This window comes from Manacus vitellinus, unplaced genomic scaffold (assembly GCF_001715985.3).
Source record: "Manacus vitellinus isolate BGI_N305 unplaced genomic scaffold, ASM171598v3 scaffold_2_pilon, whole genome shotgun sequence".
Classification (NCBI taxonomy): domain Eukaryota; kingdom Metazoa; phylum Chordata; class Aves; order Passeriformes; family Pipridae; genus Manacus; species Manacus vitellinus.
In genome coordinates this window covers 18,325,076-18,438,174 of record NW_021940208.1, presented here as the reverse complement: position 1 = coordinate 18,438,174, position 113,099 = coordinate 18,325,076, and the positions used below count along the sequence as shown (strand labels likewise).

Genomic DNA, 113,099 nt, shown 5'->3' with positions numbered 1-113,099 from the left:
TTTTTTTTTCCTTTCTCCTCCAGCTCTGACACTGGTGCCGTGTTCTTTGTCTGCTTTCCCCTGATCCAATGACCCCTGCTGCTCTTCAGGAATCCTCAGCAGCACCAAACCTGCTCTAGACTAACATTATATTACACGGTCATGAACATTTACCTGAAAAACAAAATGTCAAAATGTCCATTTCTGAGAGGTTTTTAATTAAAATCCTTCTTAATTTGCATCCCTAAATAGGTCCTTGAACACATTAGGCAGATCCCTCGATCGTTTGTAAACACAGGAGAAACCCAGCTCCAACAAACACTTCTCTAACTAGAGCTCAAGTTAATGGCTGTCCTCACATCCCTTCACTCTCCCGTCACCTCAGATTACACCAGAAATCCTTACAGCAGCACTTGTCCGCTACTGCTCATTTGCCAGTGCCCATCTTGGAGCACAGAATTGTAAATAACGGAGCCCAAATGACAAGTTATTTGTTATAGAACAAAAATGGGTGTAAGGATGTTGAACAAAAAAGGCAAGGGTACACATGGGTTGAGAGATCTAGCATGTTGTGGCACAGGAGATGTGTACAAAGAGTGCAATTCCTGCAGGACTCACCTTTGTCAGGGAGCTCTGGCAGGTCTTTTGGAGAGCAGAAGGTGCTTTTGCCAGGTTGTGGGCTTGGATCTTTCCCCTTCTCTTACCCCACAAGTACTCTGAGGTCTCTGCTTATTCCTCTGAGAGGAACAGGCTAGCTGAAACACCAAAATACTTGATGGAGGAAGTTGGGGTTCTTCAGCCTGGAGAAGGCAATGTTGTGTGGAGACCTCATAGCAACCTTCCAGTATCTGAAAGGGGCCTACAGGGAAACTGGAGATGGACTCTTTGCCAGGAACTATAGCGATAGGTCAAGGAGTAATGGGTACAAATTGACAGAGGGGAAATTTAGGTTACATATTAGGAGGAAAGTCTTTACTGTGAGGGTGGTGAGACACTGGAGCAGGTTGCCCAGGGAGCTTATGGATGCCCCAACCCTGGCAGTGTTCAAAGACAGGCTGGATAAGGCCTTGAGCAACTTGGTCCAGTGGGGTGTCTAGGGGGGTTGGGACTAGATGATCTTTAAGGTCTCCTGCAACCCCTTAACATTCTATGCCTCTATGATTTAAATCTGTGTATATTGGTTTTCATTCCCTCTCTGGGGCAGATGATAATTTCACTAGGTAATTTTCCTCTATATATGTAAGGACTAGAACTATATTGGTGAACTGAAAACATGTTTTGTCATTTGAAAATCCAGCCCAGTGTAACGGGGAAATCATCAAAACAGGTAATGTATGTTTTACATTATCTATGCCACCTGAAAGATTAGCTATGTTGTTCACTCAGAGAGACAGAAAAATACACCAGAATATAAACCTAAAGAAGATGGTTACAACCAATATTTCCTTTTCCTCACAGCACTCCCGAACCCTATAAATGTGAGGAGGCCCCACTGTCTCCATGAGCAGACAGCAGTATGTCCAAACCTGCTTGCAGAGCCTGAATTCATAGATGCACAACCACAAGTTTGTAAAAAATACGTCATTTTTTTAAAAAGGTGCTTAAAAAGAATGTACCCTGATCTTCCTACCTCAAATGCTATCCTAAAAATGGGGGGAAAAAAACCCTACTGACTTTTCCAAACAACCATGATACCAGCAACATGCACTGCCATTTGGCATGGGATAAATAATGTCTACACTTACCCCACCATGAGCTGTTATTCTGTTCTCATTGAAACTGACCACTCCAAACTATCTTGTCTCAGGAGGATCTGATTGCTGAGGCATTTTTCGAAACCAGGAAGAGAGGTAAATACATGGTCCACCATTTTGACTGTTCTGCTGATGCTAAAAGCAGCAAAGAAATTTCTGCCACAATAGTATTTAATTCTACTTGTCACTAGTATCCCCAGAATATGTATCAGAATATGTATCAGAAAAGAACAAAGACCCTGATTCAGTCAAAAAAGGAAAATAAAGTGTGGAGAGGAATAAGAAAAAAAAAAAAGACATAGATCTCTATACCAGTCTGTTTTCCCTTTTCTTGGAAAGAAGAAATAAAAGACATGGAGAGGAAGGAAAGGGGAAGTTTCAGGTTCTGTGTAGTTACACTCCTTCCTGACACTGCATTTCTAGGCCTGATAAAGAGCCACTAGGTTAATATTCTTGACTGGCCTTTACATTGGTTTGAAGGACTATTTGGTTGTACTAACAATGATTTAGAGACAACAGCTATGAGAAGAGGAGTTCAGAGGTATCCAATTACAATCTAATTCTGCTCTGCTTAAATTAAATATGGAAAGGAATTAGTCCAGCACCCCGTCAAAGTTTTTGCTGAGGTAGATCCAGGAGTAGATTCTCGTCCCTCACAACAGCAACAGACATATATCATTAAAATGGCACCAGCAATGTGCAACAGCATATCAAGGCTGAATTTGCAGCCCTGTCCCAAAATCGGGTGGGAAAACGAAAGAAAATAATTTTTTTCCCCACTGTTTTGTCATGCACAAATAAGTCTTCTGGAGCTGCTCAGTTGATCAAGGCTTCCATGAGCACATCAAAAGATCTTTGTTAATTGTATTTGCTGCATAAGAGGCAGACCAGGGGCTATGGCAGTTCTGCCTGCTACTGAGGACAGAAACCAGCCAGTCTGAACAAACTCGAGCAAGTTCAGAAACCAGTGTCAGCTTGTAACACACAGGACAAACAGTGACACATTCAGCCCTTTGGAAGACGACCCCCACGGCTATCATTTGTGGGCTGCAGCGGGTGCTTTGCCAGCAAGGAAAAAGAGAACAGTTGGAGGGATGCTAAAAGGAAATGTCGGCACTTTTGAATAGCTCCACAGTGGGAATATCACTTCTGGCAGACTGAGAATATCACCTCTTCCATGCTGCCCTGCTTTTTCCCAGCTCCCTCTTGTCACGCAAGACAGGATCCATACTGGATCAGTCAGGGTGACTAACAGAAACAGAAAAGAACATGGTAATGTCCATGGACAATGGACGACGAAGGACCTCTTTTAGAAGCTACAGTAGGAGGCAGTGAGGTCATGGGTTCATTTTGGAGAGTGGAGAGAGAAGTAAAAGTCCTGGAAGGGCAGGGAACCACAGTCATTACTATTTACTGAAGATGAGGATTATCTTTTTGGAGAGAGAAGACAGCTATGTCCTCAAGCAGCTATCTCATCTGGGAAATGACACTGTTCTAGACAGATCTAGATTTGTTCTGATACTCTGTGTTTTTTCACAGTCTCTTTGTAACTTAAATAAACTTACAAAGAGACTGTGAAAAAACACAGAGTATCAGAACAAATTTAAACCATCTGTTTGATCATCTTGCAAACTGGAAACATTGTCTTTGAGAAAAATAATTTTTCTTCAGCCTAACAATGTACATGGATTTGACTAATATCTGGGTAAAAGGAAACTGCCACTAAGTCAGACAGAAATTACCCAGAGTACAAGTCAATATTTAAATTATTTTAAGTAATCCTTCTTCTTTCATCAGCTTCTTCTAGTAGTACCCAGGAATTTATGCTCTCTCCAGCTCCCTTCCACACCTCCCTGAGCACTTGTTCTACCCAGCACCATTCAAATTAATTGCCTCACTGTTTATCTATTTAAAGCCATCATGCACGTCCTAACTTGCCCTATACTTCCTTTTTTCATACATATTCTGTACCATCTACATTTATCCTTTCCTGAAAGGACCAAAGTTTTAAATGACTGCATTGCAATCAAAATTATTACCAGATGATAGGATATTGTTGTCTTGTCTGCATATTGTGCTTTTAGACTATTTATTATGATCCATAATGCATAGTTCAGAGAAGATGCCTGCCTATAAAGTGGAGGCACCAAACTTGCTCTTTCTTCTCCTAACTCAAAGCCCCTTAAAAGCAATTTCACTGGATTAAAATAACAAAGGAAGCAGTTCCTGTTAACACTGATAATTCAGCTTTAGCCTTTTCGAACAGCCTAACAACAATAACATTAATTTCCTAGATTAAAAAAATATTTCAATACATGTACAGCATCGCATGAATATAAAGCAACACTTCGGAAACAGTGCCAAACCTAACACATGTTGACTGTCTTGGATTTATGGATATAGAGGTTCAAAACAGAAGCAGAAGCTGTTTTCAGAATGTGCTCATTGATACCCACACACCAAACCATGCTAAGTAAAATATATAAATCTTGCACAAGCAGATAATTTTCAGCACAGTTACAGTGTGGATGGGCTAGTTCAGCAGACCCAGCTAGACCCAGCCTGTGGAAGGAGGTTTCTCTCTGGTCCAGAGCCTCTTTCCCCTGGAGGAGACAGGGAACAGCTGCTCAGTCAGCATGTGGAGTGCTAACAGCCTAGCACCTCTGCCTGCACCTGGCCTGAGCCCAACCCAAAGGGCCACGAGCTGTTGCTCAAGTGAGGAAGGGGCAAGATGCAGACGCATGTCCTCCTGCACCTCTCTCTTGGTTGGGAGTGACCTTCTGCCACCATTTCAGGACAGCAGCTGTGAGTGGGACACTCCAGACTGGGGTGCAGCTGCTTAGCATCCCAGATCAGGCCACCATGAGTTGGCTCCCAGGATCTCTCTCACCATAAGCCATGGGGTGTCCCAACATGAAGATATTATTCAACCTCCGAGAAACTACCAAACCATTTTGAACCATTATGACTCAGTCCTTCTCTCTGTCACCTCAGCATGAGGTTTTCAAGTCTTCTCTCAAAGTCTGATGTACCATTATAACCAATAAAAAAAATGAGCATGACATCACCTTAGCCAACAGAATCAGAGACACTTTGAGGCATTGTTCACAGCAACATGAAATATAGACAGGGGTGGGAATTGGCACCATTTTCATTGCTGGTCACAGCCATCTCTTAAGTCATTCACACGATCAGGCCTGTTTCTGAAGAACCTCTGGAAAAGTGTATTTACTTAGAAAAAAATCAAATCAGGACTATGAAGCTCAACTTATTGATATTAAACACCAAAACAACATGCAACAGACAGACACAGAAGCATAAACAGATGACAGCACCACAGGCTAAGTGAAACCCAAGTTAAAGAATCAGATGTTGCAGGGTTGAGCATAAATTTGGAAGAAATCAGCCACAAAAAAATCTGCTTGTTTGTAACTGAAGCACTGGGAGCTCCTGCTAAGAGAGTGGCACTACCAGTGAGATCTTTCCTTGTCAGGCGTTACAAGCCTATGGAGTTTTTCTTTTGATTGCTTAGTAGCAGATTAAAATAGTATTATGGTGACTCTATACATGCTGCTAGCTAATTACCAGCTACCAAGTTCATTAAATACTATACTAGTCATACAACCAAGGAACGTACACCCTTTCCTCAGGTACAAAACCCCAGAGGTTGGTTTGCAAAACTGATCAATTTATCCTTTAATAGAAATAAAAATAGAAAGAAGCAGTTACCTACAAAAATTCCAGGCTGATAGTCAAATGGCAAATGCAGCTGTTGCAGCAGAAAATTTTCAAGGCCTAGGTAAACTTTGACATGCAATATTTTGTAAAAATTTGCAGTAAGCAAGGCAACAGAGCTACTGAGGAATTTGGGAGTATTTAATAGGTTGAAGGAAGTTAACAAGAACACATGGTAAAGGGAAACTGAACAGTTTCAGAGGGAGAAATTCTCTCCTGGGTTTGGATAATAAAGTGTTGGCTCACTTACTACAGTTACACTGGAGCCACTGCAGCATTCATGATCCTAAGCAAGAGGGCTCAGCTGTCCAAGGCACAGAGCAACCAGCATTTAAAGGAAACAAAGGTTTAAGGAAGTACTGTCTCTTCTCCTCATGTTTTTTTTTTCCATTTTGAATTTAGTTAGGTAAGGCAAAGAACTGCAATCCCTGATGGAGGAATTAAAGTTCTCCCACAGCTAGGAATTTCTCCATACTCTCTCAACTGTCTTACTCTTCATGAGCAAGACTGACATTCTGGTAGATCCTTTCATTTAAACAGCAGCTCAGTGCTCAAAGAAGAAAACACAGTGGTAGGAATTATCAGAAGGAATAAGAACCATCACTATGCCAAAACTGAGGACAGTCCACTCTACTCAGGTCAAAATGAAACAGCAGAACTGGAAAAGTTTGATTATCCTTGCTGTCATCTTTGAAAGATATGGAATGGCTTCTTTTCAGTCTTCAAAAAAACCCAAAACCACAGATAACCGAAGCAGTATTGTGACAGTCTAAAGTACACAAGGAGGGTGGTCAAGGGCTGACCTTTTGGCATGTCATCCACCACCGGAACTAGGGATGGTCAGACGAAAGTAGTAGGAACTGGATTCAGAAACACATTATCAGAGGCAGTTCACACAGTAGCTGCTTGCTGCCCTGCATGTGTAGCTTTTGTGGGTTGAAAGGAAGGTTGGACTTGGAAGAGAGATCCATTGCAAGTTATTAAACAGTTAAACCACAACAAGCTCAGGAAATCCTCTGGACTGAAAATAGCTCACAGCAACAGTAATGTCCAGAGAAGCTACTATATATTTTTATCTTGCTCTTATTCTCCCCTAGGCACCCATTTCTGACCACTACTGGAGGCAGTCTGTCTCTCTTGTATAGCACAGCTTCCCAGTATAACCACTTTTCTGTTCTTTGATCTCAGCCTCTCTCCCCAACAAATGCTAATCCAGTCATGAACTCCTGTGCTTGACCTCGTTTCTGCTATTCACATCACACACACTGGCATCTCCCACATCCTAAAAGAAACCCTAAGCCATCCTTGTGGGAAGGAAAGTTAAAAACCCTGCAAATAACTATTACATACACAACACAGGAAAAGCTCTGTTGGGTTTGGTTTGGTTTGTTGTGTTTTTTCCTTCAGTAGATAAGATCTACGATAGAGAAGGGACACGCAAAGTTATCCCTATGGAATACCACGTTAATGGAAACAGTCCTGGTTACAGTACTATGTCTGCTTAACAAAACACCCCGTTTACTCATAAACATAAATAACTCTTGGGAGTCTCAAGCACTGTAAGAGGGAACTAGGTGAAAAAACAAACCCTGAGTTCGAATAAAACTTTTTTGCAATGAAGCAGAGGCTCCTTCATCAGCCTTTTATCTCCAGTTCTTGCCAGCAGAGTAGCTCTGCCATCAGGCTCTTCCAGTTGGCTAAAAAAGGCCTCAATTACTACTTCTCCTGATCAGGCAGTCTGTAGCAGACACCCACAATGTGTCACCCATGTTGGCCTGTCTGCTAATCCTGACCAATAAGCTCTCAGCTGGCTCCTCATCCATCCCACATGCATCCCCATGCACCCCTGCCACACTCATGTGCGGGGTAGCTCTGCCTCCTCACCCTCCTGTTCCAATGTCCCTTAAGAGCTTGGATCCATCCATGGAGAAGATCCAGCCATTCGAGCTACCTCACTATTTATCTCTCTGATCTGAACTGGATCATAGCCCTGCAACTGTATGCAGACCCTCAATTTCTCCTGTTTGCTGATCATGCCACGTGCATTAGTGTACCAGCACTGCTGAGAGGCATGCAGATATTCTGATTTCCCATAAGAGGCAGGAGACTTTTCCCCATAAAGCTCTCCTGCAGATACTTCCTTTTCTCAAAATTGGCCCCTTTCAGCCCTTTTGTTTTCTTGATTCCCTTTGCTTGCCATCGTGGTCCATCACTTGATAGTGGGTTGCCTTTTCCCTTCCCTGTCATGCCTAGTCTTCCACAGTCCATTGTTGGTGCCCACATGGAAAAGCATGATCCAAGCCCCCAGCAAGCCTCCCTAGATACCAGGTTGTATCAGTAGATGGACTGTCCCAATGCTGCCAGTCTCTGCTTTCTCCCAGTGCTACCAGCTGAGGTATGGAGCTGCACTGGAGGGAGTTCACAGCCCCTGGTCTGCTGCCAGACAGTGAATCCCTTCCCTGGTAGCAGATCTGCAGGGGGAGCAGGAGCCATGCTTCTGGACCCAGAAACCACTGGCTCCCAGCCTTTATCATAGTGGGAGTCCTGCTTTCCCACCCAATAGACTCTGCCTATACTTCCTTAAGTGGAGCTTTTGGGGTTTTTTTTTTGGGGGGGGGGTGTTGTACCTGCAGGGTCCCGGTTGATCTTTCTTGTCATCTCTGATGCTGTACAGACACTTTCATCCTCCCACAGCTCTGCTAATTAGCAACACAGACCCTCCCAGGCACCAAAGCTCATCTCTCCCAGCCCTGGTGACAGGTTCCCAGCATCCCTCAGACCCAGCCCTGTGGAGCTGCACTGGGGGTGAGGCTGCTGGTGTCACAGGGACCGTCGACTCAACACTGCTGGGGTTTGTGCTCTGCAGCACGTCCTCACCATGGCAGGGCACGTGCCTGCTGCCCACAGAGAGGTCCCTGGCTCTGTCCTGCATTGACTGCTGCTATGGGGAGCTGTGTTCTCTGCTAGATAGTGCTTGTGAAGGGCTGCCCCATACCTGCTAAAAGGGCATGTGTTGATTTCAGCCAGGAACAAGTTCAACAGCTCAGAATACCCTTTCTTCAGGAACAGGCCAGACCTGTCTGAGGTTGCAGTATCCTCACATGCAGCAGCACAGTGATGCTCCTCAAATGTCTCTGGAAGTCCTCCATCAATTGCAGAAGAAACTCTCAGAATGCCCACAAGATTTCAAAGCACAGTCCAGAAGCTGCTGCACAAACTGCTGTGCCTGTTGGCTGCCCCAACAGATGTGCAATTCCTCAAATGTGTGTCTCCAGCAACCCAAGTCTGTCTTTAGTGCTGGCAATCATCCACTAAGGAATATTCATCTTACCATATAAAATAATTTTTCAATTATTTAAACAAGTCTAACTGTGCTAAAGTAGTTCCTTACTCATCCGGATCGAAAGTCCACAACAGTATCCTAAATTAGAATTTAGGACTCCGTGGATTAGGAGAACCATGAATTAAGCCCATGGCCATACAGGGTCTTGTGTATACTACGTGACTTGTAATAATAATACACACTGCATTAGCACAACAACACAACCTGGTACTGAGAACTAGAAATCAGCTAGAAGTGAAAATCTGAATTCAAGCTGCCTGCATGGAAAAAAAAATATATCCATATGTCACAAATGTATGATAAACTATTCTGAACCCAGATTTTAAAAAAGTAAGATGAACCAATCTTTTGTATTTGTTATCTTCTGAACTATGCTAACACTCACCAATGGTGATGCTAAATGGCAGGTGGAATAAAAATGGAATGCTACAACAGAGTGACCTAAATTTGTCAAGCCAGGGAAACTTGCCCTATTTCATGATTCCCACTTCAAAAGCTATGCTGTTACAGGAATGGGGTCATAGGATAATTCAGGCTGGAAGGGACCTCAGAAGGTACAAAATCTAGTTCAAAGTAGGGTCAACCATGAGGTGAGGCCAGGTTGCTCAGGGCTTTACAGAGGTGGTTCTTGAAAATCTCTGAGGGAGACTATAACCTCCTCGGGCAACCTGATGCCATGCCTTACTGATCCTATTCTAGTCAGTTTGTCTTTGTAAGTTTCTCCTTGCATCCACCCTCATACCAAGGTTCAGCATCTGACTTTGTCTCCCTTCCTCCCACCACACGCTGCTGTGAAAAGCCTGGGCCCATCCTCTAGGACCCCCCCGCTGGTATTGACAGGCTGCTCTTGGAGCAGCTATGCTGGAATCCCAGCTCTTGTCAGCCTCCCTGCACAGGACCTGTGCTCCAGGCCCTGGCCACCTTGGTGGCTCTCCACTGAACTCACAGGAATTTATTAGTCTTTCATGTTCTTAGGGTGCCAAAGCTGAGCACGGTACCTAGAGGTGGACTAACAAGTACTGAGTAGAGGGAATAATCACCACCTCCTATTCACCTGCTGGCTTTGCTCCTATTAATACATCCCTCAATGCTGTATACCAGCTGCCCCAGCTGACATTCAACAGATCTGCTGCCCAAACTAGTCAGTCCCCAGCCCTGCATCACTGCTAAGGGTTCTTAACTGTGCAGGGGCTGGACTTCACATGGGTGCTTATTCCATTTCATGAGGAGGTCCCATTCCCTCAAGGATACTAGGTGGCTGTGTGTGACAGCATGCTGACTACTCCCTTCCATTTTCTGTCATCTGGGAACTTCATTAGTGAGCACTCAGCCATTTCCTCAGGTCATTGAAAAAGACATTAAACACAGCCCATCCTAAGACAGATCCCAGTCAGTCATTACCAGCCTTGAGGCAGAATAGCCCTTGAACCACTGCCCTCTGAGACCGCTCTTCCAACCACTGTTTCTACCCCTCTGGTTGACTGATACCTCCTAATCTGAGAACTGGGCTATCTAGAGGTACAAGAAAAAAAAATTTCATGTTTTGGTAAAAGCAGCCAGAAAACCTATTCCCTGTCTCATGTAATTCAAATACGGCCTGGATTGAAACGCTCTATGGATTACCACCCAGATCATGTGCAGGAGGGAGTTTAGCTTGCAGCTTCTTCCTATCCCATGAATTACATCTTCACGTCCCAGCTCCATCCACTAGGGCACAATTAACCCAGTGACTGGCAAGCTAATTTGATCTGTGCCTTCTCTGTATCTCTGTAACTGCCTGTTCCTCCCTTGACCTCTTGCTCCACCTCAGCAGTAAATCACCTAACCTCTAATCCTGACTGATTTATCCAAAGTGCTCCATTGGACTCAAGCTTGCTAAACTGAAGGGATTAAGTGATACCACACTGCCAGAATCTAAACCCATAACCTGTCTCCTTTCAGCAACATGAATTCATACTGCTTCCTTTCAGCAGATAAAGTGCTGTGTGACTTGGTCACCACATGGTTGTTCGTGCAGTGTTCAGTGAAGTTACTCCTCTTTGCGGAGTACTGAAATACTTCTGATTTTTATTCATAGAGACACTTTGTCAATAAATCACCCAAACATCACCAGTATCAAATTCAAGGCATTACTTAAAAAGGTCATCTAAAAGAATCTGCACCTTTGCATACTTTAGAATCTCTTTTTTTTTTCTATGATATTCTGGTTTGAAAAGTGTATTTATTCCCTTACTGCATTCTATCATTTTTCATGTATGAGTTTTCCTTGTGCAGAGCTCTGGTTCTCAGCCACAGCAGATCTGTGCAAACAGGTTCATGTTCCAGTGATGGTGGGAGATGACCCTTCCTTCTCAGGGGCTGTTTTTAATTACTGCTGCTCATCAAAACCTCATGGGCCAGTGAATGTAGAGAAAAGAGCAGAGCATCTGCTGTTGACAGAGCAGGTTGACCTTCAGAGTTTCAGTCAGGTTTGTTTCTTGAGATAAAATGTTTTTTCCTCATTTGTATTTGTGGCATTAGACATGAGTAGCACAAAAGAACAGTACAGAGCAGACCAGAACCCACCACGCTGTGTGTTGTATCGGTGTGCCAGATGACCCCCATCAGCTGTCACGATGGAATTTGTGTGGTGCACTCCAGATTTTGTGAAACCACAGATGAGACTGAACGCAGATGCGCAGAATAAAGCAGATTTTCAAGCACTGCTCTGAAAGTCATCTAAGTCCTGGCAGAATCCACTCTGATCACTGACCTGCTACAAGTACTTCATAGAGGGCCTGCACACAGACTACTATCCTGTTGTAAAGTCGGTGGTTAGAAACAGCAGAACACCTAGACAGAATGTCTGCAGGGGAAATGAATGGCCTAAGATGTCCAGGGGTCTGAATTTATGTGGTTATAAATAAATAAATAAATAAATAAAATGCCTTCTGATATCAAGACTGTGACAGACAAATTACACCTAAAAGCAAAAGGCTCACAAGAAAAAGATTTGAAGCAATTTCTGGCCGAGGTGAAACTCCCACTGCTTTTGAAATGAACACAGTACAGAAATAGACACATGTGGCTGAAAGACAACAGAAAGGCATGTGAGGGTATCTCCTTGTGTCTAGCAGAGGTAATGGTTATAACAAACATCATATTTCATTAACAAGAATATGGAATCCAGAGATTCAAATGGGATCCACCTTGAGAAGCTTTCCAGCTGTCTCAGTCATTCGCCCCAGAAATTTAAACTGAGGAACACTTTTTAGTCCCTTTATAAGAAAATGGGATGACCCCAGTATTTAACAACTACTAGAAGTCCTGAATCAGTCTTGAATTTAAATATGATGGTGGGTTCTAAGCAGGGATGGCTACAGTACTAAGGACTACTTTTTCTTGCATGAACAGAAAGCAATATGAAAGAAAACAATGTTCCAAATGTTCCTAATTCAACATGAAAGAGTAGCATAGAAACTAAAAAGACAGAGTCACAAGTTTTGAACGTACTAATGAATTAAGTATGGATTTAAAAGTGTTCTCCTGATATATCAAATATTTTATCTAAAGTAAATATGATAGCACTAAATTACAGCAATTCTGTGTCATGGCCATATCTCACTTCCGTATGTTGGATAAATGTAAAAGTTGAAAGCAGGCAATGGATGCTGACCAGATATTAAATACCAGAGTTAAAAAATGATAAACAATAAAAGTAGCAGAGCAGCTTAGGAAGATGAAAACAAAACTAATTTTTAGATCCCTACAGAGATTAAAATACTGTCCCATGCAGAATTAGTGTAATATCCCATAACCCACTCTCACACATTTCTCAGGATAGTACCCAAGTACATAATCATTAAATGTTGCTGAGGTAATACATATTTGATGAGTAACTTTTCCTGTTCCTTCCATGACTACCAGAAATGTTTTGGCAAAATTTGATCTTCCCTAGTGCAATAATCTTCAATTTTTCAACATTCCGACCATAGACCTGTTTCCTCCCTAATATCAACAGCAAGAAGGAGTGAACAGAACTTCTGCCTAAATCTCTCCTAATTATTCCCCCTTTTGACTTACACTCTGTTTCGTATTTGGGAGCACACAGTTCACTATTTACGCTTCAGAGGAGTCCTTACCTGCCATTTCATTGGATAATGCAGGCCAGATATTGGAAGAGAGCTTCACGATTTTGGAGAAGTACTACGAGCTATAACCTTGGAAGGAGCTTGGCTTACTAGATGCTGGGAAAATGAGGTATCAAAATGTAGCAGCAGTTCAACTACTAGTTCTCTTGTCAACTACCAAACTTGTACAGACCTTTTCCAATACACCCTGCAGTTGGGTAGCAGTCTGATGACAGCTTTTGTCTTATAACTCAATGGTTGTGAAACAAGCAGCACAACAGCCACATTTAGAAACACAGATTATCCTGATTTGGAAGGAACCCATAAGGATCATCACATCCAACTACCTGCTCCTCACAGGACTACCTAAAAATAAACAACATGACCAAGAGCGTCATCCAGACACTCCTGAACTCTGGTGTGCTTGGTGCCACGATTGCTTCCCTGAGGAGGCTGTTCCAGTGACCAACCACCCTCTCAATGAAGAACCCATGTTGCAAACAAGAAAGATTCAGAGAACTGACTGGCTGAGGCCCACTGCAAGGAATGAAAAGCAGCAATGACTAGGCATAGGACTCACACTGTTCTGCAGAAGAAGACAACTATATGTGAAGGAAGGCTAGAACCATCCCAGGTTGCTAAGAAGGTATACTGAAATTATAAGCAAGACTGATAATCAGGGTTTCACAAAAGGTTTCACAAAAAGCTGCTGAGAAAAGAGGTCAGATTGAAAGATTTCATGACAGGCACTGTAGGAGACATCATTACCAATGGTTATATACTGCTATCTGCAGTGTGGACCTGTGCAGACTGTTGCTACTAGGCAGCTTTGAAAGCATTTGTTTCCAGATGGCTTATATCTTGACCTCTTTTGCCTTAATTTTAGCACAGAGCTTAAATGAATGCTGCCTTAACCTTATCTTCCTACCTATGGAGGTTTGAATCCTCTTTTGCCAAACTATTCCAAATTCCTTACTAATGACATTTGCCCTCAGCAGCAGCCATTGCCCTCTTTCAACAAACACTCCAGGCATTAGCCTCAATTCTATGCATGTTCTTACACATATTTCAACACTCCAACTTCCTCCTCCAAATCAAAAAAAGCAACATATCCTCAGTTCTCCTTTCTTAAATAGATACTAATAATTAGTATATCATTATCACTAACTTAGTTTCCCCCATCTAGGCTTTCATCTTGAATACAGGACTCCTATCTCATGTCATCTGGTATCCAGTAACTGCATTCCTGCCTCATTTATCTGTTGATTCTCTACTCTTTACTCATCTCTGTAACACCTGTTAAATCAGTAACTCATATCTAATACCCCATTTTTCACCAAACCACACACCATTGTTTTTTCATCACCTAAACCATATAGAATACAGCAGAAGATAAATATAACCATTTTTCTCTCCCTTCTTCCTCCAGTTCTTCATATTTTGAAAGGGTTAGGGATGGATAAGAGTAAATGCATTTTGGGGAAAACACAAAGGCAATTTCTGCTGCCTTTCAGTATGTTGCAGGTCAAGGACTCCAAAAAAATGGTGGTGTACATGACATACATGTAACAAGTTATCGTATCTATAGATGTGGCTATAAAAAAAACCCCCAACAAACCAAAAAACCAACAAAACAAAACAACAAACCCCCCAAACCTCCTTGCTTTAAATAACCACCTTATTATTTTATTAAATAAGGATTAAAAACTCTTCTATTCTTCAAAATATCTTTAGTTTACAAAAATTTAATTTTGCTGAATAGAAACATACTACAAGGAAACAGGAACCTGGAATTTTAAAGTATATCTACCAAAAAAGCCAGTTATTCCAAACCAGACTGTTTTGAAGTGCTATGACTTTAGGAGAAAGTTGTTTTACATTATCAACTTGTCTTTCCAACATATTAAAGAAAAAGCTTTTTAGGGTAAGGTTGTTTCATTTTAACACACTCCTTTATATTATAACAGCAACTGAAGTTAGTACTACTTAGATTGTTACTAAGTTCACCTGTTCTCTTATAATGCATGTCTTAATTTGAGCAACTGTCTCCCATCTGTAGAAAATTAATGAACTGCAACAGTAGTGACACAGTATTACAGAACATAGTCTCTAAAGCCATCAGATCACTGGATCTGTTCAGAACCACTAACAAATTTATGAACTGCAATTTGTTTTGAATAATAAAATTACTTCTAAGTAAGCAGGCACAGTATTCAGTAATACTGCTTTGATTTGCAAAATACTGTGTTCCTTTTTATCTACACACATGAGGTAGGTTACGAGCATCAGAGACACGGCTAGCCAAAACAAACACCTTATGTTATCCATCCTTCAAAGAAGCTATATATTAAAACTAATTCCAAACATATCACATGATTACTGAAAAAGTGATTTGCAGGGGTAGAAATCTGTATTTGAGAGACTTCCTTCTTACATAGATACAATATAATGCTGCTGTCTCAAAAGAATATAAAATATACATCTTCATTATGGAAACGAAAGTGCTACTAAAAACCAGATCATGACTATAGTGAGGCACTGAAAAAAATGCAGGAGTGAAACCTTTCCATGACTGTATATACACACCGTACTATACTGTGTTTATCCTGCCCATACAAACACAACGGCACTCGGAGACCGCTGTAAAGAGGTCAGACCTTTTACACAGCAGAATGTGAAGAACTTTTAAAGCAAACTGGGTGGGGTTTTTTTTCTGTATTTCCATCCCAGTTGCCAACATTCAGCTTCCTACTTTTCCGCTAGCAACAAAATACCAGGAGCTGTACAGTACGCAATGAAGTAGGTGTCCTAAGTATGCTGGACAAACCGACTGACAGGGCAGGAAGTTTGCTTATGTCTGTGGAATGTAAGACACTTCTGTCAGTGTTAGGAAATTGTACCTAAATTAGTAAACATCTTTTGTAAAGGCAACATCCAACAAAGATGCAAAGACTAGAATGGCAATCTGTGAGCACAACAGGAAACAAGAACGTATTCAGATTCTTCTGCTCCTTCTGATGGATGACTGGACAGAGGGTCTTGGTCAGGTGAATTTTATCATCTTGGTCATCATACAACCTGCAGATTAAAGGGATGGCCATCTAGAACTCATCTTAGCCATGTGTGGTTGTAGACATGCTGCCTAGATCAAATACAGTGGTATACCTGAATGTATTTGCACCTATTTGATGAGGTAGAGATGTATCAATCTCTACACTATATATATATAAATTATATTTTTAAACACAGATAAGTCTTTAAAATTACTCCATCCACAAACTCAGAATTTTGTATATCTCTGGTATACAGCTGTAAGATCCTCCTATGCCCTGCATGCACAAGTGTGAGAATATTCAAACATAATGTACTTGGGTTTGTACCTGTACTTGCATAGGATGAATGTATTTAAGAACTAACCCCAAAGAATGACAGGGATGTAAACTTGCAGGATCCAAAACCTACTGTGTGCATTCAGGAAAGCAGATTTTGATAATCTGTCAAGACCTACACATGCAAAAAAGGGAGCAAGAAAACTGCACACACACCTCTCAAGTTTGGTGGTGTCTTTTTTAGACTATCAGATGACAAATGCTATGCCAGAATGATGTATTTAATATTCAACTCTAAATTTTTTTCAAGTTACAAATTGAGCATATTCATTTTTGACAAAAGGGTCTTTAATATGAGTATCTTTTTGTAAATTCTAATGTTTTTGTTCACAGAGATCAAAATGTCAAAAGAGCAAGTGTCAAAATATTTGAAAAAGGGTTCAGTGTTGCTAGAAAATAAAGTCAATTGACAGAGTCAAGTATTATTAATACAGAATTCTAAACTATCCAAGGTGGAACAGGTGTACTCACACTAGAACTTTCAAGCAATTTCACATTTCCCTCCTATTAGTGGATTACTTGACCCTAAGTATTCATTATCTCAGTAGGTAACAAGTAAAAGACCACCATGCTTCTGGAATAAGCGAATTATTCTTAAACATTAGTATAAATATTACAATCCCTGTTTGGATTTTGCATATGAACTACAGATCACTGAGAGTTTCCTGTTGCACTGCAGCAAGAAAAGGAAATGTAACAAAAGCTTAATTTGCTGCAAAGTACAGCAAGATACTTCGGTAATCTCACAAAAATGTCATACTGGAACTTGTTACAGTGAGTTCAATTTGATCTTTTAATGTAATACAGTACATTTTATAAACTTAACATTATCATTGCAGAAGAGCATGCTAACTGAATGTTAGCAATTTATCTTTTACACATAATTATAATCTACTGTAGCTACTGTATGCAGATCTCAAAATGTTAGTACATAAAATATTCATTTTCTTTATACGAGATGAGAATGAACTTAGAAGAAGTTTGAATATAAGAATGAAATATTTGCTGTGTCTATTTCTCAAGAAATAATGAATTACACATTATAACCCAAGAAATCAACATTTGTAAAACTATAGTTTAAATTTACAATAAACATTATGATCAGTAATGGTGCATCAATATTTGATGAAGTTTAACCTAACCATGTTTATGCACATAAAGCCTCAAGAGTCTGCAGCAGTTTCAGCATCAATTTTTCATATTTTTTGTATAAAATGGACTTAAAGGTACATCTTCCATAAATGTTTTCAGTGCAATTCTGTCAAAGAGGAAAATATAAAGCTAGCTTTTAATTATTCTCTACCATAAAAAAAACCTCAACAACTTGCATTTGCACTGCTGAAGCATAAGTAAGCCAGTTCTGTTGTGCCAACTCTTTCAAAGTCAATTCTTATCAACCATATTTGCCTTTCTAGGCAGCATTTCCCTCATATCTACAGGTATAAATGTTGAAAAGCTGAATACTGGAAGAGTGGAGAAGTTAAGATGAGGCAGAATAACCTAATTGTTTATAACACTTTTTTCCATTGGTACAAAAAAAAAGCATAATGAAAAAATTTTAAGGGTTGCTTGCTTTACTAGTGATCTTACACTTTGTAAATCAGTAAATCCATGGTTTAGTATTATCCTTTTCTCTGATCTTTACAGGCCACCTTGCAACAATAACTTATTTATTGATGGATTATGTGAAAATGCTCCATTATTCAATGAAATAAAATTTTCTTAGTTTAGAAATTGATTTTTCATGTGTTGTCAACTGTAGGGTATCAGAGGGAGAACAGCACCTGAAGGTATAATGTGTGCTTGGCTAAGCATAGTGTAGCAACTGATACATTTTGGTTCAAAGACACGCTTTGTAAACTGTAAAACTGCATACAGGAACAGGATACTGCTCTAAGCATTTTGTTTCCTTTTTTTTTAAGACTATACCTAAAAAAAAGACAAAAAAACAACAAAAACCAATCTCTCTATGGTAGCACAAAATAAAAATGGAGCTTCATTCAAATCTTGAATACCTTGACTGTAATAATCGACAGCTGGTTATCCAAAAAAACTTAGCTCTTCATACCAAAAAAATTTGGCTCAAAAACAAAAAAGAAAGGTACAATAAACTCTCAATAAAAGGTTCTCTCATGAGGCAACCTACCAAAAACTACTGCTAGATACGAGTTTCCAAAAAAACATTACATCCCATTTTCAGCACATTTTTCATAAACATGCAACTTCACTATAAAATACAAAACACTTGGCTCTCAAGAACAGCTTTATAAAGACACACTGCATCAATAAAATTTCTCTTTGTGATTAACTTTACATTGTAATAAGAATTGTATTTTCACTAATGTTTATATATCAGATTTCATATTATAATGTAGTAATAATTTGCTCTTTGTGAACATCATGTTCAGAAGGAAATATCTATACACATTAACATACTAGACTATTAAAAACTCAGTTACAGAATTTTATTGATACAGTAGATTAATAAAAACTGAGAGGGGAAGATAAAATGGGTAGGGTATTCAGTACATTATTTAATAACACACTTTTAAAATTAAAATATTTTAAATCCTTTTTGAATTTTCAATGCCACTACAAGTCCAGAAAAGTCTGGCATCAATACTGAGGTGTAAAACAAAACTTCTTTCACAATTTGCATCTCTTGTATTACTCTATCCAACATTGTTCAACTGTAAAAGAAAGTAATTTAGCACCTCTGATGATAAGTAGGTGCCTGAAGGTAAACACTAGGTTATATTCATGAAGGAAACAAAGACTTCTTCTTCTCCTCCACGTGACAAATAGTGGCAAAAGAATGTGGCACTATTTGTTCAACTGATTTTTTTTTCACAGTTAAATGTCAACAAGAGTACAAATACGAACACTGACAGATATTGCTTGAGATCAATTTTCAACAAACTGTTCTTTTTTAAACCAATCGATCCAATAAACAGTGGGGTACTGTCAGTTTAAAGCCGCAGATAAAAGCTATACAAGCACTTTATAAGTCAGAAACATTAAAAAAAGAACTATTTACAGTTTTCTTCTTTAGTTCGTATGTCTACAAAGCCAGCGCACATTACACTTCACAAAAATCCACAGTTAATGATATCAACATGTGTGTGGCTAAAGCTTGTGACCTAGGGACTTCAAATGCAGGGGCAGTAAAATAGGTTTTGTCTTTTTGTCAGCAACCCCATTTGTGCACTAACAGCTTCATTCAGTCTCAAGCTTTATATTAAAAGCATTCTTCAAAGCTTTCACCTGGAAGGCTGGTAACTACATGCTCACTCATCGCCTTTCCCTTTTGGAAGTTCTGCGACGGACCTATTTGGAGAAAAAGTATTTTTAATGTTTTTACAGAAAAATCTTGAAAAATCTGAGAACAAATATATTCTGTAATGGAAAAAATGCTCAGTCTTGCTCAATAATGTTTGAATAACCGTATACAGTGGCATTCATTATTCATTTCATCACAAGCACAAGTCCCATTCAATGACCAGGATGTAACTTCATTTGATGTTACTGAGCCTGTGTCCTTCTTGTATTCAAAAACAGTTTTTTCTGTTTTTACAAACTCAGATGCTCCAATCATCAGACGTATCCAAAAGTGTAAAGGCATTCACAGTTAAATTTTTAGTATTACTACTAACATTGGTAATATATTTGTATGAAATAAATATAGAAGTGAAATTATCTTAACATATTTGCATATGCTGCTAAGAGGAAGAAATTAGTTTAGGATTCTGTTCCAAGATGTCATGCTTATTTTCCAGTACTATTCATTTTGTGTGTCTGTTTTGAATTTATTCACTATCACAATACAGCTGAGAAGAATGAGCAAGAGTGACCTGGAAAATAATTTCCATTAGATAATACGCAATTCTGGCATACAGATGACAAAGGTTACACAGAACAGAAACTTTAAGATGTTTGACAAAAAGAGGTATTTTCTAAGACATGCAGCTTCTCTGGGAAACTACAGTGCAGCTCCACTACACAACAGTGGCAGCTGACAGTGACCTCATTCATTTTAAAGTAGGAAGAATAAGTTCTAAGTATAGGAGAAGTCATTCTAAGAACAGAAGTCATTCTCTGATCATCAGTACACAGAGGACCACCACAAAGACTCACAAAGAAAATCTCAGGCATCTGTCTTACATTGATTGTGGAAACTTCCTCTTCTTCCATTACTTCTTCCTGGGGAATGTCATCACTAACCGGTGAACTACCCTGAAATACATCCATCTCTTCACTAGATTCATTCTCTTTACTGGCTGCTTGTTTGGAACGTCCTGCACGGCTACAATGAGAAGAAAAATAAAGATCAGCTTCACAGCATATGGGTCTGCAAATGTATAAACTGTATGAGCAAACATTCTACTTTACAAGAACAGAAGCCTTAAAATTTCATGTTATGTAATATTCTTGTCTTATACACCTATATAGTTCACCCATACATGAAACAGAAGAAGTGGAACTAAAACAAAATTCGTCCTTAATAGAGGGCTAGGACTACAAAGTTGAACAGTTTTGTCTCTATAGACAAGGCAAATTTTTCTCTTCAGTGCCAGAATACAGGCCAAAGCAGTGAACAACCCTAAGCAGTGAACAGGAAAAGCCAAAGAGTCAGAGACTGAATACTATGTGTTGTTTTCTTCCTATACAATTCAATGAATAGATGTACTCTATTTCTACAGGAGTTTATACACAACCTAGAAGAACCCATATTGTTACTTATGAAATTAACACTATGATGAACCTAAATGCAAATATTCCAAGCTAGCTCATACTAAGAGCTAGGGATAATCAGGATAACAATAACTTAATTAGGATAATCAAGAACAATCAGTCAACAATAGCTTAAATTGTCTGTTTTAGTTATGGGACCTGCGACACAAGCAAAAAGCACCCACTTGCTTTACTTGAGAACTAGTCATCCCCCCCTCACCTTAAAAAAAAGCCAACTGCATATATATCCAAAACTACAGAGCATCACCCACATTACATTAGCACAATTCAGAATCAAATAACAGAATCATCCCATTTATTTCAGATGAAGTCTTGTTGCAACCAAACTGGGTGACTTTTTGGTTGAAATTAAACCAGAAACTCTGTTCCAGGCAGACAACAGATAGATATCAATCTCCACTGGGGGCACAGATCTAAAACAACTGTCCTCTGACACCATTACACTACAAAAGTGGTAGGAATTTTCAGTCCTGAGAACCACTAAAATCTGGACAAAATAAAATCTCTGAATTGCATTAACCAGCATACCATCCCTTGAGAAGTAACATAAATTAGCCCAAACCAAGTCTTCAAGACTGACAGAAGAAAGAGAATTGAAAAAGAAACAGAAGAATTACTCACAAGCTAGGTTTATCTTTTCACATATTACAAAAATAAGCCTTTTCACATGCACTGAGTGGTAGCCTAATTTGCCCTCAGAAACAGGTTATAGACTATCACCCCACAGGACATTTTATCACCTCATAGGCAAAATCCCAAATTCTAATTTCAAATCCATTCCCAAGGAGCCTAGAAAGCTTTAAGTATTTGGATTAAATATATTCTATCTTGTGGTCCTGCTCAATCTACCAACTTCCTTCAGTTAAAACTGCTGTAGATATGTATGTAGGAAAGGAAGAAAGGTCTGGCTACAGTGTACTTTAAAGACTGAAAAATTACTATGGTCTCATCTTTTTCTTGTAGATTTGGAAAAGGGGTGGTCTGACTTTAAAAAAAAAAAAAACAAACAACAACCCACAATATTTTTTTTAAATGAAATCTAGAATAGACCCAACAACTTTGAACCCTGAAACAACTTACTTGGGTTCCTTGTGCCATGAACAACATATACACATGAAAGAGCTACATTTGTTACTGATCACAGAGAGTGATACAGTTTACTTTCTGTTTAAAATAGGGTAAAAAAATGTAAGGGCTTCACCAATTTCACTGAAAAGTGATTCGAAAGATACTTTTTAGTAAAGGGAATATGACAAATGCCACACAGCACGTCACCCAACAATGACTTGTTGGCGTGTCTTCTCGGCATGGCAGTAGCAGCTTCCAACTCTGGTTCTACTGCACATGAAGCAGTGACTTCTGTAGTAATCAAGAGAGTGTTGAGTCCTGTGTTTCTGGTTACAGAGTAAAGGAGCAGTAGAGATCTGAGGTGAGGTAGGGAAGCAGAACACTGGAAAGGTCAGGATATTGTGTGTGCAAAATGCTAGATCAATTGATCTGGTGTAAACCTAGAATGTGAAACGAGGGTGCAAGCTTCTTCACGCAAAGTTCTCCGGTATGGAAGATCTCCGGGGTCAGGCAAATCAGTACATTACACTGCCAGAGGAAGATCACTGTGATGCTAACTAAGCCCAAAAGACAGAAAAACAACAGAGTAACACAAAACATCGGATGGCAGAAGTGCTTAAGTAGTGCCATAAGGAATTTATCACCAGGTTCTAGAAGAGTAAATCTGTTCCATGAGCTGCAGTTAGATACAAGCGGGCAAATACCCACTTGTGCACCTCTGCTTACATATATTACCTACACATGTACAGAAAAGGTAGAGACACCTGTAATTTCCTACAGCAGGCACAAGAAAATGAAGCTAGCCACAGAGTTTAACCTCATTTTGGAGCTTAATGCACCTCACAATTTTCAGAAGCTACTATTCTTCACATTTTATTCATGTGGAAATGATTCAAGTGGATAACAAGAAGGTCAGAAACTAGAAAGTGAACATTAATTTAAGGAGAATCAAAATAAACTTAATTCTCCACAATACTGTTTCACTACAGTAAAAATTGGATTCTTCCCCCCATCCAAAACAAACAGGACCACTTTTCTCTCCTTAAAGTCCTAATAAAGCCCTATCTTCAAGGCCCTCCTGAGCTTTATTGACTTTTCTCCTAGAAAAGAAAAGCTACGAATATGCTACCTGAGTACCCTAAACTTACTCACAGTCTCTTGATCTGGTTTGAGATGACCTAGGAGAAGCAGCCAAGAAAAACATTTTAGAAATAACAATGGCAATTTATTTTTTTAACTGTCAATTAAAGCATTCCGAAACATTTTCAGTAAATGTTTGCTTGGGGGTACAGAAGCATATTTTTAATTTTCACTGAACACAGATTTAGAACACTTACACTTTTTTTTGCTGTGATGGTGGTGTTTGTGATGACCTTCCTCGTCTTTTCTGTGGCGTAGACTGTGCTGATTCAACTGTACTAGTTTCAGATGGTTCTGCTCTGTTTTGAGGAAGACCCAAATTGCAAAGTATCAAATTATAACTAATGTCCAAAGATAAAAAATATGCAGCTTACAAGAAGATGGACTTACCTCTGCTGTGTTCTTTTTGATGTCCTATTTTGCCTGCCTTTTGGTTTTTGTTCAATGTTTTCAGTTTGCCTTTCTTCTTCCTCCTCCTCCTCTTCTGCTGCAGCTGCTGGCGGTTGTTTTTTTTTGCTCCTTTTTGATGACTTTGCCACTGGTTCTTCCTTTGGTGTTCCCCCATTATTTGTTCTGGCAGGGCGTCCTCTTCTCCCTTTCTTTGGTGGACTGTTCTGTTCATCCTCACTTTCTATCACATCTTCTTTTAGCCTTTTTTCATCTTGCCATTGTGTTTCATCAGCTTCTGAAACAATAGCAGGTCTCTTCCTTCCCCGCTGACTACCTCTAAGTTTCTGCTCTTGACCCAATTTATTCAGATCATCTATGCCTAATTTCTCTTCTGAATCTGTGATAGCTGCTTTCTTCCGTCCTCTAGGCTTCTCCATCTCAGACTGAAAAGGTAAGATTACACCATTAAATTAAAAAATTAAACTGCCATATTAAACAGTCACATGCAGAAACTTCACCCAACAAGACATACAGTCTTCAAGCTACACAAGTTGTCTCAGTTTGTCTACCATATCCATTTCAAAAACATTGCAAAAGTATAAACACATACCTACATAAAAAATACCAGGCAAGAGAGAAAGATTATTTGAAAGGTGAGTAGTCAAAACACTGAAGTGTGTAGGGTCTTCCTCATTTGTATCTTCAGTTGTATCAAACGCATTAGGATATAACATCCATAACTGCATTTCTATCAATAGGAAAATATTAAGATGGAGAGAATGCGAATTGTCAAATTGTGGCTTCAAGCTCTTGTTTGTGAGCTGCAAGGTGGTTATGCCTGGCTCCCATCCTAGCACTGGCAAGGCACTAATACAGGAGTCAGTGGGCAATCTGAATTTACAATTCTAGAGGGAAGAACAGGAATTAGTGGTAGCTGCCAAACCACTACTGTCAGAGCTGTACCAAGACTCAGCATTTGCTCTGCGCAGCAAAAAACTCCATCCAAGCCTTAAAACAATCACAGTCTAGTTCGTGTCTGAAGGGACTCATAAAGATTATCTCGTTCCAATCACGCTGTCATGGGCAGAGACACCTTCCATTAGACCACGTTACTCAAAGCCCTGTCCAGCCTGGCCCTGAACACCTCCAATGGTGGGGCATCCTCAATTGCTCTGGGCAATCTGTTCCACTGTCCTACCACCCTCACTGTAAAAAGTCTCTTCCTTATGTCTAATCTAAACCTAACCTCTCCCAATTTAAAGCTGTTGCCCCTTGTCCCATTACTGCAGGACCAGGTAAACAGTTTTTCTCCATCTTTCTTATAAGGCCCCGTCATACACTGAAAGGCTGCAACAAGGTCTCCCCAGAGCCTTCTCTTCTCCAGGTTGAACAACCCTAACTCTCTCAGTCTTTCTTCCTAGGAGAGGTGTTCCAGCTCTCTGACCATTTTCATGGCCTTCCTCTGGCTCTGCTCTAACCAGCTCCATGTCTGCCTTCTAATGAAGTGCTCCTGATGGGGGTCCCATGAGAGCAGAGCAGATGTCAAGAATCACCTCCCTCAACCTGCTGGCCCCCTCTCCTTTTGATGCAGCCCAGGACACAGTTGGCTTTCTGGGCTGCGAGCAGACATGGCTGGCTCATGTCCAGTTTTTCATCCACCAGTGTCCCCAGTCCCTCTTGGCAGGGTTGTTGTCAATCCCTTCATCCTCCAGCCTGTGTTGACACTGAGGATTGCCCTGACTCAGCTGCAGAACCTTACACTTGGACTTGTTGAGCCTCATGGGCCCACTCCTCAAGCCTGCCATGGATGCCTCTGGATGGCATTCCTGCCCTCCATCATATCAAGAAAGGCAGAACCCTTTCTGAATCACAAGCTTTCAAAACAGAAAATATTCCTTCACCTCTCCATGCTTTAGTTCTGTAAAGTGCACAGTAAAGAGCTATAAAAAGTGCAAAGATTTCAACAAGCAGCTATTAGGGTCTGTTCACTCCAACCAACCCCCATCTCTAGGAAAAATTAAAAAAAAGAAAATACTACCCATGTACCATTTCATGGGTACTGTATTTCATTTCAGACCATGAAATTGTCCAAAAGTCCAAATATTTACAGTATTTCTGTTTCATATCAATGTTTGTTTCATACTTATATTACTGTATTTCAGCACATTATTAGTATTTGCCACATGGCAATTTAATCTCCACAATGACAGTTACACAACTTAAAACCCAAGTGAATGTTTTTTCCTTCACATTTCCTTTGTTCCATAAGCTACAAGTCAGCTCACAAAGTCAGCTTCGTTTCCACTTTATCCAAAAACCTTTGTCAAGAAAAGCAGAAAAGAAATTAAAGGACAAAGAATTACACTAGAAGAAGACAAGAAAAATGTTTGAACAATGATGACACCTCCTGTCAGTTCATGTCTTCAGTGACAAAACTGTTGATCTAGATCAGTGACATCCTCGTTATTTCGGTTTATTTGCCTTTGCAGTCATCATGCACATCTGTCATTGCAGGTCCTTTTAGGTGGTAACTGCAGTCAATTTTCAAAGTCAAGTTTCCTCCTGAGGTTAAACCATGTCCCACAACTTTAGAACTAAGGTGTTACTCAACAATTTAATTTGGACAAACATCCTGAAGTGATGTCTTTAAAAACATGGACCTTCTGCTACCCAATTACAATTCTGCTTCTCAGCTAATGCTTTCTATAATGTGCTCCCCAGCTCCAAAAAACCAAAAAGGAGTTCTGAATCAATGACCTTAAGCACCTTGCTTACAGATTTAAAGTGGAATAATGCCCTCAAAAGTACTCAAAACACTGAACTGTATTTGCTTTATTGCTCAGCTTTCTCAGTTACCAGTTCAAATTAATGCTTCTAAACATGAATTGCACACCAGGAGCTGTTTGGACTTTCAGACTTTAAAGTTTACAGAAGTGTTATTTTTTTGACAAGAGATTCCTGATTTTTCTGATTTTGTTATAAGCCAGTTTGCTTTTCCCACAAGATATAACAATATAAGATGGTTATTTACACTTCAACACAAGCAAAAATTCAGGACACTTTTACTAGTCAGTAGTTTATGTCCCAAGTAACTAAGAAAAATGCACCAGACTGATATAATGAGAGAACAGAAAAGTGTCAGAGACAGTAAAAAAAAATTAATAAAGCAGCAGTGACATCGGACACAGGACATCTTTAATGTGGTCGAGAAAATCATATTTTAACAAATCTGATCTTATTACTTTTTCATGCATATCCCAAATACTACAAAATATTTGGGATATACTACAAGATATAGATTGTCAACTGCTATTAAGGTACAAAGAACTGAAATTTACTAGTGGTATTTGAAATTCTTCTTATTTTACCTGATTTTAAAATTACAATACAATTACAATTTTCTCTGGTAGTTTATTTTTCTGTATTCTGATGCAGGTGTAAATACTGCTTAAGATAATACTTAGCCTGCTTAAAATTTCTTTTATGTATTAAAGCGCTACATATGAGTGAGAGTCCAAAAAATGTTTTATATCCTTATTAGGAACCTTCAGCATTACTGATCTACATATATATGTAAATCCCTCAATAAGGACAAGGCTATCACTCTCTAAGGCCTAAGTACACTTAAGGACATGATTTAGTGGTAGACTTCTCAGTGCTGGTTTAATGGCTGGACTTGATGACCTTTAAAGGTCTTTTCCAACCTATATAATTCTATGAAAAACAGAGAATCTGAACCTTTTTTCATTGTATTTTCATATCCAACTCTAACCACATTTTCCAGTAGCTTAAAATATCAACTCAGTTTCACGTTTCAGCATATTTTCTTGAATGATATAAAATATCATCACACGAATTTTTATTTTATTGTCCTGGTGATTTAAAATGAAACATCTGCAATGCAACCAAACAGCTCACCCTTACAAGATCAGAGTCGTCCCTCTTGTCAGTTTTCTTTCCTGGTAATGGTGAAGCCAGTGTGAATTCTTCATTTTCACTGTGGTCCATTTCAGTGCTGTCAAGCCTAGAATGAATAAACATGTATTCCCCTCATTATTATAATACATTGGGCAATCATTAAAAAAAAAACAACTAAGAACAACAATCTTCTTAAGAAATCTATTACTAAAATGAATAATTCAGCAGAAAGAAACATTTCACTGTGGGTACTATAGCCACCATGTATCACAAGCCAGAATATCTAGGTCTCTGGACAAAGGTTTTAATCATAAACCACACTGACTTTTTTTTTTCACTAGGAAAGATAAGTAGTTTTTTAAAACAGAAGAGTCTTACTGAGTTGTAAGTGATCTGCACGTTTGCATACATTTGCATACACTTTCCTATACCGATCAAAGATCCCCACAGACAGACCAGCCAAAGAATGCACACTTTCCTATATAGGCAATAAAACAGCAGATTTAAATTTCAGAGACCAGTTCATCCCTCTGCTTTTTGTTGTTTTTTTACAGTAGAAATTTCATTTTTATTTCAGTTTCTACAAATATAAATGTGGACAATAATGCCTCCTGCGTATGTAAAACACTGAGACCCACAGATAAAAGGTAATGCACAAAAGCCAATACATGAGTCCTTTCATTTCATCTGCCCTGGGGTAGGCAGAAGCAACATTTTTAAATACCAATGCACATTTATTAATGAAAAGATATATGCTATGAGTTTAAGTGAAAAGTGGTATTCAAATGCACAAACCCTTAATTTCCTTGGCCTGGGCACTGCATAGTGAGTGAAAGACGTTCTCACTCCTACAAGTGTAAAATCTGTAATAACTGTGACATAATCAGAAGCACAGGTTTTATACATCATCTCAACAGATGAAAATTTGCCTGTACATATTCCGACAGACTAAACTAGGAATACCACACATATGGAATCACTGTCATAACTTCTCTTTGTCTTTGACATCTCCACTCAAAACACCAGTTTAATTCAGGTGAACTGCAGAGATCATGAAGATGACAGGTTAGGCTGTGAGTGCAGCATTTTTTAAAATTTGATCTCAGATTCATTTTGATGGATATAGAGGAGAATCTGGAGTCCACCTGTCTCTAGCCAATAATGTATTTCAGCATGTCAACCTGCATGACTCATAAGAAATAAGCCTTTCTGCAGACTTTCTAGCAGAGAAATATTTCTTGTGAAACACTGTACTACATGTAGAATTAATATCATATATGAAATAGTCACAGAAGTACTAAATGAGAAGCCTTATATTCAAACATAGCATTTCCTCACAGTCCTGAAAGAATGTGAAAAAATATGAATAGTGGGTCTATGCAATCTCTCAATGTCTGTGAAAAAAAATTAATGACAATGTGACTTTCAGTTAAAAAAAATGAACATAAGACACAGTAACTGATGAATAACTTACAAAGCTGACACAAAATAAACTATAACTTTTAAAGACAGATAAGTAGAAGAAGACTTATGTAGTATCACAGTACATTCACCTCTTCATCACAAAACTAATCTAAAATCCAACAATGTTTATCTGCAAAGTCCAGCAAACTGCAGGGACTAGAGGATGAAGTCATGTGAGATCACCACAACGGCCTACCAGTCCTCACCATCTATGATGTGTTGTTAACTGCACAGCGAGGTTCCTGGGGACTGCAGCTGTGTGTGTACACACACACATATATACATGTGCATATATACATGTGTGGGACGATATCTATCTATCTATCTAAAAAACACCCCAAAACCCCCCAACGCTGTTCTCAAAAAATGAAACATATAAGGCTCTCCTTTCCTCCTTCAGCCAACTCTGGATGTAATTTGATTCTGGAGGGCTTTGTTTTTTTTTTTTTAAAGCAAATTTATTTCTGAGGACAGAAAGCCCAATTCATGGTTTCAGTTATACCAATGTAGTACTATAACTTTACTTCGATGTAAGATAAAAGAATTCTGTCTTTCGCTTAAAAAATATTATAGAAATATTCAAAGTTTCCATTACAAATATTTGAAATATCAAAGTTCCTTTGTTGTCTACCAACCTCCCTTTGATCCTTCCTGGAGAGCTTGGATTTGAACTGCTGCTGGCATTGCTTACAGTTTCCATTCGAGAAGATTTGGATTGAGACTGCTTGCCTGCTGACGAAAGAGGCTTATTAACTGCTCCAAGAACATTGGCTGCTTTGGGCTGAAACCAAAAATATATTTCCTTTACTTTAAGCTGCACGTTCAAATATCGTTAACACATACTATGTTTAAAATACAGGTTTCACTTTCTGCAATCATTATCTTAATTTTAACACAAAGTGATAAACATTTTCATATGAAAGCTACAACAGACACCAGAAGAAAACTGAGGAAGCTGTAATGAAATTGCTAGCTGCCACCAAAACTGGTATTCTTCTCTGTACCCTTAGATTCTGTCCTCTTCTCATTGGTAGTATGGGTGCTCACCTGACCTTGCAGTAAGCCACTTCAGCACTTTGTGTGCAGTTTGCTTTCTGCTGATTTATTTCCTGAACCAGCTCACCATCTGGATCAGATAAGCACCTGTACTAGTAAAACAGAAATAGCAGTAGGACGGCCCTTTCAGCAAAGGAGACACCGAACTGGCTTAGATGTAATAGCAATCACATTAGTTTCAACCGGGAATGAATGAGAATCTCCGAAGTCCAATACTGTAGAGAAGACTCTGATACTTCTTGCACAGATATAAAAATGTTAGTCTTTTAATAAGTACCAAAATTCCAGACATCAGTGAGCTTCAGGTTATTAATTTATCTGGATTATCTTTCAGACATGCTGAATGCCTCCACCTCATATTAACTTTTGAGAGAGCTGAAAAAGTTCAATTACTCCTAGAGAGAATGCACATTTATGCCAACCACCCATGTACAAAAATGTTGAAGTAAAGACCATTCCCTACATTTCTAATTATGCATCTTCTCTTTCAATATTAGATTCTAGCTATGTCTACAGTCAGTGACAGCTAAAAAAAGTTCAACATGCACATCATATCAGCTTTGAGTGTTCCTTTTTCAGAGCTATGCACCATAGCAGTGCGGGTTATACCTTCATAGCCAGAGGGAACTTTACACTTACAAAGATTCACTCTGCACTGAGTACTAGAAAAAGAGCATACGCTTTCTAAAAATAAACCTTGGAGAACAAAATCCAGTTTAACAATTTACATCTACTAGCTCAGAACTAAACATTAATCAATAGGCATTTCCTGAAAGAGATCAAAAGCAGAGATTTTCAAACTCACACTGAACCAGAATTTCTACTAAGAAGGGATAACAGGGCCTGCACTAACAGCTCCTCCCTTACGACAGAAGATACACTCAAAGCCTTACTGCCCTCAGTGTTCCCTGCTTAAATCCACCTCACTCACATCCTCTCAAGCTAGTATTCCACTCCCAAAACTAGGACTCCCTAAACCAACTTTCTTTTCTCGCTCCTCTCATGACAGTGAAGCAATTGAAAATTCTGGTAGTCAAATAAGCTCTACTACTTGTTACAAAATTTCAAAATAACACAAAAAGAGCTAGAGTACCTGGCATTAGAAATTGAAAATAATATAAAAGTTAACTTAGGATTCAAAAGTTAGGACATATGAAAGACATGGAGCTGCTGAAGAGAGTTCAGAAAAAGGCCATTAAGATGAAGAAGGGGCCACATCATGTCTCAGAGAACAAGGGGTTTGGACTAAACGACTTCCAGAGGTTCCTTCCAACTTCAAACATTCTGTGATTTCTCATGGTAGCATACACCATGTTTCTTATTTAATATTGTCACAGTACACTTAATATATTAAGTATGGGACAAACTACTAAGAATGTTTGATGTTAAAAACTGGATTAGAAAACTTAATATTGACTACTGATCAAAAATTGGAAGACAAACTACTTCCTTTTGAAAACTTTTGTGTCTGCACAAGTAAGAAGCCAATCTCTAATCCATGGCGTTCAAGCACTCAAATGCACAATACAGTGATGATCTATTCCAATCCATAAATGTTGACTTTCAACTTCTCAAAGAGATGCTCATCTGTCTTTTTTCCTAACTTGCATTCCTCCTTTATTAGTAAGTTACTAGCTCACAGCTAATGCTTCATTAGCAAAGTTAAGGGTAATGATGATGCTGAAATTTCTTTTGTTTGTAAGGTAGTAAATTAATTTTCTTTGTCCTCTAGAGTAGAACATATTAATCCAGATGAAAAACACAATTTGTCTTTTCTTTTACTAGATTTTATTCTAAAGAGTACCTGGGTTTAGTTTTAGTGAAGAAAGAACACTGCCATTCAATACAACGCATCTTTTGAAAGACAAATTAACATAACTGTAGAACAGCCAGTTATCTTGTAAGATACTGTAAAAAGGTATTCAGCTTTGCCAAAGATTATTTACATAATTTTTAAAATAATTTCTGTAAGAGTTTTCCATAGCTGTAACTTCATAGGCAACATTGTAGTCTTCTGCAGAAAAGAAGGTGAACCATTTTGTAAACTTGTCAAATATTACGGGTTGTTTGAGGGGTTTTTCTGGACTCTCTCCTTTTAACGACAACAGGCTTTGGCTACTATTGCCACAACCCAGCACAGACATTACCAGTTTTCCCTTCTACCCATCTCTTTTCTAAACCTGGAAACAATCTGTTCTCTTAAACAAATTGTTTCATAAACTACATGCTAGTTCTCTTAAAAAAAAACCCCACAAACACACACAAAAAAAAACCCCAAAGAAAACAAACAGGAACAAACAGGTAAACAAGTAAGATCACCACAAAAAAAAACCAAACCAAAACAAAACAAAAAACGACAAACCAGAACTTCAAATATAGCACCAAAACCAAACTCCTTCCAAGCCCCCACACCATACCTACCTTTCCAGGAGTAAAAAAAGACTTCATTTCCGGAGGAAGATAATTTTTGGTGTTACTGAAATTCTGTAAAGAAAGGGGGGGGGGGAAATTACAGCAATAATCAGTGAATTATATATATATATGTATATATATGTATATATATATATATATACACATTTTGGAGATTGCACTGAAAGATTTTCTTTACATCACTTATGCTTTTGAATTTTTAAACCAGAACACTAACATCGGGGTTGGGGGAAGGGGGAGAACGTGTGCACACATACACAAATATTTATGAAAACACATACATATGTACATTTTCAACTACAATATAATAGGGAGAAGTCTGAAGTTACAAGAAATATTTAGGAAAAACAACATTAAATTACAACTTACAATTATTTAAACAGACTTATCTCAAGAAAAATTAAATGCCACAGTATACCTTGTCAGGTTGAGTAAAATATCTGGCTGGAAGTACAGGGTCTTTAGGGGATTCCAAACTGTATGTTGTACTCTTTGACATAATGATATTCATTGCTACATCACAGACTGTATATAGTTTCTGTAAATAATAAAATTACAAGACCAAGTAACACTTTAAAAGTTCATTGAAATCTTGACAAGAGATAGTGCATCTTTTGAGCACAGAACTAGAAGAACTCACAGTTTAAAAGCAATCATCTTAATAATTTAACACCAGCCTGCATCTTAAACAGTGTATTGCAGAGTACTGAAATACAGACACTAAAGGCAAAAAGCATTGTTAAGTCTAACAGTTGAGGACAGATAGTTTTCATGATCTTTCTGCACTTAAGAATAGCCCTTGCCTTAGTTTCTAAGACAAAATTAAAACAAACAAATGAACTCACACACCCCACCCATCCACTACCCAAAACTCATCTCTGTGGGCAAAGCAGAAAAGTGACAAATCTGTACATTGTGTGACGCTAAAAACACAAAAGCAAGATCAGGGTTTGATACATTCACTACACAATACAAACCAGAGACTTCTAATGTAACTATTTTTCTTCCTATACTAAGCTTACTCCTGCATTTTAAAAATTAAATATTACGAAGCACTTTAGTAGATGATTTAAACAGTAGAAGTTATAGTTTACATCTATTTAACGTTAGTGTTTAGTAATCTTACTGATACAGAAAGGAGGACTGAAAACCATTACAAGTCCCTTGCGGATGTGCAAAAAGCACAGGAAAATAACTGTCATCTAAACTACAACACATATTATCATTACAATATATAAAGTATCGTCTCATACATACAACTCTATTGAAAGATATTTTGAAGTTGGTATATAAACAAAAAGCAACTCCCTTCCATAAGCAGGTCAGAATTAAATGCAATTTCCAATCAAAAAGTATCACCTACTTCATTCATTTTTTGATCATCTGGTCCTTGGGCATCCTTAGTCTGTTTGATATTTTCTACCATTTTTCTGATAAATGCATGACTGTTGTTTTCATTTTTAGCCATCAATATTTCCAGTATGAACCATAGGCACCTAAAGGAGAAATGCAGTATTCCGCACAAATGAAAATCCAAAAGAAATTCTTTAAAAAAGCACATTTGAGAAAGTGATTTAGTCTAGGTTTTATTAGTATTATGAATTCGAACCAGTCTAACCACGGGAAAACAATTCTTTAGAAAAAATGAAATTAAGGTAGGATGAGCAGAAGATAAAGAGTTCATCTGTAAAATATCAGAAAGCACTAAAAAAGCATCTATACTATTTCTCACAATATTTTACTAACTGCCATCATTATGTGCACTTGACATTGTAACAGAGTAGCATCATGAATTAAAATTTCACTAAGAATAAAGTTAGAAAGAACACTATTAAAAGTAGTCTTACTCTTTAATGTCCTTGAGTTGTTCAATGTCCTGGACCTTGACATAATCTGGGTCATGAGCTAGGAGATGGATAGTATAAGGAACAACATATTCTGGTAGAAGTGACAACAGTTTCTCTGAAAAGCAGAAGAAAGATGCATCAAAAAACTACATACTAAGAAATATGCTTTTCTGCTAAGAGGAAAGGGCAAAATTTTTCTAGCATCCTCTGAGACTTCTAAGTAATCTTAAGCAATGACTGCAGAAGAAAGTCTTTCCTATATCATGACAGACAGAAGGCCTGTTTTCCCCAGGGATTCAAAAACTAAGGGTTGTTGCCCATGGCCCTCTCAGAGTTATGATCACAAAATATATATTCTATAAGGTAACAAATTCCCTGACCAATACCATGCAGCATGAAGTCCGGCACCTCAAAGTTTGATGACGAAAATCAGAATAAAAAAAAAACCTCTCCTATGGGGTAAGGACAACAGAACGACAAGTTGTATACCAAAAGTAAAAAAAACCAAAAAAAAACACAACAAAAAACAACATATTGCAGCAAACATCCACAATGCTTTCTTTAGCCTAATGCCTAAGAGGAACCAGTGGATGCACAGTACACCTTAATTATTAAACCCGTACCCTGTGCAACAGGCAAGACAACAGGCAAAGGAAGGCATGCTAGTATTCTATGTACCTTGCTGTGGTGCAAGCATCTAATCTTAAGTGCTTGTGGCAAATGCAAAGTTTAGTATTAACTATGGATAAACACTTCAATATATGTGTGAAGAAAAGAGGGAAATTCCTAGCTCTGCTTTTGAAAAAAAAAAAAACAACACATTTTTGAGCTAGTAAGCAGTCATGAAAGACATGACCAAGTCTGGAAAATCTTCTTTCAGTAAGCTTTTAACTATCCCCTATTCAGTTATGAATAAGTCCAAACATCTGTAAATCATTACATATAATAATAATTTTTTAAAACAATTTTAAAATACATTAGAACACTGACATTTTTATCTCCAATATATGTATTCACATGAGATATGTTTGACAGTTATTGCGCACATCAAATAAAATACATCATTATTGTAGATTTTACAAAACAAAATAATTGCCATGCATAAGTGAGGTTTAATCTATCACCTTCTTAGAAGTCTGCATAAATAGGGGTAATGCACAGTCTACATTATATATATATATATATAAAATACCACCTAATGTCTATTTCAAGCTATTTTTATGTAATTGAAATGCAGTGTACTCTGCAAAGCAGTTTTTAATTTGTTTCAATTGACACTGCACTATTAACTTCAAAAGTATCCTTGACTTCTTCAAGCACTGTCCTGCATTTTAGCCAGCAGCTGTTTGCATTACTAAATTAAAAAATAAAGATGGGAAATGGAAGAAAAAGAACATAATGATGACTTCAGAACACTAGCAAAATTGGCTTGCCTTAGACACGTCCCAGGCAAACCAACCCACTATTATTTGTGTGAATTAGCTACTTCAATAGAATGTTCATCAAGAGCTCATGAATTCAGTTTTTCAGCAACTTCCTGCTTCGGACAATTTCTAATATAATGATAATTCCAACTAGGTCTGGAAAACAAACTGCATCAGTTCCAGACAAAACAGGAATAGAACAAATATTGGTACATATTGTATTTAACCCCTGTCATGACAAAAAATTGTAATTACACATTCTGTCCTCATCTCTAATGAAGAAAGACACGACCTGAAAGGTAGGGTGGCTTTTCTACCAGTACATAAAACTACAGTGTGCCAAAACCCTTCATGAAGTTCTTTATGAGCTTTTAGGAAAGAAACTTGTTAAAAAAATTAATCTTCACCCTTGTCAGTCTTCTGCTTACTGTATTGCAAGTAAAAGCCCATCCTGAGAAAACAATAATTCCTATGCAAGACACATCTCTACCCAGATGAAACTAGTAACAGATACGCAATCAAAATAAGTCTGTTCTTGAGTGGCTTCTACTCTGAATAGCATTTAGAGAACTTAAGAGAGCTGAGAATAATTCCTGCCAGCCTTTAAAAGGCCAGTGTGGAAGAAAAGAGGCATTTTACTGTCTGGTACCAGTCCTTAGGAAGTTTTCCAGAAATATACCATCTTTTCAACAAATGCTGAAATCCCCCAAAAATATCCAACAGATATCCTCCTCACCTGTACCAAGGTTTCAAGACAAAATGCATCACAAAATCAAACATTTATAGATTCAGAAAAATAGCTATATTAATCAAAGATGCAGATTTCCAAAGGAGGTACTACAGTCATTACTACCCCGCATTACTTCATGTTTCGTAAGGAGAGTGCCAGAGAGAAACACATATACATTTAAATAGCACTTTATTATCAGAACTGAGTTTCAACTATACTTCTGCAATATGGATATTTTAGGATACGGTTTGAGACATTGTATTTGTTGAAAGCTCAGACTGGTAAACCTGAATAGCACAAAGTTAACATTGCAATCCTCAAAAAATCCTGCAATCTATATTTAATCCAGACTTCTCATGGATTATAGCACATATCAAATCAATGACATCACTCAAATATTTCAGCAAGAAAAAAAAATCATCAGGCACACTTTGAGGTTCTACTGGATAAAGAATCACACACACCTAGGCTCCTCTAAATTTCTTCTACAGATTTTTGATAGCAATTTCACCTATTTTAATAGCAATAGCACCTATTTTAAACATACGAGAATTCTTCTATTTTTCTCCTACTACTAAAAAGAGTTTTCAACTTTCAAGAGGAATAGTCTTAAGGTGACTTAGAGGTGTTTGCTCAATTTACTTTTCTTTTTCCATGTTATTGAGGTGGGAGAAAAGTACCACTCTTTCTTCTTTAAGTCTAATTAATGGCACACAAAAGGATTTCTCTGCAGACTAATTCTCTGATCAAAGTATAAGAGGACTAAGAAAGATAGACTGACATGGTTAATTTAAAGTGATTCATAATCACAAAAGGAAATCAGTTATCTGATGGCATCTCTGAGATCGGATTCACAAAACAGGTCTGGTTTATGCTAAAGAAGATGAAAAAAATCCCCTTTATTTCACAAAAGCCAAACCATCAGTAATATTTCAAAGAAATAAAACTTTCAAAAGCTCTTATTCAAAACACCCATAGCTCTTCATAAAGGTCTACTTTTTCCTATGACCATATACCAGTGTTGTCACACTGTATGTATGTAGCTTTAAGTCAAAAGGACTGATTTAATAAAATTAAAAATAGCTAACATGAGTCCATAATAACTCCCAAAGCATTCCCATGATCAGATTGCTGGCACTGAGAAGAAAGAAGTACATAAACTCATCCTGAAGAGTCTACAAATATAGACCTTTGCCAGCATAAGATAAGAAGCTACTCAATATAGCAGTGCAAAGAATCTATTTAATATAACATTTATTTCATTAAGGTTACGTATTATTAATTACTGAAGTAAAATTAATCATTGTCATTTCATTTAGAATATTATTAACCATTAAGTTCAAACAGTACACATAACTGCCTTGAAAAACTACTTCACTTTCAATATATTTAGGCATAAGCATTTGCACAGTTTTTAACAAAACTGAAAGACTTCAGAAATGCCTGTTAAAAAATCAAAAGAAAATCAGAAAAACTGAAAAATTTCAGTTTTCATTAGATATCACTAAGCGAAATTTACAGCTGTTCTATGTATAAAAGCAGACAACCAACAGACAACCAACCACTGTTTTCAGTCTACTCACATTTACATTTGAACTACAGCACTTGTACCAAAAAGCAACTTCTGCTCTCTTACCACTAACTGCTGCATGTTGTTTCAGATATTCTCTTCTGACATTTATGTTCTTCACAAGGCACTGCCTGGCGTGAGCTCTTCTCTCTTTCACAGGATCTTTTGCACACAGTGCACAAATAGCCATATATTCTAGTGGCAGCCGTAGTCTAGAAAGGCCTTTGTGAAGTTTCTGAGCAAATATTTGTCTCACTTGGTAACATTCATCCTATTAAAAAAAAACAAAACAATAAAACAGTCAAAACTAGAAAAGGTAACGGTAAACTGTTCTAAAAGCAATACAGACTGTGAAATAAAACAGGGAAGCCCAGGTAAATATGAAAAAAAAACCAAAATAAAATTACTTTCTTTCTGTTACTAACTTCACAGTCAGAAGTTAAGAATGACAACTCCAGCATCTACTGAGGAATCTCTCAATTTTTCTTCTAATATTTAAAGGATGACAACTATCTTTAAAAAATCTCTGCATTCACATATATTCTACCCAAGTACTGACAGAAAGAGAAACCAAGGTCACTGTTGTCACCACAGTTCAACATAATTTACATAATCTCATTTCAACTTCTAAGAATGTCATAATGCAGCTGGGGTATTACTTTAAATACATACTGAATTCCTTGGTTTATCAATATTCTAACATTTGACTACCTAAGTTAGTATTCCCCCACTGGGCAACCCAGTACTATAGACCTAATTCTCATCCAAAATGAGTTTTCAGGATTATGTAGTAGAAAAATAATTTCATGCCAAAGATGAACGTTTTGCATAAAACTAGATTCACAGAAGTATGCACAACATACAGAACAAACAACTATATACTCATACATTTGCTGACAACCCACAATTCCCATCAAATTTCCTTACGTTTATGGCTAGTGCACACAGCTGGTATTGTTCTAAGGTGATGATTTCATGGTAACAAGGTTCTTGTGCCAACTTCACAATAGCATTTCCTGCAGCCAGCCTCAAGCGAGACATATCAGGTTTACTGAAAAACAAGCACATGGATTATGAGGGTTAATTTGTAAAAAAATTATGCAATTATTTGGCTTAATTAAATTTCAGTAAGTGTGCACTGTTGAAAAACAAGTACTTAAAAAGAAAGAAGTTTCCATGGACTTAGCTGCCCCCATACCAGCAAAAATAATTTCAACCCAAAAGTATTTTTCGTGGCACCACATTTTACAGCCTATTACCACTCATCTATTACCTTGCCCTAACTTGGCAATAAAAATCTTCCCTGAAACTTCCTAAAAGTTCCACATAGGTATGAAACAGTTCTAGCGGTGCATTGAACCAACAGAGTCCATATTGCCCCTCAGAGACCACATCTAGCAGTAAAACACTTCTGTTCAGCTTGCTGCTTTTATTTCAGCAAAGGGCTCCTGCCAAAGAAGTAGCCCATTTTTAGTCCCCAAAGTTGCCAAACTTTTTCTAGCTCAAAATCCATGCTGCAGGTCAACAGAAATTAAGATTAATTAGACATTATGGTAGATGACTAAGTGATTTTTTTTTTAAGACAAGCAAAGTGTCTTTTGAATACAGCCACTGAAAATGTATATCAGATGTGTAGCAATTTTTCTACAGCACAGAACTATGAAGTTCTAAACTCCAATATTTTTTTAATAAATTTTCTCTTGGTACTGCTTAGTTTAAGGAAAATGCAGATAGCATTTCTAGAAAATCTTAATTTAGCTTCATATCTAATATCAGTACTTTCAGCAAGTGCCAGTGTTCTCCCATCCTTAAATACTATTGTTTCATGCTTAGTATAGACTAAATTAAAATCCTTCTACAAAGACATGCAAGTTCAACCTAGCCAATTCAACCTAACCACAAAGAGAAAATTAGTATAATCTTGAATTTTACAAAACTGTTGACTTATAAAATTAAAAAGAAATACCTGGAAAAGATAGTTGATATATTATTTATTGGTAAAATTCAATATTAAAGAAATACAAGACTGGTGAATTTAACCTACATATGCTAACATCTCAAAAAAATCAGTTGTTGATTTAAAAGAAATTCAACAAAGTCATCAATCCTATTACTTCAAGGTGTGAAGGATGAACAAGAGAAGGGATTTATTTATTTTCCAAGTAGGACCTTGCCTTTACCTGACACTCTACACTAAACCATGCTTCGAAATTTAAAAAAAACCCATTCTTTTACTCTGTCAATGAAAGGTACAGTTGCGTAGATTTAAAGAGGCCTAGGGGCAGAGTCATTTTTAGGGCTGATGAGGACAATAACACCAAGATGATTACACCATGACTAAGGGCCTAAAAAACATCAAACGTCTCCTGAGCCCTCCCACTTTCATTTAATTATCTTTAGCAAATTATACATTGTTTCAAAGACAAATGCAAGCCATGAACACAAAAACTGACTCATACAGAATGATCTCATATCAAGTACAATTTAAAAGATTATGTTCTGTATTGAACAGACAATTTTACTTTTTCCAAAGCCTACTCTAAATCAGAAGGACCAGTGTCATGTTTGCACAGCAGGGACACAGTAAGCATTGCCAGAAAGAAGATATTCTTACTGCATTCTCAAAGGTTGAAGAATAAAGGTCAGGAAGTGTCATTCCATGCAGACCTAATAGACCTGAAACATCATCTCTCTGCTTCAGGTTTTGAGAGTACTTGTTAGTTAGGCAGTATAGTTCACACAGAGACAATGGAGACCTGTCCTTCTACCAGTTTGGAGCTTTCCCAAAAGTAATACTGGAAAATAATGACTACATGTCCTGTCACCAGGGCTCTTGCCTTATGCAGCAGTGGGTGCACGTTTTCCCTAGTCTTCCTTGTGTCACTTAGAGAAGCTCTTCTGTTTGCCTTTGTCACTATTCAATCCCAGCTGGGATTTGGCTTTCCTGTGTCTCAGATGGTGTATCTGTATTTCTTCCAGGTTACCCATCTCTACTTCCACTTTCTCTATAACTCATACAACCATAGAATAGTTCGGGTTCGAAAGGACTGTTAAAGCTCATCTAGTCCAACTCCCTGCAATAAACAGGTTACTTGGAGCCCTGTCCAACCTGATCTTGAATGTTTCCAGGGATGGGGCATCTACTACCTTCCTGGGTAACCTGTTCCAGTGTTTCACCACTTTCATCATAAAAAATTTCTTCCTTTCATCTATAGGCCTTCCTTTAAGTACTGAAAGGTCACAATAAGGTCTCCACAGACACTTCTCCAGGCTGAACAATTCCAATTCTCTCCACCTTTCTTTGTAGAACCACTCCACCTTCTGACCATTTTTGTGACCCTCCTCTGAACCTACTCCAACAAGTCCACATCCCTTCTGTGCTGAGGACCCCAGAGCTGGATGCAGCACCTCGGATAGGGTCTCACCAGAGTGGGGTAAAGGGGCAGAATCGTATCTCTCAGCCTGCTGGCCACATTGCTTTTGATGCAGCCCAGGATACAACTGGCTTTCTGGTACGTGAGCACACATTGTTGGCTCATGTCCACCAGTGTCCCCAAGTACTACTCCACAGGACTACTCTCAATCCTCTTGTGTTCAAATTTTGCCAAGAGTTCCCTTCTCATCCAGGCAGCTCTGCTGAAATATTTGCCTGACCTTCTGCTTTGACCACTCTTGAGCAATGAAGGATTGTTTTTGAATTAGTTAACTAGCTTTCTTGGGCCCTTCTTCCTTCTAGGATCTCATCCAATGGGACTCTACAAGCAGATTCTTGTAGAGACCCAAGATTTTTCTCCTGTAGTCCAGCACTCTGATCTTGCCTTTTGCCCTCCTTCTTGCTATCAAGATTTTAAACTCCATATAATATGGTCATTATAGCCAAGGTTGACTTCAATCTTCACACCCCCAACAACCTGCTTCTTGTGGCAAATTGTGAGGTGCAGCAGAGAGATCCTCTCCATTGGGTCTTCTACCAGTTGTGTCAAAAAGCTGTCATCAGTGGTGTCCTGGATTGTTTATGCACAGCTGTGTTGCTCCTCCAGTGGATATTGGAGTGTTTGAAGTTCCCCATGAGGGACAAAGACTGCATACATGAAGTCATTTCTAGTTGTTTAAAGAAGGCTTCATCCCCTTCCTCTTCCTGGGAAGGGGCCCTCCAGCACACACCCATTATAATGTCACCCATACCATTCTGCTCTACAGTTCTAACCCATAAGCTCTCAGTTGGCTCATCATCCATCCCCAGGCAGAGCTCCAAGCTCTGGGGTTGAAGGGTTACTTCCAGAGCAACATCACATGTCACTGCAGCTATCTCCCTATCCTAAAAGGATCCTTAGCCCTCCATTAACTTGATTTAACAATGGAGAACTGACCACATCATTATATCAAGTTTCTACTACTGCTTCTGTGTACAAAAAGAGTAGGAAAACTAAATTTCTAAAACATGCACAGTAAGGAATCATCACTCCAAGCATGAAAATATCCAGGACCTATCGAATTGATCTATTCACAAATTACTGGATAAGCCAACCATATGCTCCAAGTAGCCATGTTGAAAAGCCAAATTACTGCCACTCAACGCCCTAGCAACTGCCATGAATGGTGATATTACAGAATTTAAAACTATCAAACAATTACTTAGAGGACCTACAAGACAGATTACACAGTTGCTACAAAGATAACATGCTAGACAAATTCTCAGGTTTGCAATGTTGCACACACAGCATGGGTTCTATCAGCATAATAACTGTATAATATTAAATTCTACCCAAAAATTAAAACCTTTTTACTCACACCAGTACAATCCATCCATGCCCTTAATGGCTTGTGTAGACATAAATTTTCAATGTTTTACAAGCAACAGTAGCTGACAACTTGTTACTTCTACCACAGAGTATTAAGAAGATACCCAGAGAAACAAGTTGTCTGACAACCACCTAAAAGGTAAATTATTTATTGAGACTTAATCCTCTTTACACATTTCCCTCTTCCTTTCACTTGTAGAGGCCTCAACGGATTAGCCTGCCATCAGGCAGAAGCATCTTATATACTAGCTATTTCCAACTGGTTTACTACAATATGCAATTATTTTTATTAGAAATCCCACCTACTGGCCTTTGGCATACAAAGCCATTGGTACATCAGGAATAGCAAGCTGCATAAAAAATTAAAACCAATTTTCAGTGGGAAGGACAAAGTTGCATAGTTTATTTTTGCAATACGCATAATGGTCTTTTGAAGAAATAAATAAAACAAAGAAGACAAAAACTAAAATATAGCTGTAACACTAATGTACAGTGTTACAAAAACTGAGACTCAGCAACCTTATGTAGGAACCCAGCCAAGCTTACTATTGGTTCTTATGAAATAAGGTGTATAAGTTTTAAACAGTCTAACAGAATAGTTTAAGTACTACTTTGATCAAAATTCTCCCGACACCGGCATCAGAAATATGAAAACATTACCATCTGTTACACACCTAATTTTCCCTTGCTCTGTTAAATCTCCATCACTGTGTAATATTGTTGTTAGCAACCTCAGAGTAGAAGTTCCTGACTTGCTGTGGTTGTTCTTCATTCCTAGCAACCACCGAACCATCATCTTGATGGCCTGAATCTGGAAAAAAAAAAAAACTGATATCAAAAAATCCAATCACACCATAAGCCACATTTTTTAAATAATCTTTATTTTAATTTAAACACACAGTATTTTCCCAAGCACTTTTTTGGTGCTACAAACACAAGCCTGTCAGGGTTGCAAAAACTCATTTAAATACCAGAAAGATAACTAGAAATACTCTCACTAGACAGCAATTTTTCACTGAAAGTCTCAAGCACATACTACAGCAAATAAAAATTATGCATTTAATTAAAGTTTGAACTGTTTTTTCAACTAAGCAATCACACATTTTGTCCTTTGAAAATATTATCTTAATTGAGCTTACTTTCATTAAATGCTATGGAATAGGCAAACCAGTTTATACTAACTGATAAAATGTTACTGGATCAAAAGGCAGAACACATTTTCATCTTTCTATATTTCTACAAATCACAGAATCTTCTGAGGTGGAAAGGACCCACAAGATTCATTGAGTCCAACTCTTAAAACACATGACCGATATGGGGATCAAACCCATGACCTTGGCATTAAATTCCCATGCTTAAACAATCCCAATACATTCTCTATTTATCTACATAATATTTGAATTTAAATTTAAGACAAGTAAATTAAAAAACACTTCACAGTCATTTCGACTGTTAGAGTATCAACCTGTCCTAAGATAACTCATCCTGGAAAAGAATATTTCTTCACAGTTATTTAAAGAAAAGCCTCAAAGCCTGTTACTTAGGATAACTTGTCTTTTGCCAATGGAAACATCAAGTGTTTTGAGGTAAGCTTCTGCCAGTATGCAGAATCCAGCAACTGACACACTGAATAATTTCACTAAAACACTGAATAACTTCATATTTCTTTAGTAAAAAATAAAACATGAATTTAGAGATTAAGTTTACTTAGTATTTGAATCCCTTTGTCCTTTCATTTTCCTCCTAATATGACAGCAGAGACAATAAAGAACATAAGGAACAGTATCCTCTTATGACAAAATGAAAATGCTCATCTAAATCACATAGACATCCCTGGGGGGAAGGGGGGAAAGAAAAAACCAAACCCAACCCAAACAACTAAACACAAACAAACTAAAACACCAGACTTGGAAGATCAAAACACAAAACCCAAAAGTTTTAGAAAAAAATGACGCTTTTTGTACATGGTATCTCCAACTTTTCTCTTTAGTGGGAAAAGCAATTCTAGTAACTTTTATATAAACATTCACAGTATCACCAAATTAAATTCATCATACAATCAATCTATTCAGATCTCAGCTCTAGGATTATCATCTCAACGGCTGTTTACTTTTTACATTTATTCCACCTAACTGGAGAACACCAGCAAGAGGTAGGATGCCTGTTACTCCTGATCTCAAAATGCAAATGGGGTGTGAGCAACAGAAATGACATTGTCTTGTCTTAGCTTTCAGAGGGTCTTCCACTAGAACAGTTATAAGTATCCACCAGAAGATTTTAATAGCAATAAAATCAATATAATAATTATAATATAACAATAATAGCAGCAGATCTTTTCACAGCTTACAAATTCAGTTTCTTCATGTCATAATCAGTACCTGTAACCATCAGTGCTTCCCATTTGTTGGGAGGACAGAAACATGCTAGTTCTATTTAGTCTTCAAATAAATGACGTATTTAGCCAGGGAACTTGAGTTTTCAGAGCCACAAATGCTGCATGTTTGTGCAGTAGTGAAAAATGAAACAAAGCCCCACTTACAGTGTAGTTAGTGAAATAGGATGAGAAACCTTATATTCCAGTGACATAGAACAAAACAAGAAATATCACTGCTAATACATAAATCTCAACCCACTGTGTGGTGCACACTACTCAGTACAGGTCACTGTTGAGAGAGATTACTGCTTTAGAACTCAAGTGCCAGGCATAGCAATTCAAGCCATAGTTAATGGCTTATGCCACAATCATTAATCCAAGCCATAGTTAATACTGTACTGAAACATTTCTCTGCAGACATCATTTCATTTAAGCTTTAGCATCCAAATCACTAAGGTTAGCTTGTATCAGTCTAAATCTGTTAGGTTGAATGATACTAACATTTTGTCTCCAGCAGTCATTCCTACTTTCATTCGGCAACTCCCTAGTTTTAAAATCTCCATTAGATACATAATTATGTTACAAAGGGAAAAAGAGGTTTTCAAAACCAGAGGGAATTAAAATGCACTGTCAGAGAGAAATCATTTATAAACTAATGGCATGGCCTGCAGCATTCATTAAATGTAGGCTTCTCAGTAGTAATAAATGCTAATTAAATTTGCAAATCAATTTTCACAATAACCTGTTTTCACCTACAAATAAATGCTTCTTAACAGTTTTCAGTCTTGGCTTCAACTTCAAATTACCCTAAGAATTGCTATAGGCTAATTCCCTTCCAAATAGCCAAATGTATGAAAACTTTTATCAACATAAAAGGACATTCTAGAAAGTTATTACAGCGTCACAAATCATTAAAAAATGTTAAGAAAAACAATATTTACTACTTCAAGTTACATGTAGAATCACTGAAGTGAAATCATGTCTATTTTACACTAGCAGTTCATGAAATTAAAACAAACATACATTCTTTTAACAGTCTTTGGAGTGTAGTATGCAACTATGGAATTGTACAAATATGAAAAATATCCTTGCTGTAGTCAGACAACTAAAAAGGTAATGAATCAACTCCAAACAAAATCAAGCCTTTCCAGTAATGAGTTCTGTAACAAGCTGGAAACCAAAGTACTTACTAAACCAGCAGACAAGGACGTAGGCTATGAAGACTTTAACAATTTCAAGAGAGAAGGCAAAGAACTTTTTAAAACCATCAGAGTAACTTCATTCATAAGACATTAGAAACTAAATGACTGCTATAAAATACAGCATGCTACAAAAACATGTTTCTTATTCTAAAAACGTGAAAGCAAAAATCTATCCCTGTTCTGAAGGACGTTCAAAAATCAAATACAGATACAGAATATACTTTCCACATCATAAGTCTATTTCTAATTCAGTGAAAAACTGAGTGACAGTATCTATTACAAAGTACAGAAAATGTAATAAGTTTATTCCAACAAGCTTGAGACGACATTTTTAAGTAAAAAATCAAAACAACCCCCCCACTATTTTTAAGGCTTTTTTTCCTTAAATCTAGGTTTTCCTCTGATACAAACTGCACACAGATAAAAACAATGTAACACATTTATTCATTTGAGGAAGACTGACAAATTCAAACTCCATTTTTTCTTTATTCCAAAACAGCATTGAAAGTTTCTTGGTATATCATAAAAAGTAAAAAGAAAAAAGGAAGACTTTTAACTAAGTTTCTAGAGTATTTAACTCCCATGTTGAACAGGAGAGAAAAAAATAATTTTACTTTAGGTATGCCAGATATCATCACATTTAAGTGTTGCAAAACAAAACTAAGCCTATAAAAAGCCATACAAAAAATTTAATTAAGTGTATAGGAAAATTTATATCTAAAATAATAATCGAAAAGATGTTCTCAAAAGTAAATTTTTTTCTTCTGGCAATCAAAAATGTGTATTGTGATAAGATCCTTAATTTAAAAATATTTGTTTCTTTTCTACTTTTAGAAAGATAACAAGGAAATAATGAAAGCAGTTGACAACTTCAGGAATCCAGATAATTAACTGAATTTATTAAGTACTATACACACATTCATAGGAAAACACAGTAAGTGCTACTCACTTTAACAAGCGTTTCAGGAGACACTTCTTCATCTGGGACCCAAAGTTTTGTTGTCTTTTTTCCTGGAAGCTAAACCAAATGTTACACTTGTTAAACTACTGTTACTCTTCAGTGAAACTTGCTGTAACCTCCTCTTTTCTGTTTGCTTATGAACACAATACAGCAGCACAACCTGGTCTGTATCTTATAGAAATAACCATTTCAGAAGTGAGATATTGTTCTTACTTCATTATTCAAGTATCAGCAAATTTAAGATTAATAAAGGGTTTTGTTGTTGTTGTTGTTACCTGAAAACTATTGCTTTAGATTGTGATAGCTATTGTTTTGAAAGTAACTTCCACTTTCCATATCCAGTAGATGGAACTTCAAGCACATTGTTTGAGAGAGTAAATCTTTCCCTAAACAATTGCTAACAATGCACAAGTTCAGTTTTTGACTTTATAGTCACTATCAATACAAAAGTACTCAAATATTGAAATTCACAGTCTTCCATTTAAACAGTGTATTTTCCTTTCAAATGTATTATACTTAGTAAAAAAATCAGAACTTGCTCACTCGAAATACGAAACTGAGAGAAGTTATAACAATTTTCCCATTTTTAACAAAAGACAAGTCAGGAGCAATCAAATGCTGTACTGTACAGCTTGTCACTATCGTAAGGTCTACCAAATCAGTAGTACTGCCCTTTCCTGTACTGTGGATTTTCAGTGTAGTCAAACAGTACACATGGAAATCAAAAGACAACCATATACAAAAAGTAGAACCAGCACGCCAAAAAATTTTCCCAAGTACTTGCTGAGTATCATTGTACAGGAGAACCAGAATCTTAATACAGGGTTATTAAAATACTTACCCTATCATTCATTAGCAAATCTTTAACAATAAAAGTAGCAACCAAAGATTTCAAAGGGGCAGCAAACTGATCAGGTGCTAGCATGGCTATATGGCCAATAGTAACCAAAGGTGTAATGAGATGCTCAAAATTGCTTGGATCCAGACTTTTATGCAGTGGCTAGAACAAAGGCAAAAAATTCAGGTATTACTGATACAATCTGTGTCTTATCGAGGAGATGGGAATAACAGCTTTATACCAAGTTGTTCATGTCTATTTCTATTTCAGAAGTACAATTCTAAAAGAGCTATTGACTATTTAGATTTAAAGATACATTCACCAACACACAAAGTCTCCTACAAATCAAAAGAAACATCAAGATGACAGACAAAATATTTATCACATCCGGATAGTTCAAAAAGTGGCAGCTCAAGCAGGACCATCAGGAAACAATGGATTAAAAAGCCTATTTTTTTGTCAGAGAACAATATCTCAAAATAGCAATTTCAGTAATGGACCGCGATTCAGCCTTCAAGATAAAAGCCTGATGGGCACTAATTAAAAAGAAGATTTACAGTTATACTATAAAATTTATTTAATTAGTCTCTACCATAATTCAGTTCTCCATAATTTCTGAAACCATTTAAATACTTTTGACCATTCTCAACAAGAGTAGTGTACAGTTCCTCTTCCCACAAACAGTTCATGGTTCTAGCACATAGTCCAACACTTGGTTTTATTCTATCAACTGTTAAAATACATAACCCTAAACATGATGGATCATTAGATAGAAAAACATCCTCTGCTACCATTTTTCAGGCCAAAACCATGAGAACAAAAGGAAAGAGGAAAAACATTTTTTCTAAATTAACTACAACTTGTTACATGTAATAAATGTAATTACACATGTAATATAAAAGATCAATAAAAAGTAACTTAGTTATTTTAATTTTACCTCAAATATCTGTGCAAACTGTGTTTCCTTGCTGGAAAATATTGCATGGATGCAGTGAATAGCATACTTGGCTTGACGAGGTGGTCCCTTTTTAGCTTTATGATGCAACACGGGAAGCAAAGCACTACACAAAAGTGTAGCAAAATAAACAAACAAAGAGATAAATATCTTTTCACAAATCTTCCAAAATAACAAACTAGCAAAAAAAAAATACAGATATACATATAAAGAGCACATCACCCCTGCAAAAGTGCTAATTCTTTTGGTTTGGGTAATTTCTTTTCTTAAAAAAAAAAAAAGAAAAAAGTTTACATATATAGCTTGCAAGTAAAAAGCAGATGAAATATCATGTGGTAAAACAAGCATTTATATCTGCACAAGTTACTACATGTTCTTTTGGAAATATTCTTGCCTACACGTTACTATTAAATTGTAAAGAATGTTTTTACACTGCCATATATATAATATATATATATATATATATACATACACAATTCAGGAAAAAACAACTAATTCTGAAGGACAACAACATAAATTATAGCAGTATCACTGACATATCAGCTGTCACTACTTTGGATATATTCATTTCACTTCCATTCTTCAAAAAGCACTATATTTTACAGTCATTCAAAATCTCTTTCCTGCTTTACCTAAAGAAATACTTTCTTCCACAGGAATGCAGGATAATGCTACAAGTAAAAGGAAGAGAACTTCCAAAATCCTATACAGTAAAGAACACTACTCAGAGGAAGATATACAACTTACGATCGTATGTGAGGAAAGTCTTCTTCAATTTTACTTCCTGTATTTTTGAAAATTTGTAATGCAGCTTCCGCCACTTTTTCATCATCCATTTTCAAGCAAGCAAGGAGAGATTCAAAAGTTTCAGCTGAATGAAACGAGATAGGGTGCGTAAACGACAGTACCTGCCAAAATATGATGAAAGTCATGTTAATTAAAGGTCCGCTTACATTAGGACATTACATCAAGCATCATCTTCCACTGCCATACTGGAACATTTACAATGATCTGCCTGGTTTTGTCCCATGATGCACGATTCTCTTCTTCTGACTTCTTTTTTTTGGTACCACCTAAACTTCTCTGTCTTTATACACAATCTCATTAATTTATTTCTCCAGTCTCAATTTCTTCTATTATTGTGTACGTGGACTTCTCAGTGGCTACATCTACATTAGCAAGTATTGGGTTACAGCAGAAGCAGGTCTTTAAAGAAACACAATTGATGCTGAGGAAGCAATATCCATGTTTCAGGAGTTTTACTTCAGAGTATTTCTAGACTGTCTAAATCCACTTTAGCCACTGCAACACAACATGTGCTTCTGAAGCTCATCTCATATTTTGTTCCTCTGAAAGGAATCCAGCTTATGTGCTCCAAGACTTCATGCCTGTTTGCTAAGTGGAAAAACTGATTGTGCTCTGAAGTGTAATTCCTTCCTCTAAAATAGCAACACAGACATACCCAGTAGGGTCTCTAGTCCCTCAAGCTTTCTAAAGCAGCTTAGCAGATCCTGTACCTCTCCTTCAGATTCTTGGACTTGATTGTTTTCAAGTATGACAGTCTTCCCATGTCAAAAAAAATTAAATAAAATAAAAAAATCCTCATTTGTTTCTCCCTGAAATTTTGCCTTCTCAAAGTGGCTGTTGATTATTAGCCTCTTTCCAGATAATATTCTGACCCATGGCAGAGAAACGATCCTCAAAATCTAGGAACTTCTTCACACAGTTTTCTATTTTACCCCAGTTACTTTCCTCCCCACTTTATTGCATGCCATTCTCTTTGCCAGACTATATGAGTATGTAAGTACTGACTTGAAAGCCTTCATTCAAATATATAGTCCTTCACAACATGGTTCATTCTTACTCAGATCCATTGTTGTGTTACTGACTTTTTGCACTTTTATCTAAATGTGCACATCTGGCTAAAGAGCCACACACTCTCAGATTAATCTACTCAGTCCTTAGTTGATCTAAAATACTCTGAAAACTTCAGTATGGTAGTCCTTTAGATTTTCAGGCCTCTGAAGTCAACCCACAGCTGGACTACTTGATGGGGTTTGCTATGTTAATTGAGTCAATTTATGAGGAACTCTGAGGAACCACAGTGTTATACTGATATACAGGTATACCAGTACAAGAAGTAGTATAATTATCTTCACAAATAACTGAATTCACATTCTAATAATGAAAACTCAGCTGCTGCTGTCTCCCACATGACTATTTCTGACTTCCAGAAAAGCTTCTAAATTATTTACAAAATAATCTTACTTATGTGTCACATAAGATAAGCACAGAGAACAAAAGCCAAACCAGTATTCTTGCATGTAGGCACTACATGTTTATTGCTAGAAAGTATGACTGGTAATTGAAAATTTATTTTAACTAAGTTCTTTTAGAAAGTTTCACATGCTCACTGACCACCAAGACGATACTTGCCTTTAGCAATTCAAGACCTGCTCTGATTGCCTGATCAGTAGGCACACCCTCATCTTCATCATCAGCCGTTCCATCTATGGACTTGTTTACTTGCTTGATAAGGGCACTGAAGAGGAAAACAAAATATGACCTTGTAGTTACTGGAATTCCACCATGTATCACTATTTTAATAAGTTTAAGATATAATCTTATTAAAAGAACTTATTTAAACAAATATGTTTTAAAACAAATATGTCAACTACATACATATTCTGGTTGCTCTCATCTCCTACCTAAATCAAAACTTATGAGCATTTAATTAAAAACATTTATCTACAGTGAATTAAGAACTATATACAAATTACCCTGGAAGGATCACCAAAATAAGAGTTGGAGAACTACAAGCAACAAATTCAAGTAAGAATTATGGTGAGGTTATTACCTGCTACAGATTCTTAATAATTGATGGAAAACAACTGTTTACAATGTCTAGTCTCTAACCAAGAGGAAAAAAAATAACCATTAAACAGTTGTGCTAAGAGCTGATGACAAATTTAAAAGACCTATCTCCTGCATATTTCTTCTTGACAGTAAAGTTTATCTCAAATACTGCTGTTAAATAATTTCAGCAATTACATTTTCGCCCCTCCCGTAACTTCACTGTCTTACTCTTCCTTAAAGTTTTGATGCCTCATCACCATAATCTACTTCCTCAGTTAAATTACTGTTTATGTCACTATGAGCTAATATTCTGGGTGGAATGCTTCAGCTGAATAGCCTGGACAGAAATTTCTTTTAAAACAAGTCAGCTGGTCACAAACCACAATTTATCCATCACCAACACATCCTTTTTAACTGATAGGTTGTCCCAGCTATGCTGAATGATAATTCATTTGTTTCTGTGGCTATATTCTGAACGAGGACACGAAATCCCCTATCAACATGAAACAGAAGAAAATACTGCAGGTCACCAAGCCTTAAACCACACCCAACCAATTCATTACTGCTTGCGCTTAAAGAAAAAGCAAGAAACCCCAATTTCAGACCCTGTAATCTACAGCCAATAACATACACAAAAATACCTGATGGATTCAGTATCAATATGTACAGGAGCAATTCTCTCGAGAAGAAACTTTATCATTTCCAGGAAAGGATTTGTTGGTTGTTTTGGATTGCCCAACTTCTTCGTTATTTCTCTCTGAAAAAAAATTTCCATTAAATTTCTAATCAATTCTGTTCCAAAATTATTCACTTTTTAAAAGCAGTTCTTACCACACATCCTTCAGCCTGTTTGCAAGAACATGTAGGGCTAACAAGCATTTCTAACTGACTTCTTATTTTTTCATCATCTTCTAGAACTTGTGTGAATTTTTTCATGAAATCTTGAGCTTTCCCTGGATCAGGAAGGTTTCCTTTAAGTAAGCAAAATAAATCACAATTTATTTTCATAAGTATCAGTATTGTAAATTACTCAAGTTTGGAATGTCATACCAAGAAATCTTCTATGTCTGCTTAAATTAGCCAAGAAAGGAAGGGAAGGAAATCACCAAAACCAAACAAACCACACAAGAAAACAAGAAAAAATTGCAACAAGCTAAAACAAACAAACAAAAACCCACCACACCAAACAAGCAAAAAGAAAAACCACAAAAAAATCACAAATCACTATATACCTCAAAATGTACAGACATATCTACAAGAACACTAATTTCTATAAATTTCCCCTCAGTATTTGCTTTCCTTGCCCTTCACACTCATTTTTCAGCAAGTCTCCTTGTTCTTGTTAATAATGTTAACAGTTAAAGATTGACCTCAGAATGCAAAGCCTACACACCACAGCAAAATATATTCTGTATATAGATCACCTGATGTGACAAGTATGAAAAACATCAAAAGGGTATTTTTGCTAAATTACCTATTTACTAAACATAAGCCTTACAACAGCTTAAAACATTCAAAAAAGAGCTTTTAAAATGCATGTCTTAAACTACATACTTATTTTATATTTAGATTTTATATTATAGGAAGAAAATTTATTGGCAAATGATCAGCACGCTATTCAGTGTGCTTCATGTTTTTCCTACACTCAGTGTTAAGCAAAGCTGGCACAGAATGTGGGATAGGACTACAGGATAGTTAGTTCAAAACAAGTTCTACTGTGAAATTGTTTTGCTGTATTTTTTTAATGCAATCCAGAACTAAAAGTATCAGAAAAAAATAAAAGCTGATCAAAAAAGATCTGGAACACAGCCAACAAAGCAGCAAGGTTCAGTTTTTCCTCCACCTTTTTTTTAAAAAACACAGTCTTACATAGTATCTTTTTTGTCGGAACAGTTGGCATTTTTTAAGAAAAGGTGGATTTATAAACAAAAATTTCAGGATTGCAAAGCAAGTTTTTTTCTCCATACTGGTTTTAATGCTACTGGCATAGTGTGCTGGGGGGAACAATAAGTGTTGCTTTGGGGTCGGTGGGTTTTTACTTTGTTGATAGTTCAGTTTACACAGTAGTTCTTCATTTTCCAAAGTGCCTACCCTGCTACTGACATCCAAAGTCTTTTGCATTCACTCAATGACATTTAGAATGTAACCAACACCTCAAAAGACAAGTAAGTTAGTATATAGTTTAGTAGTTTAGTTAACATTACATATATTCTAAAATAAATGCTAAAATAGACATTAACATCCTAGATCATCTAGATTTTGTCCATAACAGATGCAGCCAAAATGTTATGTGATAAGCTTCATGACTGACGACTTCTTACAGTAAGAAAGCAATTCTGCTTAGAGTTGCCTTCATTCTTTAAAGCATATTGCTTACATCACATTTATCATTTGTTTTAACTTTTATCTGCTGCAAAACTTCTTTTTATAAGATTATAGCAAATGATTTTTGAAGCAAGAAAGCAATATAATTCAACGGTAATTTTTAGATAGTGTAAGTACTTTTACTGACTTACTTGTTATAACCATCACTTTTGAGAATATAGCTTTACTGCTGGCATCTGTCTGCAAGTCACAAAAGAAAAATGGATTAAGTAAACATTTTACATTATTTATTTTCACTTGAAGATTGAGTGAGAAAGATTCCATATTGCATTATCAATAAGTCAGCACCCATTTTGCTAACACATCAGTGTGTTAGAAATCAAAACCACCCCTGCAAATTTAATGCTAGACAGTTACAGGAAGTAAAAGGTAGATCATACCTACACTTATGTAAAATATTTTTACCTTTCAATCTACTATATAACTTATGAACAGCTCAAATGGGTTATTTCTGTAACTGTTTTCCATCCAAAGCCTGAGTATATAATGTCAAAAGAATGCTGTCATTTTATTTAACTTTTCTCCTTCAGCAATGGTATACAAGAGCTGCAATTTATGCTTTTGCTCTTCAGAAAAGTAAATTGTCTTAGAGGTAAGTTTCATGTCTATTCTGTCTCAGGTTAGGAAAATTATGATCAACAGTAATAAAAAGTTTCTTAACGTGTTTTCAGTCTCCTCAATAGTGCTTAGACCTGGGAGACTCTGAAGAGGAAAAATGGAGAACACCTGTAGAGTTTCACTAAATAGCAAAAAGGTTTTCAAAGATGAGAAAAACAGCAGACTAGGAAGTTCAAAGATTTATAATTACAGAACAATGTAGGTTGGCAGTGACAATAGTAGGTCACCTAGTTGAACTGCCTACTCAAGGTAGGGCCAACTCAGATCAGGTTTTGCTTCAGGCCTTATCTAGTTGCATTTTAAGTATTTACAAGTATTTACAAGGACGAAGATTTCACAATGTCTCTGGGCTACCTGTTCCCATATTTGACCACCTTTACTGAAACTCTTTTTTTCCTTACTACCTAATCAAAGTTTCATTGTGACAACTTCTGTATGCTACTTCTATTCTTCTTTATCTCTGAGAGCTCTCACAAGGCCTCCAACTGCCACAGGGATAATATCCATAAAAGAACAAATCAACAACTCAGCTGTCATGATGGAGAAATTAGACTGAAGCAAAAAAGCTTGTATGGTAACACCAAGCCATATTCTAAAAGGTTACTAGTTAATTTCGGTTTTGTTTCCTGAAAGAAAACAAAGTTTTCATAGCTCTGAATGGCTAATGGATATTTGTCTCAAGATTATTATGTGGACTGTATGCCCCTCCAGTTTATGGTTATGAAAATGCAGTCTTATCTTAAACACAATGATTTAATCATATTAACTATCAACTGGGGGGACCCCCAGAAAAGCCACACAAGGAGCACCACAAAAATAAAGAGTTATGGTTAAAATAGCTAGGCAACTGTTTTGGAAATAATGAGCGTGTTCTGGGCTAACGGACAGCTGCTGCCGTGACCCATGTACGAGGAAGTCAGGACTGCCCTGTACCAGTCAAAGTCACTTCCAGTCAGCAGTATAACCAACAAACCAACTCAATATACACCAAAATTTCAAACAGAGGAACCTACAGTGCCACTGAAAAAACAGAGGAGACACTGCAGAAAGTATGACTCTAAAGCGACAGTGGAGAAATCCATGCTGAAGCAGTGGGTAAGGAACAAGTAGCATTAAAAGGAAGTGGACCACAATGCCCTGACCCACATCCCCTGTGCTGCCACCACCTCAAAGGGATGGAGTATAGTGAGTGGTGAGGGGCCTGGAGATCGCAAAGTGGGAAGAGAGGTGCCTGAAGGGGAGTCAAAAGCTGTTTCTCTAAGTGTTTGTCTGCTTTTATTTCTCATTACCAAAATAAATAACTAAAAGTTTATGTTAATTGACAAATTCCCTGACTCAAAACTGTTTTGCTGCCTGCAGTGGCACCTCAGACTATCACAAGCCCCCTAAATTCTCCCATGCAGTCTTGTTACTCAAGTGTAGAGAATTAGCATTTAAGAGCAAAAAGCAGGATAAAATCCAGATGGACAAATGCAAACATGTTAACAGCATACACGGTCATGAACGCAATGCTTATGCTGCAATTTATCAAAACCTACACGTTTAATTCCATATCATACTTGGTATTTTACAATTGAGAAAGAACTTTCACCAGAACTCCCTGAAAACAAAAGGAAAAGTTGAAATTTCACTTTCAACTGAAATGCAGAAAATATTAAGAAACTAACTCAGGTATTAAATGCATAAAGGTATTTAAACTACACTAAATAATAAAAAAATAGTACATGAAAAGCATTTCAATACAATCACCAAAATACAATCAATTATTGTTGTACTAGCATTTACTGCACATAGAATTTAATACATTACAGCATGTTTTAAATACACTAAGTCAAAATTATGAACTTCACTGCAGTCTCTCTGTTGGCAATACATTAGCATTTCTAAGCAGATACATTAGATGATCCAACCACACAGTTGCCCACTCTTCTTGATTCGGGTAATTCTGGCAAATGGATAATTCATTAAATTCACCATGGTATGACTATATATGTATATAGAAAATAAAAATCACACACAGAGACACATAGAAATGTGAGCATGGCAACACTTTATATTATTTCTCTTAAAAAAGTACCAGATTAAACTTCTGGCTTTAAGTTTTACTTATATTCCAAACCATATCAAGAATTTCATCTTATAATTCCTCTACCCCAAACATGAGTATGAACATAACATAACTAAAGCAAATCTAAATTTACTTTATGAAAATACTCTAAATGCAAAATAATTTTTCATTTTTCCCTTCTAAGCAAATTTGTAAACAAAAAAAATAAATTGTAGTCTGGTATCTCCAATACAATATTTAAAAAGTTTCCAAGAGGGGAGATAAAAAAGCAACCTGTTGGGACAAAAATACTCCAATTTCTTCAAAGTTACTAATCATACATAAGAAGTGAAGAGGATATAGGTACTTTTTCTTAATTACTTGATTTGGCAGTCAAAAATAATATGCTGGTTTTACCCTCTTTTAAGAGTCAGAACAGTCTTGGCAAGATGTAACTAAACATGGGAGAAAATATTTTAGTATTAAAATGACTGGCAAAATAATTTATAAATTTCTCTAACATACATTTTCCTCTTCAATTTTACTAACAAAATGTATACACATTTCCTACAGCAAGCGTAGTCTGGTGGAGTATCAGTTAACTTTCACAATATTTTCTATCTGTTATTAAAAATAAGCTTGAGATAATAAAACAAATGGAATTAAAAACCAGTATATTAACTAAAACTGTATGTTCACCAGGGGATAAAGATAATTTGAACTCACTTTAGGTTGTTTTATTAGGTCAACTAAATCCTTTACTTGATGTCGTAGCAGATTTTGACATTTCCACATTTCATTCAGTGCTCTAAAAAAAAGTGAAAAACTTAAGAGTTGTCAAAATTGTCTATTCAATGAATAACACAACAGTCCAAAACAAGTCTTTACATTCTTTTCAACTTCAGACTCAGAACTTTACTTATCACCTGAACTTTCGCCATTGTCTACATTTCCTAGTAGGACAATATGGAAAATTTAGTTGGTCGTATTAAACTGGAATAAAGTGACATTTTGAAACAAGTTCTATTTCAGATGCTCAAATACACTGCCTTTAAAAGAAGCAGGAAGTAACTGATGCCCAGCCCATTAAGAACTCATTTGTCCAAGCCTGAAATCACTCTTCTAAGAATATTCCAAGAAGCAGGTTAAAGCAGATATTTAGGATGTTTATCATTAAAACAATGCTTTTCTTGCAGATAGGCAGCAGCTACTAGATGAATAAATTGTGGAAAGTGGACATGATTAAGCTTGTAAGAGATGAACTAGAGATATTCAACAAAATACAAAATTAGCACGCTTTCCAGGAATAATAAGCCATATAAATAAAAAACCAAAAGGCCACAGTTGCATTTAAAAATCTTACAGAATCCACAGGTAAAAAGTTCTATTTAACTAACTGAACAAACTATATCATTAAAATGAGTACTGCTGCATATGAAAACTGTAGAATTCAGAAGTTACTTGCTGCCTGAAATAACAAGTATTGAAAAGAATCCATTCTGCATTTACACTTAGCCTACACTAAAAATTACTAGAACTTTAACTTTTGATTTTTAATATACTATTCTTAATTTTAGTTTGTTAAAAGCTGTTGTATCTTTAGACAGGTGACACAAGAAGTGCAGGGGATTCAAACATCAAACATTCAAACAGTTTTTCTAGTATTTGAAGGCTTTGGAGTTTCTTAAGCCACTCTTGCATATACAAAGTCTTTTCTAGTCTCAGGAGAAAAAAACCCTGTATTTGATTTTCAAGTGACTGAGTACTACTAAATTAAAAACAAAGTAAAACTATCTAAAATCAACCCAATTGTGAACACTACAGCAGCACAACAGTTATCAGTCAAATACATGTGCATGTACCCATTTTAATCTGGAGAAAGCACATAACATAAGTAAAATGCATCCTGAAGGAGTGAAGACAAAGAAGTAATTCCTTCTCATTCTTAGTCTTCCTAGCTGCTGCAACAAGTAGTACAATAATTGAGAAACTGTCAGATAAGATCTAGGGCTGATCTACCATATCTATGTTATTTTTTTTCCCGACATAAAAGGACTGCCATGCACTCAAGCTTCTTTCCAGATCTTTGACACTACTTTCTTTAGCTGTTTATGGTTGAAATGTAACACACCTTGTTAGAAAACACCCTATTAAGTCCGGGGTATTTTTTTTTAAATCTCGCTTGAAAAATAGGTACTGTTTCTATGCTCATTAGCTACTTCTGTCCACTGGTCTAGGCTACTCATAACAGTTCTGAACTAATTTACAATAATATTTGTATTAAAAATTATTTTTGAAGAGGTAAAAACCAGTACATACTTCACAGCATTTGAATCCAGTGTTGCATAAAGGTAATACAAACATTTCATTCGTTCATTTGTTTCCAAGTTGTGAGGGACCATGTACTGAGCAAAAATGCGTTCAACAAGTAACCTGAAAAAAAGGATTGAGAAACTTTAGCTGTGAAGGAAGAACACAGTCTTGAATTGCTGAAACATTAAATCAAAAATTCTGAGACCTAGAGATCAGTTGTTGCATATGAAGATGGGGTTATTCAAAAACCTAAAGGTCAAGTTCTTTAACTTCCAATATAACTCAGTATAAATTAAACAGAAACTTATCCATGCAGAAGATGCAATATTAATGTTAGCAGTAAGATATTTAAGAGACAATGTTATCAAAATCAGATGTATTAATTTAGACAGGAATCAAACAATTTTGGAGAAAGATGTCTCTTAATTATCAATCCAATAAGATGTCACCATTTAATTTCACTATAGTTCAGTATTGGGGTAAAGTCATAAACTGACCCAAATAAACAGGCCTAAAATAAAAAAAAATACAAAAAAGAAACATCATGTTGATTATATGACACGTTATCATGAAGCCCAGAAGGAGCATTCAAATACTAGTCAGAAGAAGCTGACTTCCTTCCACCCTTCCCTGGCCCCTTCCCCAAGGGCTCAGTTTATGCCCTTTCTTTTGCTTCCTCAATAAAAATGCAGGTACATCCACAAGGGAATTATTAAAAGCTTCTGCATAAATTGAAGCTCCTTATTTGGAAACAGGAGAGAAAAGTTTGGGCCTGACAGTTATCCAGAAAAGACTATGAAGAAAAAACAAAAGGAAAACTAAGCCCACGTTGCTCTCCTAAATACCAGGAAGGTCCAAGACTGAGGTCCAATATGGAGGTCAGTTTTAACAGAGTAGAGCAAAAAGGTTAAAAAAAAAAATCATTTATGTTTAGGCTAGAAAAGAGAAGAAAATTCCTTATGCACAATTGGAGCAGGTGATCAAAACCCAAAACCCAGCTAGTTTAAAAAGATCCTGAAAATAAAGGAAAATGTGAGTGGGTAAAACTGGATCTGAAGTTCTGTCCATTTCCATGGTACTGTGAGATTGCTGATTTTGAGGATGACCTTTTGAGGTTTTGGATTTTTGAAAAGATGTGTATGGGTTTTCAACGCCATTTTTATATCAACATGCTGTGAAGGTCAAAAGCTCATTTCCAAAGTCAACAAGACAGCCTTGATTAGACAAAGCACACTAGTTCCCAAAATAGTTTCCCATGTGCAACTACCTATTTTTCAGTAACAACACTATATACAAAACTATAGCTGGTATGTCAGAGGCACTCCTTTCACCACAAATCTAGGAAAAGGTTCTAATTCACAGCTACTATAGTACAGAAAAACTAACCCTCTCCAGAGTGAGATGCTTTAACCATTGCCACGACATGTACTAGACTTATCTTTAAAAAAGGCAGGAACAACATGCAAATCTAAAGCAATATCATTAAAGCAATTTTACTTACTGAATTTTAAACCTAAAAATTAACAAGCTACTGAAATATAAACAACAATCTCCTTTACTGAAGCAGTGGTGAAGTACAACTAAAACTTTAAAAATATTTCAACCTATCTGACCCTTTAGAATCACTTTTGGCCCTAAAGTAAGAAATAAAACAATATATAATAAAGTAGAAGAAAGCAACACAGGACAACATTTGGTTTCAGTTATATAAGATTATGCACTGAATCAAAACATACAAGATTATCATTTCCTCCTTCTTATCAGCACTTAAGCACAAATGAAAAACAAATCTTCATAACAAGTTACCACTCTTATCCCCTTAATCACCTAGCTCTCACAACTGACTTACCGGTCATCAATACTGTTCTGATAATATATATGCAGAAGTTTATCTTTGATCCATGATATCTGTTTTGCAGCTTCTTTTCCTGCTTCTGACTGTAATGAATATTTCTTGTATATCTGTGCAAGTCCCATCATAGCTTCCTTCCTCACTCTCCACTTGAGAAAAAGAAATAATACCCAGTTTAGTAGTTCAAAACTGAAAAGACTGCAGAATTTCCTCTTAGGTATTTCATATTCTACACCAAAGTAACAATTTTATTCTCAAAGAAGTTAAATTGTGTTCTAAGTGCAACAGTTCCTCATTAGGACATATATTGCATCATATCTATTATGCTAAACTTTTCAACATCAGTAACACCATGCAAGTAAGCCTCTTGAATTTAGAATTACTACAAATTTAAGCCAACACCCTTGTGTTATGGCTGCAACAAGGAAACACGTCATCAAATATTAATTTTAAAATTAATATTTCATTTTAAAAGTTTGACATCAAACTTTTTTACTGCACTTTAACATAAGTAGCAAACCTTAGAAATTTTACATAATGCAACATAGTTAAACTAAATGTAAATAATATTCAAATTTGAAAGCTATTACACTGATTTGCAGTCTTCCAATGATCTAATTAAAAGTAGGTTAACTAGCTACGTCTGATGGTGGAACATTTTTCATCAGTAATCTACAATAAATTTTGAAACCTGTTTGCAAAATTTCTTAAGAAAAATGTCAGAACGTTTTACAAGGAGAACTAGACAACTGGAACAACATTGTTGTGTTGCAGCCTATTTATTTAAATCTACCATCATCTAACTAAAATCACAGTACAATAAAGAAGGTAGTACTCTAGTCAGGGGAAAAAGACGCCTCACTAAATAGATTGCTTCAAAATTTTACACATTATATTGGTTTTCATTTGTAATTTTAAAATTAGTACATCAATTTTTAAAAGCACTGCTTTTTAAAAAGCTGAACAGTTGAGAAACATAACACACAGCCATTATTGATACTAATTATGTCTTACCCGCTTGTCCAATGTTCGTTCTCTGACAAAATTTAGCAGGTGATCATTGACAAGCAAAAGATCTTTTTTAGCAGCAGTAACTATGGATACAATAACATCATGCCGTATGGCCTCCTCAGGATCATGTGACCTTACTTTCAGATATTCTGTAAAAAAAATTGAGTAAGTATTTCAGTGCAACTACTTTCCTCACTCTATACAGTACTGACAGAAGGAGAAAAAATTATTTACTTCCATTTGGAGCACCAGCAGTAAAAAACCAATAGTTTTCTCCAAGATTTACTGGAATGTCAGTAACACTTTGTATTTGCTTAGAATATCAAATATTTATTTGGCATTAATGAAGTAAGAATTATGGGGCTACATTTTTATTTTTATTATTTCTATAGTAGTTACATCATGTATACAGTAGCAACTATACTCTACAGTACACAGTAGAGCCAAGCAGGATTGGATCTGTAGTGTAGATCAAACAGTGCTTGAGAACTTGATAACCACACTATATACATTTTTAAGTCTTACATTAGGCTAAAGGTTACTCTTTTCCTGCAGACTTCATCACCTTTGGCTGCTGGAGCACATTAGATGCAGTCCTAATCACAACTTCTATATTATCCACAAGGAATCTAGTTCACATGCTCCAGGAATACTCCACAGTGTGAGCCATGTAAGCATTGTAAGCAGGGACAAATCATGTGACATACTTCAAACTACAATGCTTATTTAGACACATCCTAGTTTATTAATCTTAAAACACTTTTTCTAGGTTACTTTGTCCCACTGCTACTTGTTTGCTAACACCAATAATCTTATACTATCAACATTTTAAGACTTCTGCTTTTAGATGTCAAACAAGTTAGCTACCTACTGCCATTTTAGAAAGCTGCCAAATAAGATGGTAAAGTTCATGCATCTTTTTAGAAGTATGTATTTTCAGTTAATTTAGAGGCAGACACAGGTAGAAACATGCATACAGAAGTTATTAAGATCACAGTATGCTGCATACATCAGTGAAACACTGAGAACATTAAGAAACTTTGCCAATTCAAAGTTTACTCTGAATGAAGTAATCTGTTTAATGACCAGTGAAAATTTTCAAGTCTCATCTGAAATACTGGCCATTAACATTCCTGGTAACCAGCCCAAGTGTCAAAAGAGCACATCAAGAAATAAGGTTTCGCACTTATAGAGGTTATGAAATTTTAAATCCAAATGAGACCTTTTTTTTTTAAGTTTTGTTCTACAGGAACACAAACTAAAACAAATGAAAAATATCATCATTACACAAAACAATTCTGGTTTCAAACACAAGTGAGTCAGAGAAATTTTTCAACGATTTGACTTCTAAAAGTGCTGTGGGGAGAGAGAGAGGAGGGGCAAGCAAAATTACATTTCCCAGAGGATACCATTAGAGGGGGCACAAAGTCTTTTTGCAATACTAAAAAAAAACTAAATTGAAAACATAATTCTGATAATCAAAAAGGAAATATCTTTACCATTTCATTAAGGAAAGGTCCAGAACACTTTTTTTTTGGTTTGCTAGCTTAACAATACCATAACTATAGGATGACTCTAGCCTGCTTCTATTTGTGCCCAACTTGACAAAGGCTCAGCAAGCAGGAAAGCAATCCCATGCACCTCATAGTCCTTTAAATTCGCTCCTTAGACCAAACGGACAAAGACATTGCCTCCAAAAAATTACAAGTAAGAGCTTATTGATCAGGGAAGATACAGTCTCCAAACCAAACCAACCACTTCTCATTAATTAACACTTTATTCCATTAAGACATTGGGAGCAACAAATACTAAATGCTTCAATCGATGCCAGTTGCCTTCTTCCTCCAGAGGTCTTGAATTACAGGCTGTGTTTGATCTGACAGAGGTGAAACTGAAGCTGTGGTCACAGCTATCACAACCGCTTCCACGTTTTAGACAGTGGTTGTATAAGACTTACACATTTCAGCTTTGTGAGCTGAAGTCTCCACTCTGCACCCTAATTAATATGATCCCATAGTGCTTAACTTCAGCAGCAGTTGGGAATGTGACTACTATAGGAGAGGGAGAGTGATCTCTCTGGTTAAGGCATTCTTTATGGACAATCCCCTCAGCCTGAGAAGCATCACTGAAGGTGGGGACTCTGTGACCGATGACTCCAACATCAATTAGGTCCTCCACATCTGACTGTTACATAGGATTACAACCGACCTTCTTGACTTTTTCAGGAGCCTTAAAATAGTATTCTAATGTTATAATAAACTGATACCTGTTAAGTCTTTTGCCAGGTCGGGATGGTTCATAAGGCAGTGACTTGCAAATTTCACACATTCAAGACGAATAGGTACATGGATATCATTAAACCTGGTTTGAAACAAGACAATGCATTGCAAGAACAAAAATATTACTTTTGACCAAAGCCATTTGTTCATTTCTACACATTCTCAAATATTTCTGAAAATATTTTTTATGCTTCCTATGCACAGTTACATGAATAAAACATCCCTGATTTCACAGTATTAAGTAGACTCTCTACAGTTTAAGAAAAAAATTCTTGTACTCATTTATTATTTCATGTTCTGAATGTGAAAAGAAATATCCCCTCCTGGTACAAATGAAAAACTCCTAGTCAGATTAAAACTATTCATTAGAAAGATGTTCGATACATTTTAACTATTTTCTGTAATGCTCCATATAATTAACCATAAACTATGTATAAGCAACTAAAAGTTTTATAAGTGTGATATTCGTCCCCTTCTTAAACTGTATGACAGACAGCAAACAAATAAACATCTAGTGTACTACAAATTTCTTCTGAGATGGGTCATTTAACAAGATTTCCTTTTGAAACACTGAATTAAGTTTGATGCTTGAAAACTAGTATTTTCTCATTTTTACTTTTTATATAAGTAATTTTGCAATAAAACTATTGATGCAATTAGTTACAGACAAGAGCTTTGAAAAATTAAACGCATTTTCAAGCTCTCCTCAAAATGCTTCATTTTAAACAAATTAAAAACAAAATTTTAGGACATCGTTGCTGTTGAAATGCTTATTTACCAAATAAATAAATTTTAAGGAATAACTGCTGTAGTAAAAGGCAGGTATGTTTTCAAAATAAAGAGGTTTTAGAATGCTTCCTTCAATAACACAGCTATTAAAACTTTGTGAAAATCCCTGAAAGAAGTAAATGCATCTATATGATTCATAACTAGTCAAAAACAGTAATTATGAACACTCTGCACATATTCACATTATAATGCAATGAAGTACTTTCCTTTGGGCCGAATGAGATGTGGTATTTTTTGATGACATTCCACGTTTAAATAGTTATATACTTTCAAGCAAAATATCTTCCTTCAATTAAGTTTCTTATACTTTCAAAAGTAGCATTTCTTTGAAAACTCAGGTTTTGATACAATTCAATGTTACATTATAAACTACTGCGTTTGTATTAAATTTTAGAATTTATCCTCATTTACTAGAATCAAAAACATTTTCATCATAGTAGCCATACTTAAGTTTCTCCTGACTACAAGCTCCAGCTTATTTTCTATATCAAACTGGCAGAATATTTCAAAAACAAAAGACTAAGTATGTTTGCCGCATTGTAAATATTACAGTTCTTTTAATGTTCCCTTAATAATTAAAAAAATTGAAACTAGCATACAAAGACTGTACATAAAAGCCTCAAAAGCAGTTCTAATATCACCTGATACTGCAAATGTCATTTGATGTTGTTTTTTAATTAATCTATCATTGAATAGTTTCACTTCTGAAGAAATTAAAATACAGCATTCATTTTTCTTGACAATGGCAATAAAGATAGTTGAAAAAAATGAACTTGTAAGGGGGATGATTTGTAAATGCTCACTCTGGAGAATGACAGATGTAGAAAATATATGTAAAATTGCTTTAGCATTACCTGTCAGATTTCAGATAAAGCAGCAAAAAGGAATTCACACTTAGTTGTCACTTAAAAAAAAAACACAACCAACCAAACAACCTGAACTGAACTTCATTGAATATTTTTCCCTCCCTAGACAGGGAACTAAGCCAGAACATACCTTCCCAGGTAGCACTGCCAAAGTGGTTTGTTTTGGGATGCCAACTCCGAATCCTTTGCCCCAAACATTTTTGCTAGAAGTTTTACAACCTGCAGACGTTCTTCATTGTCATTGCTCTGGAAAATGAACAGATCTTAAAATTAAAAAAGAAAACTAAACCAAAAAATAGAGTTCTGTTTTGTACAGTTTTTACACCAATACACTTCCAGAAATATCAAAAATACAGATCAACAGACTTCTCATGTATACAAACACCTATCTCAAAACAAAAAACTCTCACTATTTTTGTGAGAGGACAAAATAATAAAGGCAGTCAAAATGAAAAACAATGTAGAGAAAAAAAAACAGTGCGAACAAAGCCTAGCAAAAAATACACATATAAATGCATCTTTTTAACCCTTACAGATTACAGATTGTGTTAGGAAATCTGATGTACAAGCTTACACAGGTTCAGATACAACATAATACAAAACTTATTCAACGTTTGTCTGCACATAAAAGGTTTACAGTTCTCTAGAACAGTCCTTAACTAAAAAAAAAAAAATTATTTAAAAATAACACTTTTTAGAGAGAAACAGTTTAAGTACCCAAGATTGAGATCCACGGGATCTAGTCCTGTATTTAAGCCTATTTTTAAAAATGCTGAGGTACAACAGATACTTTTCTTTCGTATTTAAAATTAGCACTAACAGAGATAAAACAAGGCCTTCTCCAGTGTATTTTCATTATCATTGCTTTGTATTACATTTGTTTAATACAACAAACAGTATTTGAAGCTTAATACATAGTCTAGAAATGTAAGCTAACATCTGTGCAATTAGCATGTACTTACTGTTCACCAATTTATTTCCTTTGCTTATTAAAGGGAAGAACCATAACTAGTTGGAACAATTCTTTGAAAAGGGAGTAGCTAAAATTAGTGGACATTTATTAGATATTATTCATCCCTTATTATTTCCAGCTTTTTTTCCCCTGGTAATAAAGACTTAAAAATACTGTTCTTTTTTACCATCTTTGAACAAGAAAGAGGAGTACAATATAGCTGTCAGAGTTCTTTGATACAACACCACAGTTTTAAAGACAAACTATTTCTCCTGATTCAACACCATAAGAGGGCTGAAAAGTTTGCCAGCATGTCCTTTTAATTCAGATTCCTAAGAACAGTAAAAGCAGCCGTAAAATATTTAAAGTAATAGAGCAAGAGAAGTTCAGGAAGCAGTAATTTCTAACACTGATACGTTTCTACATTACATTTTTAAATACACTTTAGTATTAAGTATCGGAAGCATTAATAGCAAATCCATTAATATGTTTTTTTTGTAGTTGACTAATTTTTTCCAATTAACATTCAGATTGACATTACTGGAAGCCTTCTACAACCTCCTCCTCTTAATCTGCCATAAATAATATTGTTTTTTCTTGATGAGTTTCAGCTATTAAGTGTCCATTACACTACAAATTCTTATTCTGTGGCCTCATGGTTAAGAATTTTTCTTTTTCTTTTTTTTGGTAGTCTGTATTAGTCCAACCTCCATGACTCATATCCCATCCACTCCTGCTTAAATGAACAAAACATTAAAAATATTAAGCATCTCTGAATTTTTCTAGGTAACCAACACAGATCCACAGCAAGACACTCCAGAGAGTGGAAGGAAGGTGGGGGGGTGGAAGAGTTGGGAACACATTATTTAAGCCTGTTTTTACACAGCCAGGAATATAGGAAAAAAGTCAACCAAACAAAACCCCAATCAGAAACATAGGGGGGGAAAAAAGTCAAACAAACAAAACAAAAAACTGCCCACAAAACAACAACAAAAACCTAAAATATCCTTAATGAATTAGCTGCAGAAGCCTTTATTGTATCAGCCACTAATCCAATTATAAGACAACCGACTTGTGTTTCTAGTCCTGTTGTAGAAGGAACAAATATTTTGTGATTATGGACCAAGAATATTTGGTACTTTGTAAATCTGTGCCCTGATGTTCGTCTCCTTGAAATATTCTTAAATAAGCTCCTAAAAGGTAATAAAAATCAATCATTACTTCTTATTGAATGAACGAATCACTGTTACAGTCCTTTATTCTACTTTAATCTATACACTTTTTATGAGGGAAGGGAGTTTATTATGGTATCATAAACTCTGAAAAAAATCTTAATCCTTCTCCATTCTATGAGACATTGTGTACTTGAAGAGTCACACCCTTCACCTCCTTTTTTAGTTAAATCCAGCACTCTGTTTAATAGCGTTCCATCATGATTTGTCAATAAAAATTGACACTGAACATTGACATTTTCAGTTTCCCATACACGTTCCCAAGACACAGGCAGCTGGTTTTTCTGTCGAGACATTGGGATCTGTCACTAACAGCAACTGAAGTCAGTCAGATTGTTACCACTACTGAGTCCAAAAGAATAGGCAGCATTAAAGATCTGGAGGGATTTGGGAACAGAAGCGGACACATAACCTGAAATTCGCAAAAAATTTTAACTACCATCTCCAGGAAAAAAGGCAGCTCTACAATAACAGAAGTCAAGCTTTTATTGATTTTATTCATTACATCATATTTGCCTAGTAATGCAGTAAGATAAAAACTTAAGCCCCATTACAGTTATTTCCCAAATACTCCATGAGCTTTTAACTCTCCTGAACTTTCAAGTGTTATTCACTTTCTGCAACAGACATTTCTAAAATTCATATATTAAATCTGAATGAAGAAATATCAGTTACCTTTACAAGTTGACCTACAAATAATACTTTTTACTTCTTTCCTGAACCAGTAATGCTTCTGTGTCAGTGTTAGATCTCTAAATACACCACCTTAAAATGCCAAGATCAGGCACAAATGACTGACCCTCACAGAAGAGGTTAAATGAATCTCAGTGCTCATTCTGCTGCTAATTCCCCAGATTCCTTTCCAAAATCAGGTAAAAAAATAAATAATCACTGGTAAGAAGGAACTACGATTTGACACAGCTTTCACAGAGCTTAGGAACAGAGTTCTGCCCCCTGAGAACACAGAAGTTTTCCTTTACAAATATCTATAAAGGTGTGGTGAGTTGACCCCAGACAAGAGCCAAACACCCATCCAGCCTCTCACTCTCCTCTCCTGTACAAAGACAGGAAGGGAAGAGAAGGAACGTTAAAAGGCCCATGGATCAAGATAACAACAGTCTGACAGGTAAAGAAAAAGCTGTGTGTGCAAACACAGCAAAAAGAGAAATTCATTCACTACATCCCATTCACAGGGAGATGTCCTGGCAGTGCCTGGAAAGCAGGGTCTCCGCTTGCATAGTGCTTGGGAATACAAACACCATGAGTACAAACAAACCCTTTCTCCTCCTTCCCCTGACCTTTTACAGATGAGTATGTGTCCCCTCTCAACTTCCTGCACTGCCTCAGCATACTTGGGCGGGAAAGGAAGGGCAACACGCAGAGAAGCTTTTACCTTTGCCTTCACTGTTGTAGCAAAATGACAAGGTGTTGAACACCAGGTGGCCATGTCGTTTAGATCCAAAAAAGTAAATATGTTCAATGGTGTCACTGAGACACTTAAACTCTTTTACAAGTTTCATACTAGGAGTTTCTTAACACCTCTAAACATGGTCAAAAATATATTTTATCCAGGAAAGCCCCTGGATTTTACCCACACTCAGAGACAGTCTAGAACTTCCATAAGACCCTAAACCTATGAAGATAAACCAGGAGGCTTCCTGCCATAAAGAGTTCAAATAAGTTCAGGGAGACGGAGAGCAAGAGATTTGGATTCTGTGAGCTAATGAGTTACAAACACATAGATGTCTGTTCACATCCTCAAACTCCCATCAGTCACAGAGGCTGAGAACAAGGCAGCCCAATCAATTGGAAGGCAGTGGAGATGGTTCAGTGAAGCTCACCTGGTGGTTAGGAGAAAACCACCATCACTTCATTTTCAAAATGTGCCACAAAAATCATAGGATTACAGAACCATTAAGGTTGGAAAAAAATTCAAGATCATTGAGTCCAAACATTAATCTAGCACCACCATGTTCAGCTGCCTTGCCAATTTTCACCTGCTGTATGGCCTTAAGGGTTTCTCCCAAAGTGGGGGCAATATCCAATTCATTCTTCACCGGTTGTTGTGAGATGGACTGAATTGCTGAGTCTTGAACTACACGACTAGTACTGAAAAGAGTCTGAAAGTGTTCAGACCAACAATTCAGAATGGAGCTTTTATCTGTTAGAAGCGTTTGACCATCTGCGTTGAGTAGAGGGCTTTGGACCTGGTATGTAGGTCCATATGCTGTTTTCAGGGCCTCATAGAATCCTTTGTGATCACCCGTATCTGTGCATAATTGAGTTTTTTCAGCTAGATCGATCCACCACTTGTTCTGGATGTCACGGAGTTTCTGTTGGAGCTTGCTGCACGTAATGCGAAAGGCTGCTTTTCTTACGTGACAGGAAGGCAGTGCAAGGTGTGCTTGATGAGCAGTTCTCTTCTTTCTCAACAATTCCTGGATCTCTTGATTGTTTTCATCAAACCAGTCCTTGTTCTTCTTGAAGGAGAACCCTAAGGATTCTTCAGAGGACTGCAGGATGCTGTTTTTAATATGGTGCCAGAGTGTTTCAGGAGAGGGATCTGTAGAATCTATAGAATGATTTTCGAGCGTAGTTTGAAGATTTGCCTGGAATCTGTCTCTCATTGTGGCTGATTGGAGATTGTTAACTTGGAGTCTTCTCCTTGGGATGCTGCCCCTTTTAGGTTTGAACTTAAGATTGAAGTTAAGTTTGCAGCACACAAGCCGATGGTCTGGCATTCTGCACTGGGCATCACACAGGTATGGTGGACATCACGAATATCCCTCCGTCGCACCAAGACATAATCAATGAGATGCCAATGCTTAGATCTAGGATGCAGCCAGGTTGTATTCAGACTATTTTTTTGCTGAAAGATAGTGTTGGTGAAGGTGAGCTGTTGCTCCGCACAGAATTCTAGCAGAAGTCGACCATTATCGTTGCAGTTTCCAACACCATGCTTGCCTAATGCTCCTTTCCAGGCTTCAAAGTTCTTTCCTACTCTGGTGTTGAAATCACCAAGGATAATGATCTTATCATCTACAGGAACCTTTTGGGTAAGGTGGCGCTGGTCAGAGTAAAATTTATCTTTTTCAGCAGGGTCAGCTTGGAGAATTGGGGCATATATACTAAAGAGGACAACATGTTGCTTGTTGTGTAGTGGAAGGTGTAGGGAGATAATGCGGTCAGAATGAGTTTTTGATCATGAAGCCAACTCCTGAGAGATGCCTTTGGGTATTAGGTTTACCTGACCAAAAGAGTGTAACCAGCACCGTGTTCTCTAAGGCTGCCTTCCTCATGGAGACAGACTTCACTGAGAGCAGCTATGTCGATGCTGAGACGTGATAGTTAGTGGGCGATTAGGGCAGAGCAACGCTCAGGGTGTCCACTATTCGCAGAATCAAGAATGGTTCTGATGTTCCAGCATGCTAGAGTCAGTTTGGTTACAGCTCTGGAGGCAGGTGTATGCCTTTGAGTCTTGATCTTTGTGTGACCGCATTAGTAGGAGATGCCCGTTGGCTGCAGTTAACCAACCAGGTGAAATGTGGAGATGAGCTTTGTTTAGGCCACCTTTTCTAGGCCCCTCTCCGAGTGGAGCAAGCAGTGCTGTCCTTGAAAAGGCTGCCTGGTCGTTCAGGGTGCTGCCTCAAGAGACTGTCATCTCCGGTCAGTCTCAAATGACCAATATCCTGAACCGCCTGCATGCAGGGTTGGGTCTGTGGCTTCCAGTGCACCTTTCACCTGCTGTTTCAACCCTCGCCATCACTGCAGAGCTCTGTGAATGTGGGTAATGCCTTCAAGCCTGCGCAATGGATTTTTTAGGTGAGATGCAGTATGTGCGGAACTGGGCTCACCCTTTAATCCTAAAGTTCATATGTCAGGGCCGAGCGACCTTGGACGGTGGCAGTGAGGTCCTCAGGACGTAAATTTTATTGGTGTCCTCCTCTTAGATGGATGGCCTTACAGGGCTAAGCAAGTTCTATCTGCCTCGATTTGGGATGAGAGTTGTCCTTCTCCTAGGATGACTGCCAGAAGGCTAACGAGCTCATCCTGCCTAAGGATGTATTGTATCTGACCCTACAGTTTTGACTTGTCTGGCATGGGCGACCCTACCGAAGGCACATACCATCGCCAGCATAGCTCACAACCACATAGGGTTACACAGGTTACATTCCTACTATTAAAACAATTAGGGCAAGTCTTACACTTCCTACTTTTCTGCCACATCTATATTCAATCCCAAGGAAATATCCAGGAACAACCCTTTGTCCTGACCACCCTTTCAGGATGTAACAAATATATCCAGAACATACCGAATCTGGGCAGTAGCCGCAGGTGTGCCAAAAACAAACAAACCAACAGAATCATTCTGGCCCCCGTACCCACCCAGAGCTCAAGTACCTCTCAAGGCCCTAGCCTAGCTGAGACCCCCAACCCCCCAGAGGAAACCATTATCCACCCTGACCTTATTCTCCCCCCACCGTGTTACCTCATATTTTCCCACGCACGGCTTACCTGCGACACTTCATGCAGTGCTGCCCCGCCCACCCACCAGCCAATCCGAGGACCCCCATGGCCCGCCTGGCACCCTTCCCCTCCCCCAAACCGGACTGGTAAACCTCTGTGTGCTCCGAGGCTTCCCCTCTCCTCTCTCACGAGGGCACAAAGACACGCTGGCGAAGCTCCCTCTCTCCTTTTCCCTGCTGGAGGCAGCCCCGTGCAGGCCCGCGGGTGGCCCTGGGCCGCGTGGGTTCTGGGGGGGGTGCCCCCACGGCCACCGTGAGGGCCCCCTCAAGTCAAGAATACCAAGTTTTAGCATCCTCCAAGAACAGAAGGTGGTTTTCAAAATTGGAACAACCAGGACCAAGAGCACCTTTTTTTTTTTCCCTCTTCAATATTACCAGAATGGAAGGCAGTAGGGCAGCCTTTGCAATCATGAAACAGGTGTACATACAACAAACTTCATAGATTTCAGTCTGTCCTCAGACAGAATTCATAAGCCCAAGCAGAATACAGATTCACCATAAGCCAAGCACATCCATGGCAGAAGCCTGGGCGTGACCTCCCACTAAGCCAAGTTACAGTTCTTTGTAGGTGATTAGCTGAAGTGGTTGGTAGTTGGAGATACTGGACACGTGATCTGCCAATAACAGCATACTGTTGAAACTTCAACAACTTCCAACAAAGCAGGACCAGAAATCCCACATCACATCATTGTTTTCTGAGGCCTAATTGTTATTTCCCAATTTATTTTGAAGTCCTGTGCCCTACTGAGTTGACCTTCATTGTTCTTCAGCCTTTACATGACAGGGTCAGTAAAAAAATAAAAAAAAAAAGTTTAACATTTCTACGAAAGCTACCATTTATCATTTTCTACAGGCAAAAAGACTTTTATACAATGTCAAAATAATTTAAAAAGAACAGCTCTTGGAAAAAATGGCTCAAACTATTAACAAAATACTTTAAGAAATTGATTTATTTCTTTCAGATTAAATTTCATTGAAATTATCAAAAATACTGTATTCTATTCAAACTCATGTAGAGTTTTCCAAGTTTCACCTGAAACCAAGCTTGCATCTCAGCTTTAAAGTGAACTAGAACACTTGGTGTCTTGCTCCAATAAGTCTACTATGAGTGTACTTCATCTGGCCAAAATTGTTTCTCACTTACTGCTTTGAAAGCCAATTAAAAAGAAAAAGTACATTTTCAAAAACACAGAGAAGAATTATTCACTTTATCTTTGAAAAGCACAGATCCTATGTCACCTTCCGTGTGTTCAGCGCATGCAAGATGAGATCATTCTGGCACATCTCCACAACTCAACTGCTCAGACAGTCACAGCTTTCCTTCAATACTGGACACAAGGGGAAAATTTATCACCATGAGAGCAATCAGCCATTGGAATAATTTCCCCAGGGAAATGGTAGATTTCCCAGTGCTGGACATTTTAAGATGCAGCTAGGTCCCTTCCAATCTGGCATTCTATGATTCTATGATCATCTGCTAAGGTGTAATACCAATCTCCTCAGTTGCAAAGTAGCAATATGAGATCTTGTAATATAGTAACTGGTCCACTACCCCATAAGCATTATTGGAATATTTGCTGTTATCACAACTGTGGATTCTAGAGCTATATCTCATAGAACAAAAACTGGATGTTTCTGTGAAACTATGTATTTGACCTAAATATACCTCAGAAACTTTTACTTCAATACCTACTACTAGACTTGCTAATTCAAAAAAGACATCGGTATTAAAATATGAGAGTCAATGAAGGAGGAGGATGACAAAACCTGCAGTTTTAAGTGGACCTAAAGATGGGAAAGGTACTGCAATTACGTACTATGAAAAAGGATATGGAGGCAGTTAAGATTAAATATCCTGAATAAAACCTTCAGCTGCAGAAGTACTGCTTTTATTGGACTGAGAATGATAATTGTTTGCCATCTGTAAGAACAGGAATGAAAGGCTAAAAAAGGTCTACTTCAAAGACACAGACAGCAAGCAGTAAACTGAAGCCTATTTCTTCCGGAAACATGAATGGAAAGATAAAAGCAATTAAAAGAACCTCATCTAACAAATGCAGCATGCCTTCCTACCAACAGTATGGAAAAATAATAGGCATAAACAAAGCCATTATGACTATAAAAATTGCAATAAGAACAGGCCAAAGGTGCTACAAATCTAAACTCTGTCCTCAATAATAAAAATGCATGCAAATTTAGAAATGACCAATTACACATTAGCCCTCAAGTTTAATAACAGATCACTTTCAAACACAGAAATACTACACTAATCAAAGTCCCCACTTCCACGGAAACCCTGCAGAATGACAGAATACAAGCAGTGCAGGATAAAGGGAATACCAACTGTATTGCATTTCTCCAAGTGATGGAGACACTCTGGAAAGGAAGCCAAAAAGAAAAATACTCATTAAAATAGTTAGCACCAGCTATCCTCCAGACATATGAAATAATCCTGAAAAATCATAAAAGTCATCGCAGCAATTACTACAAGACATTTTTATGCATTCCAATTCTCTGTTTACACTTATCGCAGAACTACTATTTGGACAACATTGTTAGTATGTCAATATATATACTCAATATATTAAGTCTTTCATAATAAATAATACAGTAAACCCAGGAATAAAACAGGTCAAATTTTCAGGTCATCCAAAAATGAAGTTATTGCTTGAAAGATACAAGCCAAAAAATCTACCAATCAAATCCTAAATATATGCATAAATGCACTGTAGGTTAATAAATCTGAAGTTAAATTATGCTTTTTGAGGGCTTTAAGGAATAAATGAGTATTCCTTTAAACAATGCAGAGAAAGTATAATTTACATATAAGTATTAGTTTTATATGCCAAAGAATTTGATGAACTTCTCAGAAAAAAAACCTAACACATTAATAGTCAAAGCATACACATTTCAAATATAGAGAAAGGATAAGAAGTGTTTACCTTAAGTTTGAATTCAAGCTGTGGTAGAACAGAAAGTAAGAGGTGACTGTCAATATTGTATAATTCCAGAATCAAGTCAAACACATGCTCTGACAGGTCACTAATTGATGTTTTACCAAGCATGAGGACCTGATTGAAGAACTGGAAAATAAAACAGCACATATCAACAACAAGAGTGTATACAGACACTTCTCCAAATCTTATGCTTGTCAACCACTAAATTTATCTTCTAATCTTACAACATTAATTTCACTACTATAAAAAAAAGGGGAGGTAGCACATGTAGATCAGAATTCTGAAGTAGAAATCTTAAAATATCACTGTTTTGTATTCATTATTATACATAGAGGAAAACACATTAAAAGTGATGTTTAGTTTACCCCAGTAGGTCTACAATTAACTTAAGAAACACAACTTTAGAGGAGTTCCAGTGCATCACATCTTTTTATAATGTGACTATATTTAGAGTTATTTCACTATTAAGGACCGTCACTTCAAAAGTATTCTAACATTTAGTCAAAACAAGGCTGAAACAACTGGTTAACTACTACATTTAACAGCTGACAGGTTAAGGAGTTGAAAGTAAAAGCACAGGAATCAATAACTGACTGTTCCAGAATTTGTTTTAAAAGCTGTAAAGCAATTATTCTTTCTTGGTAAACTTGACAAGTTTGAGGGAAAATGCATACTTCTCATTAAAGAAAATAATTCCACACTACTTTCAACTATGTCCTCTCAGATGTGTAAGAAGGAATACATTACCCTCTACTCATTAGGGGGAGGATATAATTTGGAACATTTTTCTTCTCTTTGGGTTAAAACCATGCGCAAGTGTGCCTAAACAAATTACCCCATTTCCACCTGCCACTAAGACAACAGAACACGTTTAACTGGGACTTCAGTTTTCTACTTCCAAACTTGGGACAGACAAACATCACAACACTCTGTACCTGACAAAGTTAATCATATCAGTAAAGAAACTAAAAACTCGAAAGCTACCAGTTTCTAAAGTTATAGAATGAACCCCCAACAAGTGATGCAGTAGAAAAAGTCAACAGTTCACGCAGTAATGACTAGAAAATAATAGAAAAGTGCATTTCATGAGCAGTTAAAGACTGCCTTCCAGAAACATTTTGTTTTTCTGGATACATAGTTGCCTGAAATGTATACATTCCTGTTTAGGCAACTAACTGTTACTGTGTTTTTGATGTGTTTGAAGAAAGAAAATTTTCAGAACAGCTTATTTCTCACTCATGGGAAACAAAGAACAGAAGACACCATGTACGTTCTTTCCATGAACAGAAGATTCTTATTGACTTATTGACTTATAGACTTCCTTAAAGCTCACAAAATGTCACCCAGTTTGTAATCTAACCTTACAGATGAACGTTAAAAACACACATAGCAACACCTTCCCAAACAGCAGGTTAGAAGTAAGAGTTTTCACTGAAGATTTTCTAAAATCTTAGGAGGTATCACTTTCCAAGTACCACAAACATTATAAGTCTGAAAGCAATAGAAAGCAGTGAAGATTTGCTATTGTCTTCAAGCTCCTGAGGTTTTGGATAGATGTCATGAGACCTGCTAAATCCTCAACTACTAAAAAAGAAATAGTCTTTTCTATTGTACAACTTAAGTTGGAGCATAATCCTGTCTGATCTTTACTTCCTCTCATCCATTTCTAGTACAGTGGCAATGATGTCTACACTCAACTTGGCTACAATTCTCTATGCACTCGGTTTTCTTCCCTCCTACCTATTCTTAGATTGTTTCCTATTCCCATTCATATAATAACAGCATTACAATATTGCTCTATCTTCACTTCTCTCGGCTTCTAAATAGTCTCATCTCATCGCTAAAGGACGAATTTTGCCACACAAACAATGTGTTTATATATTTTTATCAGAACAATACATTTAAATACATTTGGTCTTCCAGTCACTCTAAGGATTGACTTTCAAGGTCTTCTAAAACAGTAGAAAGTAAACTATCCATTGCATTTCACAAATCAAAATTATTATAGGCTTAGTAGATTATATATAGTAAAGAATTAGACTCAAAAGGACAGGTTACGCAGTGTTTCATTAATACAATAATTCTTTCAAAGAAAATTGAGAGTCTGTAAAAAGTTGCAATTCATTCTTTTTATAATACAGCTCAGTTAAAAAAAAATAATTTCCATATTTGTCTACAGTCTTCACTTACATTAGTAATGTATGGTTCAATGGCTTGCGCTGTCCTCTTTAGTAAAGCCTTTGCCAAATCATAGGCTTGCTTGTTTAGATTCTGAGAAAGAAAAAAAGAAAACAAAACAGAAATTTTTTAAGCACATGCATTAATCCTAAAAATAAATCTCAGAATTTAAAGGTTACATGTACTGGTAAATGCATTAAAGCAACAACCTGTTCTTTTTACACTTTCAGAAGTAAAGATAAAATAGAAAAAACAAAGTCATTCCAAACAAAGCTTAGTAGTCTTCACTGACATTACCAAGAGAAAACCTCTTTCCTGGCAAATGAGGGCTTACTTTTAGTTGCACATCTAAGACTGATGCTCACTGAAGTCAGTGCCTATATTTTACAGCTCCTCCTTACCAGCTTCCCCAAAAAAACAGGAAAGCAATATAAAGCAACATCTAGAGTCACTACAAAAGGATTCTGAACAGATTGTGGTAGAAAGTACGATTCTGTCCTTGCATCAAGCAGTCACCTGTGAATCACCATCACAGCCTCTTCATTGTACTGTGCAAAGATTCTTAGCCTGTTGTCTGAGACAGCAAAGAAAAAAACCCTAGAATTTTAGTTCATGAGCAGAAAAGGGTGAAGAATAAAATATAAAGAAGTTAACATAAAAAATTTAAAAAACAACATTCCCAACATTCCAATCTCTCCATTTCTCTAATTGGGTTATTGCTTTTTCATTGTTTCCTTCCTTTCCCAGTACACATTCTCCACGCTCTAGTTGCTACATCCTTTCTCCACTTTCTATATCACAATTATTTTCCAAAAATTTTCAGATGAAAATACAACTCAGCCCTTGCGGCACCCACTGCAGAGCTGATTAACACAGAAGAAGGAAAAGTCTCCAATACACAAGAATATATAGTATTTTAATAGCTAAAAGTCTCTATAAAAATATAGTTCCCACAATTTTTATTCGGCTTTGTAATTTAAAAAAACCCAGCATATTCAATTTACAAGGCAACAGTAAAAAACGGCAGGTTTTGGTTGGTTTTTTTTAAATATGTCTCATCCATAAAAGCAAGAAAACTTCATTTTAGCATAATTAAAAGCAAACACAAGATGCACTGCCACACCTAGGGTATTTCTTTACCTGTGCATGTTTGGTTCTTTATAGCTGTCCAAATGGAAAAAAAAAAAAAAAATTTGCAAAGAGATGGAGAATACTGCCTGAAATTTAAAAAACGCTACAGAACCACAGGCTTCTAAACAGCAGTGGGAACAGATTAACATTTTCTGATAATATAAGATAAAAAAAGTCTTTGACTTGCCTACTGATAGAATTAAGTCAGGTGATTGAAGTCAAAAGACTACAAAGATTCATGCCTGAAGTATCTGTTTTACTCAGAGCCACTACAGAAGGTGACTAAAAAGAACAATTCTTGAGTATCCTTGGGATACTCAAATGCTTACATAAAATACTAGCATCCTTGTAATTCCTCTTCCCTTATTCTAATCAAGATACAAGGGTAACTGACAGTCTTTTTACAAAATTGTACAGCTGTTCCATGCCCCAGAAAAGAGAAGGCTCTGCATGCTGGATTTCTCTTTATCGTTATGAGGAAAAAAAAAAAAAAAAAAAAAAAAAAAAAAAAAAAAAAAAAAAAAAAAAGAAAAAAAAAAAAGGCATTTCCACCCATAGCATTTGTTTTATGTTATTCGGCTAGAGCGGTAACTGCTCAGGAAATAAAAGGCACAAATATCTATAACAAGAAATGTACACCACTTTCAATTCTTGTTCTGATACCTCTTGACTTCACACTTTACCTTTATCAAAAAATTACCTTCACCTGGGTAAGAGGGAACTCTGGATCATGAGCAAGATCTGATTTACATATAAAACAAGTCTCAACAGCAGACCTAGCACAGCAGAGTTCCAAAAGGCAGATCTGTTTTGATTCACATTAATTACAGTTTTAGCTTGTGTCTTTCACACATCAGTTCACTTCAGAACTTAATGTTTCCCAAGATAAATGCTGGAAGTAGATATTTGCAATGCTGAGTAAGGTATTCGCATTACACCTCATTCTATCCAAAAGAAGTTTCAAAGAGGAAAAACAGTCTAGAGCACAACTGGCTAAGGAAAGTTACCTATTTTTTCATGCCTCACGTACTTGATTTAATTGTGCCAACAGTCACAACCCTCAAATATCCAGAGGCCCAACCTTCTGAAAATAACAATACCAAAGAAGTTTTAAAAGCACATGATAAAGTCATCTTCTCATTTTCCAGCCTCAGGATAAAAGAAGAAACAAGAAAAAGTGGCACTGCCTTAGTTGAAATGAAACAAGAGCAACCCAGGCCACTACCAAGTAGGTTCAAAGATCTTTTACAGAATGTCAAACTTATCCTTCTGACTAATTCAACAGCCACAAAAACACCTAAAACTTCCTTCTCCTGAAAGAGACATTTTAAAAGGATAACAATTTAACAAATTTCTTCTCAGTGTTTAGATAAACTCTTCTATGTTACTCTCCCTTTAATCTTTCTGTAAGTTTGGAAAGGAAATTAACAGGTATTTCAAGATCTTTTAATGATTTAATAAAGCCCTCATGATGGGGACAATAATCTTAATTAGGATGCCTCTAAAAGCATTTAGGCACCCAGTGGGCATAAGCTTTTGAGAGTTCTGAACAGGGTAGAAACTAAGCAAACAGTTGGAAACACTGTTTAAAGTAATCATTAGTAATTACTACATTTTGAAGGAAAAAAACAGAAATAAGTATTGATTGATAAGGACAAACCAAAGAACCACCCATGAAAAGGCAGAACACAGATCTTCTGCAAGATAACTGAGGTTACATTTAACATCTAAAACAGATTTTCCCCCTGAAAGCCTCTGGTTTTCTTTCAGAAAATAAAGTTAATAAACGTAGGAGAACACTTTTTTTTCCTTAAAGCTTAGAAAGCCTCCAGCAATAAAATTGGAATACCAGTTATCTTGGTCAACCATAAGATCTTTCCTTAGTCTCAATTCTTACCATGATTTTTATGTATATATTGCTAGTATTTCAAGCTTTTTACACTTCTGGAAGACATTAACAATTTCACCAACTTATTTTTCATACCTGCTTTTCTCTAGAATGTTTGACAAACTTCTACTTTTTGACACAAGAAGCAGCAACAACCTCTCTGACAGAATGGCACAGACATTTTTGTGTTTATATAGACAATACTCTCCAGAACAAGTGAGAGTGAAATAATTTGTACTCATCCTTTAAATAAGGGAAAAAGGAGGCAACTGAAAACAAATGCATATCCCTTATTTTTTCTTTAAAAAAGATGACTAGCTAGTGTCAATCCAGCCCTTATTTTATAACTTGAGGAGGAAAATCAAATGTAAAGTCTGTATCTAGTGCAAAAATTCCTGAAAAACATACATTTTAACATATTATTTTCTTGGAATTTGAAAAAGGTCTTCAGTTTTATTCTTATTATCAATGGCACAGCAGCAGAATTAGTATCCAAGAGCACCTGACAAAACAGTTCTAACAGATTCTCTAGTTCTGCTGGGGAAGGTAAACAGGATTCTAAGGATGGCTGACAAAGAAAAGCTCAGCTGAAGTGTTGCCAAGATAGATAACACTAATTATTAAGCAAATTTATAGTAGAGGCAGTTAGGAATTTAATTGTCAATATCACTTCTTCTAAGACATAAGCATGTAAAGCATGTGGGATGTGCAATGTGGGATTCCCTGTAGTACTCCTGAGGCTGAAAATGGAACACTGGCAAACACTCAAGGAAATAAAGTACAATTTGCCTTCTAACACACTGCACAAACACAAAATTGTTTGCAAGTCTTCCATAAAAGCTTTATAATATAAAAAGACCATTAAAGGGGAAAGGAAAACTATTAATTTTTCTTGCCTTTTCATACTGACTAACTTTCCCTTGCTTCTGGGTCTTATCTGGGTTTAGGTCACTTTATTTCATTCCCTGATAACATAACCCCATCAAAAGAATTTTAGCAGAGTTTATAGAAAAGAAGAAAAGAGAAGGTACAAAAGGAAAAAAATAATTCAGCATCAAAACTAAGAGTTGAACGCACCATCAGACAAGTCAAGCTTGCCATTCTATTGACTTATCTGATAGCTGTACTACTCAAGCAAACCTGTGCACACTCCAACGTGCCTCTTTTGTGATATTAGTGTCAGTTGCTCTCATTCAGGTTGGCCTGAATGAAAAGCCATCAGTATGGCTTTTATTCTGGCCAAGTGAGATGGATGACAAACTCAAGGGACATAGAGTAGTTTAGACTACTTCAGTGACTACCAGTTATGGTAGACAGACATTTGATGATACATCATGTGCGCAGTACATGCTCCTTATGCCTGAGTTTTTGTAGTCATCCTGCTGGCACCCTTGTTTATTACACTTACTACTCAGGACTAAGGACCACGTCTATTTTTCCTCTTTGAAGAAATAGTCTTGGTTTTAAGACATAACAGCATTGAATTAACCTTTGGTAAACTGCTCAACTAACTACTACATCTCTTAAAAATATTAATGTAATTTTTGCATCAAGCTGTCTAATGTTGAATTTTAGCCACTGGGCTTTAGCATCCAGGAGCTGCTTGAACCTTCTGTTCCCAATACATACGTACAGACCACTCTTTAGATAAACTATAAAGATTAAACTACTCAAGTCTCAGTCTCGTGTTACCAATATAACTATTTTCTACAATACAAGGCTACCACACATTCCCTCTCAAGCACAACCTTCCTTCTGGCTGTATTAAAATACACCACTTGCCTGTATCACTTTCTAGAGACAAAATGGTTTTATCTCCAACAATCTCTCAATCTGACAGATCTATGTTCCTTCTACTCCATCAAAAGTATTTTTGGTCCCTAGGAAATCGGGGGATGCCCCACTGACCATTACACCAACACTTGCCATTCAATTTCCCTTTTCCACAGCCTGTACAGCTGAACAGCTAGGTCAGCTAAGACATAGTTCTTTTTTATGGTGGACCTTATCCCTAAGGTCTTCCTAGTTTTGTGCTCAGTGGACACGAGTGGAAAAATTCGCAACTCTGAATTCATTACACTTGTCCAACATGACATCAGCAGAAACAGAAAGTAGTTAGAGGACCAAAATTTTAAATAAACACTATTTGAAGATTTTGAGATGAAACAGAAAAATACTAGAAACTTCTTTCCATTAGTATGAAAAAAAGAAGAAAAAAGGTACTCAGGATACAGTATGAAGTTATGCAACTGTTTCAGTTCAAAAGCAAGCTAAAAATGAGCATCATATCCAAAGAGATACTTTAATTAAAACAAAAGCAGAAGAAAATTCAATTCCCCAAATATATTAACCTATTAAAATATTCAGTCAATATCTTCAAATCCTAAAAACTACGAAACAGAATTGTTTCAATGCTACAGACAATCTAACAGGATGTAAATTCTTCAACTCAAAATGAACTTATTAAACATGAATCATAGAAATAATACAATTAAATCAAGTTAAGCACAGGTGACACAATGAAACAACAGACTGTTAATAACTGAGAAAACACAAACAGAAGTGTTTCGCATAGTTTTGCTTTTGTTTCTTGTATTCCAAAGCTTTACTTCACAAATCTGAATATTAGCCACACAAATGTGGCACAAAAGTACTAGACCCCTTGAAGGACACAGCTAAAGCACTTCCAGTGCGGAAAAAAATTACTGATCTATACTAAGCATTTAATCTTTCATTGTCAATAGGAAAATAATTTATGTGCTATTTATTTCCTGAAATTGATGACCCGTGGTAAAAGCATGCTAGCAGGCATTCCAAAGGAACTCTCAGTTAATATCCTCTTAACCTTACACTTTTCAGAAACTACAGTAGTTAGGACTTTCCTGAACACACTTTAAAAAAAAAAAAAAGGCAAGCTGTTAGAACTGTCCAAATGCAGCTAAATATGCATTTCCTAGATAATTCTCCAGATTCTTTTTTTGTCATACAGAACATAAGTATAAGTCATCTTGTAAGTCATCTTCTACATTGTAGCCTAAGAGGGTTCATAGGACACAGATAGTTTCCTGAACTAGGAAGTCAGACTTCCATGATTTTTAAACATCTAAATATCACAACACAAGCACAGTTCTGAAGTTCTTCCTTTAGTTCATCTATTGGACGCTTTTGGTTTTTTGAGAAGACACTGCTCATTAAGGTAAGACAGCAATTCCTTGGGCTCTTCAGATACCACCATTGCTCCCCATAGTTAATTCTATGGCTGCATCAGAAAGATATCAGTGTGCTTTCAGTAATGCCAAGCCAACATTTCTGAAATGCAAGAGCCAATTACAAATCAGCAGTTGTGACAACTTTTTCCCTCCCACATTAGTTTGAGCTGTTGATACAGCACTACAGGAATTACAACTTTCCAAAGGATATATGTAACTTTTATATCCAGTTCTACTGGTATGAGAGTATATAAAAAAACTGTGTTTAAATTCATATGACATTAAACCTTTTAGATTACTATGACCACTGATACTTTGCTTACAGTGTGCCAGAGCAATGAAATTCTACTGAATTTTCTGGCTATAAAAAATAGCCTGCTAAAAGAAATCTAAACATTATGAAGACATTTGCTACAGCTATTCTCGCAATGAGATCTACATATCCGAATATATACATCCAATAAATCATGATTACAAAAAAAAAACCACAACTAAAACAAAACAAAATAAAAAAAAAAACCAAAACTTAAATCACTATTAAGTCTTACCTTATGTGCCGGCACTAGATTAACTAACACTGTATCCAAAAGTTCCTGCGACACAGTATCTCCCTCACAAATGATAGAGCTCATTAGATCAACCATGTGCATGTGTACTTTTTGGTTATGACCATTGCTGAAATTAAAAACAAGAATTCTTAGTGTACTATCTACATAAAGTACAAGTTCCACTCAGAGCACTTCCTGTGGTGATTTCAAACAAGGAACAGAATAAGCAAATCACAAGTTTTCTTAGAAGTCAAAATACTTCAGTTCCTCAGTTGTACATACCAGTTTCCAAAATGTTCTTTAATTTCACGCTCTCCTCATTTAGTACTATAGTAAGAGTAAGAGGACTGTATCCATCCCCCCCATGAAAAGATAGTGTATTAGCACATCCCTCCTCTCTACTCAGCTGGAGTGCTGTGCCCAGATTTGGGCTTCCCAGCACAAGAGGGACACGTACATCCTGGAGGCAGCCGAGGAAACGGTCATAAAGATGATTAAGGCAGCAGAGTAGCTCTCATGCAAGGAGGCACTGAGAGAGTTGACATCTATTTTAGCCTTGAGAAGAGATGACTTAGGGAGGAACTCATCATTATGTTTAAATACCTGATGTTAGGCAGAAAGGGCAAGATTGTCTTGACACCACACACTCAGTGACCAATGACAGAACAAGAGCCAATGGACACCAAGATAAATACAGAACATACCGTTTAAACACAGGAAACTTTTTAAATATAAGGGCGATTGAGCACTACAAGGTTGCCCAGAGAGGGGCATGGACTCTCCATCCTTGGAGATGCTCAAAATCCAGCTGGCTACAGTTCTGGACAATCTGCTAGAGCTAATCCAGTTTGAGCAAGGGGCACAGACTAGACTATCTCTAGCAGTATGTTTCAGTGTCCACTACTTTCTGACTCATGTTTTTACAGCAACAATCCTCTAAATTCCTTAGAATTACATATCACACCATTCAATTTCAAGAATAGAATAAAATAAAGGCAGTAAATGACAATTAAAGTGTCTTGGGGGGAAAAAGATTATTTGCAGTGTGTTTTTTTAAATTATGCCAAGCAAAACTGACAGCTTATTGTATTTATATTGCTACATTTAGTTAAACAGAATTACAAAACAAAGCTCATTAATGCTAAAAGTCACACCGAACAACTATCTTAGAAACAACTGACCTCAATCATGAAACAATATATTGTAATTGGGGGTGACAATACTTACTTTATTACTGAAAACAGCGTTCTGTACAACTGTGTAAAAATCTCATTGCTATCTTCTAATTCAAAACATATGTTGTAAGACTTGACCCAAGCAATGTTCTGTGATGGAAAAGGAAAAAAAATAAAAGGAGTAGTTAATACAAATAATACATTGAAAAATTACATCTAACAGTTATTACAAAATAAGTTATGAAGCTCACCTCAAGCAAATAAAAATATCGATTAAACTGGGGGCTTTTTGTATCTTCTAAACCTTTAAGCTGCCTTGTTATAAACATAAATATATCCTGAAAAGAAAAAATGATAGTTATTTAGTCAACTGCAATCAAACTTCCAAAATTAAAATATTTTTTTTATGTTACTAGTATTATTTATCACTACAAAATACACAGCAGTGACGGACACATTATTTCACTGTCCAAAAGAAGATCATCTGCAAAAACAGCATGGAAAATGTCAAGGAGTAATTTTAAAATACTTCATGTTTCTTTAAAGGGTTTCAAAAGCAATCTTTTAGTGAGGAAGCAAAAGTTTTCCTTTTCCAAAGAAAAGCACTCAGCTTGACAAATGGAGCTGCAACTGGCTGACGTGCTGTGGAGTCAAGAACTTATTATTCAGCAGGACAAGGAATTTTACATTTTTACTTCATACAGCAACAGGTTTCAAAAGAAGGGGGAAAAAGCAGTAGGCAATTACAGCTTTCCTAAAAGTGTTATTATATGTTCACACTGTATTGTTTGTGCATTTGTCAGTCATCATGATATTGACACAGATCACATCTCTTGCAAAAACTAATAAGCAAAGTTCCTCTGGCTTCCTCTAGCATCTTTCAGCACCAGAAGACTCCTTCAGAAAAAGTCTCACACAAAGTAAATTGAAGCAGTTGATAAGGAACAAATAATCAATTATGAACAGAATGGAAACATACAGGAAGGTGTCTTTTTAAAATACTTCTTTACATTCAGATTATTAACAGCTGGAAATTCACAACTACTATATAAAATCAAAATATTTAAAAATACAGATACCAGAAACACTGTTCACAGCCTCAACTGGATCTATAATATTTCATCTAAGAATCTAGGTGTAAATCAGATAAGTTCCAAAAGGTCTAAGTCGCCTAAATAGATACATGAAAGCCTTCTTGTTAACCCTGAAAAAACTATCCTAGAAATAGTCGATAAAGCTTTTCTATAACATTTTCAAAAGGACCACTTCACCTCAGCCCCTCAAGACAAATAAGATAGACAAAAGATAAGAATGGGGTTCCTTTCTTTCTAATACTACAACCACAAAATCCAGCCCTAATCATTAAGGTGAGCACATACTGTGGTTCTAAGTAAAAACAAGAATTAGATGACATCTGACATCATCATCTCTTGGCAAAAAAAGCACAGCAAGCACACGGTTCAGAGGTAATAGCTACATTAATGTTTTAATTTGAATCAAGATTGTGATTTTGAAGTGTAAAGGATGATCAGAAGGATCACTGTTTGGTTCACACTTCAGATCAGTTACAGAGCACACGATCTAGACTCTTTAGCTGAAATTAAACCAAATGACAGTTCAAAGGACACATCTAATGGTCGCCAACCACTCACAAACTCCCAGTCCACAGGCAAAAGCCCATCTGAAGAATTCTTCCCTTAAAAACTAGTGACTGAACAAATAGTAAGCCATCAATGCCCACCCAAAATGAGTGCTGTCTTCTGGAAAACTAGTACACTGGATGGTTCTTTATCTCAATCAGTTCATTTAACAAAACATCTTCACTTTTTATCTTGCAGCTCAGTATGGAACACTTATCTACTGAATGTGATTCCCAGACCCTACTCATTTTCCAGATTTTTGTAAAGTTCTCAGAACTGCGTTGTATATAGACTACATACAGTAATGAATTGCATACATGTACAATAAGTCCAACATTTGAACACTTCAAAGAACAGTATCATTTGAAAAAGTAATCATTTATTTCTAAACTATTTTTTCCAATTTTGTTTTAAAGAAAGCAAGGCAAATTCAGAAGTACTCACTAAATTTTTAATATCTCACTTATTACGATCCAACATTTTTCCCCTTTTTAAGCATACATAATATACTATTTGAAATGCATTTAAAAATTCAAGAGACAGGTTAAAATAAACTTTGGCTGCAGCTAAGAAATTGCAACACTTTCACAAAGATAAGTTTTCACATCAGACTCCGTAAAGCAAGTCTACATTAGAATTCAGACTCTTAAACCAAAATTGCTTATACTTCAACTTCAGAGAGAACATTTTATGTTTTTTGTGGATTGCTGTCTAGATGGCCATTAACCACATAAGGGCTTCAGTAAGCATCAGTCATGGTTCTCACCAGAGAATACATTCAGAGTGTTGAAGTTCTGCTACCACATACACCCTTAAACATCTCCCTTTCAGCAGTCTGGCACAGTCCTTTTGTTCAAGTCATTTTCAGTGGACACATATCAGTGATTAGATTATCTTCCCACCAAAAGATTAGATTTGGTCTGTAGGTTTTCCACAGACTGAGGACTCAAAGTTAGAAGTTTCCGGATCCCAGAATCCTGCTCCTGTTCTGTTTTTAGCCTACTCATGCCATTTCCCATCCCTGTTATCAAAGCTCTTTCAATGTTCAGAAGGAATGTAAGATTTACACTGATGATATACATAAAAGAGAGAAACCTGAAATTCTGATCCCTTTCCTCAGAATCTCACTTGCATGACATGTAAGCTACAAAGTGATCCGAGGAGTCTGAAGTAAGGGCAAAAACTTAAGGTTTAAGTTTTCTCCTCTCAAGAATTTAATCCTTTTCAGCACTCCCCTTTGCCATTTTTAACTTTGGTGCTAAACATACGAAAAAAAGACTCAAAGGTGCAGTATGGATATGATATTAATACTGGGTAAAAACAGTGCCAAGATATAACCCAAGAGGAAGCATTCTTCCTCTTACCTCTGTCATAAAGTGGAGGGAACTCTTCGACATTTCTACCAGAGCTTGTCCTGCAACCACAAAAGCTGTGTTCAGAGGAAATGGGTTTGCAAAAAACCTACCTCAACAGCCCTAGGCAAAAGTTCCTATTGTTTGGCTTTTCTTTATTTCTCACAATGTGTTTAGAAAACAGCATCAAGAAACTGAATTCTGAAATCTGCACAGATTACAGAACTCAATGCTGGCAGTGGAAGTTCCTAGTCCATTCAGAGTTGTTGTAGTATGCTTATACTCTAAGGAGGAACTTAGTCCAACTCAGAAAGAGAGAAACAAAAACTCTAAGCCTAACAAGCAAATGATAACATACTCAAAACTGAAGTAGAAATCAGGATGCCTGAAAACCAGACATAAATATAGCACAGCAGAGAAAGCTAACATTTGACTCCAGTTGAAAGCTAACATTTGACTTAAGTAAGGTAAGTAGATGTTGTACCTCTGATTACACGCTAATTTAGAATTGAAAACAAAGCTAACAAAAATCCCAAGGTATGTCTCCAGTATGTCTGTTAACAGAAGAGGTACTACAGTTGAAGCTGAACTGTTTGCCCTACTTAGAAAGCACTGCTGGTGCAACCACTAGATGAGAAATTGAGTGATTTCCTCTTAAGTGATAACAGATATACCTTCCACCACAACCATCTTTTTTTTTATCCTGCTGTGGAATGAACAAAGACCAAACCAAAAAAAAAATAGAAAAGCCCACACGCACTCTTAAATCGGAGACAAAAAAAGACATTTTTTCAGCGTTATTTTCACCTGGTTTTTATAGATTTTCTCTAAAACTCACTTCATCACTCTAGAATCTGACTGTGCATGGGAAAGAGTTTGCTTTTGAGAGTTGGAAACAAAGTTAGATTACTAAAAAAAAAATAAAAAAAACCACAAAAGAATCTAAAATTTCTTTTTTCTGAAACACATGGGGAAGATCTGTACTGCCTTTTCAAATCTGGTATTTCTCTATCAGCCATCTCCATCTAGTGGGATCAGTGATATTTGTAATTGGAGAATTTTCCATGTCACATCAGAAATCATTATCCTCTGTACAAAAGTACTTTGTCTTTCTTTCAATAGAGCCTTTATCTATAAAAATAGAAGCACTCATATCTTGGTAGTTTACTTGGGGTATTTTCACAGTTGAAACATTAGCTATCTTGCAAGAGATTGTGATACAAGGTATAGATATATCAATATTTCTAAAGTAACAGACCACTAACTGCAAATCTCAATGACAGTTCAATAAAATATTTATTTTCAATACAAATCCAAAACTCTACAAGTTATTGGAAGATGCACTGTATAACCCTTTATCTCATGAACAACTGACTCAACCAAACAATCATATCCCAAAATCAAGTGAAAACTTTGAATTGCTTAGGTTTAACCAGAAATAAAGGGGGGGGGGGGGGGAAGTTATAATCAATTATATTAATCATTCAGTTTAAAAACCTGGTGTGGAAAAAGAGATTAATTTACCTTTAGTTTATCTGGTGAAGTGTATGGAGCTTCAGGGGCATAAATTCTGAAAATATCAGCAAGACAGCAGGCTACCAACAAACGTACATCCTTATCGGGGTGTTTGAGGAAAAAATCTGAAGCCAGATGTAATGCAAGATTTAGGTAGAGTTCCTTTTCTTCTTCAGAGTCCTGGTCCATATCCATGAAAGTTTTCACAACCATCTAAATAAGACAGATACACACTGGTACATAAAATGAAATACTCTGTGTAACAGGGTCCTTACTAAAAGTTCCTTTTCTAGTTTTGTGCAACTTCTATCAGAAGCATTATCAGCAATGCAGTAGCACTTACCTGAGTAACCAGTGTCTTATTTTTCAGGGTACGGGAAGGACCCAGCCAAGTCCTCTATCAACTGCCCCAACAACATACAGTCTCGGTAGAGCTACTGAAAGCCGAGCTGTAGACTTCCCAGATCTTTTTGAGAAACCATATAAGCAAGTTGGACAATTAAAAAAATTACAACAGTATTTAGTGTTACAGTTATTCACTTAAAAATTCAGAAAACAGCAAAACTTTACTCAAAATATTTGTTTCTCCCTAAACTATTCAGAGTTATGATTTTTTTTCCTTCTCCTCTCTTTCAATTTCAAGTTTTCTATTACTGCTCTAAGGATAAGTCTATCCCTCTGTGCTGTCCAGAAGCAGAGTTCACACTTTCAGCAAAAGCATATATAAATCCAGGTAGCCCAGCAGCATGGATATTGTCCAACAGGACTAAAATGCCCACTCGTAGTATTAGGATCTGGTAGATGAAGTTATGGAAGAAGAGAAAAAAGATTCTGGGGCACCAAATACTTAACATGCTAAATAAAAGCATGAAAAGCTATAATTACGAACTGCTAGTAAGTGAGAATTCTTGTATTTAAAAAACTGTCTGAAGGAGAAAAATTTCTTGAAAAAACAAAGTAATTATGCTTCTCTCCAATTCCTTACTCGAATCACAGAGGCAGAGTTATTTTGAGGAGTTCAACTCTTATTAAAATTAACTAAATGGTAATAAAGATTACAATACACAATCCTGAAATTAAAGTCAAAACTCCCATCTATTTCACCAGTGCAGGAAGAGATATTTTTCCAAGAAAAATTACCTCAATGAAGTTCTTAAAAAAAATGCACCCAAGCCCCCAGAATCCTAAAACACTTGAAAATATTTGACTTTGCTATAGTTTGTTGTTTGGTTGGGGGTTTTTCTTCCCCCCAAAAATTTACTATAATTGGTCAGGGAGCAACAAATCCAACTTGAAAAAGAAAAGAACTTTTGCATAATTAGGATCACAGAAGCTGTCAAGTTTTCAAGCATATGAGAATCCTTTACTAAAAGGTACAGAAGATACGTAGCTTATGCAGATATATAACTTCCATTACAAGAAATCCCTGCCAGACACAAGATTAATCATTTGAAGTGCTGGTGCTCTTACACACTATTAATTTACAAATCAGAATTGTTTCCATTTCTATGAAAAGTAATTAGATTTATGCAGTTAACAAAGTAATGAATAAATATTCAGGTGTCAAACTGTTCTTGTAACATGTAAGGGTTTTGTCTATTCTAGAAATGAACCTCCAGTCTTTCTTTCCAAACATGAACATCCATACTCATCAGCACAAAGCTCAGTAATCTTATCTCCAGAGCAATCTGTTACAGTGTTTAAAGGGAAACATGGGAAAACAAGCTAGTCATCCTAGCATAGCTTTCCAGCTTCCTGCAAAGCAAGAGGATTCCTGAGCCTGAAATCACATCCAGACCACCATGATTAATACTCTTGGAGCTTCCTCTTCCAGATGTGGCCCATATTTCTTAAACCCATTCAATTTTTACTACATCATTCTACAGTAAATAAGCTTTGGAATTTACTTATATAAAACTTAAGGAAAAGTTTTAGAAAAGTTTTAGACTGCTGGTCTAAAATTAATGTTTCATTAGATGATGACTTGGTTCTTGTGTATTAAAAAAAAAAAAAAAGTGGAAAAATTCTTTTCTCACACTATTCATCATTTCTAAGTATTTATCACCTTCTGTCTGCCTGCAGTGCTAGTTCATGACTAACCATTTAGTTTCTATCTCCTTTCCAAACCTATTATAAACTGCAGAAGGTGTCAATAAGAAATGCATAAAATTTCTGAGGTAAGTTATGCTAATATAGAAATTCACTGTGCATATTTTCCATTTCATTCCCCGATTTCCCAATAATTCGTATTTATATAAATATATTGTCATCAACAAACAGCAGCATTTCTGCTTGTGTAAATCAAAACAAAATCCACGGAAAAGTGCTTCTTCCCTAATACTTATGTAAATTTGGCAGTCAGAGAAATCAAGAAGCTAACAGTTCCCTTATTTATCAACTACTGTTTTTTAGCACCTGCAACTGTGTTTATATTTAGGTCTATACACCTGTGGTGTAGCCTGCCTCATCCAATCCTTTTTAAAAGAAACACTGTGCAGTTTCCTGTCTGCCTGGGCACTGATGAATTCACAGGCAGAATAAACAACTGAAAAGAAATACAGGACATCCTACAAAGTACACTTCTCCTGTGAGACAAATCAAGATACCAGAAAGAAGAGACTAGACATTCAAGGCCAAAAATGAAATTAAACTATAGGGTAAAAGTATTAGGAAGAACTGTGTGCAGCATTTCCACAAGCTGAAAAAAATATACAACTGCTAACAAAGAACATCTTCTGTTAGGAATTGCTCATATGTAAATTTATAAATGTTGTCTTTTATTCAACATCAGAGGATGCAGTACACTGACTAAAGTCTATCAGCCCAAATCCCAAAGCACAGACAGATTACTGGGGGGAGAGGAGAAGCAATCCTTGTGTTTTGGGATTTTATTGGGTTTTGTTCATTTGTTCATTTATCAGTAGTTCCAACTGACTTAAAACTACTTCTTAAGAAAACAAACTCCAAATTAAGCTCTTCCATCTGTTAGAATACTTAAGGTTCCCTCTCCTACATCTGTTCCCTCCTGTTTCACAGGGCAAGCCCAAGTTGCAGGCATTCCTTCTGCACAATACAGGCTTGCCTTTTTGTGAGATTACATGGGTAGATAAAGAACTGTAGTAAAATGATTAGCCCCCAAATACGTCCAACCTTCCTGTAGAGTTAGGCCAAATAAAGTGGTCCAGAAATTCAAGACAGAAATATATAGTATCATCAAAGACTACCTTCACCACAATACAGGTTAAAATAATGAGAGTAAAGAGCTTTATAATCAACCCAAAGGGTACAAAGGCATAAAAGGAAAGTATTCTGAGGCATCCAAATTATTTCCAAAATTATTACTCTCTTTTAGAGAAGAAAATACTGGAAAAACAATAAAAGTACTGACTTACTATAGGAGGCGAGATAAAGTTTAAGTGGTATTTGAAGTTAATATAGCTCATTTCTATTAGTGATTTTTTAATTCATTTAAACATCTTTGGACAAGCCAGTTCAGGAAAGTGGTAGGAAAAAAGGCACAACAGTCAACAAGTTCCTCCTTCCAAGTATAGAAAAATGAAAGCCCAAAGGAAAAAAAACAAAAACCTTTCAGATATAACATATAGTAGGATCATGGAACACCATTTACAACTTTAATCTGTAAACAATTACTTGCTCACTAACCTTTAGCCTTCTCACCATCTCTTCTTTAGATATTTTATCAGAGATTTCTTTGACTCCTGGAGGATATGTGATTTTTCCATCATTGGCTCTCGTCTTTGAATGAGCCATGATTTCACGGTTTTAAAACTGCAGAAAGAAATTAAGAAGACAATGTTGTTTAGCTAGTTCATGTTTACCTTATCCATCTCACTTTGACAAACAAAATCCAACTAGAAATATACTGACAAAGCCCATACAAATGAAAAAAAACTAAAACCAGACAAAAGATTTTCATTGGTTTCAGTAATTTATAGTGTGGTGAACAGCAATGGTTTTGATATCCAGGTAGATCGTCCTATGACACAATAAAATTTCAAGAAGAATACAACAGAAAAAAGCTAAAACTCCTCATTCCTGTATTTGATCTTCACAAGAGATGCAACAAACAATCTTGTCATATAGTATGATCTGTTTCCACCACTTGGTAATAATAAATCCTAGCCAGATTGGATTTTTAAACTCTCCGAGAAGAGACATCTGAAGTGGACTTTGTGATCTATTTACTCGTTTGGAAAACACAATTTCCCCAAAAGCCTAAACAGCAGTGCTGTTGAAGTGTTACACATCACTAATTTTAATTTACCAATACTGCCAGACAAGCAGCTGATAGCAAATGAAAGCAGGGACAGAAAAAGAGCAGACAAAATAAGTCTTTACGCCATTAAAGCCAAGTTTTCAAGCAAAAGACTGCAGATAAGCAAGGGTATCTTCTTCCTAAATTCCGGCTAAGAAAAGAACTCAGTCACTTGGGTTCTCAATCCCTTTCAACTGTTGCGAATGCAGATTGCCACCTAATCCATTCTAAGTTATGCAGAGTTCCACTGTTGTAGAGAAGGAAGCTGAACAGAAAGCTTTATTTACATAAAAGCAATTAATAGAAAAAACGGTGAAAAAAAATAAGATGATGTGTTGGGACAAGTAGGATTAGAGAAAAAGATGGTACCAGGGTAGCTACAAATGAAGACTGTAACAAAGGAAACAAATTTCTTTGCCATTGCCTTGATATTTTTATTTATTTATCTTAAGGTATGAATCTCTTCTAACAGTCATCACTGTCCTGAACTGTGAATTCCCAGTCAAGCATTTTCTTAGTACGGACCTCCTATACTAGGATCTCTGTACACTTTGAACTTCTCGGAACTGAAACATCAAAAATAAGCATCAGCCAGAATCCACAAGAAGAAATGGGCTAGCATCGTGTTCCATGACAGCCATAATTAAAACTTACTGGCCCCCAAGCCAAGGTCATTCTACACTGAAGGAGGACTGGAACTTGAAATATATTTGTCCACCCAAACCCCCCCAAAAATGTCAACATATTTTGTATTCTTCAGCCCATAGTTCACGTCAACAACCAAAGTTACGGATTTTACTTTATCTTCACTAATCTTTTACCAAACAAAAAGTTAATATTGACTTTTAAATAATTTTTTGTAAAGAATATTTCCAGCACAATACATTTTAGTTTTTGAAATGAGGAAAACATGAGTAGAATGAACACAATCAGATTTCATTCAACACGTATGATAGGCAATGTACTTCAACAAGACACACAAAAGCCAATGCAGTTTCTGTCATCACCTACCTATATCCAACAATTGAACAGTGCTACATACTTGCAGTTGTAGTAAAAACTGATAATGAGAAAGCTGGGAAGTAACAAAACTCATTGAAGTAACTTTTTCTAATACTCCCAGGAAAATATGATGTCACCTTTATCCCCATCATATTTTTTAATACACTGCCATGACGGTAAGTCTAAAAGTCCTCAAAAGCACATGGGAGATGCAATCAAGTTCATTCTTCTTGTTGTTTGAGACCTACTCCATTCTAGGTTTCAGATGAGGTGATGTTATATATCATAGCTAAATTAACAGCTCATCACAGCAGAAGGGAGTCTTGCTCTCCTCAATCTGAGAATGTATAAAAGCATCAGGTGCTTTGTGGGACCAATCAAGCTCAACAAGTCAAAAAACCAAGCCTAATTGTTTTTGAAAAGCATGTGACAAGCATCAAAGCTAACTCAAGGGAAGCAATAGTAACTAAGGGAATCGAGGAACAAAACTCCACCATCCAGTGGCGGATAGCTGTCACATCAGATCAACTGCAGTGGAAACTTGATTAGAACATGGTGATGTAGTCTCATTTGGAGCACATTTTGAAATAATTCAAAGACTGAAACTCATACATTACAGTCCAGTTGAACTGTCCAGCTGATACGTCCAACTGCCATGCAGCCAAGCTTTTAAGCTTGAGTGGCATCCAAGGTCTGGACTTGAAATGGAACATCTATATTGTGTTTATGTGGCAAGGTTTTGGTAGAGGGGGAGGCTGAAGGGATGGCCCCGTGGGAAGAGACCAGGGGTTGTCCCCATGGTCAAAAGAGCCATTTCCAGACAGCTCCAAAATGGACTCAACCCTTGCCAAACCTGAGCCCATCAGTGACAGGGGGCTCTGTGATAACATTTTAAGAACTTGTTAAAATTCTGCATGGCAGTTACGGGAAAGAAAAGCAACTAAATGTGAAAAAATCCTTCAGACACTGAGGTTAGCAAAGGAGAAAAGTGATTTCCCTGCATTTATCTTGACCCATGAGCTTTTTCATCTTATTTCCTTTCCTGTTCCATTAAGCAAGGGGACTGAGAGAGCAGCAGTGTTGGCACCTAGCAGCCAGCCAAGGTTATAGATGGAGTACAAAGCTTATCCCTCTCAGAAGTACAGAAAAAAACTAGATAGGTCTTAATTTTCAAAAAAATTAATAAATCTAATCTTATAGAGCCAAAAATAATTTTTAAAAGGCTCAATGAAATAGCCTATTACTTAGACCATAAGAGATAAAGAATTATAAATATTTAAAACTTTCTATGTGATACAAATTCTCAGATCACTACTAAAAGTTAATGGTAAGTTTTACTAATGAAAAAAACCAATCATTGAAAAGAAACAGTAAAAAACAAAACCTATCCTTCAAACAAGAGAAAATTCAATGATAAACTATCTCCTTGTACAACAGTTGTCACTTCAACCATTACCTAAATCAAACAGTTTGTTTGTTACATCCCACTGCTAGAAGTTCCTGTTCTTCTAGGTTGCCAGCATAACTTTGTCAAAATAATCTTTGTCCAAATAAGTGAACACTTAGTAGGATCTAGGATTTTTTTTTGAAGGAGGTTTGTTTTCAACCTGATTCTAGCCAAATGCAAGTCTCTGTGATTTCAAAGAAAAATTACAGCAGCTGTTTCAGCGAACTTCTCTCACAGAAAAAGAAGACAGTGACAGCTAAGAACAACAGCCTTAAGGCCAGCTGTACCTAGAACATGCTGAGCATGTAAATCCATAAACCAGTAAGGTGATATCCAATGACTGAATTTCAAAAAACTTTTAAAATTTGTTTCTAAAAATGCACTGTCTTCCTTTGGAATATGTTAGAAGACGACAAGCATTTTGAAAAAAGAAAACTCTTTGACAGCTTCTTTGAGGTTCAAGAGAGTCAGTTGACAGAGTCAACTGAAATTTTAGTTGTTCTCCACAATGTTTTCAGAAATCCAGTATTATTCCATATATACAATGAAAAGATAAAGTGCACAAGTCTTACAAGATGTGTCTGAGGGAGCTGGGGATGTTTAGCCTGGAGAAAAGAAGGTTCAGGAGGAACCTTATCACACTCTACAACTATCTGAAAGGAGGCTGTAGCAAGGTGAGGGTCAGTCTTTTCTCCCAGGTAACAAATAACAGGACACAGGAAAGGGGAGGTTTAAATTGGATATCAGGAAAAAATTCATCACCAAAAGGGTGGTCAGGCATTGGAACAGGCTGCCCAGGGAAGCGGTAGAATCACCATCCCTGGAAGTGTTCCAAAGACATGTGAACAGATAAGTCTACTGGCCATTATATTATTAAAAGAGTCAATATTCAGATGGTTTCTATATAGTACACAACTTTATCTAACTCCACATACACTACTTGCTCAACAGTATATACGAATTGTGATTATGCAAATAAAACATGGATTAGTGTCTTGCATATTAAGTACCTATGCAATATACTTAATAGGTCTATAAATATCATTACAGGATGTTAAGTCAACGATCTAAAAAGAGGACTTAAACCACACTCCATTTAACTGTATTTTGTTTGGTTGACAGTTTACATTGCCTATGGTGATTTAATCAACTGAGCTAATCATTAAGCAAACTATGCCTTAACATTCATGAAGTCATGTGTCAGCAGTACCTTTCCAGAGATCCATACATGTGTTTAAATCCTAATCCTTCAAATAGTTTTGTAGAAATCTTATCCAAGTGATGAAGTAAGCTTTGGCAAATCAATCCTATATTCCTTGCAAGTCTGCCCCCTACCTTACTATCACCTCCTCTTTAAAATCCAGAATCCAAACATGAGGATTTAAAAGATCACCAGAAACAGTGACCAACTTAGAAAACTTCATCATCATTCTTATTTTTCAGAACTTTCATTGAATTATACATAATTTGTTATATAGCTACATCTTGAGACCAGAATTTTTAAATTCCACATCCAAAATCTAAGAAAGCCTACATAAATTTGACCTATATTAATACATATACTTTTAAATCTATGTTTCCAAGACATGTTTCAATGAGCCACTGAGATTAATCCTTTCTTCATGTTCACAAAGCTATTAGAAGTCTAAGTGAATTAAATAAGTGGCTGGTACGGAAAAAATTGCAATGTGTAGAGAATTAAATATATGTGTTTCCACAGTTCACATCATTCCAACAAGAAAGTCTAGCCCAAAAGGATTTCCAAATATTCATCAACATGTTCTCCATAATCAAGGAGTATCATCAGTGGCCTCTCACTGTCATAGGCCATTCTGTCAAAAATACAAAAACTGTTTAGGAGATGCAAGTACATTTTCCTAAATCGTCTCAGAGAATACTGCGAGGAAGTAAAATCTTTTCCATCTCATCAATCACAATACATATTTCACTCCAAAGCTCTATTCCTCTATCAGCATGCTGTTTGTCATTTCTTTTTATATCTTTTTTTTTTTTTTTTAGTTTTGCACCCTCGGTGGGTAACATCCTGGTACAAATAAATATAAACCACGACAAATATTTCGAGATCGCTAACTTTGTTTCAACAACACAGTATGCATGAAGAAATTGGCCCACTACAGATGTAATTTCCTCAAAAGGTGCAACAAGATATTCTGAAGAGACTAGTCAGCAAATTACAGAGGTGGAAGAGGTAGGCATCCTTCTAGTTCATCAGGATTATTAATAAAAACCAAATAATTTAATGATTTAAGCAATTTACAGAATTTTTTTACATCCTGGCAAATTCCTGCTGGTGTATAGCTGATTGACAACAATTTTGATCAAGGTGAGAAGTGACTTAGCTGTTAAAGATTTGCATTATCCAAGTGCCACTGAACTAAATCTATTTCCATAATAAATCTACTGCTAAGGAGTTATAACTTGACTATAAAAAGCTACTCCAAGCTGAAACTTGGCAGTTAATTTTCTGCTATTGAATAAAATAGAAAACTTTAGAATGGTGGGCCAAGTGCGCCCACGTAAATCCAGGTCATTTTTCATACCGATTCAGATATAATGTCTAGATTGAATACTTTTCATTCTCTTTTAGAATCCATAGTATCAAGAAAATGTTAGCTTCCTATTTCTGTAAGGTAGCACTTTACATAGTAAGGACTGATACAGGAAGAATTTCCAGAAACCACTAATTAAAGGTCTTCTGGAATAAAGACCCACACTATAAGGTAAAAGTAACACTTTCAGTCCAACAAAGGACATGAAAAGCACGGGGTTTCACTATAGAAATCCATTAATGGCAATCCTTTGACAGTCAATATGTAAGTAATAACATCTACTTAAAGTAGGAAAAACTTTTTCAATCTTACATTAGAAAATACAGCAAAGCACAAGTTTCTTTATTAACATAGTAAGTAAACACTTTGTGGAAAATTAAAAGATGTGCAGGTAGTAACTGTGCAAGAAAAGAGATATTTGCAATGTACAGAGGATTTGAAGGATTCAGGAAAAGAACTAACACATAAGAACATTAAGACAAGACATGATACCAAAATCAGCATATGCCCACTAAAAGGCCTCAAGCAACTTAAGAGAATTGCAATCAGTTAGCAAATGACCCCAGGCAAGTCCCCATTTCTGCAAATAGTATTCTTTTTCAAACTTCATTAAAGTGAGCCTTCTAGAGATTTAGCAAGTAGAAAGTATTCAGTACCAACTTATCTCAGCACACAGCTCTCTCCAGTGGTGTTGCAGACACTTGCAGCTCCCATAAAAGAGAATTGACCCAACTTGTAAGTTTCAGCATTTTTTCAGATTTGATTAAAATTAAAAAATGACACCAATAAAACTGCCTCTTTTTTGTGCCATCTATGGAACAACATTTTCACTGAAATCAACCCAGGTTAAAATAAAAATAAATTATGAGAAACTACATAACAGAATTCACCATTAAACCATTCAATCACCTAAGGAAAAATAAAATTGCCCTATTACTGTGGGATCTCAGCTTTCATATTTATACCCAAGACTAAGTAAAAGGGACTGCAGGAATTACAATTAAAATGTCTTATTTCTGTGCATGGCTTCAGGAAAAGAAATTACAAGCAGATAAACACTGGAAGATGATAGCAAATAAATCTGACAGAGAAAGAAGAGTGTACGCTGACCAAATATGATGTTAATAAAATAGACATCTGCAATATATTTGTCAGTTAGCCAAGTACTAGGGGAAACATTCCTCAGGTGGTCATATTATGCAACCATACAAAATCTTAAAAAACACAAACTATGACCAGTCCTGAGAGTCTTCACACAGAAGCAATTTGGTGATGTATACAATTCCAACACAATGGTCACAGGCAATGTCCATGGCAAAGGAACATAATTGAGTTTTAAGCTCTTTGTCCCCTTGACTGGGGACAAGTTTTCATACTACTAAGTAAATTCAAACAACCACTTAGTAAAAACTGTAAGTAGTAATTACAGCCCTCAAAACAGGAGAGCTGTACCACAAAGACCAGGAAATAAAGACAGAATTGGAGCCAAATTGCAATGTCCATTGTAAATAAGCTAAAAAAAAAAAATTGAACTTCAATGGCTCAAATCAAGAAAGAGAAAAAAAAAAAGTACTACTGTAAAGTAATGACTGGAGAGAAAGAAGTTACCGAAGTATTCCATAAAGTCAGATGAATACCCACTTTCAAAGAAACAGAAGGTAAAACTTTGCTGTGACAACTGTAGCAGGTGTATTTAATCAGAAGTTACTGTATCTACATTAAGAATTTCACAGTTTCAAATTAAAGTAACTGTACAGGCACCATCCGAGAATTCATGAACCACTGTGGAATACAGAGCTTTTTAAAGGTATTTAAAAATTACAGTGCAGTACACTTCAATTTCAAAAAATTAAGGTATAGTACAAGAAAATAAAAGCAGATATGTCACTAATAATGTAAAGTCAAAAAATAATAATACTGCCAGTACAGCTGCACTAATTTGATATCAATAATATTTGAAGAGTTTAGGAAAAAATCTGCATGCTAAAGTCAGAATTTCAAAAACAGGGATAAATGTAACTTACAGGCTTATTTTACTACTCTGGGTCAATTTATGTTTGATCAATCTGTGACAAAACAATTTGCACTTTCCTTGCACTGAAAATCACTTATTACATAAGCGTTAAATTGGAAATCATAGATGGACGGATACAGAGATGGATCAGATTGTCATGAAAGAAAAGATTAGAGAAAGAGAAATGTTTGCAAATATAAAGACTGCATATGAACATCCAAATAAGAAGATATGCTGCAAGTCAAAGAAAATCAACTGCAAGGGGAAAAAAAAAAGGGTCTAAAGATGGGTCCTATGCCTAGGTCCAGGTATAGTTTCATCATGATTTTCCTAAGCAGTTGTGCTATTCAGCATTAATTCTAGAACAAGGTACTTCAAGGGACTCCTCTCCTCATTGGAGACATTCAAGAACTGTCTGGCCACAATCCTGTGCCATGTGCCCTAGGATGACCTTGCTGGAGCACAGAGGTTGGACCAGATGACCTATTGTGGTCCCTTCCAACCTGACCCATTCTGTTATTCTGTGCAACAAACAAATTAACAACCCCCCACAAAACCAGGACCTCAACATCTAACGCATATTTCAAAGTACTGGCAAGAAATGGCGTGGAATACTATGTGCAGCCACCAGCACCCATCATGCAGACAATTTCAACCGGAAAAAGCACACATAAAGTCTATTACATCAGGACAGTACATACACAGAGGCAACAAGAAGAAACTGTCAGTAGGGTAAGTGGAAGAGAGTCAGAAATCAATATAAATACCAGAAATACTAGGAGATCCCATCCAAAGAAAATGAACCACCACAAGGCAAAAGTTCTAAGATAAACAACTGAGCCATTGAAGAAAAACTGAACATTAGAAGAAGAATTCTGGTTTCTAAGTTAAAAATTAAGACAACTTTCTTGTCAATAAAAGCAAAATATCCAAATGGAATACAACACAGCTTAATCAGTGTACAGAGGAGATTAGTATCTTGCTGTTGTATGGTATGTGAATAGCTATTTGAAAAAGCAGACCTCGAAGTCCCATAAAATATTTCTTATACCAGAATCACCAGAAACAATGAGAGAAAGTTCTTAGGCTTGTACTTTAAAACAAGAGAACTGACAACCAGACTAGGTATCAAAATTTCATAATATCACTAGTTTATGGCCATAATATTGAGGTAGCCCTCTTTTGGCAGGGACGCTACTTTAAGATTTGGTTAGGCAGGAATGATTTGCTTCCTTCCTCCAACCGCTAAAAAAGAATGGGGGGAAAGAGGCAGGAATTATTATTTTCCTTTACATTAACTATTTTCAAAACAGCAAAACAAAAAACACTCATAGAAACCTCAGATATCTTGCATTACACAATTTCAAATGATTAAAAGCTGTAGTACTTTCACAGAAGGGGAGAAAAAACCCATGCAAGAACAGCATGGAAGTTATGGGGGAAATAATGGGAAAATAAACACCTTAACAGACAGACATTAGGTACAAATCAGGTTTAATCACTGTTTTGCCCCCTGGGAGGAAACAACACTTGGTATTTAGCATACCATTTGTTTGGCTAAAATGCCTTATTGAGTCCTACCATGAAACTTTGTTGGTTTTTTTGTTTGGTTTGAGGGGGTCTTTTTGAGAATTAAACAAACCTTCTCCCCCCCAAAAAAAACCCCTCCAACACTAAGAATACTAAAATATATATATATATATATATATATATAAAATTAAGAACCAGAAGAAATAATTTTTTTTAAAATACCAAAAAAATCAAAATAAAACAAAACAAAAACAAAACTGAAACCAAACCAACCAACAGACAAAAAATCCACACAATAAGAACACTGGTATGCTACCACAGAAGCAAAACATTTTGTAAATTTTTCCAGATGGACAACCAAAATGAAGTTGCTATTGTAACAAGTCACAATTTATATACCTAAGTGAGATAACTTTCCATTCCTAACTTTGCATATAATGTTAAAAAAATACAAAATTAAATGCCTCACATCCTATTGCAATTTATCTGATACAGAATTGTGAAAGATCAAAGAATGCTACTGGGATGAGTTGAATTGTAAGACCTAAAAGAAAGTATGGGTATTGAACTACAAAGTCAGATGTTGTGCTAAAGTGCATTCACTTCTAATCAATATGAACTATAAACAAACATTTCCATTATAACTGCATACAAAAATCGCAGTACCAAAATCACATTCAGCTAGGTGTTTTACAAAGAGATGTTGTCTACCCAGATGGCTTCTATCAGTTCAGCTTTTTGTCCCAGATAAAACATTCGCTTTTTTTTACTTTTTGCAAAACTCTGACAGAAAACCATAGACTGAAAAAGTAATTGTCCCCCCAAAGACAGAGGAAGAACCCATAACTGTGATTACAAAACACAAATTAGATGAAGACATACTACATACATAGGTCAACTAAATGCATTATAAGACCACAGGACTAAAAGAAACTTAAAGAATCTAACCACCTGCTACCATAGATGAATCTACCAGTGGGATCACTTAAAAAAAAAGTTGAAGCTGAAGACTCGTTTGATGTTCAAGTCTTAACTTACCTTTGACACCTACCTCAAAGCTCAACCAACATGTGTCTGCCTATAACCTATTCACTCCTGTAACTTTTTGTAATACAGTTATTCATCTCTTACAACTATTTAGCCCTATGGGGTTGTATTTTCACACAGTGGTTGAGGTTGGAGCGGCTCTCTGGAGGTTACCTGGTCCAATCTCCGTGTTCAAGAGGGGTCTCCTAAAGCCGGTTTGCCGAGGAGTGCATCCAGATGGCTTTGCTTTTGAGCCATCTCCAAGAACAGTGAATCTGTAAATTCCCAGAGCAACCTGTGCTGATGCTTGATTACCCTCACAGTGGAAACATGTTGCTGTGTGTTCAGAGGGAACCTTGTGTTCCAGCTTGTGCCCATTGCCCCTGGACCTGCCAGCAGGCATCATTGAGGAGAGTGTCTCTACCCTCTTGGTACCCCACTCTCAGAAATTTACATACATTGATACATTTTAGTCCTGGCTTCAGTAAAACAGGAGCATACCTACCCTATGTCAACCCTCTCGATAGTAGATTTTCAAACTCTGTGATTTGTTTTCTGTTTTGAAATTAATGTTTAGTAATTAGTTATCCTTCAGTTGCAGCTCATCACTCACGTTAGGACACAAAGAGATGGAATGAAGCTGCATCGGGGGAAGTTCTGATTGGGCATTAGGGAAAGGTTCTTCACAGATAGGTGGTCAGTCACCAGAACAGGTTCCCCAAGGAAGAGGTCGCAGCACCAAACCTGTCAGAGTTCAAGGAGTGCCTGGATAACACTCTTAGTTTCAGGCAGTCCTGTGTGGAGTAGGGAGCTGGACTTAATGATCCCTATGACTTCCTCCCACCTTGAGAGTTTCTATGATTCTGTGACACATTCACTGCACAATGACAACCACACATGCAGTGTGCAGTTAGTGTGCATGTTAGTCTTGCGCTCAGGCTCAGATCTGTGCTGATATGCAGTAAGGACACATACCTTATTTTACTAGGCTGGATTACTTCCTTACTTCCCCGTAACCCACTCCTCAAGAAGGACTTCTCCTCCTACCCAAGAGAGCATTAACAAAAAACTAAATCAAAAACAACAAAAAACCCTATACACTCCCCACTGGATTGTGTTCTGCAAAAAGAATCCATTAGGGCACAAGTAACACCTACAGAAAAGACAACGTTACTCATTTTTTAAGGATGGGTTTTGCAACCAAAAGGAGCAAGCTTTAAATTATTAATAAATAGATGTAGCTGCTTGCACCATGACTGTAAGCATACAATCACGATACAACAGTTCAGTTTCCACCATTACTTAAGGTATCAGAACTGTTCATGTGTACATTATAGGTTGTTCTCTCCTCATTCCCCTGAAGTTAGAAGGTGAACATAAACAAACCAGACTAACAAACACATCTGGTAAATCCTGCTGACAGATGAATCCATCTCTAATCCACTTGTCTACTTACAACCAGATGTTGCTGTTTCTTTAGCAGAAAAAGTTGGATTTGTTCACACCTCAGTCAGATTCTCAGCTGAAGAGAAGTCTGTCTTAATTAAGTTTTTAAGATAAAAAGCTCAGCTTACCATGGAAACAGCCAAGGTACGGACACAGTTACTTCTACTAACTCCACTGCAGGGGCCAACAAGGTGTATCAAATGGACTAGGAAGTTTAGGGGTTATGCAAAAGGCACTCAACCAAGATGCAAAGTTAATGGGCAAGGGAAGAAAAAAGGGGGAGAAATAGGAACAAAAAGTGCAAAAAAAACTCCGAACAACAAAAAACCCCACCTCTATACACCACAGTTTATGTAACCTATCAGCCTTGAGGTTCCTAATATGTACAATGTAACTAGGTATATGAAGAGAGAGTGTGAAGAGGATGGAGCCAGACTCTTCTCGGTGGTGCCAAGTAATAGGACAAGAGGCAACAGACAGAAACCGAAACTCAAAGTTCCACCTGAAGACAAAGAAGAACTTCTTTTCTGTGAGGGTGACTGAGCACTGGAACAGGCTGCCCAGAGAGGTTGTACAGTCTCCTTCCCCGGAGACAGTCAAAAGCCATCAGGGCATAGTCCCCAGCAACATGTTCTAGGGGATACTGTTTGAGCCAGGGACTTGGACTAGATGACCTCCAGTGGTCCTTTCCAACCTTACCCACTCTCTGGTTCTGTAAAGTCTAAGAAGTGTTGAACAAGGTGAGAGAGGAAGTAGGATGAACTTGGACAATGAAGGATTGGAAGCAGAAACCTAAGAGATATGAGGACAAACTAGACAGAAAAGTGACAAGAGAGACCAGAGCAGAAAGATCAGCTGCAGGTGGCAGGAGGGGAATGCACACCAGCAGAATTCAGTGCTTTCTAGGGCCTGCAGTACAACATGCAATATGTTACACTGCCCTCCTACCAATAACAAGAATGTTTGCAAGAATCCACTGAAAAGCTCTCATACCTCATCCCACTTGATGCTGGTTACAAGAGAAAAACTTACTGCTGCTAACAGCACGCCATCAATTAGTGGTAGGTACTAAAGGTTAAAGGTTACAACATAATGACTCACAGGAGCACATCCATACAGTGGATGTTTACTAAGTTTGCTTAAAAAGTAACAGTGAAAGTATGGAAATAGTTGCAAAACCAATTTTTAGGAGTTAGGAAACAGAATTAAAGTTTATTATACAATATTAAAGAGAATGCACACAAAGGAGCTGATATATCTGATCTGTCACTATTTTTTTCCCTACCAGAGGACTTCTTTCTCATTCAAAGCAAAGCTATTCAACTTTTCTCCTTAAAATTTTATGTGTGTTCCTTATACTCTCTTTAAGCCACACTCTGAAGAGATTTAATTTCTTAGTGGGTTTTCTCATGGCTGCATTATGTTTGTGTGTCATAACCTGCTTTCGCAACACTTTCACAAATTTTTTTATAAGAATTAGTTTTCTTCTCATTTTATAGACAAGTAACTCAAGTTACAAACTGAAATTTAAGAACTATCCACCAACACCACTTTATCTAGAGCTGCATTTGAAACTAAAGCTTCTGTTGAGCCAAGCGGAAGTAGATCGGGTCTAGAGCCTGTCTCCCAGGAAATCAATACACTACTAATACGCTCTTGTGAAAAGTTTGGTTTGAATAGACTTGTCTGGGATCACAAGAAACTGACAGAGAGAATGAATTCCAGTATCCCAAAGTGACATTGAATCATTCAAATCACTAGATATGCTTTCCCTTCCCACAGTCCCCTGTCAATTCATTTTACATTTCCCAGCTTTTGGAAAATATGCCCGCCAACTTTGATATGCAGTTCTAATTCCTAAATACAGCGAGTTGAAAAAAAAAAAAAAAACCAAATGAAAGACTACCATAACATACACTTACACGGATAGAAATTAATTTGTACTATTTCCTATTTTTAAAAGAGAAATTGCAATTTTAATATTGTTTTAAGGCATTTTTGTATGTAATACAGAAGATTAAGGTCGCAATGGTCAATTAAGAAATAAAAAGTTACTCTAAATATGCTCATATATATATATACACACATATATAAAACACAGTATGGACGACCTAATGGAGAGCTTACTACAGGCAACATTTGTCACTTGGGCAAAACTTTCAAAATGTTTTGAGTTCTCAAAGCACAGATATATCAGCCGTTAAAAAAGAGCACAGAATATTTTTTTCCAAAAACTCTGCATGTAGGAAAATATCTGTTCTTAATTCCTTCAGTTATAGAAATGCTTCCAAGAACTAAGAACTGTATAAATTAATTCAGGCTAATAGAAGAGGAAATGCATCTCCTACTCCACTGTCTCTCTGAAAAATTCCCTTACAAATCTTCTGAAGATTTTATCATTGGCTTATCTATTCTTTCTCGTGGCAACAACATCTCAGCCTTGGCCATATTGATCATCATAACTGGTCTACTCTGACCTTTAATCGGGAGGCCTGGAGACACACCATCTATAACGCTGCTGATGCCTTTGAGAATGCACACTGGATCACCCTTGAGGAGAAAAGGCAACGCAGAAAGAATCGTGCCCTGCAGAATTTACCACCTAAGGAGTCTTTCTGCTGTGCCTTTTGCAATCAGACATGTCTGTCTCGTATTGCCCTTTTTAGCCATCAACGCGCTTGCAACAAACGTGGGTAGAGACCTTCCCAAATCTTCGTTCGCGAAGCCAGACCATGATGATCTATTCTTTCTTCTGTTTCTAAAAGTTAGGAAAGCAAAACTTTATAGCCTTATTCTGACTACTTCATTCTCAGAGAAAGAAAACCAAAAATAAACTTAATTTACTTAATTCATGGTATAAAATAAAGACAATTTGTCTCCCTTAGACCTTTGAAAAGCACTGGGTGGCACTTGGAGTGTCCATAGACATAGTCCCTCACAAAAGCTTTCACAAACTGATGGCACAAAAACCTGCAGATGCTTCTATATACTTTGTTCCTATGTAGAGGAACTACATATGATGCTTCATACTGAATTTTCAAATAACAAAATTAACAAAATTATTGAGACAGTATCACATCTAATGGCAAGCTGCCCAGCACCTCAATATATTTTCCACAAGAAAAGTCTTTCAAATTGTAAGAAGATAGATGCAGGGGAAAAAATCCCTAAATGTAATTAAAAGTTTCCATGAAGTATCTTCCACTCATTTCTCATAACTGACAACAACTCAATGCTTTTTTGTTAAGAATAGAAACCTAACATGTAGTGCCAAACAATAACTTCCTAGAAATCTGACTGTCTTCACTGAAACTGTACATCTAAATAACAAAGCAGTACTAATAGAAATGAACAGTCAAACTCAAGGTGGCCCAAAGATTACATACAAAAAAATTTTATGTAAATTTTTTTCAGGACTTCCTCACGAGCAGTATGTTTGCACTGAGTGTGGGTAACTGAGTGTGTGTGTTATATTTGTTTCTTTCTTTCTTTCTTTTAATAGTCTTTTATTTGCTCCCTTCCTTTGTAAGACTTTAGGAATTCAGATTTTTGATGCTGAATTGACCTACAATGCAGATACACTGGGGATGTCTCAGAGAGAACCAATGGTTGCTTTGACAGAAGTCATGGTCAACCAATATAGATATATTTACACAGAGGTGGAAAGCCTCACTCAACAGTCACTTTTTAAGTGATTATGTTTTAGCTGAATCTAGTACTCTTTAAAAGAGCAACAGACTTCTGCCCCCAGCACAGAAAGGACATTGACCTGTTGGACCAAGTACAGAGGAGGGCCACAAAGATGATCTAAGGGATGGAGCACCTCTCCTATGAGGAAAGGCTGAGAGAATTGGGATTGTTCAGCCTGGAAAAGAGAGGCTTTGGGGTAACCTAATTGTAGCCTTCCAGTATCTGAAGGGAGCCTACAAGAAAGATAGAGAGGGACTTTTTACATGACCATGTAGCGATAAAACAGGAGGGAATGGCTTCAAAGTGAGAGAGAGGAGATTTAGATTAGATATTAGGAAAAAGTTCTTTACTGTGAGAGTGGTGAGGCACTGGAACAGTTGCCCAGAGAGCTTGCCCCACCTATGAAGTGTTTATGGCCAGGTTGGATGGAGCTCTGAACACCTGGTCAATGAAAGGTGTCCATGCCCACAGCAGGGGGGTTGGAACTAGACGATCTTTAAGGTCCCTCTGAACCCAAACCATTCTATAATAATACGAAAATGTAGTTTAGGTGACTACAAAATGGAAACAACTAAGACAATAACATTTCTGACTGCTAACTTCATATCTTTTTTTATGCATTAAAAAGTATGCAAGTGAAACATCTCATTTCAGCAGCAGAAACATCCACTAGGATTTCCAATAAAGTCAGAAGAAAGTATATACAGTAAGCATTGTATGGAATTGATCTTTAAAGAACAGGTTCTAAATTTGAATACCCCAGATGGGGTCATCCTGATTCCTGGTACTACCACATAAATGGTGACAGACACAAGATGATTAGTACAAACATGCCCATCTGTTGCAAATGAGGTATGGCAGGTTTTTTTTATTACTATTTCTTGAAGCATACTAATACCAAAGTTGTTGTGAGGTGAAAAAACAGAGCTGAAGATCAGGCAGTATAAAACAAGCAGAATGTTTTTCCAGTGCTTAGGATAGGATGTGAAAGAGTAAATTCCACAGATGGGGACAAATTAATAGAGGTCTTAATCCTCAGAAAGTACTTCAGGGAGTTCCCCACACTTTAAAAAGGTTGAAAAGCAGTATATGCTGAGACAGACAATAATAACCTTTAAAAAGAGTGGAGGCATTAACACTGATTCTTGGAAATGAAGCTAAAATATTAGTTGTATTACATGGAATTCCCTCAAATTTTACGTATTACAGTAAATATTCACATTAATAGCATTTTTATTGTGGAATCCAAAACGTTCTAAAGAGGTTTTGAAATAAACCACTAACTTGCTAAAATAACAAAGTTAATTATCATTCACACACTGCACTTTTGATATGTCTTACTTAAGTGTCAGAACTAAACAGACAAAAAACCCCTCAACTTTTCTATGAGACTTCATTCAACTGAAGAGGCTACCAATAGAAAAGCAATAGATATACCATTTATATACATGCGCAGTCTTAACTTTTAGATGTTCAACCTCTGAGGGCACGAAAAGATGTTTTTTTTTAAAGCATATATTTTGCAATTCTTTAAAAGCCTTGATTCCTTCCAGGATCTGTCAATGCTGCTCAAACAGTTCAGAGGGTCTACAAATCTGGAAAATTAACACAACGCTTCACCACCAAACACATTCTTTTAAAAGTTTCCTCAGTTTTCCCTTACCACCTAATTTCAAAGTGAAAGCTGCCAATATTCCCTTGGTCTATCCGAAGATAATTTCAGGTTCCATTATTGACATTTTGTGCTAAGAGTAAAAACACCATTACTTTAGAAATCTGTCAAAAGGAGAACGGTACTGACAAGTGGTAAGATAATGTATCACGTATCAGACCCACTTTTTGATTCTATAAAGGAACTTGTCTGAAGGCAGCAGGAAAGATTATGTCAAGAAAAAGGAAGGTATGTATTTGGGATAAATAACATTAAGAGAAAAGAATATTAGAATGAAACTGGTAGGGAAAAATTATGAGTTGCAGTATTTTCCTTCATCTATTTTGCATGCTTTTACTGTTCAGCTTTACATTTTCTTATTTGTTGCATCCACGAAAATTCTCCTTGTGCAACAAGTAGCCTTTATCACCTCTTCCAAACTCAGGCTTAAAGAAAAAAAACATTTATTCCAAACACCTTTAAATGAAAATTCTTTACTAAACTAAAAGACTCCTACACATAACTATGCACCCTCTTACTCTTCTGTATGGATATAAACTGGGTGACTCAAGAAAGGACAGAGAGGAAAAAGGTATAACCTGAAAGACTGGTAGAGAGCAACATTTCCCAAAAGAAAATGCACCTCGATCTACTGGAGGTAATAGAGCCTCCTGTTCTATGGACAAAAATGTATAAAGCCCAAGGTCATGCCCATATTTCATTACTGTGCTTTTCCAAATGCTAGCAATGACTGTTGGGTTTTATATGTTTAATTACAGCTTAATAACGACTTAGCTGACTTGCTCAATTTCAGTCCATAAGTAAGCTTGCTAGATACAGTCTAAATTCAATATTTACATGGCACAAGACAAAAAATAGTTGCAGACAAGTGCTATACATATATGATTTTCCACTTTAATTTATTTAGTTGTTTCATCAAAAACTGAAGTGTAGTATATCCACCTTGTATACTAACTAGTTAAGAGAACGCAAGAGATATATAGGAACTATATTAAAAAAAAACAAAATCAAAACACCACACCACACATAGGCACTCCATAGCCCCCACCTTATAGTAATCAAGCACAACCTTGCTTTGAGCACAGACACAAGATGTCATGCAAGTGCTGAAGTACTAAACTACTTTCTCTAGTAGTGCATGCTTTCGAACGCTGTGATGAACATGATACACACACCTCTGTTGAACTACCTCACCTGATGGTCTGTCACTCTCAGTCTTCTTTTAGGATAGTCTGAGCATGGCATATGTTCAGATTTTTCATATCTTTTTGACTTATTACTTTATGCAATATAACATTTTGCATATCTATATTATATACAAGACATACCAGGCAAAATTTCTATAACCTGAAAACTGAACAATTTCACTAGTTTGGAAGAGGAAAATCAGAAAAAATGCATGTCATCTTATCCCCTTCCAAAAACGGGATTTGACACCCGTTTTCAACTATAAAGGCACTCAAATTTTCAACACTCCTTCTATTCCATCCCCAGTAAAGAGAAATCAATTACAGCCAAAGCACCTACCCAGCAAGCACAAAACAAAGACCAACACAAGAATGCTTCAGCAGTTGTGTTAAACGCCTAACTAAATAATCACAGCTCTCAGAAAGCAAGCATAAAAGTCAGAATAAGGCTGGCAAGACAAAATCCAGCTCTATAGGAGCTCGTCTGCTGCAGTTTAATTTTCCAGGACTGTTCACCGTCATTAATTGTTGATCTGTTTTGAAGAACAGATAGTGATTTATTTGCAGCGGGATGAAGTTACGGACCTAGATTCCTGACCGGAGGGTCTCAACGTAAACAATACGTAACCTATAAATTAACCATTCTCCATCTGGCAATTCAGATGTAAAATTCATAGTTTTCCATCTACC

General features: G+C 36.6%; 1 protein-coding gene across 5 annotated transcripts; it reads right to left on the bottom strand.

Annotated features, from left to right (window-relative positions):
- Window positions 1-16,579: 16,579 nt before the first annotated feature.
- Window positions 16,580-94,333, bottom strand: PDS5B (PDS5 cohesin associated factor B). 5 transcript variants are annotated; one of them, XM_018071253.1, is made up of 34 exons: window positions 94,213-94,333; window positions 90,559-90,762; window positions 86,294-86,380; window positions 86,095-86,192; window positions 84,868-84,994; window positions 78,104-78,184; window positions 75,899-76,039; window positions 66,377-66,492; window positions 64,579-64,673; window positions 62,316-62,461; window positions 61,299-61,450; window positions 59,456-59,569; window positions 57,863-57,944; window positions 54,603-54,651; window positions 52,918-53,057; window positions 52,728-52,843; window positions 51,667-51,772; window positions 49,978-50,138; window positions 49,213-49,336; window positions 48,279-48,437; window positions 47,426-47,494; window positions 43,575-43,711; window positions 39,026-39,149; window positions 38,165-38,369; window positions 34,375-34,489; window positions 33,891-34,023; window positions 32,946-33,065; window positions 32,519-32,581; window positions 29,677-29,822; window positions 27,578-27,683; window positions 23,660-24,102; window positions 23,467-23,568; window positions 20,471-20,612; window positions 16,580-19,636 (listed from the first exon to the last, which is right to left on the bottom strand). In XM_018071253.1, the coding sequence occupies exons 1-34, from the start codon at window positions 94,318-94,320 to the stop codon at window positions 19,601-19,603; spliced, it is 4,347 nt and encodes a 1,448-aa protein (XP_017926742.1). In that variant the 5' UTR covers window positions 94,321-94,333; the 3' UTR covers window positions 16,580-19,600. The 5 variants fall into 5 exon arrangements, with proteins under 5 accessions (XP_017926742.1, XP_017926743.1, XP_017926746.1 ...); XM_018071254.1 differs by having other exon boundaries at window positions 27,584-27,683; XM_018071257.1 differs by lacking the exon at window positions 94,213-94,333 and adding an exon at window positions 89,047-89,096 and having other exon boundaries at window positions 90,559-90,667.
- Window positions 94,334-113,099: the final 18,766 nt, after the last annotated feature.

Excerpts from the sequence above, each read along its gene's own strand:
- PDS5B (XM_018071253.1), bottom strand. The coding sequence starts at position 94,320 with ATGGCTCATTCAAAGACGAGAGCCAATGATGGAAAAATCACATATCCT. Across the intron at positions 64,674-66,376 it reads TGGCAGTGCTACCTGGGAAG|GTTTAATGATATCCATGTAC; the intron begins GTATGTTCTGGC and ends GTTTCAAACCAG. Across the intron at positions 51,773-52,727 it reads ATTGATACTGAATCCATCAG|TGCCCTTATCAAGCAAGTAA; the intron begins GTATTTTTGTGT and ends TTTCCTCTTCAG.